The sequence below is a fragment of the Neovison vison genome, chromosome 2, assembly GCF_020171115.1.
Source record: "Neovison vison isolate M4711 chromosome 2, ASM_NN_V1, whole genome shotgun sequence".
NCBI classification, from domain to species: Eukaryota; Metazoa; Chordata; class Mammalia; order Carnivora; family Mustelidae; genus Neogale; species Neogale vison.
The window spans coordinates 239,860,009-239,978,260 of NC_058092.1; the positions used below are offsets into that span (position 1 = coordinate 239,860,009).

Sequence of the window (118,252 nt, forward strand, 5' to 3'; positions counted from 1 at the left end):
GAGAACACGGCAGCCGCGGGGATTCCCGGGAGCAGAGGCTCTTCGCGGGGCTTCTAAAGGCAGAGCCGGGAGCGGAGACCGCGGGCGGGGGCCCCAGCGGCGGGACGGGCCCTCCACGGAGCCCAGGCTCTCCGGTGGCAAGTGCGTGCCGGCCCGAGGGCGCCGGAGGGACCGTGCGGGCTTCAGCCCCGTACGTCTCCAGGATCTTCTCTGTGGGACACTCGCAAAGCAATTCCTCCAGGAGGAACTCACACACGAATGAACTTTAAATACAGAATAATATCTCCTTTCGGCATTACCTACTTTGAATTTTAAATGTCACCTCTAAAAATGTAGAAAGACACAGTTGATAACTAACTTGGAGGAAAAAAATAGGAGCCGGAATGGAACTGAAGAAAACACAGTGTTGGTGCAGCTGCTCTGGGCTCAGGAACCCCCCACACCCGTGCAGCCTCAAAGCCGGGCCCTCGGACGAGAAGGCACCCCCGCAGCACGGTGACCTCGGCTGTGCACTGGCCAGGCGTGGGCTCGGGACACACGGAGTCTTGAGCTGACACACTCGAGCCTTGGCCTAGGACGGGAAGGAGGTTGGATTTCCCACTGGCTTAGTGGAAGGGGTTTGGGGTGTGGGGCTAAAACTTGGCAGGTGGGATGCCCTCGCGCGGGAGTTCTCGGACGCAGGTCCTGGGCCCCAGCCCTGCGTGCTACGCCCGGACACGGGCTGCAGGCATCACAGCACGCTCTGCTCCAGAACCGGCGTCTGTCACTCCTCAGCCCCTTGCCACCCGCCACCCCTGCCCTCGCCCCCAGCAGGAAGGTGACAGCCCCCCAAGAAAGGCCATGAAGGGACTGGGAGTCCCCAGAGGGGTAGGCCCACCCCAGGCCTCGACTCGGCTGGGGCTCTGCGCACGGGAACGCCGTCCCTGCCACCCGGGCCTTCAGGTCACAAGTGGCAGGGTACTTAGACCCCAGGCTCAAAGCCCCCCTCTCTGAAAAGAGCTAATGACACACACGGGGGCCTGGGTGACCTCCGGGGCGCGGACTTCTGACGGCCGGCTGGGCCGCTGTCCGCCCGTCAGCAGCAGAAACGGCCGTGAGAAGATACTCACAAACCAGGATGCGACCAGGAAAACTCGCTTTCCTCGACTTTCGCGGGGTTTACAACCGTCAGGAGGCTGGCGCTGGCTGAGGGTGGCAGGCGCCAAACACCTCAGACCTCTGCGGCGCCACAGGGAGCGCGCCCGGAGCCGGGGCGGCGGGTGAGGAGACGTGAGCGCTTCCGGCAGCCAGCACGTCCCGGGGAGCCGCACGAGCCCCAAGGAGACAGACGCACTGGGCCGCGACTTCCCAGCACCTCAGCCTCGATCTCAGAAACCTGTCCTTGCCGACGCAAGTCCCACGGTGCAGGACGGAGCGCCCGGCGGGGGCCATCAAGGTCTCTGGCGACCTGGGTGCCTTCGGGAGAGACTTCTGCTGGCCGTGGGCGTGGGGACCAGGACGGACGTGCCGGCGGGGCTCCAGGCCACAGTCAGCCGCAGCCCTTGTCCCCAGGGGGCCCCGCTGCTGTGGCATCCCTGTCACCTTGCCGCTGGCATCCTTCCACTGTCCTTGGTCTTGAGCCCATGACGTCATGGGAATTGGGGCCGCGGCCGCAGTGTGGGTCCTGCTGAAACCCCAGTCACCTGGAGGGGAGTCGTGAGTGCTCTGTGCGTATCCGCATGTGCCCTTCAGGCGTTCTGGCCTGTGTGGACAGTCAGGACAGCGGAGGGGGCGACCATCGCATCCAGCCTACGGGCTGCCACCTGACACACCCTCCTCCTCTGGCCAGCTGCTGGGTCAAGGGCCATAATTCCGGCTTCGGCGGTCAGCTAGGTCCTTCGCTGTCAGACTGGAAGGAGGCCCCTTGGTGTCCGGGTCCCTCGGCACCTTTATCACGGTGACAGGGTTCCGTCTGCTGTTGCCATGACAGCAGAGAGGTCTCTGAAAGGTCCCTGGGCCGAGCACGATCAGGATGCAGAGGCCACAGCTGGATTCCGGGGTGGTCCTTGGCTGTCCCTGGACATCCGTCCGAGGAGTCTGACATTCCCTGATGGGCCAGGGCCTTGTCTTAGCTCTTGGACACACTGTCTTCCCAGACCAGCTGAGGCCAAGCGTCCTTCAGGGGCATTTCCACCCTTTCCTGCGTGACTCGGGCTGGGCACCGTCCTGGAGGAGCACCAGCTGCTTCCTGCCGCCCTGACCGAGCAGGGAGGGGCCCAGCGCCCACCCAGAGCCTGTGTCAGCCTGGGGGGTGCGTCCACCATGGGCACTGCTGGCAAGGCTGCGTGCAACACCCCCGACCACCAGCCCGCTGTCATGCCTGGGCAGTTCCGTGTGGTCTCACAGAGGACCCCCAGGCAGCCCCTTGTGGGCACAAGCCTCCCCCCGTCCCTCCCCAAGCCAATCCGGTCCCGGGCTGTGGAAGCGGCTCAGAGCACAAGCGGAGAGGTGGAGAAAGCGTCTCACCCTCTGGCCCCGACAGTGGGCACAGGAGCAAGCCCCTCGGTGGGCTGCGTCCGTCTGCCGGGGAGGCGGGCCGCGACCAGCAGCCCAGGGCGGGGGACGGGCCTAACCTGCACCCCAGGCAGAGCCAGTTAACGTATACACTGTCCCTCAGTCCTGGAGCCTGGAAGCCCACGGTCAAGGTGTCAGGGGCACGTTCTCCAGAGGCCGCCCTCCTAGGCACGTGGACCTTCTCACCGTGGCCGCCAACGGTCTTCCTTCTGGGCAGGTTGTGTCCTCGTCTCCATCTCATAAGGGCACGGGTCCTATTGAACCAGGCCTCATCCTGTGACCTCTTGTGACCTTGGTCACCCCCAAAAAGACTCACCACCCCCTCTGCAGGCACGTGGGGCACGAGGACTCCAACCCCTGAGTTGTAGGGATAGGTTTCGGTCCACGGCCGGGCGTCCTCGTGACTCGGCGAGTTACAGCACATGAAGGGTCTGGAACGTTGCTCAGTGCATGTCAGAGGTCAGAGGTCAGAGGCGCGCGAGGCCAGGGTCCCCGCCGGCACCTCTAGGGCCTGCGCCGCAGAGGAGGGTCTGTGCCCCGGGGCCCTCTCCTCCCTCGCACGATCACAGGGCCTGGGTGCCGTGTGCCCGGCAGGGTGTGCGAGGCCCACGGGACGCTCTGCTTGGCTGCCACGTTTTCTCTTGGTGGCTTGGAAACCTGGTCCCGGGGCCGGTAAATCTTGAGGCTCCCTATGCCGACATGGAGAGAGCTCACCACACCAGTCTGATGGACAAAAAAGCAGAGTCCCTCAGCTCCCGTGTCCGGCCAGGGCCCTCGCCCTCAGCTTCACGTGCCCCTTGCCCTCCAGCCTTCGACCCGGGACTGCGAGGCCGTGCAGAGGGCCTCGGGGCTGCCCCATCCCGACCCAGCAACTGCTCTTTCTTCGGGACTGCAGTCGGCTGCCGGGACGTGGCCCGGGATTCTCCGGGGAGACTCTACAGAGCACGATGTCCGGTGCCTGAGGCTGGCAAGTGGGACCCGGCCACCTGCCCTGAGTCGCTGCCTCTCTGGGGGGCTCCATCCGGACACGCGTGGCCTGCGGGTCTGGGGCCCTCAGACGGGCGCAGTCCCAGGAAGCAGGGCCCCTGCCCCCGACGCGGACATCCCCGATGGTTTGCAGGGGACAGGCCGGACGGGGGGGTGCAGGCAGCTCCACCGGGTGCCCGGTTCCTGCTCACACGTCTGCTCTGTGTCCTTCCCAGGATCTGAAGACGGTCCTCTCCCTGCCCCAGTACCCAGGGGACGTCCTGCACCCCGTGGTGTACGCCTGCACTGCCGTCATGCTGCTCTGTCTCCTGGCCTGCGTGGTCACCTACGTCGTGCACCGGAAGTAAGGCCCGCCCTGCCGCAGGTCGTGTGCTCAGCGTCCCACGCAAACCCTGCAGTGAGCCCCTCCTCACGGAGCAAGACGACCCTGGAAGGCTCCTCTAGGTCACCGGCCTAGCACCGGGGGTGGCCCTGACAGCAGCCGAGGGTGGCCGAGGGCTCAGGGATAGCCATGCCCTCCCACGCTAGGCCTCCACCAAGGTCTTCCCCGGGGGGGCCTCCGTGTTCTTATCAGTCAGATAAATAGGTTCTTCCTCCTATGGCCCGGGGTCAGGTCACGTGCCCCAAGAGCCCATGTCCTGGGGAAGTTACAGCAGCCGCCAGGACCCTCTGCACACCTTTGCCTCGTGCCCTTCGATCTGGTGGGGGAGGGGCCGCTGTGTGTTTGCCGGGGGGGGGGGGGGGGGGGGGGGGCTGGCCTGCACGCTCCGCCCTCATGCTGGGTGCTGACGGGACCTCCCTGTTGCCCGTAGCGCCATCCGGATCAGCCGGAAAGGCCGGCACACGCTCCTGAACTTCTGCTTCCACGCGGCTCTGACCTTCACGGTGTTTGCGGGCGGCGTCAACCGCAGCAAGTACCCAGTCCTGTGCCAGGCGGTGAGTGTGAGTGACGGGATGTAAAGTGTGTGTCCACCTGCTACCAGTGGGGAAAGCTGGGCTCGTGCTCTTGTTTACGAACTAACACTCGAGGGTTGGCCCAGACGCATCTCCCGGAGGGAACTGTGGGCGTCCGCATCCGTCTCCCCCAGCGAGGCCCGCCGTTGCGCTCAGCATCAGATCACGTCAGAGAATCGGTTTTTCACGTGACCAGCGACCTGCGCGTGCGCGGCCCAGCCCCGGATGCTGGTCGCAGGGTTAGAGACGGGAGCTGCCCTCCCACGGCCTGGTGGGGCAGATGAGAGTCCACAGATGCTGATGCCACAGCTCTGGTCAGGGAGGAGGAGCTCTGGCACCAGACACTGGCCAGGGAGTGCAGGCCCCAGAGGCACAGCCCCCACGTGGAACTGTGGCAGACCCCCCACCTCACTCGGGAAGGTTCTGCTCCCCTCCCAGGTGAAAGGGCTTCAGAGCGTCACAGCCTTGAGAACAAGTCACCAAACGGTCTTCTTCCCTCCCGTGGCCTCCCCCGGCTTGTCTTTAAAAGGGGGGAAATGCCCCTTGGTCAGAGCTCAGAAGAGACCTTTCCCCCGGCAGTCAGCCTGGTTCCCTGTGCTGCCGAGCGTGACCCAGGCCCAAGTTTCTCCATGCGCTCCCTCTCCAGCTCCTTGCCCAGCCCCTGCTCAGAGCCCCAGCTCAGCCAGCTGATCAGTGACCTCTGTGTGGACAGTGGAACTCCAGGTAGAGTTTCCTCCAATGCAGACATGACCTCCATGGTGGGCCGTCTCCTGCAGATGGACAGTGACCTCTAGGTAAACAGTTCCCTCCAGGTGGACAGTGACCTCCAGATGGATGGTCCCCTCCAGTGCCCAGGCAGGAGTCAGGTGGGGGCTGACCCATGGACTGAGGAGAGTCTTACCAAGGACTGGGCCCCATGGAGGGAAGCTCTCAGCCTGGTGTCCACAGGCTGTCATGCAGCTGCCCCTACAGTCTTTTTCTGTGAATTCAGCACTTTCTGATGGCCGTGGGAGCCGCTGAGGCCTGATTACCTGACACCCAGAGGCCACAATGCCAACCTTGATGGTGGCCTGTGCACACGCGGTGGCCTGTCCCCTGCACAGAGGCGGTGAGAGTCTGCTCCCGCAGGGGGTTCCTGGGGAAGGACGGGCTGCTGAGCTCCCGCTCTGGAGCCCTGGCACCTGGGGTCGGCACGCTTGCCTGGGAACCCCACCCAGGCTGTCTGCCCCATCAGAGGTCAGACTCGGACACCCGCGCACGAGCCCCCGCAGAAACGCTGCCGACACACACGGAGACCACGCCAAGGGGCAGAGCCGCTTCCTTAAGCCTGTGGAGAGGCACGGAGACAGTGGGGGCTCAGGAAAATCCGACCCACGTTCCACCTATGCCTGTGGAGGAGCGATGCCGGCAGCGAGCCACGAAATGGACTCCGTCTTCATGCCCCACCGGGCCACTCAAGCGCGCCCGTGCCGGGACCCTGGCGATGAGCCGCCCGCCGCTCCCAGGCTCCTTGGCCCCACTGGGGAGCCCATTCCCTCCCAAAAACCTGGGAACTGTGTCTGTGCACCAGCCCCGATGGGGACGCCCGCTGGCTGGTGTCTTCGCAGCATCTGAGGCCGGCCGATTAGCCGGGTGGACGGCCTCGGGACGGTGCAGACCTGGTCGGGTCCAGAGAACCACGGTCTGCAGAGAGGACGTGTGTGACAGACTGTTGATTGCCTTGTGGTGACAGGCCTCGGGCCCCCCGTCAGAGGGAGCCAGCCGGTGAGCTCCGCAGTGGATGCCCCCCGACCTCCTGACCTCCCGCCAGTGAGCGGGACCATGAGTCATTCGCTCATTCGTTGGCAAACAGGCATCGGGACACGGCCCAGGTTTGGGAATGAAGCCACACGAGGCCTGGCTGGGCTGCCCAGCTCTCCGGCAGGCGAGCAGGGACAGAGGGCCTTGTGTGCATTCTAGAGAGCAGAGCGGGGGCCCAGGTGAGGGAATGGGGGGCCGGCCAGCCCTCGGGGTGACACTCCCTGCTCTCCCCCGACGATTCTAGAACACAGGCGTGTGATCAGCAGACACCAGTGGAGTGTCAGTCACTATTACGGAAGCCCGGCCAGATATGCCCAGTACGGCTGGCCTGGGGCAGGCCCAAGGAGACACAGCTGAAACACGGGGTGTCCGAAGATGGGCTAGTTCGCTTCAGTGTGTCGATGGGACTCTCTGCGGGGCCCACATTGGGTCAGACGTCACTCTGGGGCATGTGTGCAGCTGCCCTCCCCATTCTGGGACTCATCCGCTCCCCTGGGGGCCTAGGGACAAGGGCAGAGGAGGGAGGGATTCTCTGTGCACCTACCCAGTCTGCGACATCGGCGCCCAGCCCCTGGACTCGGCTCTCCTGGCTCCGACTTGCCCCATTGGGAACGGGACGTCTCAGCCTCCACGTGTCTGGAACCAATCCACCCGGGGAAACGTGCTTTTCCCCCGTGCGCAGCCAGGCCTGCCCCACCCTCACAAGGGACAGCTCGCCTCCGCCTTTGTGCCTGAGCACGGGGCGCCCTGGACCACCTCCCCCGTGCCGGTGTGGCTCAGACCCAGGCTAAGATGACGCCCGCGTGCGGCCTGAAGCGCTGTCGGCAGGAGGACAGCTGGTTGCTACGGCAACAAGATGACCCGGAGTCTGACTGCGGTCCTCAGTGACGTCACGAGCACAGACAGCCTCCGGTGGTCCCACACGACAACACGCGTCAGCGCCCACGCGGGCCCGGGCGGGATGGCCCGTGGCTGCCTCCTTCCCGGAGTGGCGGCAGCCCCGTCCGGAAGCCAGGGCAGGGTCCCTAGGACCTCCCCTTGTGTCCAGCCTGAAGCCGGCCCTGGGAGGCGGGGTCCTGCGCTTCCTGCTTCCCCCAGCCCCCACGTGGGCGCAGGGTCTGGGTCCCGGCGAGGCCGGCAGCCAGCCCCTCCCGCTCTCCTCCTGACCCCCAGACTCCTCCGGGGACTCCTTGCTGTTCATCTGGGATGACAGCCACGCTGTTGTCCCCCGGACAGAGAGACTCACTGTACTTCAGTCAAGGGCCCGGCAGACGTGGCCCGTTCCTCCCTCTGGTTGGCGGGGAGAGAGCGCTCACGCCCCAGGTCCCCGGCCAGGCCGAGGAGAAGGTTGGACTTGCCACGTGCGTGCAGGGAGCCGACCCAAAACCACAGACAACTCTGGGGTCCCACTCCACCCGTGCCATTCCCATCGATCTAGAGCTTTCCACGAAGTGAGAATGGAATCTGGGTTTGATAAACCATCGTGAAACAGCGTTAGCTTTAGTCAGAATCTCCGTATTCCTTACACATCTGTGCCCTTTCCAGCGACAGCCATAATTTACTTGTCATTGTGAAATGTCAGCTTACTGCTTCCCAGGGAAGCAGGCAGAGACCGAGCAGGGGATGCATAGTCTGCCAGGGCAGTACGTGCGGCCAGGGGGCTGGCCGGGGCCGCTGCTGAGGGCCACCAACAACTTGGCCTCATGGGGAGTGGATTTCAGCGTCTGACCCTGGATTGTCATACTCACCCCGCAAGGCCATGCCGCTGGGGAGACCCCTGCTGCAGGACCGCCCCGCCCTCCACTTGGGGGCACCTGCCCTCCTGGAGCCCTCAGGGTCCCACATCCGGCCACGCTGATCCTGGGTGCATGGACACAGGCCCGTGTGCTCCCAGCCCCGTCTCTCCTCAGGACAGCAGAGCCAACCCGTGCCAGAGCCTCACAGCCCATGTACCTCCCCGTGAAGGGGAACATCTGCCTTCACTGGGGACCCCACGTGCCCTCCTGCTGGTCACTCCCTGTCACTACTGAGTTGGCCCCTAAGAAAGCACAGGGAGCGGGAGGGCGCAGACCCAGAGCTTGGGGAGCACACGGTCCCCTAGGGCGGCGCAGCTGAGCAGCCCCTTCCTGCAGGCGGGCCTCCTGCTGCACTACGCCACGCTGGCCAGCATGCTGTGGATCGGGGTGGCCGCCGGGAGCATCTACGAGCAGGTGACCAGGAAAGCGCCCCCGTGCCCGGCCGCAGACCAGCCGCCGTACCCCAAGCAGCCCCTGCTCAGGTACCCGAGCGCACGCGAGCCCTGCCTCCACCACCGGCCGCCAAGGGCCCCGGCTCTGCACTCCCTCCCGGGGGTCCCAGCAGACGGGCTCACAGGGAAGCTTGGGTTCCAAGGACGAGCCAGTCTGCACTGTTGGCCAGAGGCGGGGCGGGGCACTGGAGACAGGGTGGGGTGTCGGAGAGGGGATGTCGGGGAGCTGGGGGCTAGAGCCGGAGCCGGTGGGTGTGGGGGCCTGCAGGTGGGTCTCTGTGCTACTGAGCTCCACGCCACGAGGGGCTGTGGTGGACAGCTCTGGGGGGTGGGTCCGGTCTTGCCTCCAGCCTGTCCCTGGGCTGCCGTGGGCTGAGGCACCGGCTCCTTAGCTGGGAGAAACTGAGGCTTGGTTACCAACCCCCGAGGTGGCCACGTGGCCTGGGCCTTTCAAGGCTGGGTGGCAGGTGGCTCTGAAGCCTAGGACTCGGTCGGGCTGGGAGGGTTCGGGATGGGCAGGTGGTCCCCGTGAGGGACAGCTGATGTCTCTGCTGCTAGGACCCCAAAGGACCCCCTGGTCTGGGCCCAGGGGCACGGACACTCAGCCCCTTGGACCGAACTCTGTCCAGGTCTAAACTGGGAGGGCCTGCAGGAAATATGTCAGTGACCTGAACTCGTCCGAGGGACTCATCTTGAGGCAGACAGAACAACGCCCTATGCTGTTTAATAAATACGGTGACCTCGTTAGGTTTTCTGACACGGAGTTTCCGGAGCTCGCACACCCGTTGCCACACAGCTAGCAGGGCCCGTGGCACTTTGCTGCCGACGCCGGCCGGGGAGGCAGGGTTTCCGTCCCTTGTTCCTCCTTCCGGGGAGGCCTTTGCTCCTTGGGGTTTAAGAATCACTCTCAGAATAAACGTCCTGTCTGTCACCGACTGAAAAGCTGCCTGGCTTTCTGAAGAAAAACATGGCAGCCTCGGAATATTCTGGAGCCTTTCTCTCTGATGGTGCCACATGCACATAATGAACCAGACTCCCAGGTGCTTCCAGGAGCAGTGGGCCGGGAGCATCCGTGGGCATGTGCCCCGTGGGCTGTGGGCTCCGTGGGCATGTGTCCTGGGGACTGTGGGCCCAGGGGGCCTAGGACAAGAGGGGCATGGGCTCGGTGGCTGTGCTCTTAGCTGGCATGTCACACCTGCAGGTCACTCTGGGACACTTGCTCTCCCTGCCGTGCTGTCTGGAAACCACTGTCACCTGTCTCCTTGGCCCCTTCTTTGGTACAAATGCTCGACAGCGGGGCAGGGGTGCGGGGGGCATGTGATGGGATTCCGGCAGCAGCTCCCTAGGTGATGACCCCTCCTGCAGGATGAGGCTCGGGAGGGCTGGACACTGGCTCTGGGCTCTGCAGAGGCCTGGACTCCTCCACTGTCTTCTGTGGCCAGGCCTGGCCTGGGGGTGGTCATGGGGACCCCAAAGGTCAGGGGCCAGAGCCTGTCTTCCCAGACACCTCCCCGGCCAGAGGCACCCTTACCCGCAATGGCTCTTCCGAGTGGCCGCAGGGACCATCTTTTATCTGCGTCCCTGATCCCCTTCCCACGGCGGCAGGAGCCTGAGTGCAGCCTCTGCAGCCTGTAGCTCCTGAGGCTCCCGGGGAGGGAAGTGACCCCAGGACTCGGGCTGTCCCTGCCCCTCGATCGGCTGGGCAGCGCTGCACGGCAGGTCCCGCTGACCTGCGGCAGGCCCGGGGTGCGTGCGCCGTCTGCAGGCAGCAGGCACCCCTGTGTCCCCCCTGCTCTGCCGTCTTCCGATGAGAAATAAAAAGGGAGTCGTTCGCGTTAGGACGTCCTGTGTGAACTCAGAGCTTTTTGAGAAACAGGTCAGCGGTCTCACTTCTCACGTTGACCTCGCTGCCAGGTGGCCGCCGAGATGCGGGAAGGGGTCTGCCACGGGGGAGGGGGCCTGTGGGGCGGGGCCCTGCGTTCCGCGCTCCCGCACCGGGGTCAGCTCGCTCGCTACACAGGCCCCTCTGCGCTGTTTTGGGGGGAACTAAGCCCATTCAGTGATTCCCATTCACATTCCCCTAACACTTCGCAGGATTCTGGATTGGAAGAGCATTTCGGGCCTGCCTGGCCCCCACCCCCGGCCTGAGTCCTGGGGGCCATCCCTGCTCGGCGGCCACAGCGTGGGGGCGGGGGGCGCTGCCCGGCTGAGACCCCTGGTCTGGGGTCGGACACGTTGCCTTCGAGTCAGGTTGGCTCAGGAGGCAGAGGGGCAGAGGCTTTCGGCTTCAGGACTGTTTCCTCTATTCAGCGTCCCTGGCGATTCCGTATGGACATTAGGGTCCATTTGTCCATTTCTGTAAAAGTGGTCACTGCGGTGTTGGTTGAACCGGCCCGGACCCGACAGAGTCCTGGGAGCGGAGAGGTTGACTCGAGGACTTTACAGCTTCCGATCCGTAAACACAGCACAGCTGTCCGTGTCCTCAGGTCCACGAGACCTCTGCTGGGGACACGGACAGCTGTCAGCACGCACGTCCCACACCGCCTGGGTTAGACCTCTTTCCTCACGATCTCTACCGGCACGTCTTCTCCGTCTTCGGGTCGGTCATCGCTTACGTGCAGAGGCACCACTGAACTTTGTGTGTTGGTCTTGTGTCCCGAAGACTGGCGGGATTTGTTCCCAGAGCTGGGAGCTTCCCCGTGGACGCGTAGGATCGTGTGTGCGCGCGTGTGGTCCCGTCATCAGCACACAGGGACACATGTCCTGTCCGGACAGCTTTTAATGCTACCTCTTCCTGCCTCGTCACTCTGGCTGGGACCTCCAGCACAACAGGACCCTCTCCACCCCCCCGCCTCCCTCCCTCTCTGCCTCTCCCCCTGCCCTGTCTCTCCCCCTCTCTCACCTTCTCTCTCTAAGTCAGTCTGGCTGGCAGCTACAACCCGTTTTGTGCAGTTTTAAAGAGCCCGCGTGCCGGTGTGGCTTTGCTCTTCCCTGTCTTACGACTCCTGCGCGGCCCCGCCGCTCCCGTCTGCCTGCGGCTGGAGTCCTCTCGGTCGCCGCGGCGTGAAGCTGGGCGAGTTCCAGGTCCTTCCGTCTTCATCGTACGGTCCCAGCGACGATTTCTCTCGGGGCGTGATTCGGGCACGTTGTATCACTCATTTCAGTATTTTCTGAGCTTCCTGTGACGGTTGTCTTTGGCAGCTGGCTCCTCCGTTTCCCGGACAGTTAGGTTTCGGGGCGGCAGGGTGCTCTCGAGAGCCGTGCCGGCTTCCGCGTCAGGCCGAGGGGAGGAACCTCCAGCTCCACCAAAGAGGCCCGTGGCTTGAGGGGACGTCCCTGTTCTAGGGACATGTAGCACACCATCCACGGCCTTGGGGGGAGGGGGGAGGGGCAGACTCCGCTGGGGAGCGGATCTCGGCCGGGGTGCTCTGCCTGTCTCAAGCAGGGGGGCGTGGTCCTCAGGCCAGTGCTGGGAAGTGCAGGATGCAGGAAGGCGATGACCTCGGGGGGAGGACATGGGAGGGGTCGGCCCAAGAGGGGAGCTGCTCTGTGGGGGCAGGACCGGGTGACAGACGCAGGAGCACTGCCAGCCCAGCCCCCCGCCACCAGGGCCTCTCTGGTGCAAGGACACGGCACCTTGCCCGTCACGCGGGCTCTCTCCTCTGCCGCCAGAAGCCGCCGCGTCCCACAGTGTCTGTCCCTCCTGGATCCAGGCTTTCACTCCCGTGGTGGCTGATGCCTCCCCCTGGGGTTCTGACAGTGCCCGCCAGTGCGTCCTCATGGAAGGAATCCCCACGTGTCCACGGGAACAAACCCCAAACCCATGTCCCCGTTTCAGCATCCTGTCACCGTGTCGGAAAGCCAGCATGGCTCCAGATTACTCTCGTCCCCTAGCCGGAATCAGGGAGCCCACAGGCCCCGACTCTGCCCCCAACCCTGCACCTCCCCATCCCCCACAGGCCTCATTCTTGGTGGCCATGGTCCTGCCACCACCCTGAAGAATTTCCATTCCTCCATGGGGGAAGCCCGGCTGTGCTTTCCCCTTCCCAAAGCACGCAGGGTTGCCCACTGCTGCCCAGCCTGGCCCCGGCCTTCAGCTGGCTTCCCCAGCATGCCAGCCAGAGGGCCCACGGCCAGATGCCCAGATCCCCTGCCCTCCTCCCCAGGCCCAGAGGAAGGGCTGTGTCCTCAGATCCCGGCACACAGCACCTGCAGGTTCGATGGAGAGATGTTAGGGATTCAATAAATATTCTTTAAATTGGTCTTAAATACTCCATTTTAGTCACAGGACTGAGTCTGGAAGAACCCAGCCTCGGGTGGGTAAGCACTCCCTTCCAGCTGGAGGGCAGGTCCCAGGAGCACAGCTGTGGGGTCGGTGGGAAGCTGCGTTCCGTGGGGGGAGCCGAGAACGAGGCTTCCAAGGGGCAAGTTCACTTTACTCACAGAGAGGGGGCGGCTGTGTGCCCCGCAGGCCCTCGATGGCACAACCGGGCGGCTCGCCCCAGCTTGGCGAGACGGGGACAGATACCCTCTTGGGGGCCCAGCTGGGGTCCAGCATCAGCCCTGGCACTTCCATGGCGTGGCCAGAACGCAGGCCGGCCAGGCCAGGACGGGCGAGGCTCGAGTGCGAGGTCAGGGTTTGCCCCCAGGGTCTCAGCTCCTTTGGGTGTGATGGGTCCTCAGGACGGTGAGGACGTCGACGAAGCCGCAGAGGTGAGCTCCGGGTGGGGGGTCCCACAGATCCTCCGCCAGCAGCAGAACACACACGGGGTTTCTGCCCCAGAAGCCGGCTTGCCACTCCGTCCCGGTTTCCTCGGGAGGGGCCGCTCAGCCACCACGGATGCTGGCCCTGCAGGTCCTGGAGGAGAGCAGGCCAGGCCGCCCGGGCAGCCCGCTTCCCCCCGCAAGCCTGCCACCTCCCTGCTCGTTCCCACCACGTGGCTGGAGAAGAAAGGCAAGCTGAGGGGTCGGCCGGCTCAGAAACGCGGGAGGAGAAAGAACGAGGCTGCTTCTGCAGACTCTGCATCCGCCGTGTCCACAGAACAAGGGGCATCGCCGGCCCCCGTCTCCGAGAGGTCACGTTCTGCTGCGGGCCCCGATCGGGCGTTTCCTTGGACCGCTTTGACAGCTACTCACACGTCTTCCCCCTCACCTCCGCGGGCCACGCTTTGGGCAATTTAAGGACCACGGCCCGCAGCACGCCGCAGAGACTTCCGGCACACAGCTCCACGGGCTCCAGGCCTGAGCGCCAGGGAGAGCGGCGCCGTGCTGGCACCCCCCGCGGCGCTGCCCAGCCCCCTTCGGTAGATGCACCGTCCCCGGGCTTCCCGTGTCTCCGTCCGAGCCGGGACGGCCGCCGGCGGGCACTTATGGACAGCGGAAGCGCAGAGTCCGGAGGCCAGACGCCTGCGGAGGGGCCAGCGGGCTCGGTTTCGGCGGGAGCAGACTTCTTGCCGTGTCCTCGTGGGTGGAAGAGGAGGGGGCTCCCCGGGGTCCCTTTCGCAGGAGCACAGCCCCTGTTCACCAATGCGTAGGGCCCCCGCCTCGCGCACACTCCCCTTGGGGTGGGGCTGCCGGTGAGTCTGGGGACACACACTCGGACTGGAGCCGCTGGCCGAGGGACGCCACCTCACAACCAACGGGCCTCCCTGCTGTGGCTCTCCGGATGCTCAGGGCCAGCCCCCAAGTCAGCCGCCTGCGATCATGCCCTGACCTCAACGTCACCAGCTCCGCCGGCCTTCCTGACAACGGGCTCCTAAGTCCTTCCTGCTTCGTCAAGGCCTGGTGCTCCCTCTTGAAACACGCAGCTGCCCCAAGACCCAGGGGCTTCGTCTGGACACTGTGAGCTCCGTGGTGGAGGGCACTCGCCCACCCACTCCCCAGTACACAGCTGGTGCCAGCCTGGGCCCTGCCGTGGAGGGAGAGTGCCCCAGGCTCCATCTGTAGGAGCCCCTCTGGGACAGCAGGGCATGTGCTGGGAAGCACGGGGTGGCGCCCGCCCTCGGCTTCTTCATACAGTGCCCCCGACCAACACGGCCCCAGGAGCCCGTGCAGCACCCAGCCGGAGGCAGCCCTGCGAAGGGGTGGGGGCTCCGCGGCCATCGCTGAGCAGAGCATGAGCCACCCAGGCTGATGTCCATGACCTCCTGTGACCCCGGGAGCCCACCCCTGGGGGCGGAGGTCCTGGCCCTGGTTTCGGAACGTCTTTTCAGGCAGAAGGGGGGCTCTGCCGCGCCACAGGCTGTCCCCGGCTGGCGTGAGTCCCGCTACTGCGTGTCTCCGCGCGTCTCGTGGTCTGGGCACCCGTCTCGTGCCCGGGGCTCAGCACAGGTGTGGCTCACGTTGTCTGCGTGACCCCCAGGGCCCCTTCTCCAAAAGCAGCTTCTCCAAACCCGTGTGGCAACTGCGGGTGGGCGGCCTGGACACTCAGACCGTGCGGAAGGGCCTCTTGGTCCCGGCGAAAACTGTCAGTCGGATCGCTTGGAGCTCCGAAGTCGCAGCCGGCACAGAGGGTGCTCACCGGACCTGGAGACGGATCCCGTGCGGGGGCGGTGCCTGGGGTGGGTTCCCGCGGCCCCACAGCGGCCCCCGGGACATGCGTGCTGCTCGGGTTCACCTGGGCTGCGTCGCTCAGGCACACCCAGCCTGGAGGGCTCCCCGGTGACCAACGGTGCCAGCGCGTCGCGGGCACGGACTCTGTGAGTGGGCTGCCGGCAGGACAGCCCCCAGCAGAGCAGTCCTGGGGACACTCTTCAAGAGAGGAAGTGTCTTCTGCCGGGGGGGCCAGTCGGGGTCCAGAAGGCCCGAGAGGTCAGTCTCTGGAAGGGCTCCTCCGCCTCTTGCTAGCCCCAGCCTGAGTTCCCGAGTCCCCCACCCCCACCCCCTTGCCTCCCGGGCCGGGGTCCACCTGGATGGGCAGCACAGGCTCCAGAGGAGAGAGACGCAGTCTGCGGAAGCCGGGCCCGAAGCCGGACTCAGCCGGGTACCTGGGCCCCTGGGGCCTATCGGAGCCCGGTCGTGGTGGCCCACCAGCCGAGGCTGCACGTGGCGGGCGGTGTCCTCCATGGACACCTGCTGCAGGTCCGGGGAAAGCACTACAAGCCGCTGAGGAAAGGCACAGAGGACGCCCCAGAGACAGGCCACGGAGGTGCAACAGTTGCCACGCTGAGCACAAGAGGCTCCTCGTGCGTGAACGGGGACGGTGCCGGCGGACGGACGGGGTGGAGAGGGCTGTCTCAGGGCCTCTGGGCTACACCGCCAGGGCCGCCCCCAAAGGCTGCAGACCCACTGCCAGCCCACCTCCCCGCCGCTGGCTGCCCCTCCCCCGAGCGCCACCGTCCGTCTCCTCCCTAGGGACATGGGGCGGGACCCTGCTGAGAACCCCACACCCTGCCTTGTCCCCGTCCCTGCATCTCTCCTGCCGACACTCGCTCTGTGACCGTGTCACCGGACCGCAGCTCCCGTGTCTGTGTTGGGGGGAATGGGGCGCGTCTGGGTGCGGCCGGCTGGTGGATGGAGTCCTCCAGGAAGGCAAGGAGGGCTCACTGCCCTAGCTGGTGGCCGGACCCCAACACGGGTCCCCTGCTGGCTCTGAAACCTGGGGCCAGCTGCGGGGGGGCCGGTCTGCTGTGCCCACCTCCCTTCTCTCTGTCGCAGGAGTTTTGTTCCCTTCGCGCCCGGGTTCTTGGTCGCGCTGCTTCGAGGAAGGAAGAGGCAGCCCAGACAGAGTGCCGGGCAGCAGTGCACAAGGCCCCCGGAGGGCTGCCGTGTTCGCAGCTGCCCGCGGGCAGAGCAGGCTTGCTTGGATGGCCCGTTCGTGCTGTCAAAGCCGGCTCAGAAGAGCCCAGTGGCCGGAAAGTTCACATCAGGGAAACTGTCGCTGCCACGCAGTGCTGGGGCGTGAACGGCCGTGTCCTGGGCCTGTCCCTCTTTCTGATGGGCAGCATCCATGATGGCCCGTCCTCTGAGACACAGACGCCAAGATGAGGGTCCCGCGGGCCCACAGCAGCCAACACTGGCGCCAACCCCCGGCTTCCCTGCGGCTGACTCCTGCTCGTCCAGTGGCAGAGGAAGCAAGTGGCCGCGTGGGAATAACGTGGCAGAGATCTCGCCAGGGCCTGGAGGTCGCCGCAGCCACGCGCTGCTGACCGGGCCAGCCCCGACACGGGCTTCCAGATGGTTCTCTGGCCTCCACCTCCGGAACTCAGGGGCAGGCTCCCAGGGGGGCCTTGCGCTTGGACACAGGGCCCATCCTTGCCCGTCCCTGGAGCAGCAGCTGGCACCTGACCTGTCACATTCCGCCCCCGGCCTGGGCGGGCCCTCTGGGGTGTGTGCGCGTGCACAGGCCCACACCGTGTGCTTCCCGAGCGGAGTGCACGGGAACAGGGCATGTGGTGTGGACGGCACTGACCTTCCGCGGGGGCTAAGGCGGAGCCGTGTCCGTGTGCGGGGATCTGGCAGGTGCGTGGCAGCTGAAGCGTGGCCCAGGCTCCTGGCGTCAGGAGCTGCCGGAGGGCCCTGTGCCCACTGCCTGGAGCTCCGCCGGGTCCCAGGAGCCGGCCTGTTCCCACTGCACCCCGGTTCCAGTCGGCCGCGGGCACGTGTGCCGGGCTGGCCCGGGTCTGATGCTGTCCCAAGGCCAGCGCTGGCACCGGTCAGGTGTGGCCTTGACCAACCTGCCCAGGGGCCCGGGCATGCTGCTCCGTTTTCCTTCTGGATTGTTTGGGGTTTTTGGTTTTTTGGTTTTTTGTTTTTAAATTGAACACTTACATCAAAAAAAAAAAAATGCCTAGAACATCACTGCATGCTTACAGAGCCTGTCCTGTGCCCTCCGGGGGAGAAGCGGAAGCTCCCCTGCCAGGAACACCAGGTCACGCTCACACCCGGCCCACAGCCCTCTCTCTTGAGACTTTCTCTGCCTCTTTTCGGGTTTGTCCACCCAAGTACGCGTCCCCAGACACTGGTTCTGTTGGCACCGGTCACGAGCTCTGAGTACGCATGGGCCCACGGGCCTTACCGTCTACATCTGGTTCCTTCGCTGCCCGTGGCTTTTCTCAGACGCACACGTGGGATGCATCTGCCTAGCTGGGCTGCCGCAGGCCCGGGGCCCGGTTCACCTGCTCCTGTGGACAGGACGCTGCGGCCCGGACGCCCAGCTCCTCCCGAGGGCTCACCCACACAGACTCCCCGGCCGCCGGCAGCGCCCCACGCCCGCCGAGCTCCCTGGCTGGGACACGCTCCTGAGGGCTTTCTCTCCGTGGCGCACCCCCTCAAGCTGCTTCCCCACCGTCCTTCTGTCTGTCCTGCTGATTTGTTAAAGCCCCTCACAAGCACCTCACGGGAGCATGGGGTCACGTGGGTCAGAGTTCTCCTACTCACGGCAGCTAGAGGCGCGTTTGCATTTCTGTGAGGGGGACCCTCTCCAACCCACACCCACATCCAGCTCCGACCCACACGCGCCGTGGGGGACGTGAGGTGCATGGCTCGGGACCATGTTCCTTTTCTGCTCCTGATGTAACAAACACACACCAACTTACTGACTTGAAACAGCACGTTTGCTTCTTACAGCCCTGGCAGGCAGAAACCCAGTCGGCCTCTTGGGCTGCATCCAGGTGTGGCCAGGGTGGCTCCGGAGGCTCCCGGGAGAGACGGTTTCTTGCCTCTTCTGGAGGCGTCTACGCTCCTCACGGCCCCCTCCGGTTCCAGCCAGCCGTGCAGCGACCACCCTCCCATCTGACCCCCGCGCCCCTTGCAAGGACCTGCGACGACATCAGGTCGCCCGGACCCCCCCGTCCCCGCCTCCGCCGCCACATCCGCAGCGCGGGGTCAGCACAGCCCAGCTCTGGGGCCGACACCCGCCCGCGCCGGGGTGGACCTCGTGTTCCCGTACGTGCTCCAGTGACTCGTCAGGCCACCCAAACCCAGATGTCGCTCTCCACGCTCCGCCGTCACTGGCTGTCCCATCTCCCCTGCCACTGTCCCCGTGCTCTCGGGAGCCTAGGCCTGTCCCCCACCCCACGCTCCTCCCCAGGGGCCTGTGGTCCTGCCCTGTGCACATGTTCGGGTCCTGTGCGGCGTCACAGGGCGGCAGCTGGGGTTTCCTTGGGGTCCTGGTTCATCCTTCTTTCTAGGAACCCTGCCCTAAAGGAAGAGGCTGGTCTGCCCCCAGGAGCCGGGTGAGCTCCAGACACCCAGCAGACCTGCCCTGGACGGTCTGTGTGGAGACCCGGGAACATGGACATGTGCGTGGTCCTAAATGGGCCAGTGTCCTCTGGGGCCGTGCAGGATCCAGCAGACAGGACTTCTGTGCACAAAAGACAGCAGGTCAGTGAGCACAGCAGGGCAGGGTGCCCAGGAGGGGAGGACAGGAACCCCCAAGGGAGAGGGTGTGGCTGGGGTCGACCAGTGACCCCGGGCACTGCGCACGCTGAGGCTAGTGCTGAGCGGTCTGCATCGGGCCGGGACAGGCCCGCAGATGTCCTGCTCGTCCACCATGCCGAGTGCCCAGCAGCCGCAAGAACAGTGTTTGGGTGGGGCCCTGCCGCGGCCTGCAGCGCCCTCTGCCGACAGCCCGGCTGGCACCGGGAGCTGAGCTCGGCCGCCGTCCGGGAGGCTTGGCTACTTGGGGCTGACACAGCTCGGGCAGAGGCGGGGGAGCCCCAGCCAAGGAAGAGGCACCCCTTGGCTTGAGAGGCCTAGCCGGAAGCAGTGGGGCTGTGGCCCCCTCACCCTCCAGGATGCATGGCTGCGAGGGTTTGCAGGGCACGGTCCCCAGGAGCCAGGGGCACTAGGGCTCTGGCTGCCGGTCAGTCCGCTGGGAATGGTGTCCCGCTCCTGGACTGGCCAGGAGTCGAGGGGGCTGTGTCGCCTGGGGGCACCAACAGGGGGTCTCCAGGGCCCCTGCCCCCAGGTGTCGACAGCTTAGCAATGTGGCCCCTTTGTCCTCCTGGGGACACCGGAGGGACCAGCTCCGGCAGCACGCCTGCTGATGCAGAGCAAGCCTCACGCTGTGCCTGTCACAGGCTCCCGCGCTCCCCGCTTTTGTGCCTCCCCTGCATTACAGGAGGAGGGACGGGAACCCCAGGGTCCTCGTCTCCCTGGAGGGTGGAGGCGTGGCTCGGGGAAAGTGGCTTTCTGCAGGTTCTGAGGGGCTTTCGAGCCTGGTCAGTGCTGGGAACAGGGCCACGGATGGCCGTGGACCGGGCCCCCGCCGGGCCGGGTCCCCCAGCACACGCTCCCCTGTGGCCTTCTCCTGCAGCCGTTACAAGCAATCAGGGATGTTTTCCCTACAGTCTTTCCTGGCTCGCCCCCCGCCCCCGCCCCAGCAGACCCTCTGACACCCGCTGTGTGCTGCGTAGACGCAAGTCCTGCTCGAAACCGGGGCCACGGGGCGGACCACAAGCCTCTGCCCTCGATGCCGCCCGGCTGTCTGTCCCGGTCTGCTGAGATCTCTCACGGCAAGCGTGGGTTGAATTCTGCCGAGTACCTTACTGCGTCTGTGAAACGGTCGCAGGGAATCTCCTTGTGCTTCCGTGATGAGCTACTTTGGTTTCATGAGAGACACCGCGTGCCTGCGTAACTCTCACCGGCCTGGTGTTTCCTCCACGGTTTTCTGCCGCGGGTTTTCCGACCGGGCGCCTCCTTTGCTGTCTGGAAGAGCGTGCTGGGCACGGATTCGCGTCATCTCTCCCTCCGACGGGTCCGGTTTCCCCGGTGGCACTCGGGGGGCCTGGGAGTTTCTCTGTTGGGTGTTTGTGGATCTTGGAACCAACATTTAGAGAGATTTCGCTTTCTGATGCTCGTCTCGCTGTTGCTAATTTGTATTTTCTCGGGGAATTTGCCCGTGTCCTCGGAGCCGCTCCAGGGCTGGCCACGGTCGTTCACACGGACTCGCCCTCGGTCGTCTGCCTGCCCCTCTTCTCGCCGGCCCGCGGGGCGTGAGGCAGTGCGTGGACACCCGTCCGTTGGTTGTGGACATCACTCTGGGCTGGTCATCCTCAGCCCTGCCCGTTGGCTTTCGGACTCCTTGCGTCTGGGGACTCCGCGTTCACTTGGCTCTCTGCCTCGGCGCGTGGCGCATCCAGCCTCCTCTCTTCCCACGGACATCAGGGCCACGAAAGTCCCTCTAAGGCGTCTGCTGCCTCCCAGAAACGTGCTGTTTCCTCTGTCATCTTGTTTGAAGTGTTCTCTAGACCCCCGTACGGCGTCTTCGACCCACGAATGATTCAGAAGTGTGTCGTCTCGCGTCCGCGTGTATGTGGTTCTCCAGTCACTGCGTCGTCCCTCACCGGCCGGACGCCGTGGTGGTCACACCCGACACTCGGTGTGATCGCAGCTCTGGGGAGGCGAGCCGGGCTGCCCCGCGGCTCACCCGTCGTCCGGCGCGGCGAGCGGAGCCTCAGCGGGGGCAGAGTGCGTCTGGGACTGAGCCTGATGCTCCAGGAAGGGCACGGGGCAAAGTGAGTCACGTTGTTGCTCGGGTCTTTGGTTTCTTTTTTTTTTTTCTTCTTTTTTTTAAGATTTTATTTGTCTACTGGACAGAGAGAGGCACAGCGAGAGGGAACACGCGCGGGGGCGGGGAGAGGTGGAAGCAGGCCCTCCGCTGAGCAGGTTGCCCGATGCAGGGCTCGATCCCAGGACCCCGAGATCACGACCTGAGCCAAAGGCAGATAACCACGCAGCCCCCAGGTGCCCCCAAATCTTCGGTTTCTTTCCTCCTCTCTTGCCTGGTTGTCCTAACAAGCGCCGAGCGCTTGCGTCTGGATCGCAGGCTGTGCCTCTGGCCTCGTCGGCTCCCCCCGTGGATCTGTCCTTGTCGGCTTCGTGTCGTTTGAGTCTCTGGCCCCGCATGTACACGGCCTGGCCGCCGTGTCCCGCCGTGGGCAGTGCTGACACTGACCTATGTCCTCCTCCTGAAGTCTGTCCTCTGGCGTCGGTGCGGCCGCCATAGCCTCCCTGCATCTCCCCGGCGGACGGAGCCCCCTGCCCACCTGCTCTGCCGGCCCGGGGCATCGGGGCGTCGGACGGTCTAGGTCTTTGTTTTAACCACCCGTCCACCTGCTTTCAGGTTTTACTTCTCCTTCTGCTCCTTCTTTCCTGTCCTATTTTGTCCTTTAGGATTATGTTAGTATTTTCCCACATTTCATTTTACTTATCCATTAGCCCTTTGCCTGTTAATCTCTTGTGTTGCCTCAGGGACCGAAGCCCACGGACTCTTCCCCGTATCTTTGGCGCGACAGCCGCGCTCGTTCATGAGCCTCCCTGCGGGGCCGTCCCACACCGTCGCGGCGCCGAAGCTGCGGCGTCCGTCCGTCCGCACGTGGCAGTAACTCCCTGGGCAGTGTTACAACTCTTCCTTCACACAATCATATTGGTTTTTAGTTAAGAGAAAACAAAATGTTCTGTTTGCCCTAATAGCTAGCGTTTCCGGCGTCCTCCGTTCTTGGGGTTTCTATCCGGCACAGCAGCCCCTCAGCCTCAAGGACGAAACTGAGCGTTTCCGGAAGGTCGGTGGGTGGCAAATTTGCTCCGTTTTATTTTTGTCAGAAAAATGTCTGTATTCGTCCTGTTCTGAAGGACATGTTCTCTGTATATAGAACTCTGGGAGGCACAGAGCCCCAGGGTCACCCTGCTCTCACCCCCGGACCTGGGGCCAGTGGCATTCCCCTTGTCAGGGACAAAGAGCCATCGGCCCCTTGGTCACCGCGACCCTCACGCGGTCGGACCGGCAAGCTCCTCACATGCTCGAGATCCAGCCTCAACGGGTCGGACGGTAGATGGGAGAGGGCCCTTGGATGGAGCTGCCGGCCAAGACCCTGCTGGCAAGAAGGTCGGGCCGGGTCCAGGGTGGGGGCCAACTCCACCCAGACGGGCCTGTCCTGGGGGTGGTGTCAGAGGCCAGATGCGTCCCAAGCAGCTGAGAAGCCAGGCTGCTGGCCAGCACAAAGGTGTGGGGGGGGGGAGTGGGGGGGGACAGGAAGGAGCTGGGGAGTGGGATAAGGGATAAGGGAGGGGGTAGATGAGGAGAGGGAGGAGAAGGGGTTCAGGCCAGGGGAGGAGGGAGTGCAGGGTGGTAGGAGGAGGGGCATCCCGGCTCTGCAGGGGCCCAGCTGGGGGCCGGACCTTGCTGGAGGCCAGACCTTGGCCCGCCTCTGCCCAAGCGCTGGAGGCTGCCCCTGGGGGACCTTCTCTCTCCGCAGGTCCTACCTCATCGGCGGAGGGGTTCCCTTCATCATCTGCGGGGTCACAGCCACCACGAACATCGGGAATTACGGCGTGGACAATGAGGACGTGCCCTAGTGAGTCCCGGGCACCGGGCGGGTGGAGGCTCCTTCCCGGCCCCCCGCATCTCCCTGTGCCCAGACCACCTGTGGGCGCACCCCTGGGACTGCGTCCCCTGCCCCTCTATGTCCCCCCAGCAGTCCGCCGTCTCACTGAGTCCCCCTCCCCGGGCGCTGTGGGCTGCACCGGGGACCAGGTCAGAGTGCACACGGCCCCACCGAGCTCCGCACCGCCCATCACGCGCCTTCTCCTCAGTGGCCCCCAAAAGGCCAAGCCTGCAGGACACACTGGCTCTGCTCCCTCGGGGGCTCCAGCACGAGGGACATGAAAGGCCGAGAGGCCGGCCCCCCAGCCCAGACTCCCGGCCACACTGTCCCGGCAGGGGCCGGCAGGGAGGGACAGTCCGGTCTCCTCACCACGGTCAAACAGAGAAAGTCCTCCCACGGCCCGAGGACGGCCGGGCCCTCGCCCCCACCCCGGGCGACCCCTCAGGGACCCCTCTCTTCCCGCAGCTGCTGGATGGCCTGGGAGCCCAGCCTGGGTGCCTTCTACGGGCCGGCGGCCTTCATCGCCCTGGTCACCTGCGTCTACTTCCTGGGCACCTACGTCCAGCTGCGGCGGCACCCGGAGCGCAGGTACGAGCTCAGGCTGCGGACGGAGGAGCAGCAGCGGCTGGCGGGGCCCGAGGCTGGCCACCACCCCGGGGCCCGGCCCGGCCCGCTGCCCGCCCGCGACGGCCTGGCCGCCTCCCTGCTGCAGAACGAGCACTCGCTCCAGGCCCAGCTGCGGGCCGCGGCCTTCACGCTCTTCCTGTTCACGGCCACCTGGGCCTTCGGGGCGCTGGCCGTGTCGCAGGGTCACTTCCTGGACATGGTCTTCAGCTGCCTGTACGGCGCCTTCTGTGTGACCCTGGGGCTCTTCGTCCTCATCCACCACTGTGCCAAGCGGGAGGACGTGTGGCACTGCTGGTGCTCTTGCCGCCGCCGTGGGGACGCGCACGCCCCGCAGCTGGCCGCCCGCCCCGCACTCGACGCCAACGGGGCCGCGATGGGCCACGTGGCCTGCCTGCAGGACGCGCCGTGTCCGGGCAAGCCACGGGGCTTCGGCCACCCGCCCACCAGCCACTGCAAGATGACCAACCTGCAGGCCGCCCAGAGCCGCGTCAACTGCCTGTCGCCGGCCCCGCCGTGCTGCGCCAAGACCCCCTGCGAGCAGCGGCTGGAGGACGCGGCCCACGTCCACGTGCACGAGGAGGACGCCTTTGGACACGAGCCACACCTGCACAGGGGCCTCCAGGCCAGAACTCAGCCCCCCTACTTCAGCCGGCACCGGACGGCCCTGGAGGAGCCAGAGTACGCCTACCACATCCCGTCCAGCCTGGACGGCAGCCCCCGCAGCTCACGCACAGACAGCCCCCCCAGCTCGCTCGAGGGCCCGCTGGGGGCTCACACGCTGGCCTGCTGCACCCAGGGCGACCCCTTCTCCCTGGTCAGCCGGCCCGAGGGCAGCGACAGCAGCCCAGTGCTCTACGGCTGCCCCCTGAGGCCGGGCAGGGAGTCGGCCTCCGGCCCCGTGCACTTCGAGATGCTCCGGAGGACACAGTCCCTGCCCTTCGGTGGCCCCGGGCAAAACGGGCTGCTCAAGGGAGACCTGTGTGAAGTCCTGTCCTTCAGTGCCAGTGGCATCGGCAACATCAGGACAGGGCCTTGGAGGAACGAGACTGCGGTGTAGCCGGACGCCGCCGAACCCTGGCGGATGCACGGGGCGCAGAGCAGGGTCCTGCACGGGAGGCCGGCGGGGGCGCGCTTCTCAGACGCGGCCGGCAGCCCCACGGACCCTTCGCTGTGGAGGACCCGAGTGGGAAGATGCTTCGGGCCACGTCTGCTTCTGCGAATCCTAAGGTCAGACGGGCCATCCATGTCCCAGTCTCCGGCTTTCTGACCCCATAGTCCACGGTCCCCCGGGCGGCCAGGAACGGAGCAGGTGTTCTATCAGGAAAATACCCTCCGTGCCCGGCATGGGCCATAGGGAGCTCTGGGGTGAGTCCCATCTGGCCCACAAGCCTGGCCACAGCAGGAGGGACCCCCACTTTTTCTAGTGTCTAGTGTGTGTCTCATTACATTTTACTCCCAGGCACAGGCGGGCTGCCGGTCTGGACCTGGGCCACCACCCCAGCCCCTCTGCCGGCCCATGTCACTACCGCCACCTTCAGCGGCTGCCCTGGGTGCAGCCCCCGCAGGACTGAGAGCCTCATGGACACTCGGGCTCGTGACCCAACCCAGGCGCACGTGAGAAGAAGGGGCAGCCTGTGACCGTCCTCCAGGGGGCCAGCCGGGGTCTTTGAGGGGCTCTGAGCCTTCAGAAATGCCCAAATGTCTGTCAGCAGACTCGAGTGTCAAAGCCAGCCACTATTAGGACCTTAGCCTGCCCCACCAAGGTCATTTGGGCTCTAACATTCCCAGCCCTGAGAAGAGGGGGGCTGGCGTTTCCAGGAGCATCTGGGCTTGAAGGCCCGACTCAGACGACAGTTGTCCGTCAGAGTGAGCTGTGTATGGAGCTAGGGGCCCTTTGCAGAGGCAGGGGCCCGGGGTCCCCACAGAGGCAGAGCCCGGACCCCTGAGAACACGTGTGCAGGACCACCCAGCCATTCCTCCCTCCCTCCCTCCTCCCAGACCCGTGGCACACATGCACAGACGCGTGTGCACACAATACACGTGTGTGCCCCCACATACATACGTGTGCGCGCGTCTCCATGCTTGTACGTGTGCGCGCTGTACGCACTGCACGCCCACCGCACGTGCGCCACATGCACACACACAGTCGGTGTTTTCCAGACACTTGAGTGCCCGACTCACTGCCCTGCACCGATGTCGTCGCTGGGAGACCTCGGCGCACTCTGCCGTCTGCAGGATGGCCTCGCCAGGACAGAGCCTCCTGAGCACATGCCTGGGGGCGTCGGGTGTCGGGTGTCCCAGGGCCAACGCTCAGTATCTGAGCACGAGGAGCCTCGCTTCCCGGGATTCTTGTAAACCTGACGATGTCCCAAGCCCCCACCCGCCCCGCGTGTCCTCACAGGTCAACCTGACAGGCAACCAGACGACTGCCGGGCAGTTTCTGTCTCTGTGCAGCCCGTCCGCCTGCTTCCGTAGCCAGTAGGAGCCAGAGACCCGACGCCGTGCCGTGTGCACCTGCGGACCCGTCACAAAATACAGTATTTTGCACTGTTTGCTGCTTGTGAGGCTGGTTGATGGTGTCTCTCGTCCTCCGTGGGGCGGACCTACCTCGGCACGTGGCTCCTGCTTCTGCCCACAGGGCCCAGGCTGGGGCCAAGGAGCCCAGAGAGGCCACTGCCCCAGACAGTCCTGCCCCCAGGAAGGTGTCCCCCGTGGCCCTTCCACCCCGGCAGGCCCAGCAGAGCGGCCTCGTTATCAAACCAAAGAAGTTCAGTGTTAAACCTCGCGTGTTTCCACACTGATTCGGCCTCCGGAGTCCACTCGGGACAGTGTGGTGACCCCATTGCTGTCACGTGTCATGTTTTCAGAGCAGGGGATCCCCAGTTCAGCAGCAGCACAGGGCCACACGGACAGACTTCCGGAAGGATGTGGCTGCAGGTCGGAGCCGTCCCAGTATCTCTGGCCTTACAGCGTGTCAGCCCCGTCCCTGGCACATATGTGTGCGTGTGCACATGTGTGTTTCTCTGTGTGCACACATGTGTTATCTTGTGTGTGCACACGTGTGTGGCGCGTGCGTGTGTACACATGTATGGTGTGTGTCATCTTGTATGTACACGTGGGAGCGTGAATGTGTGTATCTGTGTGCATGTGTACATGCCTGTTGTGTGCCTTGTGTGGTGTGCGTGCACACGTGTGTTGTCTGTGGTTTTCATGTGTGTGCACTGTGGTGTGTGTACACTGTGTGGTGTGTGTCTGTGCGTGTGCACGTGTGTTGTCCGTGTGCTGTGCACGTGTGGTTGCATGTGGCCTTCATGTGTGTACACGGTCCGAGCACAGAGCTGCCACCGCGGCCACCACCGCTCATGGCTGCAGCCACTCACGCCTGCCCTGCCGGCCACCACCCGCCCCCAGAGTTCACCTTGGGGCTCTGCCCTCCGACCGCTGAGAGCGCTGGCACTCACCAATTAGCTGAAAGGCACCCCACTGCCCCCGGACCCCTCCAAAATCCACCAGGGCCGCCTCTGAATGAGGGACTACAGGGGAGCCCCGTGAGCCCTGCCAACACGAGCCAGCCGGGTCTGTGGGGAACGCACTGGATCGGGGCTCAGGGTGAGCAGCCTCGCCCCTCACACCTGGTCCTGCCTGCCTGGCTGGGGCTCTACATGGTGGTCAGGGGTAGCCCGGAGCCCCCAGGAGCCCTGCCTTGGAACAATGTTCAGCTCAGAGGGTGTGAGTGCCAGCTGCTGGGGCGGGCTCAGGGCACGGATCCCGTCTGCAAAGGCAGCTGTCCTGGAGGCCCCCACATGGCGCCCAGCTCTGCCCACAGCGCTCAGGGCCCTAGACGGGTGTGGAGCCGGTGGAGGGGGCGTTAGGGTTAGGGACACCCGGGCTGCAGCCAGGCCACCTCCGTCCCCACTTGCTGCCCATGCGCACCCACCGTCCTACCAAGGACCAAGCACGGACAAGGGAGGGTCCTTGTGGGCTGGAGGCAGAGGTGCCTGGGGCCGCCCTGAGAACGGGTCACAGTAGGAAGTGGATCAAGATAAGCCTGGGACTATGGTCTGTCTCCCGGGCCTCGCATGTGCTGGGGTGTCCGGCTGTTGGAGCTGGGGTACACATCAGCCTCCTGCCTTCTGAATGCTGGGGCCCCTGGGCCTTCCAGCTTTCCCCACCTGGCTTCACCTACCCACCTTGCGCAACCTCAGACTCAGGTCTCCTGCCCTTCTTAGCTGGGGCACAGGACAGAGCAGTCACTATAGGGTCAGGAGAGAGGAGGCAGGCAGACCCCAGAGAAGCAGAGACACTGGGGGTCAGCCAGCTCCCTGGGCCGCCTGCCTGGGGCCACTGGACCTGAGCCACTTGGCTCAAGCTCTAATGAAGGAGCAGAAGAGAGGGAGGGGGAGGGGGAAGGAGAAGGAGGGGGAGGGGAGGAGGGAGGAGAGGGGAAGAGGGGAAGGGATGGGAGGGGCCAGCTCCAACAGGCCAGGGTGGGGGGCCCTCATGGGAAGAAGTGGGTCTGGACCCAAACTGCAGCCCCCCTGGGAAGAAGGACAAAACACCAGAAGGTCCAAACCTCGGGGTGGGGGAGGGCAGGGTGGGGAAGCAGGGGCGGGGTCCTGGGCTGGGTGCCCTATGGCTGGTCTTCACTCTCCTGGCCCCTACTGTGTTCATAAAGAGGTCAGGTTCGGGTCCCACTGCTGGTCAGGGATGGAGCCGGGTCCTTGGAGCCGGGACCTGCCAGAGCTAACTCCACGGCCTCCAGGAGCGTCGGTCAGTGGGCTCCCAGACCGTCCCTCTGCTCCAGGATAACACACTCATCAGCAAGGACATGGCCTTCTGAGCTGGTTTTTTGGAGGAAATGCAGGGCTAAAGAGTGGCCTGGGGGTCGGTGAGGCCCCTGACAGGTCCCGCACACCCCAGGCCCCCAGCTGCCAGCCCAGGCCGGACAGTGGCCACTGCTAGGCCTGGTCCACTCCCAGAAAGGTCCAGCTCCACAGACAACTGGCTCAGGCTAGGGTCTGGACACTCCTTGGGCCAGTTACCAAGCCAGAAGCCCCCCCTGGCTGCACTCCACCACTCTCCTGGGGGCAGGGGTCCAGCCGGGCCCCTAAAGCTGCACAGTGGGAGGGCTCTGTAGACGCATAGCAGGACAGTCTGCAGGTCACAGGGCGTGGGGCTATGGGCCCGGGGGCACGATCTAGCCCCCAGGGCCCGTCCTGGGTGAGGATTGCCAGCAAGAGACCCCACTGGGCCCTGCAGATCCTGCCTGACCTCCTAGGGAGGGCCGAGCTGCTTGTCCTTCTCTGTCCTGCAGAATGCAGGTGTGGTACACAGAAGAGGCTCAATAAATGCTTATGGAGTTGCAGTAGGGCCCACTCTGCCCAGGCTGATATCAGCCTCCAGCCCCTCATGTTGACCACAGCCCCCCAGGCCTCCGGCTGCTGTTCTCTCCTGTGGGCCCTGTGCTGGACACCAGACACGGGGCTTGGGCTGATGGCTGCGGAAGACACGGGGGAAGCTGGGTCCCCTGGAGGCAGGGGCTGCCCCCCAGACAGGCTCAGAGCCCAGGCCCCATCTTTGGGGCCTCTGGAGGCCTGAGCACATGCCCCCTCCCTGGGAGCACTGGGGGCCCCTGGTAAGGAGAAGAGAGTCATGACATTTGTTATAGAGGGAAAGGAAAGCCAGACTTGAATCAAGGGGGACAACGGCAGGGTCTTGCAGCAGGGGTAAGACACGAGACTCACGGGCAAAGGGGACTCCACGGCCAGGGAGCAGGGGGTCTGACCGAGGTTCTCTGCTTGGCCAACCGCAGGCCTGCTCCCAAACCTTCTCCCGGCCCGTCCTGTGTCAGCAAGAGCCCCGCCCTCGATGCCTCCTCATCCTAGGCGGCGTCCCCAGGAGTTCTGGGAGGTGAGTGCAGCCAGAACCCCCAGCCCTAAGGTCCCCTTGCCATGCTGTTCCCCGTGTCCATGCTGCATTCAGAACGGGGCCCAGCCTGTCCCCACACGGCTGCTCCGAATACAGCCTCCGCCCCACTTTGTTTTCTCTGACACGGTCCTGAGGTCCTGACGGGTGGCCCCTGGGAGGAAGAGTCAGGAGGAAGCGTTTCTGGCTCGAGTCGCCAACAGGATTCTTGCTAGAGGCATTGGGGTGATAAGATGTCCCCGGAGAGGAGAAGGGGCCCCTCAGACGCCAGGGCCGGGGTTCTGCCCCAACTGGCTAGCAGGGCGCTCCCTAAAGTCGGAGGGTTTGGAGGGAAGCTCGGAAGCCAGGAGCCAGGCCCGACTGGGTGGCTCAGGAAGCTGAGCAGAGAGAATCTGTCACCTTGAACCCCTCAGTCTTCGGGGCCGTGACAAGGACCAAGGGGCCACCTGCCTGTCACACCCCCTGTGTGGAAGCTGAGGGCCTACGGCTTCTGCCCTGTTCTCGGCCGTCCCCTCCCCAACCCCAGGACTCACAGACAACCCGGGTCCGAGGCAGCGTCCCCCCCCCATGAGGTCACATCTGGAGGGGCAAGCAGGGCCTCCCCTCCCCTCCCCCACACTCACCAAGACAGAACCAGCCCAGCCAACCTGCTCCTTACCCCCAGCTCCGAGGGAGAGGATGCAGGGGTGGAAAAGGGCCCTTCCCCTGCCGTGCCCAGGAGCGCGGAAAGGGCGCGACATCGCCCCAGGCCCCACGGGGAGAACCCCCACCCGCCCTCCGGATGGCCAGGCAGCTGTGGCCCAGGCCACAGATGTGGGGAGGCAAGCGACCGGGAAGGGCCGGCGGGGAGGTTCTCTGGGATCCAGCTCGGCGCGAAGTGTCGGGACACCAAAAATTCCGTCATCGAGACCCACGCGCTGGATTCAAAAACCTAAACTGATGTAAAACACCCTTACGAACAGCACCCGAATCTTCCGGAGAGACAGGCTCTTCCCCACCCCCGGCTCCGGGTGCTGCAGGGGTCGCTGGCCCAAGGGAGGGCAGCGCACCCACGGCGACACCGGGCCCCCAGCGCAGGAGCCACATGGGTCAGAGGCCGGGGTCATAGAGAAAGGACCCCACAGGCAGGAGATTCAGGGCTGAATGTGCTGAAACCACCTGGACACAAAGGGCAGCTGGCACGGCTTCTCCTCGCCACAGACGCGCCCCAGAGCCCCCGGCTGGAAAGAGGAAACGGAAGGGTTCTAAGTCCGAAGTCTGTCGCGCCTGTCCCGGCCCTGGGGCCTGAGGGCCACACTTCACGGTTTACCAAGTGCCCCGTGGCTGTCCCTGCCTCTCCCCACATCTGGCAGCCTGAGCTGGGGCTCTGAGGGGTGAGGCCCTGCGGGAGGGGAACCCATGGAGAGCCTGGGGCGCTGGGACCCGCTGGGCATGCAGGAGACCGCACAGGGCAACACTCCCACCCAGTGTCCGGCGACCAGCTCAGCAACAGACAGCGTCCCTGATTCAGTCCCCCTCCACTCTAGGGCAGCTCGGGACCAATGACGGGGGAAAGCCGAGCTCCCCAGCCCATCAGAGGACTCTGCCTCCAGCCTTCATCGGGGCACCTGAGCCCCCTTTCCTCCACGACCTCCCCCTCTCCCCAGCCTGCCCCGGGTCTCTGCCACACACACGTGTCGTGGGACCCCCCCCAGTTCAGGGCACTCTGAGGAACCAGTCTTACCGTTCCCATCTGGGGAGGGGGTGCCTCCTTGATGTCCCCATGCCATGTGCCAAGCATACACCGAAGAGGGCCAGGCCAGGTGCCTTGCACACGTCACTTGTCAAATGCTGATGTCACACCCGTGAGCAGACTCAAAGAGGTCAAGTGACCTGTCCGGGATCACACAGTCAGGACCAGACAGGGCCAGAACGTCCACGAGCCACATGCCCTGGCATCTAACCCTAACCCTGGCCGCTCTGAGGGAGCAGCACTGACACTGAGACGGCACCCCTGCCGGGCCCGGCGACCGCCCAGCGCTCCCGCGTGGAGGAGGACGGAGTCCCCGCGACACGCCTGCGGCCTTCTCCACTACCTCCCGCTGCACGGGCCTCTCTGCCCCGTCCGTGTCTGCTCCCCACGGATGCACACCCGCACGGTTGGGGCAGCGGGGGCCCGTGATCACCAGCGCGGGCGGACACGCAGCTGTGGGCCGGGCAGTGCGGCGGGAGAGCCCTCCTGGGCGGGGCAGGTGGTATCAGTCACGTTCCCAAAGTAAATGTCCTCCAAGTTCTCCAGACCGAGCTAAAGACACCGGGATGAGGAAGGACAGGTTCTCTCACTTCCCACAGATGCACCAGACGTGGGCTTCTTCGAGCCGCAGACCCAGGAGGAAGCCAAGAGCACTTCCCAGAAGAGGGGCACCGGCCAACGGAGACCCCACGGCACGGCCCACAGTCCTCAGATGAGGCCAAGGGAGAAGCCCACCAGGTATTTGGGGGTAAATGATAAGACGAATTCCTGGTCAAAAAGGAAAAGACCGTTGCCAGGCCCGGCATTGAAAGCCGCTGTTGGTGGCCACGTGGACCTCTGGGAAGGCCACGGAGCTCGGCCTGGGTCCTGGGGCTCCGTGGAAAAGTCAGCAGAGCCGTGGCCGACGGAACTTTGAGAGGACACGTGGCAGGACACCCACGAAAGGACACTGCAACGAGAGGAGGGAACGCGCGCCCGCTGCTCCCACGGCAGGGCCCGGGTCCCAGGACTGGCTTCCCAGCGGCCGCTTGCGCTCCTCAGGGCCTAAGTCCCACGTCTTTTCATCCCTTTCTGAGACACGTTTCCCGATGACGTGACTGAAACGGAGTCCTGGGCGAGTTTCCCAGGAACAGGAGCCTCGACCCGGGTCAGGGGACAACGTTTCAGCATTTCGTTCACGGGGAGCCGCAGCGCAAACTCGGTCTCGCTTCGTGCATTAGGGAACAGCCCAGCCAGTAAACTCCTGGCAACTCCCCATGGAAGCTGGGCTTAGTGGAATTTATTCTGGAATTGGGGGTTTGTTTCTCACGGGTTAGTATTCTTCCACTGGCCGGAATGTCGCGTGGCCCTGCCTCGCGCAGGAAGGAGCTACCTCTGTGCTCCAGAGCGACCTCTGCCCCCGCTTGCAGGGGCCCCGACAGCCCAGGAAAGCCCTGTTGGAAATCCAGTTCCACGGACAGAAACAAGGACAAGAAGCCCTGGTTCCCAGGCGAGGGGCTCGCTCTGCTCGCAGACCCAGGGCCGACACTGCAGCCGCCTCCCAGCGACAGGGAAGGGCTGTCCCTCGCGGTGACCCTCCCCACGCACCCCAACACCCACACGGAGTTACTGAGGGCTTCCGAGTTACTGAGAATCCAGAGAAACGGAGGACGGGAGACGTGCCAACAGTAACGGGGGCACCCGGCGCCATCCCCCGTGCCAGGCAGACAGTCCCCACCCCACGTGCCTCCGTCTGGCGTCGGAGTGTCGGAGTCAGGCCCTGAGCCACCGACGCCTGCATCTGTCCTTGGCAGGAACCCTCAGGAGCGGCGAAGACACAGGAGAACACGCCGCCGTGGCTTCCAGTCATGAACCCTGCAACTGCGGCACAGCCGCAGCCCCGCCGGTAACCGGGCGGGCAGGGAAGCCGGGGGCCGGGAGCTCCTCGCCACACCCGGGCCACCATGGAAGCCCACAGCACACAGGACGGCCCTCCGGGCTGCTCCTAACGGCACAAAGCCGGACACTCACGGGTCAGGGTCCTCCGGCCGGGGAAGGAAAGCCCCCTGGGCCTGGGCTGCACTCCATCCCCGCCCCCCCTCCGCCCCCGCCCCGAGGAGGGCCCTGCCCGCCGGCGAAGGCTGCTCTCTGAAGCCGTCACAGCCGCAGTGGAAGAACACATGTGCACCGCGAGCCCAAGCGCTTGCCCCGAGCGACAGCGGGGCCGGCCACGAGCCTGAGGCTGTGCCCTCAACCCACTTTAGCCCTGAACTGTGCTGCCCTTGGCCCTTGCAGAGCGCCCAGGCCAGCAAACAGGCTCGCCGGGGTCCCAACAAGGTCTTCATGGTCCCAGGGCCAGCTCGAAGGACACTGTGGTGGGTCCAACAGTGTCCCCAAAATGACCTGTTGAAGTCCTAACCCCAGGCACCTGTGAATGTGACCTTTTTTGGAAATAAATGCTGTGTATATATAACACATTATGACGTCTGTCTTTATGGAAAAAGGGACAGCCAGAGTGAGAACCACAGGGTGACCCCAGGGTGACAGCCAGAAAGTAATGGCCACAGAGTGACAGCCAGAGTGACAGCACAAGGCTCAGACTCCCCCAACAGAAGCCACGGCAGTGGTCCACAGTCCTCGGGTGTGTAATCCCATCCTCAGGACAAACATGGTCATTTACTTCACCAAAAGACTTCAAGATTGTAAAATAAGTTTTACGGTCACTGGGGGGAAAAAAGTTTGTTTTTTTATGTATTGAATTTTTGATGAAAACCTGCATATGTATTTGTTGCAAAGAAGTGTGATGGGATCTACAGAGTCTTTCAAGCTGAGCAGTTATTACTGCAGGATAAAATTCTGGCCAAAGTCTGATGTCTATCGTAAGTTTACGGGAAAACACTCTGATGAAGGCTGTGGACCGGCAGAGAACAAGTACATGGTTTTTTTTAAATGACGAACGGCGAGTGTCGCCGCTATGTCTCCGTGAGGCCCGGGCCGGCTCCGGCCTCTGGAGTGGGGGCCTCCTTGCCCCGGGAGTGAGTCTGAGCCCCACGGCGGGCGCAGAGCTTACTTAGACAGAAAATGAAAATCCAAAAACCATGTTGGTATTTAGTTCCTTGGATAGCTTGACAAGAGTAACAGCTTTACTTCAAAATATCAATATTTACCACACCAGAAATTCCACGCCTGGCAATTATTTACATTTGTGATTTCTTACAAAATTTAAATGTTGACTTCAAAATGTGCGAGCAGTTTGACAGCTTTTCAAAATTCATCCGGGGAAAGGAGAGCCAAGACCCACCCCCCCACCCCGCCCCGTTCGCGACAGCCGCGGACTGCTCGGCCCCGGAGCCCCTGCTCGCGTTATATGGGAGCGACGCCCCTGCAGGAGCCCCGCAGGGGCCCCGCGGCTCCGAAGAGTGAAGCAAAGTCCTGCCTGTGTCTGAGAAGGACCGGGGCCCGGAGACGAGCACGGGACTTTGCAGGAGACGGCGCCCGTCTGGGGCGTCCTGTCCCGGCCCCGATCAGGAGCGAGGTCTGTGGAGGGCAGGGGCAGAGGCGGGGAGGGCGGCTCAGGCCGGGGTCTGCAGAAGGACGGCTCTCGCAGGGACGTGAGGAAGGGCAGACCGGTGGGCAGCGCACGCTCGGACGGGTCAGGGAGGACCCCCGAGCGGACGGCGGCAGCACCACGCCACGGCCTCAGACCGCAGGGCCCGACTCCAACATCACGGGACGGTCCTCGGGAGGACGGGGAGCAGGCGCGGCGGGGCGGGCAGGCACGGAGGCCAACGCTCGGAGGCCCCTCCGGGGTCCGCTCGTGAGGATCCTGGCACAGCTGGAAACTGGGTCGGGAGTGAACTTCGAATGGACACCAAGGGCCTGCCGGGCTGTCCTCTCTCGTGCGCGGGCTCCTCGGCTCGGGGAAGACCCGGCGTGCCTCATCGAGACCAGCTCAGGGTCCTGCCTCACCCGGCCACGTGAACGAAGCCTCTACGCTGTCCGAGGCCCCAGAATACCAGGCGAGCACCAGATCCTCTCCTGGGCCAGAGCCTGCCACGAGAACAAGTGAGCCCTGAGACCCGAAGGCGGCACCCCTACCCCCTCTTCCTACCCCGTCTACCCCGGCCGGGGGGAGACGCCGCAGAACCAGGCCGACCAAGGAGCACAAAGCTTCCGGGGAAAGCAGAGGGTAAGGACCTGCGTGCGCTGCGGCCCCATGGGCTCCCCCTTGGCCCTCCCCCACCGGCCCATACTCGCCGTCCCGCTCTGTGGAGCAGCGCTCTGCCCGACCCAGGACATGGGAAACGCGCACCTCAACCTCCCGTTTCTGCTGCATTTTGCCCAAATTGGATGCGTCTTTTCCTCAAGTAGACGACCTGTCATTAGATCCAGAACACCGGCAACGCGCCCCTGCTCAGAAATGGGTTATCTCAGCCCCTCCCCTGCAGTGCCTAAGCCCCACCCCCAGACCCTGAGCCCGCAACCAGGTGCACAGTGACCGGAGAGCCGGGGGACAAAGCCCACCTCATCTCCATGAGGTCCCCGCAGGTCGGTTTTCGCGCCTCAACAAGGAGCACGTGGGCTGGGCGTTGAGAGAAGGCCGGCCGCACCCAGGCCTCACCAGCCCGCTCCCCCAGCCCTGCAGCGCGCAGACCCCGCAGCCGGACTGCTCAGCCCTGTGGACGGGGTCTGAGGGCGGGCCTGCACCCGGGGCCCTCCTGCCTCCCTCTGCCTCCTTCTGAGGCCCTGAGTTGAGGCAGCTCAGACAGTGGCCCACATCAGACAACTGGGAGGGGCTTCTCTCCGGCTCCTCCACCCAACCCTGCTGCTGCTCTGGGCGTCCGTAGGTCCGGAAGTGGGGGAGCGGCACCCAGTTTCTGCCTAGTTGGCCTGGGCGGGCTCGCGGACCGCCATTTCGCACAGGACGAGGTAGACTACCCCGCTACCAGCTCGAGGCCCGTTTCTCCAGTGACTTGAGCGCCCCACACGCTTGGGCGTCACATGCCAGGGCCCAGGGTCACCGTGACCGGACCCAAGCACAGAGTATTGGGAATTAATGTCCCAGTGAACGCTTGGACTTGCACGCCTTGCCACAAGCCCTGGCTCAGTCACACAAGAAGCGTTTACGGATCACCTGCTGTGTACCCGGGGAAAGCAAGGGTAGGGCCGGCGCGCGCGGAAACTGATAGCCTGGCCCGTAGCCTCCGCTGACCCAGAGCTCTGCTGGAAGCAGGGAAGGGACCACGTCCACTTCCTGTGGAAGAGCGGGTAGGGGTGCCGCCTTCGCCAGGGTTGGGAGAGTACCCTGCACGTTCAGACAACCTCCGGCCCAGCCTGGGGCAAGGCTCACACGGTGCTGAACCGAATCCAGCCACTGGACCATAAGCGGGGCAAGGAAGGGGTTCATGGGGCGACAGCAGGACCGCTGAATTGTGGGCAGGTGTCCTCTGGTGTTTGGGTCTCCTTTGCCCCAAGGCTGCCTGGCAAGGTCAGAATGAAACCCTAACTGTTGCTCCCTACATCCCATGAACCCTCGCTCCAGGAGGAGGCGGGCCAGGCCCCCCGCTGCTCAGACCCGGCCTGCCCGGTCGCCCGCCCGCTCCCCGCTCCGCGCCCCACCCCCACCCCCGCGCCTCTGCAGCCGCCACCCCCACCCCCCGCCCCCGCGAGGACTGCGGCAGCCCCGCCCCGGGGCGGCGGGGGAGGGACAGGAGCGCCCCGGCGGACTGTCCACGACCCACCCAGAGCGGCTCCCTCCCCCTCCCCCGGGAGTGCCCCCAGCCGTGCGCCCGGCCCTCGGCCTCGGGAGCCCAGCAGCAGGGGGCGGGGGCGTCGCTCAGGACACCCGAGGGGCCCCGCCCCGAACCGCTCCCGCCGCGCACAGGCCGCCGCCTCCGCGCCGCCCGCAGAAGGGGCCGCGTCCCCAGGAGCGCGCAGCCCCAGTCGCGCCGCGGCGCCCGCCGAGCTGAGCCAGGCCTTGCGAGCGCGGGGACCCCCGGCCTCCCAGGCGCCGGGTCCCCGCTCGGGTGACACTGCGGCAGGCGCGCGGGCGGCTCGCCGAGGGCGGGGCCGCGGGGGGCCGGCGCGTTGCCATGGCGGCGGGGCGCGCGTAGCCGGAGCCGAGCCCGAGCCCCAGCGGAGCCGAGCCCGAGCCGAGCCCGAGCCCGAGCCGAGCCCGAACCCGAGCCGAACCCGAGCCGGAGCCGGAGCCGGAGCCGGAGCCGGAGCCGAGCCCGAGCCGCAGCCGCAGCCTGGGCCCCGCCGCAAGGCCGAGGCCCCCGCGCGGGTGTGTCCGAGGCGCCGCCGGCGCGCCCGCGAGCTGCAGGCCATGGACGCGGCCGAGCTGTACGAGGACGATGGCAAGGACCTGGCGGGCTACGACTTCGAGCCGCTGCCCACTCTGCCGGAGGACGAGGTGAGCCCCGGCGCCCGCGGTGGGACCCGCTCCCCCCTCCCTCCCCGCCTTCCAGGCACAGTCCGGGGGAGGGCGCCCTCGCCCCCCGCAGGCCCCTATGGGGGCCCAGGTCTTGGCAGCCACTCAGCAACCCCAACCGGCCTTGAACATTCTCGCTCCTAGAGGGCAGGCCCCCTGGAACCCCCCTGGGACAGCAGTGCGTGGGCGGTCACTGAAGAAGTTGGTGCCTGGGGGGCTGGGGGGCTGGGGGGCTCCGGACTGTGAATGTTGGATGGACGAGTGTGGTTTGGGGCGTGGTGAGGGGGAGGAGGTGGATCCTGTTTTCCTCCTTGCCAGCGCCCTGGAGGTCGGTGGGAGGCACCAGCCAGCAGAGCCCAATCCAGCCCTCAGGTTGGGGAGCTGGGGTGGAGGTCCAGAAAGCCCCCCAGGACAGAGGGCTGCTTCTTGCACACAGTGGACAGCAGGGGCCTCCACTCCGGATCCTGAGTCCTGAGGCATCTCCCTACCCAAGCTCAGAGAGACCAGCAGCCTCCCTCACATGGAGCTGCTGGTCATTCACTGGACTGCTGCCCGCAGAACCCATTTGCCTGCAGCTCTGGCTTCCCTGGCGCACCCCACAGGCTGTGGCTCGGGGTCAAATGAACAAGCCAGGTCCCTCCGTGGGATCGCCGGCCCCCAGAGGATGCAGCCACCCCCAGAAAGACCCAAGGCTATGAGGTCTGGGTGGAGGGCCTTCCAAGCTTCCAGCGGGCGAGTGGCCTGATCTCCGGGCTTCTGCGCTCACGGCTGAGGAGCGCTGGCGTCACGCAATGCTTGTGGGAGGGGCTGCAGCCAGATGGTGCTGGTGAAGACCCCCCAGTGCCGAGCAAGGCTGGTGCCAAGGCTGAGACAGGGCCTCCAGCTTCCTGGTGCATGCGGGGCTCATAGGGGCCACAGCTGCAGTCTCCACGGTCTTCCACCTCTGCCCCCCACTCTCGGAGGAGAGCCGGCTGTAAGGACGGAGTTCACACTGTGGGTAGCGCTGTCCTGGGTAGCAGAGTGTGCCCCGGGGCGCCGGTGGCCGGCCGGCCGAGGGCCGCTGCCGCTGCCTGCTCCCTCCCACGCCCACCATGGTGGCCTGGATTTGGTGACAGTCTGCAGAGGGGGGAAGCAAGAGCGTGAATAGAGCTTTGGGCATCTCTATGGCTTCGATGGAAAATGAAAGGGCGCGCCCAGCCCACCGCCGTTGCAGTCTCCCCCAGAGAACACATTTCAGCGTATCTGTTCGAGACTCACCTCCGAAGTCAGCATCCGAAGCAGGTGTAGAACGCAGTTCTTCTGCAGACCCGTGCTAGGTCAGCCAGCCCCCTCTGAGGGCCACCTGTGTGCCCTGTGCAGCGTCAGCGACCCGTGCCCAGTGAACAGAGCAGCAGAGCCAGGACCCAGACCCAAAGCCAGATCCCCGCCCATGGTGGGCACTCCTGTGTGCCCTGGTGCCTTCTCTGGGCTGGGGTTCCCTCGTGCCTCTCTGGGTCAGAGCAGCTATGCATAGTGTATAGGCCGAGGGGTTCCCCCGTCCTGTGACCGGGGCCTCCAGGTGAAGTGGGAAGCCGCTGCGTTAGTAGCGTCCACTGGGAGAGCTCAGCTGGACCCTTCGAACTTCTCGCACCTCTGCTGGGGGACAGAGGCACTGTCTTTGGGCATGATCCCGTAAAACAGGAAGCCCGTCGAGGCTCGAGCCTTGGAGCCCGACCGATGTCCTGTACCTGCGAACACACCTGGTTCAGACTTGGCGCACACTGAGCTCAGCTGGTGCCGGAGGTTTTACATCTCCATCAGCGACGCGGCTGTGCAGCTCCAGCCCTGTAGAGCCCGGCTGCCTCCGGAAAGCTCCTGTGTAAGGGGAAGGGGGAGGCAGCCTGCATTGTCACCGGGGGGGGGGGCACGCTGGCGCGAGCCCTGGAGAGAGCCAGGCCGGAGAAGACGCGGGGCAGCTCCCCAGGAAGGGACGGCAGGTGTCAGACCCAGGACACAGACAGAGGAGTTTGCAGTTCCACAGGTGATCACAGCCGACTGCACAGCAAGGCCAAGACACGGGACCCTATGCTCACCCCCACCCCTGCCCAGGAGCCCCTTGGAATGTTTCACTGGTTGTAACCCTGGAGAAGAGCCGAGTGGCCAGTAAACATGAAAAATGTTCAACTTCGTCATCGAGGAACGCGGAAGACGCTGACGGCGGGCGTCTCTGCACAAGGCCGGTCGGTGAGGACCAACACCGGGCGGCGGCCGCCTCGGCGGGGACTGGTGTGCGGCGGACGCCCCCCTGCCGGAGTGCATGTGCGTGGAGCAGCCTCTCTGGGAAGCAGCTTGGCGTCTGGTGGTGGCGTGGAGGATGGCCGCTCCCTGCGTCCCGGCAGCTGCACTCCGGGTGCAAGCCCTGGAGAATTCTCTGAGCTGGTCACCCCCCGAGCACGTGGCGAATGGGCCCGAGGTCGTGGAGGGCGTCGCCCAGCCCACTCTCTGGCTTCTTGTGGGCCGTGTGGCTGCACTGGCGCCAGCGAAGGACAGGGACGGGGGATCAGGAAAAGCAGCGGCTGGGGGCGGGGCGGGCCTTCTGGAGGCCGGTGGCGCCCCTTCCAGGGGCCTTCCGGGGACAAGGACAGGAGCGGGCTTGGGGATGAAGGTGGCGCACCGGTTTGGGCCCAGAAAGGGGCGTGTTTCCTGCTCCCTAGACTCCCCGGAGGTCTAAGGAGATTTCTCGTCCCTTCGAAGTTCGGTGAGCACCTCTCCGGCATCTGTGTGCTGGGCGCTGGGCCGGGCCCAGGGGTTTGGAGGTGGGCGGACCCACGACTCCAGGGTGCCCCATGAGGAAACAGATATTCCCGCGGCGCCCCGCTGGGTCCACGTGAGGCCCCGGCCAGACAGCCCAGGGCAGCAGGCACCTGGGAACCCAAGGAAAGCGTCGTGGTGGGCCAAGTTTGGGGGTGGAGGGCGCACTTTGGGGCCGGTGGAAGGCCCCCAGCAGGGCACTTGGCAGAGCTCCCCGGGCCTGGGGGTCCAGTCCCTTGGAGGAAGCGGCCGGCAGGCCTGGAGAGTGTCAGCTGCTCTCGGCCGTGATCCGTGTCTCGGGGGCAGTTCCTGCTAGGGTGCTGCGGGGTTGAAGACGTGAACAGCTCAGAGTACACGTGAGATCCGCAGGAGCAGTCCAGGGGTCCCTGCGGGTCCCTACGGGTCCCTGCGGGCACCCTGGCTCCCATGCCCTCTCTGACAAGGGGCAGTGGGGTGTCTTCGAGGCCCAGACTCTCCTGGCGGGGCACACTCTGCCATAAGCAGACAAGGGTCCTCAGGTGGGAAGCTGGCGCTCGCCTCTGAGACCCAGGGACCGGCTGAGGAGGGGTGCCCCTCCTCCCGGCCTGGGCGGGGTGGAGCTTGTGCCTGCAGGACCTCTAGGGAAGGACAACTGTCTTCCTGTCCCGCAAGGACTACGGCTTAGGCGACTCCCACCTCAGGCCCACCCCCCATCCCACCCAGGTGGTGCGTTCCTGGGGAACGGGAACCCAGGACCCTGTAGGTGGGGTTCCAGGACCCAGGGGCCTGCCCAGAAGGCTTGGTCTGCACCCAGAATGTACAGCCACCGAGGCTGCCCAGCAGTGACAAGGTCAGGCTGTGCTGGCGGTGGCAGGGGACAGCTGCAGTGTGGGCAGTCACGGTGCCTGCGGCCTGCCACGGGCCGTCACGGGTGCCGGGTGTGTGGGCGCCCCACGGGTGAGGCTGCAGGCAGGCATCAGTGGGCGCTGTGACCCGCCTTACTGCCCGCAGCACGCCACCTGCTTCTGAAATTCTACCACACGCAGGGATGCTCTTGTCCATCCTGCCTCAGGCCCTGGAGGGTCACTAGGGTCTGCGTCCCGGGGCGTGCGGGGCCCACCTGACGGCTGAGCCTCTGGGTCCGGAGGTGGGCACAGGTGTGCAGGATGCCCACACGGCTCTCGTCTGTCAGGGTGGCCGGGGCAAGGGGCGTCCCCTGGGACTCTGGTGGAGATGGGCCGGGGACCCTGAGCAGACGACACAGGCTTCCCAGTCTCTCGTTCTTGTCCCCGCCAGCCCACCGGCCGCGGTTCATCCCGCCCACCCTCCTAGAGCCACGGACTCAGGCAAGGAAGGGTGATTCCTCTGGGTGAGCTGACAGAGGGGTGTCAGGTCCCAGAGGACAAGTGACCAGGGAGTCTGTGGCTCAGGGTCCCCCAGCACGTGGTGAGACCCCCCCCAACCTTGGTGTGCCAGGAAAGCCAGTGGCAGATCTCAGCTCTGTCCCGGAACCACGTCAGCTGAATTGTGCCTTCCCGTCACAGCTGGGCTCCGGAGGGGCTGAGAGCATCTTGTCCGTGAGTGGGGGCCTCGGCCATGAACCGGAAGCAGTGACTCGGGACCCATCAGACCAGACAACTGTCCAGATGCCCCACCATGAACAGGCGCTGGGGGCTACAGGTCTTTCGGGAAGGAAGAGGCACCCCCTCACAGGGAAATCCTTCAGCTGGACGGGGTGGGGGGAGCCTTGAACAGGACATGCCACGGGCCATGAGATGCCCCATGGGCACCCCTGACCTGGGCTCCCTTCCCTGGGCGGCGCATCGACAGCTGTGGGGGCCGGCGCGTGCTGCCGCTGCCGGCACACCAGCCGGCGGTGAGCAAGGCCCTGCCGTGGGGACTGGCTCCGAGGCAGTGTGGGCTAGCGTGTGTTCCCTAAATAGCACAAACCACGGGGTCTTTGGGTCGTTTGTTAGTGCGTGCCTGTGCGTGTGGGACCTCATGCGTGTGCACGTGCGTGTGTGGGGCTGCGTGTGTGTGCGGGTGTGCCTGTGTGTGCGTGTGGGGCTGGTGTGCTCTGTGTGCCTGTGCATGGTCATGGGTGTGCACATGGGTGTGTTGCGTACACAAGTATGTGCATATGTACACACTCCCTAGACATCTCCTTAATGAGGCCCCACAGGCACCCTGGGGAGTCCCCAAATAGTGCACAGTGTCCCCTAGATTGAGCCAAATCAGAAAGACCTTTTGGGGTACCTGGGTGGCTCAGTCGTTAGGCGTCTGCCTTCGGCTCAGGTTGCGATCCCGGGGTCCTGGGATCGAGCCCCGCATTGGGCTCCCTGCCCAGCGGGGAGCCTGCTTCTCCCTCTGCCTCTCCCCTGTTTGTGTTCCCTCTCTCGCTCTCTCTCTCTCTGTCAAATATAAACAAAATCTTTAAAAAAAAAAAAAAAAAGGAAAGGGGAGAAGTTTTATCCATGACCCCCGGGAACACAGCCAGGAAGCGGGGAAATGGAGGTTTTCGGGTTTGCTAGCCGCCTCCACGGCCCAGTCTGCTTTATGCGCTCATTCTGCTTCCCAAGCTGCGACCTCCCTCCTCACAGGGCCACGCGCTGTGGGAAGCCGGCTAGCGGCTCTCTGCTCTTGGGTCCGCGTGAACCTGGGGCCCCTTCTTGAAGCAGCTTCCAACGGGCTGTCCTTCCCTTCTCCCTCTACCCCGCGGAGAGAGCTGGAAGGGCCTGGGGACTGACGGGGTCCGTGGTGAGCTCTGAGGAGGAAGCAGGCGGTGGCCGGTGCCGAGCCGCGTGGGCACGGGACCACCCAGTCCCCGGGGGCCCTTCCCATTCCCCCTCTCTGCTGAACCCCGAGGCTTAGCCGAGGTGCCATGAGACTCACCCTCCGATTTGTTTCCTTCCTTCCTTCCTGCGGCTCCTTGTCCCCCTTGCCCGTGGTGGTGGGGATCCCTGCCCGCAGTGCAGGCGGGAGAGATTCGACGGCTTGAGCTAGACTTTTCCCGACCAGACAGCTGGGCCGCGCTCGGAGAACAGCCCTGTGTGCGGGGAGCGGTGGGGCGGCTGAGGCGGGGCAGGAGGGAGCTCAGGCTTCTGCACCATTGGCCCTGCTCCCCCCACCTCTCCGGACCCCACCTGCGTGCGCCCTCCAGGCTCTGGCTCCCCCGGCCACCATGGGCCAGTGGAGCAGAGACACACGGGCACAGTGGGGTGACCGGGGCATGAACTGCCTGCCAGCTTCGGGCCTGGAGATCCGAGGTGTCTCACGGGAGAATGTGTGTGCACATCCTCGGGGCACATGCACGGTGTGAGCGCACATGGGAGTGTGTGTGAGTCAGTGTGTGGGTGCCTGGCCGTGCACAACTGTGCATTACGTAAGCATGCGGCTGTGAGCGTGTGTCTGCGTGTGCGTGAGGCCGTGTGGCACGGCCACGGAGGGCGCAGGAACTCACGTGTGTGCGCACATGTGAGCTATGCGTCTGCGACCCTGGGAGAGCTGTGTGTGTGTGTGTGTGTGTGTGTCCACGTGGTGCGTCCCGAAGTGCACGCCTGCCCGGGAGTTGTGTGTGCATGTGACCATGCGTCCGTGTGTGGGTTCAGGTGCACTTGTGCGTGTTGGTGACACAGTCACCGCTCCCCTTGGTCACAGGGAGGCCTGGGGTCTGGCCCTGGGGGAGGGACCACGGTGACGTCGGGTCCTCTGTGTGCCCTGCCCGAGCTAATGTCGGGGCCGCCGCTCCGCCATCCCATCCACGTGTCGCTGTGTGTCCCAGGTTCTGTCAAACGCTCACCCCACGTTGGCTGGGCTGCGAGCTTTCCCGGCACGAATGTGCTTCTGTCTCCCCCGGTGACTGCCTCGCCCGTCTGCGACAACCCAAAGAAGCAAAGGCCCCCCACATGCCCACTGAGCCCCGTGTGTGAGCTGGTGGGGTCGGGGTACAGAGCCCAGCTGGACACGGGGGCCGTGGGGAGGCCGTGATTTCTGAGACCAGGTGCTAGGTCCCAGCCCCCCGAGTGAACATGCCTCCCAAGAGCACACCGGTTGTTCTGCCAAATGCTCTGTGGCCTCTGGCATCCAGGGGACAGTGCGGTGGGTGACTCCCGGGGTGGCTTTTTTCTAGAGCCTTTGCCCACAGTCCTGTGTCTGATGTGAAGTGAAATCCTGCCGCGTGTTGTCTGCTTCCCAAGAATCAGTGCGGACGCCGTGGTGCCAGGCCCTTCCCAGGGAGGAGGGCCTGCTGCGCCCGGGCCTGTCCCCAGACCTGCCTCAGCCGCAGCCTGTCTTGGCAGGAGAATGTGTCCCTGGCCGACATCCTCTCCCTGCGGGACCACGGCCTCAGCGAGCAGGAGGCGTGGGCCGTGTGCCTGGAGTGCAGCCTGTCCATGAGGAGCGTTGCCCACACGGCCATCTTCCAGACCCTGTGCATCACACCGGACACTCTGGCGTTCAACACGAGCGGGAACGTGTGCTTCATGGAGCAGCTCAGTGGTGAGCCCGGGGCGGCGCAGGGGTGGCAGCAGGTGCCCGCGGGGAGGCCGTGGACACGGGGTCCCGACCCACCCCTGATTGCAGCGGCCACCCTGGTGGTGTCTCCAGCCCCAAGAACGCGCTGAGGGAGGAGGAGTGGGAGGTCCCCACGGGCTGCGTCACCCGGCTCCTGCGGGGGACCTGCGAGGGGCCCACATGCCCTGGAGACCCTGGGCCACCGGCCCGCAGTGAGTGGATGTGGGGCATGAAGCAGAGGGCAGGAGGCCGCCACTGGCTGCCCCGCCTCCAGGACTCGCACAGCCCCTGCCCTGCTCCAGGGAGGGCCTGAGCAGAAGGCCCGACTTTCCCCAGCCTGTGCCTCCAGTCCCCTTTCTGGGAGCCGGGAAAACCCTCTGCTTCCCCTCTGGACGGCTTCCCTGGGCTTCCAGTGAACGTGCACTGTTTCCTCTGACGCTCGACGCAGTCCCCAGGGACGCCGGGACAGAAGGAGGTGGGGGGGCAGGACGGGGCCCCTGGTGAGCAGGAGGCCATGGCTCCTGACCCTGGGTGGGCGGGCTTCCTCTTCCCCGTGGGCCCTGTCCGTGTGCGATCCGAGGCCTTCTCTTTTCCTTCCCCAGATGACCCCGAGGGTGCCTTTGTTCCCCCGGAGTTCGATGTGACCGGGAACACCTTTGAGGTGGGTGGCAGCAGCCGGGCCCCACCCTCACCGGGCTGCCGTGCGAGGCCGACACGGGGAAGGCTGGTGTGCCTCTGTGCAGGGCACGGGCTGGGGGTGGGGGGCCGCCTTCGGAGCACCCCCCTTTGCCAGAGTCAGGGTCCCCGGCGGCAACTTGGCATCTGGACGCGCTCGTCATTATCGTCGAATGCGTTTCCCGCGTGCGAACTTGCCTACGTGGAGCAGGTCGGACGTGCCCGGAGTTGCCAGTGGCGGCGGGCGGGCATCGCGGCCTGTGGGGGAGCATTCCCGACGGTCTCGCTCCGGGCTGAGGTTATCACCCCCGGGCACCCTGTGTGCAGGCCTGGCAGCGCGGCAGGGGGCGCCCAGAGCGGACCTTGCCGCGGAGCCCGCAGTCTGAGAGGGACGGAGAAGAACTCGGTTGCGAACGGGTCGCTACAAACACAAAAATCCTAGGAAGACCCAAGAGCTCAGCGACATCAGGTTAAGTTTTAGGGTCGGCTCCTCCGGGGCTCCGTGTTACTTTGTAATAAGCTGGCATAGGTCTGGTCCGTGCTCCGGGGCGGGCAGGACCCCAGGGCCCTGGGTCACTGGTGGAGCAGGCCTCTCAGATGCCCTGGCCTCCGGGGCCAGAACCGGAGCCTGGGGCCTTGGCTTGTGGTGGTTCCCAGCCCCGGTCTGCGCACAAACTCCCTGGATTCGCCTGCTGGTCCAAGTCCAGAGCCAGCGCGGAACCGAACTCCGGGAATAAGGAAGGTCCCCCCGAGCCGCCCGCCTCCGTGCTGCGGGGCTGGTCCTAACAGCAGTGTTGCTGGGTGTGTGCTGGTTCCCACCTTCTAAGAAGAGTGTCGCTGCGTGTTATCTTCTGGAACTTTCTCTGGAAAGTTCTGGACGTGCTTCTGGATGACACGTCTGAACCCAGCGGAGGGTCACGTGCAGCCCACGGCTCGTGGGGCATTAGTGCCGCTCTGCGCACCCTCGGTCGATCTGGGCGAGAGCCCCTCCCGGTGTGGACCCGCCACGGGACGGCCACGGGAGGGCCACGGGAGGGCCACGCAGCGGGGCAGACGCTGTTCCACGGTCTCGGACGCAGGCTGCCCCTGAGTGCTCTCCCGCCGGCAGGTGCCGCGGACCCCCTGCTCCCCGTCTTCCGTGTCGTTGTGGCGTTCTCCTCCTGTATCTGCGCCCGCGGAGTCGGAGGGTAAATGTCCCGCTGCAGCCGGCGTGACCCTTCGCCTCCCGGAAATGACCGGGTGGCCGAGAGCTTCTCTTGGGGCAGGTTACGCCTGCCTGTGTCGGCGGTTGGAACTGGGACAGACCCTGCGACGCACAGACCCGAGCTCACTTAAACACAACGGTCAGCCTTGCACGTTAGCGTACAGAACAGGTTTTCACGTACATTAAGAGACTTTCCGAAACTTGAGGTCTAATGGAGGTTTGCCGATATTTTCTACTAGGAATTCTAAAATTTGGCTCTTCACAACCGAACTGCTTGATGGTGGTTTTCTCAGTAGTGGGAGGTAAGGACCCAGCTCCTCCCTTCCTGTGCGGGTGCCCATTCCCGCGGGTGCTGGCCGTGGGCACACACGCGACGGGCCCGGCAGCAGGAAGGGCCCGTCCAGCCCAGCCCCAGACCGAGCACCTCCCTGGGAGGGCGCCCGCCCCTGTCCTTCCTCAGAAATATTCTCACTATTCTTGGTCTTTAATCTTTTTTTTTTAAAGATTTTATTTATTTATTTGACAGACAGAGAGATCACAAGTAGGAAGAGAGAGAGGCAGGGGGGGGGGAAGCAGGCTCCCCGCTAAGCAGAGAGCCCGAAGCGGGACTCGATCCCACGACCCTGAGATCATGACCTGAGCCGAAGGCAGCGGCTCAACCCACTGAGCCCCCCAGGCGCCCCTCTTGGTCTTTATTCTTGCGCATAAATGTTAGAATGAGTTACCCAGTGCCGCGAAAAGCTCTGTTGGCATTTTGCTGGACGGGCGTGCCCTCTGCATCCCTTTGGGGAGGAGGGTCTCTGTAGGGCCGGGTCTTCTACATAAAGCCCTTCACCACCTCCGTTCAGCACCCCAGTGGCCCTGCGTCGGAGTCTGGAGCCTTTCACTAGTTGCGTCTCAGGAATTTGCTCATTTCGGCTCGCGTGCTGACTCGGTGGTCATCTCTGGCTTGTTGCTGGTCTACAGAGCACAGTCCTGTAACACCTGAATCCTCTGTCCAGCCGCGCTGAATCCGTGTACTGTTGCCGCAGCTTCTTCAGTCTTTCTCTCTAGCTGACCAGCCCGTGCGAAGGGTTTGTGTCCCGTTTCCGCTCCCTGTCCGCTGTCTGCCCCCCGGGACGCGCCTCCTGCTCGGGGCCCCGGGGACGCGCCTCCTGCTCGGGGCCGGGGGACGCGCCTCCTGCTTGGGCCGGGGCTCTGGAAGCGGCGTCTCCCTGCACCCCTCCCCCAGCCAGGGCGGTGCTGGCCGCGCGAGGCCCTTCTGGGCCAGTTCTCTGCCGTGGCCGTACCTCCGGCGTCACGAAAGTGCTTCTGCGTCCTTTGAAAGGACCGTTAAGATTTTTAATGTTTACATATTTACTTTATTTAATCTATTTATTTGTCAGAGAGAGAGAGCACAAGCAGGGGGCGACACAGAGGAGGGAGGCAGGCTCCCCACTGAGCAAGAGGGGCTCCATCCCAGGACCCTGAGATCATGACCTAAGCCCCCCAGGGGCCCGCGTACTTGTTTTCTGACGTTAATTCCCTCCTTCCTGCCTAGAAACACCTAAAGCGGCTCATCCTAGCGCCCGGTCAGTCCCTGCAGACGCTTACCGTGGCGTCTCGGGCCGCGTCGGACCACGTAGGGGCAGGACCGTCCCAGGCCGTGCGAGCGCCCCAAGCTTCCCCTCCTGTGCTCACGAGAGCTCGTGCGACTGTGGGGCGCCCCGTCCCCGAGGCCCCGTCACGCTCACTCGTCAGGACTCCTGGGTCCTCGGAGGGAAGGCTTTTGTGCCAGCTCGACTTGGGGTGACGGGAGCGACGTTTTCTGCTTCTCACGGAGAGCTTCCTGGTAAACTGTTTCTGCAGTTGGCCCACTTCTCCTTGTTTCTCAGTTGCTCCGCTTGGTTGCCGTGTCCCTTGTCGCCGTGCTGTCTGTGGGACCTAAATTCTCCCTCCTTGCCCTTGTCAGCTCCCGGCGGGCGTTCCCTTGGCTCATTTTTCAAAGACCCCACCTCGTGCCGCACGATCTCTCCGAGGTCTTTGTTTTCTTTCTCCACTGGCTTCTGCTGCCGTTTTTCACTGTCTTCTCCTCGGCAAGTACCCCTCTGACATGAGTCAGACGCTCAGCTCTGCCGCCTCCGGCCCAGCTTCCTTTCCACATGAACGTTTCTCTCCAAGCCCATGAGTCTCCCTCGAAACACGGGTCTGGCTGTGTCCTGCCCACCGGGCCAGGAGGCCCTGGTACCAGCCTCCACTTCCCAGTGTTTATTTTATTCCCCCAGGGATTTCTTCAAGAAGGGGTTGAGTTTTTCCTGACTTGTCTTGGAGACATAACGTGCGTACAGAGACACACACGGTCACCACGCACCGCTCCACGTGCTTTCCCAGGCCGAGCAGCCCTGACCCGGCATCGACGCAGACAGAGAGCACGCGGGCTGGGCTCCCTGCAGGGCGCGGGGCCGGGCAGGCGAGCCACGGGGTCCACACTCCTGCCTGTCCGCAGCGGCCAGGGGCGGCTCCAAGCCGTAAATGTGTCACGTCTCTGCACTTGTCCCACTGTGAGCTGCCTTATTTCCCAGTGGGTGATTTTCTGTGGTTTTCCACCCACGGAGGTGGCAATTCTCCTTACGTGACACGTGCAAAGGGCCTGCTGGTGTGTACTGACGCCTTGGGCCCAGTGTTTGCATGTGTCCCCCCTTGGGCCCATGATCCCAGGGTCTCTGTTCTGCTCTTGGATTAGCTTCGTTCTAGTGTCTGTTGCTGGGGCTGTGAGGACCCCCCAAGTGCTGCCTTCTGGAGACCCAGGACATGTCCCATGGACTTACCATGTCTGCTCAGGCGCCCATTCCTGCCCGCAGCCCGGGGCCTCGACCCCCTGCACGAGGACCACGGTGGCAAAAGTGTCTTCTTGGGGCATTCCTGACAGGGTCAGCCCCTGCTGCTTGACTAGGAGACCTCTGGCCCTGGCCTCTGGGCCTCTGGACTGTGGCAGGAGTGCAGCCTGCCGGGCCGTGCCTGCCGGCCATGTCAAGACTGAGCCACACCCTTGCCCACTGTCCTCCCACGGTGGGGGGGGGGCAAAGATACCGATTTTCCTGAATTCCTCACACAGAATTCCCCCTCATGGCCCCGCCCCACAGCCCTACCCACTGCTGGGACAATGCCTCAGGCTCCCCAAATCCCCAGATGCGTGGAAGCCGGCCCTCCCGGGACCATCCCCTGCACATGCCAGCCTTTGCCCAGGATGCCTCAGAGATGGGCTCGTTCCCCAAGCTGAAACGATGACCATGGCCAGCATTCAAGGCCTGCCCCAGGCAAGCCCCTGACCCTCACGGACTTACCGTGAGCATATTTGGGCCCCAGGACGACATCGACACCCCCACCCACCAGGACTGTCCCTCGTCCTCCGACGTGTGTGTCAGGCCTCACGGGGAACAGAGCAGGTGGACTCCTGCTCCCTGGGGCTCATGGTCTCCCAGGGGACAAACTTGATGTGGGCAGTGGGCTGGGTCCTGAGAGAGGAGGATGGGGTCTTTCAAGGAGACGACAGGGTCCACGTCCAGCTCAAAAGTCCCTGGAGGCCATTCTGAGAAAGTGATGTTCAGGTTGGAACCTGAAGGGTGAGTAGGGTTTCGCCAGATCCAGACCAGGAAGGGCTTCCCAAGACAGACAGGAGGGAATGTGCAAAGGCCTTGAGTGGCAAAGTTGCCTGCATTGGCAGCACGTCGAGAACGGCGTCATCCGACGGGCACTGAGTGTGTTTGTCGGCGTGTTGTCTCTCACAGATACAGAGTGATGGGTGGGCGGCTGGGTGGACGTGTGGGCAGACGCGTGGGCAGCTGGGGGCCGGGGCGCAGGCGCGTGGGCGGCTGGGTGGTTGGATGCATGTGTGTGGGGGTCGATGGCCGAATGACTACATAGTCTGGGGACCGGACGGATGGCCCCTGTTGTTCCTGGAGGGGAGTAAAGGGCAGACGCAGATACCCTCACCTTGCAGGAACAGAGGCAGGTTTTATTCTCAGGGCTGAGATGGGGGTGGTGCTCAGGGCAGGCTCGCGGCTCTCGGCCCTGGCTGGAGCCCTACCGGTGGGGGCTCATAGGGTTCACCTTTCCTTCCACCCCAAGCATCAGCCACCAGCAGGGTCCCTAAGACATGGCGTCTGCCCCAAGTCCGTGCCGCAGCTTGACTTCAGTTTGGCGCCTCGGGAGGCCCCGGACACTGGCTGTGTGGGGGCCCAGGCAGGGGACCTGGGGTGTGATCGGCAAGGTCAGTGTGTGAGAAGGGCGGGCAGGCTGCCCTCCACATGCGGACCAGGGCTGGGGGTTCAGTGTCTTCTGTGAGAGGTGGGGGAGTGGCCCACGGGCCCGGGCAAGTGGCGGGACACCAACAGGGACAGGTGCGGGAGGTCGGGGGCAGGGCTGCCCTGTCTGGGTGACAAGTCTGTGGGCCTGAAATCTAAGAGACTCGGGTGGGAAATCACAGATAAGAGACCCGAGAGGCCAGCTGAAAGCAACATACATCCCCAAAACAAGTAGCTTCTCTGTGTGTTGGTGACTACCGGTTGGAGATGAAATGGAAAGTGTTTCGTTTGTGTTAGCAACAACTGTAGAGAGTCTGAAGTGAGTACGGCCGGAAATGCGAAGTGCAGCACTTTTCCAAAGACGAGGAATCAAGATGCAAGACGAGGGCACAGACCCGCCCCTGCCCCTGAGCAGCTCCCCAGCTCTCCGGACACTAACGGACCTCTCACGTGGTGTGAGTTTGCGCACCGACGAACGATGGCATACGCTCGTGTTTTGCAAACCTCACCCTCCTGGTGGGTTAGTTAGCACCTCCGTCGTGCCGTCACCTTTTCTTCTCGCTGAGAGAACACTTGGGGTCTCTGAACAGCCTCACAGTACCTGTTGCCCTGTCACTGAGCCACGCGTCCGATGCCAGGAGCTCACTCGCCTCCCCGTCTCCGCCAGCCCCAGCCCTTGGCAGCCGGCCCTGCACGGTGTCTGCGCGTTCGGCGTTTTTAGATTCCACGCAGAAGTAGGATCAGACGGTGTTTCTCTTTCTCTGTCGGACTCGCTTCATGCAGCGTCATGCCCTCAAAGGCTTCCTTTCTCACAGCCGAATCGGATTCCCTGGTATCTCTAGCCCGCATTTCATTTTTTTTTTCCTTTAAAGATTTTATTTATTAGAGGGAGCGCACAAGCAGGGAAAGCAGCAGGCAGGGGGAGAAGCAGGCTTCCCGCGGAGCAGGGAGCCCGATGCGGGACTCGGTCCCGGGACCCCAGGAGCATGACCTGAGCCGAAGGCAGAGGCTTAGCGACTGAGCCCCCAGACGCCCTTAGACAGCACCGCTTTACCGATACATCCAAAGGCTGACACGGGCTGCTTCCACGTCCTGGCTTTTGTAAATAAAGCTGCGGCGAATGTGGGCGCACACACATCCCTGAGACCCTGATTTTACTTCCTTTGGGTATGTACCCAGAAGTGGAATTGCCGGAGAGTGTGGTAGTTCCGTCTGTAACGTCTGTTTTCCACGGTGGCGGCACCAGGTTGCGTTTCCTCCAGCCGTGCGCAGGGCTCCCCTTTCTCCACATCCTCGCCGTATTATCTCTTGTCTTTTTGGTAAAGCCACAGCCACAGGTGGGAGGTGACGTCTCCTTGTGCTTGGGCTGTGTATCTCCCTGATGAGAAGTGACGCCGCGCATCTTTTCTCGGTCTGCTTGGCCATCTGGACGTCTTCTTTCGAAAAGTGTCTCTTCAGTTCCTCTGCCCATTTTTTTTAAAAGATTTTATTTATTTATTTGACAGAGAGAAATCACAAGCAGGCAGAGAGGCAGCAGAGAGGGAGATAGCGGGAAGCAGGCTCCCCGCTGAGCAGAGAGCCCGATGCGGGACTCGATCCCAGGACCCTGAGATCATGACCTGAGCCGAAGGCAGCGGCTCAACCCACTGAGCCACCCAGGCGCCCGCTCTGCCCATTTTTTAATCAGATTATTTCTTGGCTCTTGAGTTGTAGGAGTTCCTTCTAAATTGGGGGGATTAACTCCCTATGAGACAGATGGTTTGCAAATACTTTCTCCCATTCTATGGGCTGCCCCGTCTCCTCTGCCGTGCAACGTCGTTCCCACTTACTTGTTTTTCTTTTGTTGCTTCTGCTCTTGGTGTCACGTCCAAAAAGTCATTGCCAAGACCAATGTCTTAGGGTTTTTCCCTGTGTTTTCTTCCGGGAGTGTTGTGGCTTGGGGTCTTACGTCACGTCCTTCATCCATTTTGAGTTAATTTTGTAGGTGGAGCGAGACGGTCCACGTTCATTCTCCTGCAGGTGACTGTCTACTTCTCCCAGCACCACTGTTGAAGTGACGGACCTTTCCTCGCTGACCGTCACTGGCTCCCTTGTCAAATATTGGTTGATTGTGTAGCATGAGTTTATTTCCGGGCTCTCAATTCTGTTCCTTTGGTCTGCGTGTCTGTTGTTATTCCAGTCTGGTCTGCTCGCGTTACCGTAGCTTTGGGGTCGTTTGACTCAGGACATGTGGTGCCTCCAGCTTTGTTCTTCTCTCTCAGGGCTGCTTGGGCTGTTTAGGGGCCTTTTGTGGTTCCATATGAATTTAGGATTGTTCTATTTCTGTGAAAAATGCATTTTTTTGTGAAAAACAAAAACTTTGATAAGGATTGCATTGAATCTAGAGATGACTTCGGGAGGTACGGACGTTGCAGACACTAAAGCCCCAGCCCGTGAGCGCGGCGCGTCTTCCCACGTGTTTGTGTCTTTCCTTTCCTTCACCCGAGTGTTAAACTTGTCAGTGCCCAAAACGTCCACTTCCTTGGTTAAATTTGTTCCTAATTATTTTTTTTGTTTTTGATACTATTGTAAATGGGATTGTTTTCTTTACTTATTTTTCCTGTATTGCACTGTTCGTGTGTGGAAAGAGAGCTAACCTCTTCATGTTGCCCTTATGACCTGCAACTTTATTGAATTTGTTGACCTGATCTAAGAGAGCTGCGGCCGAGTCTCTAGGGCTTTCTATACGTAAGACCACGTTGCCTGAGAATAGAGACAATTTTGTTCCTTCCCTTCTGATGTGGGTGTTTTTTATTTCTCTTTCTTGCTTGATTGCTCTGGCTGGGACTTCCAGTGCTGTGTTGGTAGGAGAGGGAGCAGCGGGCACCCTTGTCTCGTTCTGATCTTAGAGAAAAGTTCTCACCCTGTCAGCACCCACTGTGATGTTGGCTGGTGGCGTGTCCCATGCAGACTTTGCTATGTTGAGATTTTGTTCTGTTTCTTCTATACCTCATCTCTTGAGAGTTTTTATCATGAAAGATGCTGAGTTTTGTCAAATGTCTTTCTGCGTCTATTGAGATGATCATGTGATTTTTGTCCTTCATTCTACTAATATAGTCATCACGTCGACTGGTTTGCAGGTCAATTGGATCACTTTGCAACCCAGGGATAAAACCCACGGGACCACGGTGTACATGCTTCTCATGTGGTGCTCAGTTCAGTTTGCTGATGTCTTCCTGAGCCCTTCTACATCTCTGTTCCTCGGGGATTTGCTCTGTAGTCGTCCTTTGGTTCCTTATCTGCAAATACTTTCTCCCATTCTGTAGGCTGACATCTGACTTCGGCGTCGGGGTAACGCCGGCCTCAGAAAGTGAGTTTGTGAGTGTTCCCTCCTCTTCAGTTTTCTGCAAGGACTCAAGAAGGATTGGTATTAATTCGTTCAAGGTTTGGTAGAATTCACTAGAGAAACCATCCGGTCCTGGCTTTTCTTTGTTGAGCGGTCTTTGATTACTGATTCATTTCCTTAGTATGCATGGTCTGTTCAGATTTTCTATTTCTTCATGATTCAGTCTTGATAGGTTGTATTTTCCTAGGGATTTATCCATTTTTTCCTAGGTTATCCAATTTGTTGGTATGCAGTTGTCCTCAGTAGTCTTAAGACCCTGTGTATTTCTGCGGCGTTACCTGCAATGTCTCCTCTTTCACTTCTGATCCTATTAATTTGAGTCCTTTCTTCTTTACTGGCTAGTCCAGCAGTAGGGTCCCTGGCCAGGACCAAAGTCTGTCTGTTTTCCTATTATCGGACACATAGGTGGGCAACATTCCTGCCGGGTCCCTCAGCATGAGGCACTGGCTCACACAGACCCCACACAGGGGCTCTTGGCTGTGAGTGGAGGTTGAACTGCTGTCGAAGAAGACATCCTGTTGACCATCTTGGTGACATCCTAAGTGTTTCATTTTGTAAGAAGTTGATCCTTCCCAAATTCTGCATTATTGATGCAATTACAATAAAGTCACAACCATTTTTGGTTTATTTTGTGAATGGGAATGGGAGAATTTATATTTGTGCTTTGAAACCAGACAAAAGTGAAAATAATCCAACTTTCTAAGGGAAAAAGAGGGACAGCTTGTCCTCGGGATATGAAAATACACTGTGGCTCTACTATAATTAAAATAGCACAGTCTGGACAGCACAGACACCTGGACCAGCGTCAGAGGAGGGGAGGCCCGCTGGGCCCCAGGGTCCCGGGGGAGCTAGCAGGACCAGCAGTGGCGGAGGGCAGAACATCCTCTAAACGCTTCCGGGGCTGCTCTCCACTACAAGGGAGACAAACCCAGATCCTGACCACATGCCAGCACACTGACAAATTTCAAATGGATTAGAGCTGGATGTATAAAACTTATAAAAAATATGGGAGGAAACAAAAGAAAGCTGTTTTTATCAACCTGGGGTAGGGAAGATCCTCCTAAGAACAGCTAAAGAAAAAAATTCTTTCAAAAAAATTGATTTCACCAATTAAACGTGAGAATTTTTGAATGTGAGACGACGGATGAACTACATCAAAAGCTAAGTGACAAATGGAAAAACATATGTGTGGCACCCAGACCGGCAGTCGGATCCCAGTGTGCCAGGGGCGCACCCCAAACAGGAAACAGCCTGGTGGAGTGCGAGGCCCGTGAGTGGGCATAAGGAGGAAAAGTTAGAACCGTGAATAGCAAAGAACAGATGCTCGGTCTCATTCATAATCCGAGAAGCACAGATTTAAAAAAGAAGACTGCCCTTCGGAGACACGGCCACCGTCACAGGTGGGGGTCCTGCGTCTGCGCACCCCGGGGTGAGGCTGGGGTGAGCCGGAAGCCCGGGGGGTGTCCACGGGTCAGTGCAGCAAGGCCTGCGCAGACCCCACACCCACGGGCACAGGGCCCCTGCCTTCGTGTCGGCACGGTCACCGGGGTGGGGGAGGCACTGCCTTGGCCGTGCCGCGTGGGCTGTCGGGGCAGGGGTTCCCCAAAACACGTGTTCCAGGCCAGTGGAGCAGAGACCGTGTGGGGACGAGCCATGCTCCAGGGCACTGATCAGCTTTCTGGGGCTGCAGGCTCACATCTACTCTCTGGGGGCCACGCTGAAGGCGGCCCTGGAGTACGGGACTGACCCTGAGCTGGAGCCCAGGCTGAGCCAAGACCTGGAGGCGTTGCTGAGCCGGATGCAGGCAGAAGACCCCAGGGACCGGCCCGACCTCGAGGTACAAAATCACCCTCCAGGCGAAGACCTGAGACCCTCCCTCTGGCCCCGGGGCCCCGGGGAGACACACACACACACACACACACACACGGGGCACTCCTGCCCCCACGCCTCTCCCCTCGGTGCACGGGCTCTTCAGCTGGGACCTGGTGGCATTGCATTTTGCTTAAAGAAGAACCTGACCTTTTATTATACATTGTTGCTGGGAAGAGTGTGGCTTAGAAGCATGGCCTGGTTTTCCATAATCACGGGACACATAGCTTTTCTGTGCCAGAAAGCAGACGTGGAGGGGGTGGGCTCCAGAGGCAGGGCTCCCGCGCTGAGCTTCTGCGCACGTGTGCAGGCCGTCATCGCGCTGTGCGAGGAGAAGATGCTCTTCACGTCCTCCTGCCGCCTCTGCCGGAGCCTCTCGGCCGTCGGGAGGAGAGTGCTCTCCATCGAGTCCTTCGGAACATTTCAGGGTAAGCGCTTGCACACACAGTCACACGCACGCACACGTGTGCACGCCGTCGTGCTCACCGTGTAAACACCCACACTCATGCGCACGTGCCCCACGGGCACACGTGGTCACACTCACTTGCTCATAGTTCCAGAAGCATATGTGAAAGGGCAAAGTCCTTCACACCTACTGGTGCACGTGCACCCTTGTCCACAAGCACAACACTCTCCCATGCACACCCATTTTGTAGCCATGCTCACAGACGGACCCCTTCGCTCTCGGTCACCTAGCACAGGCTTTGCAGACACCTGGGCCCTGGGGGTGGAGCGCAGGTCGTGCTGAGACGTGAGCGGCCCTACACCTCTCCGTGCGGGTCCACGAGCAGGTCGGGACAAGGGCCCAGCGACACTGAGCCGTTCCTTCCCACTGGCCGGCACCACACGGTGTCTGATGGACCCGTTACTTCTCCACAGGAGAAGCTGCTGCTGAAACCTCTGGGCTTTCCTGTCCCCCGTGGGGCTCCGGCACGGTCTCACGTCACGTTTTGAACAAATATCTGTCTGTGCCGTGCCTGCAGCAGGGAGCCTGGAGGGCCCTCAGGGCGGCCACACGGAGCCTCTGTTGGCAGCAGGCCCCAGTGGCTTGAGGCTCAGCTCCCCCGGGCAGCAGAGAGCAGTCCCCCCGGAGAGGCTGCAGGCCACAAGGAGGGGCGTGTGTCTCGAGCTGCGTCCACGGAGGGTAGCAGCTGCCTCCCGATTCCGTGTCCTCCTTTGAGGACAGCATTCTTGTGATCGTACTAGAAAGCAAAGGCTCTTTGGACAAGCTGCTTGGACGACCTTATGAAGACCCTGGGGGGGGTGTGCATGCTGCACAGGGAGCCCAGGGGCCCCTGGAGCCTCCATAGTTGGAATCAGCCAGGTCATGCGATGAAGGAGGCAGATGAAGGTGGTTCTGGGCCAGTGCTGTAGGGGGGAGTGGAGGCCCAGGAGAGCAGGGGAGGCGTCTACGTCCCTCTGGTACCAGGTGCAGTCACTGGGGATGCCCACCCTGGGCTCAGGTCCCCGGCCGCCTCCCCTGCAGCAATCACCTTGCTTTTGTCCAGATGTCACCGAGAGCGTCTGGAGTGGGAAGCCAGCCACAGGAAGCGTGGGGCCCAGGAGGCCGACGGGGGGCCAAGCCGTGGACCCAGGGAGCGTGCCCCAGTGCCCTGCCCAAGAAGCCCAGGGCAGCCCAAAGCAGCCTGCTGCCCAGCCCTCTAAGCCCCTGCTGTCAGCCCCCGTGAGAAACGGAGAGCAACTGGCCAGTCTCCTCCTGGACTCCCAGCGCCCCCCGGGCGACACGGAGAAGAGGTGCCTGCGGAAGGTGCAGACCTTCCCCAAGCTCCCGCCCGATGGCCCTGAGCCCAGCACCCTCTGCCTGACGCTGACCCCCGCCAAGAACCAGCCACCCACACCCCAAGTCTTCCCTCCAGACCTCAGCAAGGCCTCTCTAGATGGGAAAAATGGCCTTTCCAGCTACAAGTCAGAGCCCGATTCCAGACTGCGGCCCGGGCGGGAGCCCGAGCTCCAGCAAGGGGGACCCGGAGACGCCAGCCGAAGTGGGGACAGGGCGTGTGGGGCACTGGGCTGGAGCCCGGTGGAGCAAAGCGCCCCACCCCGTTGCGAAGACCCTGGAGATGCAGGCCGAGAGCCCAGGACGTGCAGGGCTGAGGAGGGGTCGGCGGGCCGAGCTGGGGAGCCGGCTGGCGCCCCGGCAGAGCAGGTGAGTGATAGCGGTTTCCGCCACATGCCGGGAGGCGCCGCACGCGTGCACACACTCGGTGCGTGGCTCACATGCGGTGCTGGTGTCTCCTGCACGGAGAGGAACCTCGCCGTCACTCCTGCTCCATGACTTACCAGCTTCCGGCAAGCTTCTGTGTCTGAAGGAAGCTCTGGGTACAGCCTGCTGTGGTCCCAGGCCAGGCCCTTCCTGCGGCCTTCCTGGAGGTGGGGCGTCCATGGGAGCTGCCCCACACCCCACACGGTCGCCAAAGGAGGCACACCCCTGCTTCGGGGTTAATGTTCTTGCCAAAGGAGTGTGCAGGGAGCTGCCTTCCCAGGAGGAGGCGCGGCAGCCCCAGGCCGGCAGGCGTACCTCTGCTGCTCTGCTCCGCAGCCCGGTGGCCAGCGGCCACAGCGCCTTTTCCCCTAAGTATCTCAAAGTCAGGAGCAGGCTCCTGGGTGGCCCGGTTGGTTGAGCACCCTACTCTTGATCCGAGCTCAGGTCTTGGTCTCGGGGTCATAGGTTCGTCTCTGCACTGGGCCGCACGCCGGGCGTGACACCTGCTCCCCGCGGAGCATGGAGCCCGATGCAGGGCTCTATCCCGTCACCCTGACATCATGACCCGAGCCGAAACCAGCAGCCGGACGCTTGACGGACTGTGCCGCCCAGGCACCCCAACACTCGAGTTAGTTTAAAACAAATGTCTGTCGCAGAGATCCCCCTGCACACCCTTGTGTCCACACCTTAGCCCAGTGGTCTCCACCGGCCTCCTGGGCCCACACGGGCTTGTGTGTAGACAGCTCCAGCCACTGAGGCAGGAAAACCCCACCACATCCTGGACTGGGCTCACCTTCCCCTGCCCAACAGCTTCTTGGCCTGGGACAACAGCAGCCCATTTCTCAGACGGCTGAACTGAGGCGTGGAGCAGCTGTCCGTGCCGTTGGAGGGTGGGCAGCCGCTGAGGGGCAGAGCCGAGCCTCAGCTACCGAACCAGCAGGCTCCCCTGCCCCAGAGGCCTCATGGGACCAGGCCCGTCCAGACCTCACCCCCACCCCAGGCACAGCCTGCTGGGCATCAGGGCCCCAGATCTCTGCGGCGGAGCTCGACCTGCTTTCAAAGCCAGCTGCCGCAGCCCCCACCCGTGGCGAGGGGCGTGGGGGGGCCGGAACGCGGGCTGCCAGCCGCACTTGCAGACAGGTGGCAACACGCTCAAAAGAGCAAGGCAGCTGCACCCGGGGCGTGGGGGGTCCAGGGGGCGGACGCTGCCTCGGGGACCCTCCCTAAAGCATGTGCTTGTGTGTCCCAAGTGTGGTGGCTGGGGCCTGGCTCTTCCCGCAGCCTCCGAGGCGAGGACCTCCTGCCGGCTGAGTGCGTTCCTCGGACTCCCGGGAGATCTGTGTGTGGTGGGGAGGGTCGGGGAGAGTACGGTCGTGGAAGACGGCCCGTCTCCGCCACCAAGCGTACAGCTCAGTGGCGGCCAGTCCCCGAGTCCCGCAGCTAGCCCCAGCCTCCACCCCCATCCCTCTCTTCACCTTCCCGACGATGCTCTGTCCTGGTCCCCGCATCCACTGCTGTCTCCGGGACTGTGACAGCTCCTGGCACCTCACGACGGCGGCGGCACACACTCCCGGTCCTTCGGTGCTGGCTCTCTCCCTCGGCATCAGGCCTCTGGGGCCCTGCACGCAGAAGCAGGTGCCGGCCCGTCCCTCCTCTCAAGGCTGCGGGACGCTCGTCCCTTCGTCCCTTCATCCGTGCTGGGCGCCCGTGTCCCTGTGCCCGCGGCTGCCGTGACCCACGCTGCTGTGAACACGGGTGCAGACACCTGTTGCAGTCCCTGCTCCTGGCCTTGGGGGTGCGCGCCCACAGGTGGGATCACGTGATCATCTGGTGATTCTCTGTTCAATTCCTGAGGGTCCACACTGGTGTCCCCACATTCTGGCCAGGCACGCTGGATTCCCAGCTCCTGTCGTGGCCCCGTGGGGACGTCGCTCCCCACAGGGCCAGGAGTGCGCCCTGTGGGAGGCCCACCCCACCCTTATTCAAAGTGGTTCCCGCCCTGCCACTTGCCCACGGGCCCAGGACCACGCCTGCTAGGTGCGACTTCTCCCTCCCCAGGTCGTCTCCCTGCGGCAGCTCCTGCGCCAGCTGGGCCGGCCCTTCAGGGAGTGCGAGCTCTGGGCTCTGTCGCACGCGTGTCTCACTGCTCTGCACGCTCACCGGGAGCACCCAGGTGCTGGTTTGTCCTGCGGGTCCGCGCTCAGCCTGCCCCCCGACCCGTGTGTCCCAGGGCATCACTTGGCCTCTGTCAGGCACATGTGGGCCCCGGGGACAGCCTGGGGCCAGGTGGCTGTGAGCCCACAGGGTCCTGGAGGTGTTGGCTCTGGTCTTAGGACCAAAAGGGTCTGGGGGCCGCAGGGGGCAGGTGCATGGAAGGTGGGCCTTGAGGCCGACGACCCTGCTGTAGAGTGGGAACTGTATGGGTGGCCCACAGCCCCTCAGCAGGCGCCATTGTCCCCAAGGAGGCAGAAATGGTCGGGGGAGGGGGGATTTCAGACACCGCCCTGGTTTGCAGCCTGCTGGACAGTGTGACAGGCCCACGGCCCTTGGAACACGTCGTGGGGAGGGACAATGAGGGCTGCCCCCCAGTCCCACAACCCATAGGCCCTTTGGGGCACAGCCTCCTCTGGGACCCCTCAGAGGGGCAGCAGTCGGGGCTGGGCTGTGACCCTCCATGCCCCTACCTCTTCCTTCCGCTCCTTTCCATTTCCAGCTTGATGTGCGAGTAGCGGCCCTAAGGCGGCTCCGGTGGGCAGGAGGGTGTTGCAGAGGACCCCCTGCCCCGTCCACCGGGCAGTGTGCTGGGGCCTCTGAGAAGAAGCAGTGCACCAGCCCCGGCCCCTGGGCTCCCTGGGGTGGGGGGCGGCGCAGAGGGGAGGGCTGCGCCCCCCGGCCTGCCTCCGCGGGGTTCCTGGGAGAGCGGCGTTCCCACCGGAGCCTCCCTGACCCGCACCGTCTCTTGCAGCCTGCCTGTGCCTGGACTCCGTGCTGGTGGCCGAGGACGGAGCCGTGCTCTTCAGCCCAGCCCCCGCCAACGGTGTGTACCAGGGTCGCCCTCAGGAGCTGTGCTCTGCCGCGGACCCCCAAGGCTGGCAAGAGAACTCAGAACCGGGGCTTTTCTCCCTTAGGCACTTACGACTCGTTCTTTCTGGCTCCTGAGGTCGCAGAGCAAGAAGTGGTGACTGAGAAGGCAAGTGGGCGCCCCCGGCCCTCCCTCCCCCCCAGCGGGCGCCCCCGGCCCTCCCTACCCCCCAGCACCACGGTACCCCTTCTGCCCAGAGCCGGGGTTGGGGGGGAGGCGCGGGCCCAGCGCAGGGCCCAGGAGAGGCAGGGCCCTCCCGCAGTGCAGCGGTCACCTCCAGAGCCTGGCTCTCCCGGCCAGGGTGGCCTCCACCTAGCCAGTGCCTCCCCAGGGGTGACAGGTGCATGGCTCTGGGAGCGTCACCCCAAGATGGGTGGGACTTGGGCAGGGACCGTTCGGGCCAAACGTGCTGGTTGCGAGAGCCGAGGGCTGAGTGGTCAGCGGTGTTCACGAGGCACTTGCCACACAGAGCCATTATCCAAAATTAAACCGCGAACTTGGGGGCACCTAGCTACCTCAGTCAGTGCAGCGTGCAACTCTTGATCTCAGGGTCATGAGTTCAAGCCCCACACCGGGCATAGAGCTTACTTTAAAAAATAATAATAAAATAAAAAATCAAATTGTACAAACTAAAAGTTAGGTAAATTATATTTGAAACGGTGCTGGAATTCCACTTCCCTACTCGCCCAATGTGCATCTAGAAACCCATCCCTGAAACAAGAATGAGAAGGGCAGAGAGCAAAAGGCAGCCTGGCCGGGGCCCCAGGCCCGAGGGAGGCACAGTGGTGAGGGCCCTGCTCCCTCTCTCTGCCTCATACGTGGGGACAAAGCCACACTCTCAAGCCCGAGGCCGTGGCTAGGGAAGGGGTGGGCCCGCGCATGCCGGCAAAGATCCCAACCAGGTGGTGCCAGGGAAGGCCGAGGGTCCCCACCGGCCTGTAATGGCCCCTGCCCTGAAGCCAGTAGAGACCATGTGGTCGCCATGGGGTCACACCCCCCACCCCTGGCAGAAGCAAACGCCCCTCCCAGCCAGGTGTTGTGAGAGGAAGCCTTGTGGAGAGCAGGCACTCTGACCGTCACCAGCAGCAGCGAGGCCAGCCCTGCCTCGTGCTGGGAAAGGAGGCGGGTGAGGAGCAGGAAGGACACACTCTTCCCGCTCCCAGCCAGAGGCGCATCACTGGAGGCCCAGTGGAGATCTGGTCTCCCACCCCCTATGCGGCAGTGAGGAGGAGCCCTTGGCTCAGGTGTCCGGACCCTGAGCTCTGCCACCACCTGCCAATAATGAGACGGTGCCCATCTCACAACCTGTGCCCAGGTCACAACATGAAAATGTCCAGGTTTCCAAAAAAACCACTTCCCATACCAAGAGCCAGGGAGACTTCAAACTGAATGAAAAAATCAACAGATGCCAGCATTGACACTGTGGGACACAGCCATAGCGGGTCTAAGAGGGAAATTCATAGCACTAATGCACATGCGTGAGAAAAGAGGTAAAAGTTCAAGTCCATAATCTAAGCCACCACCTCAGGGACCTACAAAATGAAGAGCAGCGTAGACCCAGACCAGAAGGACAGAAGTAATGAAGACGAGAGCAGAAATCAACGCAAATGGGGAATAGTAGAGAAAACCAGTGAAGAGCTGGTTCTTAGAAAAGACCAATAAAAGTTTAAAAGTTCCAGCAAAATGGACAAAGCCAAAAAAAAAAAAGGGTGGCGGGGAGAAAGAAGAAAAGAAGAGGAAGAAGGAGAAAAAGACACAAATTACCGGGAATGACTCAGGGGATACCCTACAAACCGCTTAGACATCAAAAGAATAATGGAGGCTACAGACAACTCTACACACATAAATTTGACAACTTTGGTGAAATGGACCAATTCTTCAGGAAACATAAACTACCACTACTCACCCAATATGAAACAGATCTTTGAATAGCCCTGACTGTTGAGGAAATGGAATTTGTAATTTCAACAAAAGTAAATCTCTTGGTCCAGAATTTCACTGGAGAATTCTACTCAATGTTTAAAGAAAAATTAATATCACTTCTACACCTTCTTTTCCAGAAGACAGAGAACACTTCCCTGTTTTATTAAGCCAATATATTTCCTGTCAATGTATACGGATAGAGGCTTACCTACACCAACATCCCTCACAAATACCAACACAAAAGTCCTTACCAAAATATGCAAGTAGAATTCAACAATATATAAAAACTATGCACCGTGACACAGTGGAAGTTATTTTAGGGATACCTGGGGCTGGTGTAGCATTTGAAAACCAATCAGTCCAACATATTAACTAGGTAAAAAAGAAAGACCCCATAATCACATGAATTGATACAGAAAAACCATTTGGCAAAATTCAACACCCGTTCATAATAAAAAACTGTTTCAGAAAAATACAAAGAAAGTTGCTCAACGTAACAAAGAGTGTCCACAAACACACACACACACACACACGCACACCCTGTAGCAAACATCACACCAAATGGGAACAGACCAGATGCTTTCCCCCAAGGCTGGGACCAATGCAAGGACGTGCGCGGTCACTGCTTGACCCAGCACAGTGCTGAAGGTCTAGCCGCTGAGTAATGCAAAACAGCACAAAGACCCAGAAGAAATAACAGCATCTGCACGGGACATAACTGTCTTTGTAGAAAATTCCAAGGAAGCCCATGGGATTAAGGAGTGAGTTCTGAAGGTCACAGGATGTAAGATAAACGTTCAAAAATCCACTGTATTTCTGCATGTTAGCAATGAACATACAGACACCAAATTTAAAATACAGTCCCCTCCCCCCAAAAAATACAGCGCGCTCTCTCTCCGCGTGAGCACCGTCTCGGAAGCCTCCACGCGGTGGAGGAAGGGGCGAAGGCACGGGCTGAGCGGGAAAGGAAGACGACGAGGCGGAGGACCACGTAGCGCGCCCGCTTACGCACCCAGGAAGCCGCAGGAGCAGACACTGGGAACGCCGGAGGCCGGGGACGCTGGTGCAGACCGTTGGACACACACCTACTTTCTAGAATCTGTTTCAGGAGATCTGAAACCTCCCTCGCCGTCTGATCTCAACGACCACTTTTGAGAGACCTCGTTCATTCCAAACCGGTCCCTTTTGGTCCTTTGCCCCGGACCTGTGACTTTCGGGACTAAGTCTGTTCTCAGCTGTGGCCAAGTGGGACGTGTATGATAGACCGTCTCTTCTGTTGTCTTAGCTGAAGAAAAAAATTTAAATATTAATTTGAATTGAATTAAACTATAAAATGTAAACTTGATGTAAGCGTGCCATGACTAAAAAAAGGAAGTACTTACACTCAGATCTAACCAAGCACGCACCGGACTGAGTGTGCTGAGAACTACAAAATCCTAATGAAAGAAATCAAACAAAATCTGAGGCAAAGAGTTCTTAGACGTGACACCAAAAGCCGTGGCCATAGATTTCTCCACAAAAGGAAAAGTGGGCAAGATGGACTTCATCAGAATCAAAAACTGACCACGTGGGGCTCATCCCGCGTGCGGAGGCTGACTCAGCAACGGGAAGGCCTTAGTGTAGAGCGTCGAGCCAGTAGGCTGGACAAGACAAACCCTGTGCGTGTCAGTAGGGGACCCCTGGGAGGGATCTGGCCGTAACCTCTGGGCACAACGCAAAAGCACGTTCTGTGAAAGAGAAAGTCGATGTACGCCTCCGTGACAACCTCAGACTGAGTGAAGCGACTGCGCAGACTGGCAGCAAATTCTAGGAAAACACACATCTGATAAAGCATCTATGTCCCGAACATACAAAGATCTCTTAAAAGTCAGCAGTACAAAAAAAAAACACACACACAAATTAAATTTTTTTAAAGATTTTATTTATTTGACAGAGATCACAAGCAGGCAGAGAGGCAGGCAGAGAGAGGAGGAAGCAGGCTCCCGCTGAGCAGAGACCCCCCTGATGTGGGGCTCGATCCCAGGACCCTGAGATCATGACCCGAGCCAAAGGCAGAGGCTCAACCCACTGAGCCACTCAGACGTCCCACCAAATTAATTTAACGAATCCAGTTTAAAAGTGGGCAAAAGGCCTGCAGAGCCCCTCGCCAGCGACGTCTCACGGCCCACGAACAGGAAAGCTGCCCGACCGCACGGGGCACTCAGGAATCGCCCACGAAAGCAAGGAGACAGCACTCCGCGTCCAGGAACGCGGCTGGCACCCCAAACGCTGCCCACGCCAGAGGCCGGCGAGGATGCGGAACAGGAGCCCCCGGGCACCGCTGCTGAGCGTGGGGAAGGACGCGGCCCTTCTGGCCGTTTCGTCAGAAAGTAAACACGAACCTGCCTTAAAGCCCAGGAGCCACATCCCCAGGCGTCCATCCCGGGGAAACCGTGTTCAGAACAGCCCCAAACGGGACTCAGCCCTGATGCATGAGTGGTTAAGCGCGCGGGGTCCGTGCGCACCGCGGAACGCCGCTGAGCAGTAAAAGGAGCAGAGCACTGGCCGCGCGGTGACCTGGGGGCATCTCCGTTGGGTTATGCGGACAGCAGGACGCCCGAAGCTCCCAGACCGCATAGTTCCGTGTATGAGAAACAGCACGACCCTAGAAACGGACAACAGGTCCGTGGTTGCCAGAGACAGAGAACATGTGTTGGGGCCCCGGACCCCTCCTGACGACCGGATGCTCTGGATCGTGGCAGTGTCTGCCCATCACCCGGTTTGGCAAGACGTCACCTCTGTGGGGACCTGGGCCCAGGACCCCCGGGACCTCTGCCTCACTGCTTACAACAGTACGTGAATCTATAATGACCTCAAGATAAAGGGTTGAATGTTCTCAGAAGGTCAGTAACCATCTAGAGCCGATAATTCCCTCTCGTGGGACTTCCCCGCGCGGCAGCTCCTGGCCGTGGGAGGCCCCCATCCCGGGCGCCCGCACCACCCCGGCGGCCCGGCGACATCCTGCAGAGCGTCCAGCCGCAGAGACGGGGGTGCGTGGCCAGCAGCGCCGGCTTGCAGTTCTGTCCACTGTGCCGACCTGGCAAAGTGACAGAGGAAGTGTTCGCGCTGTGACGGAAGGCACAGGTGTGTCGCGTCCACGCGCCGAGCCTCCCGCCGCCCCACTCACCGGGCCGTCCGCGCTGCGCCTCCATCGGGCCGTGGAGTTCAATAACACCGGCCAGCGTGTGGCAGTAACTTCTGGCACGACAGCATCCGCCTGTCTGTCGCAGGCGGATTTCGGATCCAAGAGCTGAGAAGAATCCGAGGGCACATCAGGGACGCTCCCTGGGCTCTCCCGGGGGGTGACACCTTCCCTCACTCTGGAGCCGTGTGCCCATCCTTCCCCAGGACGTGGACGGCCAGGAGGCGTAGAGGCGGCCGGTCTTGTTCAGAGCCTGCGGTCTACCGCTGAGCAACACCCCACAGGTTCGGGGGACCCCGGCCTCAGACCCCCGAGCTGCGACCTCCACCTGCCTGAGGACCGTGAGAGCGGGCGGGTCCCATCGAGGCCTCGCGTGTCAGTGTGAAGACCCGCGGGTGTTTGGTAAACGTGCAGGTCCCCAGGCCAGGCCCCCGCGGGATCTGACTCGGGGTCTTGCCAGGGCCTCCAGGCTCCAAGCAGGTGCACAGGGGGAGGGTCTCCCAGGGCTGCTGTCCCGCTCGTGCACCCCTGGGGAGCCCGCTGAGCAGGGCTGGGCTTTTCTCCACCCAGGCCTCCGTGTACGCCGTAGCTGCGGTCCTCTGGACGGCGGCCAAGTTCAGCGTCCCCCAAAACCACAAGCTGGCCCTGCCACGCAGGCTGAAGACCTTCCTCTTGGACATGGCCAGGCGCAGTGCCCAGGAGCGGCCACACACGGCAGAGGCCATCAAGGTAGGCACACTGTAGCTGGGACCCCCACTCACCGTCCAGGGCTCGGCTGATGACCAAGCAGCCAGGTTCCTGTTTTCAGGAAAATTGGGCATTGGACAGGGCGGGCCACGGGCTTCATTTGTGGACAGGTGGTGGACAGGTGGTGGACAGTGTCTGCTGCCCGTGACCCTGGCAAGCCCCTCCCAGACCAGCCGGTTGCCTCCAGTGTGTTCGCCCGGCCGGAGTGGGCAGGAGGGGTCCTGGGACCAGCCTGACCCGTGTCCCTCTGCCAGCAGAGAGCGGAGTTCCCCCAGCAACCCCACTTCCCTCCTCTCCCCTGAGGGTCCTCTCAGCCTCTCCTTCCTTCACCCTCCCAAGACTGCCCCCATCTGCCAAGAGCTGGACAAGTACAGGGGGGTCCCGTGAGTGTTTCAGTGACCAAGAGGCCACAGGAAGGCCACCCCCTGGAGGGAGAAGCCCCTTGCGACCTTCTCTGCCCGTGACGCTCTGGCCTCTCTGGCCTGCCCGGCCAAGGAAGGATGAGGTCTCGTGCCACGGAGAAGCACAGCAGACGTCAGCTACAATGCTGGGACAGTTCACTCAGTAGCTACAGGCGGATGGACAGATGGATGGACGGACAGATGGACGGCAGGGGAAGGAGCTTCACTCCACTCCAGATCTGCACGGAGGCAGCCAGGCGTGTTCAGGGAGGATGAGGGGGTGGAAGCAGCCGTGTCCGCCGCCCCCAGACCCTGGGAGCCGGGCCCAGCCTTCCTGAGGATCGACATGCTGAGCATCAGGTTCAGGTCCTGGGCTGTGAGGGACACAGACGCCTCTAGGATGGGGAAGAGTTCGCAGTCGGGACCTTGGCAATAAACGCTCTGGGGGAGAGGTCACAGCCTCTGCCCAGCGTTGGCTGAGCAAACTGAACTTTTCCAGACAGGAACCCTGGGGGCTCTGGGCCCCCCCAAGCCATGCTAGGCTGGGCAGCCTCCGTGCAGAACCTGGATGGGGACGTTCTCTGCCGAGTTTTCTGTGATTCTTGCCAGTGGTTAGGAAATGATATGGGGCGGGCGGCGGGGGGGAGGCTTAAATGGCAGCTTAAGGAAAGAATCTTTATCTTCACGTTCAGGACCGTCCATAACCCAAATGAAAAATACAGATTCTCAGCAGTGACATTCTGTCCCCAAATACCAGAAGGTCTGAGCTGGCAGAGGCTCAGTTCCCAGGAGTCAGCTCCATGCTCCGGGACCAGCCCTCACCCCAGAGCCGTCCAGGGCCTAGGTGCACCAAGGGTGGGCCTCAAACCTGCTCCCGCCCAGGCACGGGCTCTGGGGCCACACCCACAGTCACCCTGCAGGCCCCCACTGGGCTGTCGTCAAGGGCACAGAGGACTTGGGCTTGTCTGGGTTGCAGTGGGGGGGTTGCTGTCCTGTCTGTGCATGTGGGAGCTGGCTCGCTACGGGTCTTAACGTCTCCCTCCTAGGCGCTCTTCGAGGGGCCAGCTGGAAAAGGTCATGCACCCTCGTGCCCCTCGCGCCCAGCACTGGGGTAGCCCCCCTCCCGGAGCCTGCCCCTCGCCCCTCACCCCTCCCTGCGGATGGCTGGCAGCGGTCCCAGGAAGGGCTGTGGCCATTTCTGTTGGGTCTTTATTCCTTCCACACGGGGCTGCCCGATTTCCCCCCAGGCTGCCCGAGGCTGGGCCTGCTCAGCTCTCCCCGAGGGGGCCCCCGTGGGATCCCCCTGTACAGGAAGCCCGCAGGCCGCCGTGCGCTCTCTGAAGGCCCCTCCGCGCTTGGAGGGACGTGGGGCCGCCGCCCGGCCTGCGGTGTCTCAGCGCCTGTTGACGGGCTCATCCCTCCTACAGACATGCGGCACCTACCTCCGTCAGCGAGGCATGGACAGCAGGAGGATTCTAGCCCACCTGAGGGCGTCCACGCGCAAGGTCGGACGGGGACTTCCAGAGCAGGTGAAGACCCCTCAGTGTACGCCTGGGGAGATGAAGGTCCTTGCATTTTGCTGTTTGCTGTCCCTGTGGAGGGAGCTGAGGTGGTAGCTTCTCCTTCGCTCTCAGAGCGGCTCCTGGGGCGGCCCCACGCCCTGCCCTCCCTGCGGCCATGGGGGTGGGGGGCGTGTCCTGCAGGACGACCCTCAGGTGGCCGGCACGCTTGGTCAATGTGCCTGCAGCCTCCTGAGCTGACCGGGCGGGGCCCTTGGAGGGCAGAGAGGCCCCCTGAGAAGCCCGGGGTCCCCGTCGGCGCCGAAGTCTTCCTAGGCCCTAGAAACCGACCGAAACCTTGTCGAACTGCGAAACGGCATCCCCAGAGCCCAGCAGTGGGAGTCGGTGTGGGCTGTGGGCCCCACTGAAGGGTCAGAGAGCGCCCAGCGTCTAGTCCGCACCCGCGGGCCCTGCTGTCACCTTGACCGGGACCATCCGTGGCCTTCTGCCTCAGGCTGACCAGGAGGAAGAGACCATCGGCCTCCAGAACGCGCTCTCCGTGGGCGAGCTGAGCCCCAGCACGACCCCCGCCTCTGGGCCCAGCTCAGGTGGGTCACCAGGGCCCAACCTCGCCGCCCCCGATGCCACGGCCGCCCCCGCAGCTGACCCCAGCCCTGAGAGGACACCCCAGGCAGGCACCCCGGGCCCCAGAGCATCACGGCAGTCACGCCGTTTACTCACACCCTCTGTCTCCACGGCCCAGTCATTCTGCCGCGCCTCCAGCCCCCAGAGCAGGCCGTGTGGCCGGGCGTCCCTCACTCTCTCCCCACGTCCACGCACACACCCTGCCGACCGCTTCCTGTCCGGGCTGCGTGGTGACCCCAGCCTGCAGCAGGAGGAAGACCCCCTCGTCCTGTCTGTGGCCCCCGCCCTCCACCACCCGGCCCCTCCCCCAGCTCCTTCACCCTTGACCCTGGAGGTCGCCATGGGCTGGGGAGGAGCCGCCACAGCTTTGGGGCGTCCGCACTGCCCGCTCTCACGCAGCGTTTGTCCCCAGGCTTTGTTGGGGTCAGCCGCGACCCCAGGCCGGTGGCCGTGCAGGAGCTTGTGCCCACGCAGCCCCCCGGCACTGACGGGGCCACATTGCTGCCGGCCGCCTTCTCCGCTGCAGCCACACACGTCAGGCCCATCGTGCAGGCCCCAGATGCAGAGGACGCCAGGTGAGCACCCCGACCCTGGGGCTGGTGGGGTCCCTGAGCCCGCCCCGAGTGCTGTCTCCTCTCTGTGCTCTCAGGGGCAGGGAGGGCGATGGCCGGCAGGCTCCCGAGGCCCCTGGAGCTGCCAGCTGGAAGATGCCTGAGCAGCCAGCGCCTGGTGCTGGACCCCAGGGAGCGGCCCCGGAGCCTCTCAGAGAGTGCACGCCGAGAGAAAAGGCCCAGGGGATCCCCTGCGTCCCAGCCCCGGGCCCAGACGGGGCGTCACCAGGGATGCCTGAGTCTTCGGCTGATGTCCGACTCCTGAAGGCACAGGCGTTCCCCACGGAGGAGGGGTCCAGTGTGACCCGCCATGACCCGAGTCACCCAGCCAAGCCACCCAGGAGCAAGGCCACTAAGGGCCCAGGCGAGGAGCCTGAGGGTCGGTCCTCGGCTCCATGGGACGCCAAGGCGAGTCCAGACAGCCCCAGATGCACCCCTGTCCCAGAGCAGGATGACCAGGCCACAGACAGTCACCCCGAGCGGCCCCTGCCAGCAGACCGCAAGCTCGGTGTGCCCAGCGTGGACGCCTCGCCCCTCCCGAAGAGGACGGCCTGCCCATCGCTGCAGGAGGCCACACGCCTCATCCAGGAGGAGTTTGCCTTCGACGGCTACTTGGACAACGGACTGGAAGCACTGATCATGGGTATCGTGGCAGAGGGACCCCCGGGTTCTCCAGACAAGCCCCAGGACCACGGAGAGGCCGTAGGGGGACACAGTGCCCTGGGGGAGGGCCAGTGTGTAGGGGAACTGGGGCCCCCACTCGTCCGTCTGCATGAAGAGTTCGAGGGCCAGAGCCGTGCCCGGGCGTGGGTCCAGCAGCAGAGCCTCAGGCAGGAAGAGGGTCTCAAAGCCCGGCCCCCCCGCCCGGGTGTCTCCCCCACCTGCAGCTGTGCGGCGAGCAGGAACCCGGAGGGGGTGCTCCCCCCATGGTGACTGGCCGCTGCCGTCTTGCAAACCAGGTGAATACATTTACGCCTTGAAAGATCTCACCTATGCCACTTTCTGCGGGGCCATATCGGAGAAGTTCTGTGACCTCTACTGGGGGGAGAAGTTGCTGCAGAGTCTTTTCAAAGTGGTGAACGGGAGGACGTTCCCCTCTGAGAAGTGAGTCCCCCTCCCCAGGCCCCAGGCTTCCCCCACACTGGGGTCCCCTGCCAGGCAGGACGGCCCTGGTTCTGCCTCCTCTGACCCACCGCTGTTTTCCCCACATCCTCCTGTCCCCTAAAGCCCAGCTCCCCTGGCTGGTCGGCCACGCGGGTCCCTCTCGCTTGTCCTGAAGCCCACCCTAGCCCCCAGCTTTCCCTCTGGGCACCGGGCTCCTTCGGGCAGAAGGAGAGGACTGTGGGCTCACGGGGCGGGAAGCACATTCCTGCTTGGTACCAGCTTGAGGAGGTCAAGGGACCCGGAGCCCAGAGGGCAGGAGGCCCCATAGGGAACAGCATCTGCCCCCACCCCCTCATCCAGCGGGCACTGCATGCCAGCTCCCCTCCTGATGGTAGAAAAGGGGGTGATGGCCGCCGGAGGACCAGCCCCTTCACAGACTGGGCCCCGTGCTCCTCTGCCGTGCACTGTGGACAGCCATGTGGGTGGAGGTGGCCCCGAGGGCTGGGACCGTGCCTGGACCCCAGTGCCGTGACACCCCATCCCTGAGCTCCAGGCACTCCCACAGCCCCGTCTGCCTCCAGGGGCCCCACCAGGCGGGTAGGCCAGGGGTCCCTTCGCATTTGCCGTGGTTGCTGCCAGGGCACTTGCCGCACTCCCTGCCCGGGGAAACAGGTCAACAGAGCACCCAGATGGGGGCCGCCCGCACTTTGCTCTTGGGGCGGGGAGAAGGGCCGTGCAGGGACCTCCCGAAACAAATGTCCAGAAAGCCCTGTGCCCGTTATTAGGCCCCCTTAACCGCTGCGGAAAGAGGGGCCCTGTGCCGTCCTGTGGCCTGGGGTCGCGTTGTCCTCAGGAAGCTTGCATGGGACGGGGGACGCCCCTGTCAAACGGTGTGCGTCCGGGGTGCCGGCACGGGGTCAGCCTCAGCAGGGTTCTCCTCATCCACCTAAAGCTTCCTGTGGGAAGGCAGAGCAGGGAAGCCACTGTGCTGTGGGGAGGGGGCGGGGGGTCACGGGGGGCCTGCGACATCCTTCCTTCTGATGACAGTGCTTCAGAGGAGGCTGGGGCAGAGCCTGAGGGCAGCGCAGCCGGCACTCCGAGGGGCTGCTCGCTGTCCAGCAAGAGGCCATCACTGCACGGAACAGGTGAGAGACATGGGCTCGGGGGCAAGAACCCCCCTCTTTCAAGAGAGGCTCCCCTCTTGCCCTGGGGCCCCCAGTGCCCCTTCAGAGGCCCCAGAGCAGAGCTCGTCCTCCCCTGGTCCTCCTCTGTACTAGGAAGTGGGTTCTCGCAGGCCAGCAGGTGGGCGACAAGCGGGAGGCCAGTGGACTGGGGGCTGGGAGGGCACTTCTCCCGGAATCACTGGCCGACGGCGATAGGGAAAGCTCCACATCTTTCCTCGGAACATGGCCCATTGGAAGACCCTCAGGTTTATTTCCTGGAATGTTAGCGCGGGGCTCCAAGATAACCAAGGTCTTGACAAAGTCACGAAATCAGTCCCACCAGGACGAGGCTTTAGGAATCGGGTGGCATGACTGAGGTCACATATATGACGGCCCTGGAGTGGCGGCAAGGACAGGCCCCCTGTCCCAAGTCTGCCGCACGCACACCCAGGAAGTCTGAGAGCAAAGGGACTGTGCCCAGGGAGCCCCTTGGCCCCTCTGCCCATCGGTGCGGCCTGGGTCAAGCCCATCTCCGCACAAGCAGTCCACCAGCCCTGGCGTGTCCTCTCCAGACTCGGCCCCAGGGGATGACCTGTGTTTGGGAGGGGACCCGAGGGACCCTCCTGGGAAGCGGGACCACCGCCTGAATCCGAAGGACCCTGCTGGCCCCTAGAGCAACAGAGGGGCACCCGGCCGTCTCGAGGGGCCTCCTGTCCCCGACCCAGCGCGAGCGGCCTCTCTGTAAACAATGAGGGACGGACTCTGCCACACGAGCCACAGTGTCGAGTGGACCCTCCTCTCCTGCGCAGGGAAGGAGAAACCGGCCACGGCGCGTGGCAGCCGAGCTCCCGGCCCGTCCCCGTCGCTGTCCGACGTGGATGCCGACGAGCTCTCACGGGGCAACTTTGAGGTGGGATTCCGGCCTCAGAAGTCAGTCAAAGGGGAGCGGGAACGGCAGCCAGAGGCCGGAGAGCACGGGCAGCAGGGTGGGGGCCCGAGCCCCGAGGCAGTGGCCCGGCTGGCCCGGCCCAAGGAGGGGGGCCTGGCCGCGCACCCGGGCCCGGCGGAGCTCCGGAGCTGCAGCCCCGGCTGGTGCAGCGCCTTCTACGAGGCCGACTGCTTCGGCGCCGACGTCTACAGCTACGTGCAGGAGCTGGCGAGACAGAAGGCAGGCGGGGCCCCCGACGCGGACGCCCAGAGCCTGGTGAGTCCGGGGCGGCTGCCCGCTACTGGTGCTGCCAGGGAAGGGGGTGCTGTGGCCGCAGAGGCAGCCTGGGCAGGGCGTCCGCGTCGCAGCAGCGGCAGCTCCCAGTCACTGGGGGGGGGGGGCAGGAGGGGGGCACGGAATCCCACCCCCCGCCGTGACCCTGGCACTCGTCTGGGCGCTCTCCCTGTGCGTCTCCCCGGGCACTGTCGTGCCCGTCTGTGTGTGTCCTCCACATCAGGGATAGGACGTGGCCTTTCTCTCTCTGCTGGGCACACGGGCGGCCGTGACCGTTGCAGGAGGTCCCCGTGTGCCACCGCAGCTGGCCGCAGGCCGTGTCTCTGGAGGGGGCAGGCAGGCCGAGGCCTCCTGTCCCTCAGGCAGCAGCACTGAGACAAAAAGACACCGTTTGGGCCTTGGCCATGGCTGTCGGTTCAGGCTCACCTGGAGTGCGTCTGGCCTGGGCTTCTCTGGGGGGCCGCGTCCCTCCTGCACCATCCAGCCAGGGCAGTCTGCGTGTCTCCCCGCTCAGCAGGGTGAGAGGAACCCACAAGTTCGAGGTTGGCCAGCCCAAGGCCCTAGGTGGGTCGCGCACAGAGCTCTGGACCTCTGGTCACTGCGCCTGCCACTGGGCACCTGCCCCCCATACCCAGTGGCTCCGACCAGGGCCACAGGCCCCACTCCTAAGTGACCTAGAGCCCGTGACCTGGGACCTGGGCTGCAGCCTTCCCCTGTGACCAGGAGCTCCCACCTTGGCCTCGTCGCACAAGGCCTGACCTTCCAGGATAGCAGGCAGGAAGGAATCCCTCGGCTCACGCGCTCTGCTCCCGGCACCTCTGCTTGGCCTGTGCGATGTGCTTCCTCCGGCCTCCAAGGCTCCGAGCGAAGCCGCAGGAGCACCATGTGTCCCTGGCCCTGACCTGCCCCATCTGGACCTTCCCCGAGGCTCCCCCTTGTTCTCCTCCTGCTACTGCCTGAACATCGCGCTTCTGCTCAGTTGCACGCGGGACAGAGAGCAGGGCCCCGTCCCCGGCCTGCACACGTGACGGTGGGGCCATGCCCTATGGCCTCAGCCTGCTCCTCCGGGCTTTGTGCTGTGGTCCCCTGCAGGGGCCATCACGGGTGCCGGACTTCGGGGCCTGGTGGGGGCCTCCCTGGGGGCTCTGGCATGGAGGGTGGCCCCCATGTAGGGCGTCAGGGTAGGGAGCGCAGAGTCCGACCACACGGCAGCTCCATGCCACTGCGGCAGAATCCGGGGCTCCCAGCTCCTGGCCGTCTGGTCGCCTGCCCTCAGGGGCCTGCGGACCTCACCCCCACTTCCTTGCCTGTGACACGGATTTGCACACAGTGACGCTTGCCTGGGGCTGCCGGAGGTTCCTGTCCCAGCAGCACAGGCTTTCCACCTGCGACGGCCGAACCCACACGTGGGAAACGAACAGACTACCAGAGGCAGAAAGCCACATCAACGGCCCCTCGTGGGACCAGCTACCACTGTGAGAGGGACCCGTGGGCAGTGAGTGCCGTCCCGTGGCTTCCGAGGGGGAGAGTCACGGAGCGCGCACCCTGCGTTTCCTGGCTGTGCTGGCCGAGGGCCTGCAGGTCTGACGGCCTCTGGCTCCAGGCCCGTCCTCCAGTCAAAGGGACCAGGGCTCCTGGGAGTGAGGAAATGGTCAGGAACCCATGACGGGGGCATGTTGGAGGTCAGAGGAACCAGCGGAGGGGCCCCCAGCAGCCTGCGTCAGAGCAGCCAGAGAAGCAACACGGAACCGGCTTCTAACCCAGAGTGTGCCTCATCCACACGTCCACACTGCCACGGAGCTGAAAGGACCGACGGCTCAAGACGGTTTTTCGGGAAATAGAAAATCCCACCTGCAGTTCACACAGCCTCTCCAGGGACCTCCAAGAGCCAAACAGTCCTGGAAGAGCAGAGCAGAAGAGCCGACTCAGTGTTCTGATTCCAAACTTGCTGCAGAGCTGCCGTCGTCAACGCAGTGTGGTCCGGGGCGAGGGCGGACGGACAGACCAGCAGGACAGATTGGAGAGGCCAGAAACAAGCCCGCGTGAGGTGGGTTTTGACCAACCGCCAGACCCGCCAGCGGGCAGAGGACGGCCTTCGCGACCCGCGGCGCTGGGAAAACGGTGCGACCTGCGAACGGGTAACGTCGGGCCTGTATGTGCGCCACTTCCGGAAGCTAACGGAGCCGTCAGAGACCTGAACGTTGCAGCTAAATTATAAACTATAAATTATAAATTATTTCTTCACAACACTGGACATGGAAACAATTTCTCGGAGACGATACCAAAAGCACAGGCAACAGAAGTGAAAACAGAGAAACTGCGCTCGATCGCCACGCGGTGCGTCCAAGGATGCCGCCCGCAGAGGGACGGGCCAAGAGCAGCAGGAAACACCCGCAGACGCCTCTGAGAAAGGCGAACGTCCAGAATGTCCAGGGAACACGGCAGCAGCCTCGCAGGGCCCCGCCGAGCCAGGGCTGACAGACCCGCGTAGACGTCTCCCCGGAGGACCGACACAAGTCGCCGAAAGCAGTCCCACTTCACGGTCACCGTGGAAAATTAAACCGCAACGAGACGCCCCCTCACACCCAGGAGGACGGCTCCCACCAAAATTTGAAAAAGAAAGAAAAGACGGTGTTGGCGAGTTGCGGAGAAACGGGAGGCCTGTGCACGGCTGGTGGGAAGGGGGTCGGCGCGGCCACTCCGGAGTTGCCTCCAAACTGTAAGCGCGGCCGCACCACGTAAGCCGGCAAGTCCAGCTCTGCGTGGCCGCCCCGGAGAGCCGGAGGAGGCCGCCGGGAGCCGCCTGCGCCGCAGCCACAGCCGCCCCGAGGTGGGAGCAGACGGCCAGAGACGGAGCGGGGGACCAGCCCGCACCCCGCCCGCGAGGAGGAGCCCCGAGGCCTGCTGAGTGGCAGCCAGACCCGGAGCGACCCGCACCGTGTGCCGCCAACCTCGTGGGGTCCCCGGGGTGGCCACGTGCAGAGACTGCGCGGGGGCAGGATGGGGCCTTCGTGGGGACAGAGCCTCGGCCGTGGACGCCGGACGTGGAGGGCGTCCCGCAGGGTGAATGTACTTCAAGCCACTCAGCGGCGCGACGAGAAATGTTACCATCGGGAGTTTCATGTTGTACAGATTTTGTCACAAAGGACAAAACAAACACGTGAGAACCAGCTGAGAGCGGGACACGTAGGTGGCCCCGTCGGTGCAGCGTCCGACGCTGGGTCCCAGCCGGGGTCGCGTCTCAGGGCCGCGAGGTCCAGCCGCAGCGCGGGCTCCGCGGCGAGTCTGCTACGGGCTCTCCTGCGCGTCTCCCCCGCGCGCATGTTCTCTCTCGAGTAAATAAATAACTCTCTTTTTAGAAGTAGTTAAGAACAAAAAAAGGGAGAGATGATCAGTGGCCACGGGCGCCTGACCCGATGCTGGCGGATGTCGTTCTAGTTGAATGTGCGTGAACGGAGAAGGGCGAGGCCGGGTCCCCGCGCACTTTCCTTTGCCCTCGGTCTCTGCACACGGCCCGCCAGCAGGTCGCCACTCTGACCTCAGCTGGACCCGGAGCCCCCCTGACCTGGGCACAGGGAGGCCAGCGGGTGCTCACGCCGCTGTCACAGAGGACGGGGCCCTTCCCGGGGCAGCTCGCTGGGTCCACACCGCCTTCCCCAGCAGCTTAATCCCAACAGTTGTTGGGGGGCGGCATGCTAAGAGTCTAGGTGTGTCCTCCAATGTCATAGGTCATCCTCTGACTTCACAGGTCACGCCTGCTGACTACAGCCACATCTTTGGGGTGGGCGGCAATGGACAGACAGCCCGGTTTCCAGCCCCTCGTGTTCGGTGCCACAGAGAGTGGCCCTCGTGCGTGCGAGACCCCAGTGTAGGCTGACGGGGCCCTTCGCCGCCTCCCGCGCTCTCCCCAGGGTGGTGGCCCTATGCAGGGAGCCGCACTCACTGGCGACACTAGTCACCCCTGCCCCACACTCAGATTGTTCTTGAAGGTGGGCCCCGAGACCAGCTCAGGCCAGGGGTGTGCTGGCGGCCAGCACCCCCTCTAATCCAGACCGTGGCCTTGTGGTTGGGACGAGGTGCCCTGGGCCTCCGACCTCGGAAACTGGCTCGGTCCCACAGCCACTCTGTGGGTGGCAGCGGCGGGGCAGTCAGGAGGAGGGACACTGTGGAGGGACCCGGAGTGACCTCGTTTTCCTTCTTGTTCCTGCCCACCTGGGGAAGACGTCTCTCCTGGAACCAGAATGCAGACAGGTGAGTCCCCGCGCCCTCGTCCGCGTCGTGGGTGGGCGGGCTGCGGCCGCCAGGTTCACGTTTCTCTTTGAGAACCGCTGCTTCAGATCAGGAGCCTCCGGCGAACTGGAAAGGTGTAACTGCCCTCGGACCCACTCTCCCCTTCACTCCCCAAACTGAGGGAGTGCGAAGCAGGCCCCGGCGCTGGGGAGGGCAGAGCTGCTGGGGGGCGCAGTGTACGTCCCCGAGCGTGCGCCGATGTGCCCCTGCCGTGAGGGCCAGCTGGGTGCCCGCGTCTCCCCGCGCCCACGCCACAGGGCCCCCTCCCTTGCTCTCAGGACTTAGGTGCTGATTTCCGTTCATCCCTCCTTTCTCTCTCTGTCTACAAGTTCCGGCTCTCCAGCTCTCTCTGTCCCCCGGGGCGGGCAGCTCTCGGGCCTGGGTCGGTCGAGGGCTGCTCTCTGTGGCTGTTCCTCAGAACACACTGACACTGACTCCTCCTAATTCTACGGGGAAAGGCCCTTGTTGGGTGAGGCCGTGGGGAAACACCTCAACGCAAATGACCCTGAACGTTTTCCTTAGACCTCGCCAGTCCGTGTCCACTGGGGTCGGGTTTGCTGGGCTCCTGCGAGGAATGGCCGTGGGGACGCCCCACTCGAGTGTGTCTTCTCCATCATCCCCTCTTGTGTGGAGTTTAGTTCACATAGATTTAGTTTTAAAGTCAGTCAGAATGGTCCTGGAGTCTATGATCCCTGTTCCAGAAGGAAGCAGGTGCCTCCCATCGGCCCTCTCTGGCGGGAGGGGTCTGGATCAGCATCCGGACCGCGTGCGAGGGGGCGATGGTGCCGGACAGAGCCTTATGCGGAGTCGCTGCAGAAGGGCCCTCGCTGCGGCGGTCCTGAGCTGCACAGAGGGAGAACCCAGGAACAGAGAGCTCAGGGCCGCCCTTCCCCTCTCCAGGCTCTGAGGGAGGTCAGCCAGGGTCCTGCTGTCTTCAGAAAGCCAGGGGCAGAGACACCTGGTGGCTCCACCGGTTAAGTGGCTGCCTTTGGTCATGACCCCAGCGTCCTGGGATGGAGCCCCGTGTCCAGCTCTCTGTTCAGTGGGGAGTCTGCTTCTCCCTCTCTCTGTGTGTGCTCTCTCTCTCAAATCAATAAATGAAATCTTTATTTTAAAAAAAAGAAAAGGGGTGCCTGGGTGGCTCAGTGGGTTAAGAGTCTGCCTTTGGCTCAGGTCATGATCTCAGGGTCCTGGGATCGAGCCCCACATTGGGCTCTCTGCTCAGCGGGGGGCCTGCTTCCCCCTCTCTCTCTGCTGCCTCTCTGCCTACTTGTGATCTCTCTCTCTGTGAAATAAATGGATAAAATTGTTTTTAAAAAACTAAAAATTTTAAATTTAAAAAAAGAAAGAAAAAAAGAAAGCAAGCCAGGATCACAGAGAAGCACGCAAGGATGGGACGGCAGAGCCCCTGGTCCTCGCGCGAACCAGACCTCCAGGGGACGGAGATGAGTCCGTCTGGAGCACAGCTGTGGGGGCCACTTGCGGGTGCTGCTGCCAGGCTTTGTGGCATCCCACGGGACTGTCCTCGGGGATGACACGTTGCAGACCTGTGCCAGCCACTGGGTAGCCGGCGGCAGCCGTGTGGCCCGCGAGACAGGAGTTGACACTTTCATGTTATTTATTTTATTTTTTTTAAAGATTTTATTTATTTATTTGAGAGAGAGATCACAAGTAGACAGAGAGGCAGGCAGAGAGAGAGGAGGAAGCAGGCTCCCCGCGGAGCAGAGTGCCCGATGCGGGGCTCGATCCCAGGACCCTGAGATCATGACCCGAGCCGAAGGCAGAGGCTTTAACGCACCGAGCTCCCCAGGCGCCCCTCTGTTCTTTTAATACTGGAGCCGCCACACGTGCCCGTGGTTCCCACATCAGAGGTGCACGCAGGTCCTGCACACACAATTCTGCCCCATGCACCGCGGGCGCTCATTCTGTCCCCCATGCTGGCAGCCAGCGACTGGGTCCTTGGGCCGACAAGTCGGGGAGGCGGGTTTGGAGCCAGGCTGTGTGATGTCAGACCCACGGGCTCCTCACGGAGAGTCCCAGCCGAAAGATGCCTCAGCAGCCGCTCGCTCGCCGGCTTCCTCCCCAAGCAGCTGCCTCCTGCGGGGATCTCGCTGTGGTCCAAATCAGCGTTCTGTTTCCATGGAGACAGACGGCCTGCTGTCCCAGGGTGTGACCCCTCCCCCTGCAGCTTGCTTGCGGCCCAGCAGAAGGGCCCAGAGGCCTTGGGGGACCTGAGTTAACCACTGAGACGTGGAGGAGGAGGTGAATCGGTGTTCAGTCTGCAGCACGTCCCCCAACAGCAGACACAGCCCCTGCCCCACAGCTGCCCGGGGCCTGGCGCCTCCTACCACCTGGTGCGGCCGTCGGCGGCCTGGCTGTCGGAATAGCAGCACGGGGAAGACGAGAGCCACACGAACCACCTTTTCAGTAAAACCACTAGATAGAGGGGATTCAAATATTTAGATAAAAACACCACCTGCATTTTTAATTTCACAACATTGTACAGAAATAAATGCTCCTGACAAAGCCAAGTCCCTTGTCGTCAGAGGAGAATGGGGGAAGCTTGTGTGGGTTTGAGCTGATTAGATGCGCCCAAATGAAGACCACTGTGTATCTGGTTTCAGATTAAGGTTCCTGTCAGTGTGGCCATTTCAGGGTCCTGGGGCCACTGTGAACCCGGTTAACAGGAAGGTATTTTGGTGGGAGTCTGAGAGATCCCTGGGCCTCTGCCCCTTCCTCTGGTTCCTGGCCCTGGCCAAGTCCCCTCACTGCGTCCACCCTTCACCCCTGTCCTCCTCCTGCAGGTAGAGGCAACCTCACACCCCCAGCTGCAGACCCGCGGTGGCTCAAGGCCCCCTCCCAGGGACGTGCCAGGCTCCAGCACCCTCTCCGCTCCAGAATCACACCCATGCTCAGCCCTGGGCCCCGCAGGGTGGGGGCAGTGAGCCAGGCTACATCTGTCCCCTCCTTCCTGAAGGGAGGAACCATGTCTGGATTCTGGTCATTTCTAACAGTGGCCGCCCCGAGCCCGCCCTGCCAGCAAGGCTTCCCTGGTCCCTCTGGGTGAGCGAAGAATCCAGACCGTCCTCACGGGAGGACAGAAACTGCTCCCGCCAAGCAAACTCGTGGACCTTCCTGCGAGATGCACATTCTCCAGGAGGGCTGGGACCCCTGCTTCTGGGCGCCCCGGCCGTGACACGAGGATGGCCCGCTGGCACCAGCTCTCTGAAGTGCCCGCGGGCAGCAGTGGCCACGCGTCCTGGCCGCTGACCCCGTGCAGCACGGCCGAGGGGCCCGGAGGGAACGGGGGCGGGGGAGGGGGTCAGCCAGAGTCTGGGGCAGGGACTCCGCACCGGCGTCCCTCGGGCTCCACCACACGCGCCGGACAGCCGGGCCTCGGGTGGGGTCCTCACCCGCGGGGGCGCAGGTGCAGGGCGGCAGCCCCGTGGGGGTCCTGCGGGGGCCCCGTCCCCCAACCAGCCAGAAGCGGTCCTGGACAGCTCGCCGAAGGGCAGCCCCTCGGCGGGGCGGAGCCGGAGCCGCGGCCCCTGCGCCCCGGGCACCGCAGCCCCTCCTCGTGCGGGGGCCCCGGCGGACGGCGTGACAGGCCCCAGCTGCCCACGCGGCTTCACGTAGCCCAGCGGGGCCTGCCTGGCCAACACCGTGTGCTGGGTGTGCTCCTCGCGCCCCAGGCCTGCTGACCCTTCCCAACAGCCGGCTCCGCGCCCACCGGCCGACCCGCGGCCCGAGACGCCTTTGCGGAGGACGTGGGGGCGCCTGCTGCAAACTAAAAGTCCATTGGCGTAAACTGGGGGCTGCAAGAGCAGTGGCTTCTCATTGGCTGGCCCTCACCGCCTCCCATTGGCTGGGCCGTGAGCATCTCTCATTGGCTGGGCCGTGAGCGTCTCTCATTGGCTGGGCCCTCACCGCCTCCCATTGGCTGGGCCGTGAGCGTCTCTCATTGGCTGGGCCGTGAGCGTCCCTCATTGGATGGGCTGTTGCCGGGGCAGGAGGAAACCGTCCGGGTCGATCCCGGGTGGAGCCCCAGGTCCCCCTGCAGGGTCCCGCGCGGCGCAGCGGAGCGCCCCCCCCCCAGCCTCCTCCCCGCACAGCAGCGAGGTTTCCCTTCACGTTGGCTGGTCCCCTCGTCAGAACTCACGTCTCCCGGGGCGCACACAGACACGCTTTCTGTGGCTGGGTGACGTGTCCCCGTGAGGTCCCTAGGATCCCTGGTGTCCCCGCATGGGACGTGTCCCACGCTCTGGCTCTGGGCGGGCCCCGAGGGGAGGCCGGCTTCTGCGAGCGCGCCGGGAAAGCGGGTGCGCCTGGCCATCACGGGCTCTTTCCCGGCCAGGAGCTGGAGCAGCAGCTGCTGATGGAGAAGAGGAACCACCGGAAGACCCTGAAGTTCTACCAGAAGCTCCTGCAGAAGGAGAAGCGCAGTAAAGGTAGTGGCGGCTGGGCAGAGGCGCTCCCGGGGGCCGGGGGTGGGGGCAACGGCCTGGGGCCCGCTTTGTGGCAGCTCTGTCCACCTCCAGGCTCCGAGGTGAAGACCATGCTGTCCAAACTGAGAGGGCAGCTGGAAGAAATGAAGTGCAAAGTGCAGTTCCTGGGACTGGTCAAGAAGTATCTGCAGGCAAGTCTTCCCGGATCCCTGACCCCACCCCGGGTCAGTAGCAGGTGACCCAGCACCCGGTCCTGCCAGCACCTGGTGGCACAGGCCAACCAGATGAAGGCAGCTCACGTCCCCCCACAACACACAGGTCATGTATGCCGAGCGGTGGGGCCTGGAGCCCTGCGCCCTGCCTGTGATCGTGAACATCTCTGCGGCCCACTGTGACACGCTGGATTTCAGCCCCCTAGACGAGTCCTCATCCCTCATCTTCTACAACGTCAGCAAGCACCCGCGAGGCGGCAAGCAGAGGAAGGCCCGTGTCCTACAGGCCGGCACACCTCTGGGGCTCATGGCATACCTCTACTCCAGGTGCGGCTGCCCATCCCCCAAGCAGGGAGTTGGGCCTGTGAGATCCCCTGGACCCCTTCATGCCTTTTGAAAGCAAAAGGGAGACAGAAAAAAAGAAACAGGCCCCAAGAGGTGAATGAGGTGAGGACAGTCTGCCTTCCCTCATCTGAGATGGGTTTATCCTTTTTTTCATTTAAAAAGTATTTTCATCAGAACTTTAAGCGGCCCATGTCAGCTGCCATCTGCCTTCTTTTTTTTTTTTAAAGATTTTATTTATTTATTTGACAGAGAGAGATCACAAATAGGCAGAGAGGCAGGCAGAGAGAGAGAGGAGGAAGCAGGCTCCCTGCTGAGCAGAGAGCCCGATGCGGGACTCGATCCCAAAACCCTGAGATCATGACCTGAGCCGAAGGCAGCGGCTTAACCCACTGAGCCACCCAGGCACCCGCCATCTGCCTTCTTCACCAAGCTCTTGGCCAGACCTGCACCTGGAGTTGCAGGTGCACCCAAGCAGGTGCTGGGGAATGCAGCCACGCACAATTAATCTCCCAGGAGGCTTCTAAAACGAAACACACACAGGAGCCTCAGAGACATGTGTGGATCACAGCCACTGTGCTAGGTTAAAACACCCCATAATTAACTGTCTAGCTCCCCAGGGCCCACGAGGGAGCTTGGTCTCAGCACGCGTGTTGAATTATTTTTGCAGCCACTGTCTCTAGGCATGAGCATGTGTGGTCATTAGACCCCCGAACAGATATGCAAGGTGTACGTACTCACCCTGTTGCAGGGAGGACCAGCCCCTCATACCCAGGGTCACAGGCACCCCCAGGACACCCCACAGACCCCTCCATCCTTGGCCCCTCCTGACCACCTGAGATTCCCTTGACGCAACAGCCTGGCAGCTCAGGGGTGGGTACGGACTACCTTCCCAGGCGGTGGTGGGAGGCCTCACCCAGTCTTGGCTTTGGGAGACCCATGACACACTTAGGAACCCCCAAGGCCTTCTTTGCGCTGGAGGCTCTGGAGACCCAGATCTGATGGTCAGGTGTCAGCAGGGGACACTGGGGGCTATCGGGGAACAGGGAAGTCTCCGAAAGCAGGGGCCTTCCGGTCCTCTGAGGACAGCATCTCTTCCCATGCAAACTGAACTCCCGAGTGGGCTGCACCTGGCTGTGCTGGGAGCCTCCACTGGTGGATGGCCCAGGTAGACCTTTGCAAGATGGGTATAGGACGCACACACACACCAAGCGCTGGCTGTGTGATTATAGGAGACGTGAATACATGTGTCTGCATATGTATGAGCAGTGTGTGTGTGTGTGTGAGAGAGAGTGGGGGTGTGTATTTGCATGGGTGTGTGTGTGCACATGGGGGCAAATGTGCATGGGCCTGTTGTGTGCATGTGTGATGTGTGAGGGGGTGCACGTGTGTGTGCTATGCATGTGGGTGGTATATGCATGTGTACGAATGTACATGGGTGTGTATGCATGTGTGGGTGTGAGCGGGCTGTGTGCATGTGTGCTAGGTGAGTGAGTGGGGGTGTAAGTGAAGTATTTGTGTGCATGTAGGGGGCATGTGAGTAGGGTGTGGGATGTGTGTATGTGCATGCATGGGTGCTGTGTGCACATGGGGGTGTGAGTAGGGTGTGTGTATGCGTGTGTTACGGTGTGTGAGTGAGGTATGTGTATGTGTGCGTGCAGGTGTGTGTGAGTATATGTGCACACGTGGGGGTGTGAGTAGGTGCATGGGTGTGTGTGTGTGCATGTGTGCGTGGGGTGGGTATGTGCAGGTGAAGGTATGAGTAGGGTATGAGTGAGCAGGGTGAGTGGGGTGTGTGTACAAGCATGGGTGTGGGGGGTGTGAGTGAGGTGTGCACGGGTGTGTGCGTACATGCATGGGAGTGCGTGTGGAGGCCTACTGTGTGCTGCGTGTGTGTGTGCGTAGGATCTCCAACGACAGGGGGGTCTTCACTCGCGAAGGCTGTGGTTTATCCTCGCGGGCTGGGCCCGACCCCGGCCGCGGCACCCCCAGCCCACAGAAGCCCCAGGGTGACCACGTGGCTGGCCCCCCTCATTCTTTGGACCCAGGTCTCAGCTCTGCAGCACATCGTCCAGTGGCTAAGGAGGCGGCCTCGCCGGCACCCACACACCTTCCTCGTTTCTGGAACTCAGTCACTGACCTGCATGGTGACCCCTGACCGCGGGCTCTCTGGGGCACCCCTGTGGGTGGGGGACACTCGGTGAAGGGTAAGGACCCTCATTCCCTCAACTACCTGGTTTTGTCCTGAAGAAACTGCGAACCTCGGGGCACTGATTGCTGCTCTCGTTTCTAACTCAGTGAGTTCCAGTACGGGGCTGGGGCCGCCGCGTGCGCAGAGATTTCTGAGTAGGTTCTAGAAGCAGATAATGAGGGTGCCTCCAGAATCAGTGGTGAAGAAGGTCCTCTCACCAGAAACGGTTGGGAGTCGCTACTGTTACCAGCGCCCACGTGCACCTTTTACTTCCCCGAAGGGTTCTCTTGCCCACCATCCTGCCGGCATGGGCACATGTGTACACACGCTCACACACACAACTCACGCCTTCACATTCACGCACGTTCACACGCGCACTCTCTCACATTCGCCCCAGAACCGCTAACGAAGGCTGCAGGGAGCCGGGCCTCCCCCACTTTCCTGCGGCCCAGGGAAGGTCTGGTGGGGGGACTGGCTGCTCGCGTGCGCGGGGAGAACCCACGAGCCGGGGCCCTGGCCCCTGTGACCCGACCGCCTCTCTCCACCCAGCGACGCCTTCCTGGAGGGCTACGTACAGCAGTTCCTCTACACGTTCCGCTACTTCTGCACCCCCCAGGACTTCCTGCACTTCCTCCTGGACCGCATCAACAGCACCCTGTCCGGGTACGGCCGCGGGCCCCGGGCCTCACAAGGGCAACACAGCCCCAGGGTGGACCCCGTGGCGCCCGGTTAGTGACCATGAAGGGCGACAAGGTCCCCAGTGACCCTGACGAGGATGGGGGCAGAGCCGGGTGGGAGAAGGAAGAACACGGACAGGGGACACGGGGTCCTGAGGGAAGGGAGGCAGCGGCAGGAGGGGAGCGTGGCCAGAGAGAGGCCTCGGCTCTGGAGGTCGTGAGGATCGGGGAAGGCTGAGGGTAGGGGCAGGACAGGTAGCAAGGTGGCTGGGGGGGGGGGCACGCCCGTCCACTGGCCGGGGGCAGCCCAGGGGGAGGAGGGCCCTGCCAGCACTCAGCGGGGGGCTGGGATCCTGGGATCAGGGGGAGCTAGAGGGACGTGGCACCGCCAGATTCCCCCTGCACTCCCTCCCTGGGGGCAGGGACTCACAGGAGAGACGTCGGCCCGTGGAGCCCGGCTCCCGCCTCACCTCTTGCTCGAGTGTCCGCACGCTGCCTCCCAGACCCCGTCGTCTCAGGCCCTGGCTGCAGGAGGGGACAGGTGCTCCAGGACTGGGCGCCAGGCAAGGGCGGAGGAAAGCAGCAGGTTCCTGCCCAGTCACCGAGCCTGTGGCCCAGCTGCACAGCTCCTGCCTCTCCTGTCCCCTGAGGAAGGAGGGTTGTGCAGAACTAGCCCTGGAAGGCAGAGCCACGCTCGGACCCCACTCATGCCCCGTGCTCGGCGGGGTGACTGCCGCCCGCCATGTGCCCAGTGCAGCAGACGGGCCTGCCTCGGCCAGCCGGTGGCCCCCGCATGGCTCAGGCCTCCTCCCCTCTGCCTGCAGGGCCCACCAGGACCCCACGTCGACCTTCACCAAGATCTACAAGCGGAGCTTCTGCCTCCTACAGGCCTGGCTGGAGGACTGCTACGCGGTGGACTTCACGCGGAACTCCGGGCTCCTGAGCAGGCTGGAGGACTTCATCTCCTCCAAGGTGACCGGGGGCAGAGCACCCGAGCAGTCCCTGCACCGCCACGGGCTGCACTCGGGCGCTCAGAGCCGCCGCCCCGGTCTGGGGGCAAGTGACCGCCTTGTGCTCCTGCCCAGATCCTGCCCCTGGACGGCTCCGCCGAGCACCTGCTGGGCCTCCTGGAGGTGGGCACCGACCGGTGGGCCGAGGGCTCCTCGCGCGGCACCGACCTGGAGGACCCCAAGGAGGCCGAGGACGACGCCAGACCTCTCAATGCCCTCTGTAAGAGGCTCTCAGAAGACGGCATCTCCCGGAAGGTGGGGGCCTCTCCCAGGCAGGGCAGCTCCCAGCGCTCAGCCTGAGCTCAGAGAACACGGAGCGCGCACGCCCACACACGCCCACACACACGTGTGAGCACGCACAGGCCCCCCAAGTTGCTGGTCCTAGGCACTGGCCCCAGGAGGTTGGCACTGCCCTCCCCTCCTCGCTCCATGCAAGGCCAGGTGCTCAGATGACCTAACGTTTCTGACCCTCGGGCCAGAGGTCTGGGTGGAAGAAACCATTGTCATGAAATGGCCTGGGATTCGGGCCGGGTCTGTGGGGACCTGTCCATAATGTCGGGGGATGGCCCCAAATCCCAGTGCCTCTGTCCCTGGGGGACCTGCTGAAGTGTCCTTGAGCCAGCACGGCCCCAGCGGGAGGGGTTTGCTCCTTGGCTCTACCTGAGGCGGCCTGAAGGGTCCCGGACCCGGGGCCAGCCTGCTCCCCCTCCAGCACCCCACCCCCAGAGGCTGCCCCCAGGCAGGTCCGGCTGTGCCGGTGGCCCTTCAGCACAGCCTGCCCTTGCCCTGCAGAGCTTCCCCTGGAGGCTGTCCCGGGGCAACGGGCTGGCCCTGCCGCACAAGGAGCGCCAGTACACCATCGCGTCCGCCCTGCCCAAGCCCTGCTTCTTCGAGGACTTCTACGGCCCCTATGCCAAGGCCAACGAGAAGGGGCCCTACTTCCTGACCGAGTACAGCACCCACCAGCTCTTCAGCCAGCTGACTTTGCTGCAACAGGTGTTGGGGGCCGCCGGCCGGCCCCGGGGGAGGGGGACAGGTCCTGGGGCAGAGGGTGAGGGCCTGTGCGCAGCTCCCCCGCAGGGGCATCCTGAGGAGGGATGCTCTGGTGCTAGAGAGAGGTTTACAGGAGGAACGTGTGGAGGGCAGGGAGTGGGGCTAGAGGCACAGGTAGGAGCTGTGGGGAGAGCGCCAGGAAGGGCTGCAGCGGCAGGCAGACCCTCCCCTGCCCCCTGCCCCATCGTCCCTACACGCCCATCTTGCAGGCACTAGAGGCGCCCTGCGGGCCTCCTCCTTCCTGGCTCCTCAGCTCCCCCAGCCCCGCCCCCAGGCGCCCCACCCTGTGGCTCCCCCTCCAAACCCCGCCATCCTGGGCCCTGTGTCACTTGGCAGGAGACAGTAGTGACGGTGACCCCAGTGATCCTACCTAGGGTCACGGCAGCCGGGCAGAGAGAGGATCCCCCGAGACACCGCGGGGTCCGCGAGGACAGGACTGAGCGTCTGTGTCGCTGTCTCCGGCAGGAATTATTTCAGAAGTGCCATCCCGTCCACTTCCTGAACTCCCGGGCCCTGGGCGTCATGGACAAAAGCGTGGCCATCCCCAAGTGAGTGTTCCCCTGTGGGGCGTCACCCCAGAGTCCTGGGACGAATGGCTGGTGGAAGGGTCTTGGGGACCTCATCGGAGTGTCTCGTGGTGGACTCTCGTGACCAAAGGAAGACCCCGGGGTCATGAACGGCCCCGGAGCTGGGCCCTCCCCTTTTCCCCGCGCCCATCCTGCGGCCGCCCCGAGGATCCGGAGAGACCCTGCAGCCCCAGGGCCGGGCAGGGCCACCTCCACGTGTCCTCCTCGCCGCCACGGGCACCCGGGTCTCTTCCAGAGCCGGCTCCTCCGAGTCCCTGTCAGCCAAGACCTGCAGCTTGTTTCTGCCCAGCTACGTCCAGGACAAGTACCTGCTGCAGCTCCTGCGCAGCGCGGATGACGTCAGCACCTGGGTGGCGGCGGAAATCGTGACCAGCCACACGTCCAAGGTGGGTGCCTCGGCAGCTGCCCCCTCAGAGGAGGGCTGGGGCATCGCCGCACGGGCACACGGTGCCTCCCGTGGAACCCAGTCGCACCTTCTCCAAGCGCCGGGAATCCACAGGCCCGACCCCGGCCAAGGGGGACAGTGGCGTCTCAGCTTCTGTCGGTGGCACCGGACGCCGTCCAGCTGTCCAGGCCACACCCCGGCCTCACGTGACTCTTCCGTCTCGCAAACGCACACTGGCTCTGGTCACCGTGACCAGCCTCTCCTCCAGGGGCCTTGCACACGTGTGTACTCGCTGCTGCACCCACGGTCTTCCACAGACACACCCGTCACACACGCGCCTCACACTCACTCCGGGGCTCTCCTGGTCACCATCTCGGACGCACAGAGACCCTCCTGCCCCGTGGATCTCCTTACTGGCTCCCTGACACACGCGCCGTCGCAGTCCCTGACACACGCGCCCCCTCCCCCACACCCGCGCACACGGACCCTCCCCGCTCACGCTCAGGCTTCAGTCAGAGCGTCACCCTGGGGGCTCCGTCCACACCCCCGCCCGAGCCAGGTCCCAAGGCTGGGAACCGGGACTCCCAGGTGTCCCCAAGCCCGGACCCTCCGAGGGTGGGGACCCGCTCGGCCACAGGCGGTGGGGGGTGTTCTCGGCCGGCGAGACTCAGGTCGGCCCGTCGAGGCCGAGCGCTTGCTGCTCTGGGGCCTCTTCTAGGGCCTTGGGGCCTTGGCCCGGACGGAGGGTGTCTCAGCCTCGGCCACTGACCTGCTCTAGGCCGGGTGCTGCACAGGCCAAGGGGGACAGTCCCCTGCCTCGGAGCCGGCACCTTGCTCCAGGCTCCTGCCGCTCAGGAGAGCCGGGGGGACGGAGGGCCCCGGTCCCTGGTGCGTGTGCGCCTCCGGCCCGCCGACGCCCTGTCCCCAAGGCCTCCAGCTTCCTGCCACCCGAGGCTGGCGGCGGACGGCGGGTCCCTGGAGTCCTGCCCAGTGACGTGGCACATGGGGAGGGACGGTCGGGACCCCTCGGGCTCCTCCTGTGAAACAGAAGCCCCTTCCCACGGGGGTGGGCTTCCCACCCCTCTGAGGGCCGCTGCGGCCACACGACGGACCCCGGCCCCAGCACCGGGTTCCCTCAAGCATGATCCTCACCGGGGCTGGCCCTGGGCAGAGCATCAGGGGGACACTGAGGGGTGGGGGTGCCTCTGTTCCGCCCCAGCTGCCCCCAGCCCTCAGAGGCCCCCCCCTCCTCATCGGACGGCAAAGCGCAGGTGAACCTCACCAGCCTCTGCAGCTGGTTTTGCTTTTTCTAACTTCCCCCGTGTGTCCGCTCACCCCAGACGCGCGGCCATTAGCACTGGCAGCGCTCCTGCTTTCCCCTCCGGGGTGAGCTTCCAGGCTTTAGGGGTTTGTCGGCGGCACACTGACCCATCCTCGTTTGTGCCAGGATGCGGGGACAGCTTAACGACTTCGCAGTGTCCCAGTGTCCCTAGCGGCGTCAGGACGTAGCTTCCCGAAATCAGGTCTGCAGACGGGGCCATCTACGGTCCCTTCCTGACCTCCGCTTCCCAGGGTCTTCCTCCGCCGGAGCCCCCAGAAAGAGGGAGGACGGGTCCCCTCACAGCCCGAGGGAGAAGCTGGGCTCTGTGTCCCGAGCCTGCAGGCGCCCTGCCCAGCGGGGCAGCACGGAGCGTGGACACACGCGCTGGCCTGTGCACTCAACGGGGCCATCTGCGGAGGGACACGTGCTCGTGGGCGCCCAGCTTAGAAGGGCAGGAAGGACTCGTGGGGTCGCGGGGGCAAAACTCCATCCACAGTCGTGAAAGTCTTCCCGCATCCCCGTAAGCAAGGACAGAACGACAGACGAGGGGCCCGCGGCCCTTCCACAGACCTGCTTGCTGCCTGCTGGCCCGTCTCGTGGGCTGTGAGCTGCTTACTGTGACGTCAGAACGACCCAGAAGACTGACCTTCGTCCTTGTGAACTGTGGTCAAGAAAAGAGCTAAAAGTCAAATTTTGAGCCAGAGACTGTGACGGGGCCGTCATCAGACGTCCCTGGTGGCCGCCGTGCGGTCCGTGCAGGCGGCGCAGCGCGGAGAGACGAGGTGGAGGAGGAAAACGCTGAAGCTCGTCGCCCGAAGGAGAGCTCGCCGGCTCTTTTTTTAGATGAAAAATGGTGGGTTTCAGCCTCATCAGACAGTCTCACGTGGGCTGGAACACGGCTGCCAAAGATGTCCGTCCGCAGGCCAATGGGTGAGCAGGACGATCTGTCTGTCCTGCGGACTCCAGCCCCGCCTCAAGGAGGAGCGAAGTCCTGACACGGGCGTGCATGAGCCCGGGGGACAGGACGTGGGCGGCCAGTCACAGAAAGACACACGCCACGTGGCGCCAGCCTAGGAGGCCCGTGGGGTAGCCGAAGTCAGAGCCCGGAAAGTGGAAGGCTGGGGCCGGGGCTGGGGGCGAGGGAAGGGGAGCGGGGCTCCGACGGTCGCCGTGGCAGGGTTACAGGGCAGAGACGTGGAAGCTGTAGCAGTAGCAGGCGCGTAGCTAACACTCCTGAGCTGTTCGAGAAAGGGTTCAAGAGCCGATTTTATGTTACGCATTTTTACCGCATTTAAAAAAAGGAAAGATGTGACGGACCAGTTTTCTCTGAAAGTGCTGGAAAGTATATTTTGCATCTATTTAAACGTATGAAGAAAAAATTGGGATGTCAACTTAAAAAGTATAAGCCGGTAAATGTCGTTCAAGATCCTTTAAGAGCCTGGTAAGCCGGTCAGCTGGGAGGCGACCATGGGGAGCCAGGGGCCCGTCTGTGCGACCACACAGGCAGGGCCAGGCCCGGGGAAGGGGAAGGGGAAGAGGCCTGTGCTTGGCACCCACAGACAATGCCCCACCTGAAGGCCCCGGCCCTGGCGGCAGTTGGCGAGGCAGCTCTGAAAGGCTGCGCCCCATTAGGAATGAGAGCCCCGTGGGCTGTTCCCGCCGGATCTGCCGACTGGCTAAGCACAGAGGAGCGGGGAGTGTGGGGACCCGCGGGAACAAAGCCACCCCACGCCGACACCGTCGGGCTCTGGAACCCCACGAGGGGTGGATCCCCCCAGGCAGAAAATGAGAAGAAGCTGCCGGCTCGCCTCCCGGGGTCCCCTAGATGCACCCGCAGTAGATGCGCCCTCCTGACGCCGAAGCTGTGCCCCTCCCCCGCATCTGTCCGCAGGCTAGAGGTTTGTCTGGGGAGTGACCGTGCCCTCGAGCAGTGAGGGTGACTTCCTTTCACATCTTTGTGCTTTCAAGTCATGCCTGTCCTCCTGCGTCTCCGGGCAACCCCTCTCGCCGGCCTGCTTCCCCCACGCAGCGCCCCTCGCTGCCCCGGCTGCCAGGCGCTGGGTCACTCTGCCGGGCCCCCGGGCTGTCTACCCGCTTGTGTCCCGCGGGAGGACTGAGTGTGGCCTCTGGTTCCAGCTGCAGGTGAATCTGCTGTCCAAGTTCTTGCTGATCGCGAAGTCTTGCTACGAGCAGAGGAACTTCGCCACAGCCATGCAGATCCTGGGAGGCCTGGAGCACGTGGCCGTGAGGCAGTCCCCTGTGAGTCGCCCCCAGAGCCACGGGCTGCAGGCAGGCACGTGGGCACTGGCGTGGCCGTGGGGGCTCACCCTTGCTTTTATTTCAGGCCTGGAGAATTCTCCCCGCGAAGATAGCGGAGGTCATGGAAGAGTTGAAAGCGGTGGAGGTACGGGCGCCGTGTGCGCACTCCTGGCCGCCTGGGTCCCCGGGGCTCCCCTACGGACGTTCTCTGCGCATCCCTTGGCAGTCACCGGGCAGAGCCTGCTTGGCGGCCCCACGCCACCCCCGTCCCGAGTTGGCCTGGTCTTGCCCGTCTCCCCGCGGGGCAAAGACTGCAGGTACAGATGCCCAGAGGACCCGACCGAGCTTGGCTGACCCGCTGGCCTCCTTGCTTCTCTCAAAGTGCAGAGGCTGCCTCCCGAGATCTCGAGCGAGGAGACGCTGGAAGGCTGGGCATTTCCCCAGAGGCGGCCCTAGGAGCCGACCACCAAACACCGCTCTCCGCAGGGTGGGTGGGCCGTGTGTGTCCTCAGTCGACACCACAAACAGGTCCTTCAAGTCGGGCAGCCTGGGTCACGGCCTCCTTGGGGCAGCTGGGTCACCCGGCTATTTTCTGGAGCCCAGAGAGAGTAAGTTAGGAAACAAGTTTGCCATTTCTGATGGCGGGAAGTGTGTGGCTTTCTCATGGGCGTCCACGTTCCCTTGGTATCTGCCAGCTTCAGACGTCCGGACGTCCAGCCCAGACCCCATCCTCCGAGGTACAGCGTGGATGGGATGTACATCAGGGCTGTCGCCTCCCTGAGGGGCCGTCCCCGTGCCGACCGGGGTTGCCTGAGCAGAGCGCCCCAGACTGACCTCTCCCCCGTCTCCCCCTGCCCACACCCCCGACTGGGCCCCCAGGTCTTCCTGAAGAGCGACAGCCTGTGTCTGATGGAGGGGCGGCGCTTCCGGGCACAGCCCACGCTGCCCTCGGCCCGCCTCCTGGCCATGCACGTCCAGCAGCTGGAGACGGGGGGCTTCACCATGACCAACGGCGCCCACCGGTGGAGCAAGCTCAGGTGAGGGGCCGGGCTCCCAGCAGCCTCATGGGACCCTCGTGCCGGCTGCACAGCACCCATGGCCAGTCCTCTGCCTGGGCCGGTGGTGCCACGCTTCCCCTGCCTGGCACCCCTGGGGGAGGTGCAGACTGGGGGCTGCTTGTGAAAACCACCATGGCGACCCCAGACAAAGAGGGTCATGCTCATCTCTGCCTCGGAAACCACAAGCTGCCTCCAGCCCTGCTCTCCGGGGGTCCCAGGCCTCCGTGGAGATGCCCCCCCACATCTCACAGGCCTGGGCCAGCCTCTCTCCCAGGCACCCCCACAGCCTTGGACGCACCTGCCCTTCCACCCCCTGCGCCACCCACGCATGCAGACAGGTGAGGCCGGTCAGGCCGTGGTCCGGCTGCACACCCCTTAGGGTCAGGGCAGACCTCAGGAGGCACAGCCCAGGGGACCTGGAGCCCGGAGGTTCCGACCTCCTTCTGGCCACCAACTCAGTTTTTTAGGAGACAACACAGAGCACACTAGTCCGTGTTAGCAAAAAGGAAACTAACAATTGGAGGGAAGGCCACGACCCAGAAGGAGCAAGGGCAGAGGCCCACTGCCGACTCTTCCCTCTGTTTTAGGTCTGGATGTATGTTCACGTCTGTCTGTATTTATCTGGGTGGCGGGGAGGGCAGAAAGAGAGAGAATTCCGCGCAGGCTCCATGCCCAGCGCAGAGCCCCACGCGGGGCTCGCTCTCAGGACCTGATGGAGATCGTGACCTGAGCTGAAATCAAGAGTCGGACCCATCGCTGACTGAGCCACCAGCCGCCCACGTGTTTGCCTTTTAATGACCAAAGTGCCGTCCTTCCTACGGGAGGTGCTGTCTCTTTACCCACAGTCAGGGTGAGAACATCTGTCTGCACAGTCCACAGCCTCCCCCGGGCAGAATTACCGACTTCCGCTTCGTGATCCCAGTTTTCTTGGATGACACCCGGGGGTGTCTGGTCACAGTCCCCTTCTCGCTCTCCGGGCCAGCGAGCCCCAGCTCACAGCCTTGGCCAATGCCCAGGGTGTAAATACTTGGGTGACGGAGGCTCTTGATGTCCCTGAACACGGAGCTGGGGAGAAACACGTGCCCAGGGACCCCTAAGCACATCCTGACTGACCTGCATCTGTCTGGCTCCTCCGTCGGGGTTCAGGGCCTGACACTGGGGTGTGCTCCCGTCAGACCCTGAGCACCAACCAGGCCCAGCACAGCTTTTCAGTACATGTTTACGGACTGAAGAGTGGACCGACGGGCAGGACGGACAGAGGGTGGGCGGGGTGCAGGCGGGCAGACAGGCCCGAGTACTGAAATGAGGTTGGGCCTTGGGAATAAATACAGAAAACTGAGCCCAGAGTTTGTACCGGAGGAGGCATGGGTTGGACACTCGTGGGACATGCTGGGAACTGACCGGCACAGGCTGGTGCAGACTGACGGCTCACTTCTTCTCCCTACACAGAAACATAGCCAAGGTGGTGAGCCAGGTGCACGCGTTCCAGGAGAACCCCTACACGTTCGCGCCCGACCCCAAGCTGCAGTCCTACCTCAAGCAAAGAATCGCACGCTTCAGTGGGGCTGACATTTCCATTTTAGCCGCAGACAACAGAGCCTCCTTGCACGAGATCACCAACGAAAAGCACTCCCGGAAAATCCAGGACAAGTTACGGAGAATGAAGGCCACGTTTCAGTAACGGGGACAGCGGGTCTGGTGTGGATTCCAAAGCGAGGACCGACCCGGGTAGAAAAGAGGCGCCTGCTTGCTGTCCCAGGCCCAGAGGCCCCAGCAGCGCGGCTCCTGCCACCGCAGACGAGGGAGCCTGACCACGGCGCAGGAGCTGGGGCTCAGCCTGGGCGGCATGGTGCATGCCCGGGGGGCACCGGGAGGCGGAGGCTCAAGGGCCCGGCTGAGCCGGAGAGAACAGGCTCCAGTGCAGGTCGGGGTGCTTCTGCTCGTGTAAGACTATTTAAAAATTAAACAGACATAGAGTAAGTGGACCCCCAGGAGCCACATACCCATTCACACTTCTTAACTACAAACCCGCTCTCACCCGACTCCCCAGGGGTCCTGCCCCCCAAAACTCCACAGCCACCCACCCCGAGTCAGAGCACTGTTTCACGAGTCTGGCTTATGTCTGCTCAGCAACCAAGGACCAAAATGACCTCTGACCCCCACGCCAACCACAGGGTTCCAGGGGTTTCCAAAACCTTCCAGTGGGGCCCTGAGACGTCTCAGTGGCCCAAGTGCCAACCCGGGTCCACGTTCCTATTCCCATGCCCAGACCTGCCCCCAACACTCCAACCTCCCCCTCCCTTCCACTCAGACCCTCCCAAACCCCTGCCACCCTCTCTCGGACCGTTCTGCACACCCCAGACTTCCCCGACCCCTCCTTCCAGACCACTCTAGGGGCCCAGCTCAGCTCATCCCCATTCCAGCCCGCATGGGGGTACCTGAGCTTCGCAGGCCTGATGGGGTCTCATCCTGACCGGGCCTCTGGCTGCTGGCGAGCCTGTCCCAGCTCCTCGCCGGCAGCCCCCCAGTGCCCGTGGCCCCGCGCACCCTCCAGCCTTGCCAACCCCCGCCACTTAGAACAGCTCCAGGTACGGCCTGCCAGGCTCTGCTTTCTAGCCAAGCACACCGGACACAGACTCGGGCCTCAGGGGCCCTGGGAGCACCCCCTAGTCCCACCCGGTGGCACGGGGGCTCAGGCCTAGGGCCCACGCCATCGGCCCCACGCCCAGGCTCTGCTCACCTTCACCCCGCTTTGTTGGCACAGCGGCAGCAATGACGTTTGCCGCTTGGACGGTACCAGGCTCTTCCCCCAGGGCTCCGTTCCCCAGCAGCCGGCGTTGGGCATCTGTCTGCTCAGCGGGTGAAAGGCACCCTTGGCCCGAGGCACCAGGGCCAGGACGGTGTGGCAGATGGTGCGGAGGATGGAGCGGTCGCATCCGTTGCGCCCGGGAGCTCAGACCCTGGGCACCCCCCGGGCACCAGTGCTCTCGCTGGGAGACCCCAGGTGGCTCTCTCGTTTCGGAGTCAGGGATTCTCTGGAACACGCAGCTGGTGGTGTTTCGGAAGTCTGCTCCTTGTGCTCGAACACCGAGCCGGTCACCTCCGGCTGTCCCCCCGAGATCGTCCAGGACAGGGGAGGGACCCGTGCACCAGCCCAGCAGACGGGGTTTGGCCTTCGTGCGACGTCTGGGGTCGTCCTGAACAACACCTGTGTTCTCAGATGCCGACCTTAACACAGGGAGTGTCACTGAGCCTGAAACTGAGTCAGCATCTGGCGCAAACAAACATTCCAATCCTAACGATTCCTTCACGGGGAAGTGACCGGGCCTTCAGCTTAAGCACGACCGTCTGCATGTCGCCCGAATGTCACCGGCACAGATTTCTAAATAAAATCATTTCTACTGATGGCTTCCATGGGCCTTATTTTGTCTGTCTCCAAAGTGAGCCTTGCTTTTGGGGTCAGGGTGGGCTCCTTCGTGGCCAAAGACAACTCCAGGGGTGCTCACGAAGGCACAAGGGGACGAGAAGTCCCAGCCACAGCCGCGTCCTTGGGTGGCACAGACAAGGGCCAGATCTGCTTATTCACTGAATTCAGGGCCCGCCACAAGCAAACCCTGGAGCCCCTGTGAGCAAGCTGCCAGAAACGTTACCTGCAAACCACCCAAGACAGCTGAGCCACTGAGGCCTCACGGCACACAGCCCCTGAGCTGCTCTGCCACAGACTCTGCCCAGCCAGTCCCACGTGGCAGGCCCCACGCTGCAGCAGGCCACCAACCTCAGCAGAGCCTAAGGGCAGACAGCCTGCCCCCGCCCTGCCCTGGGCGAGGCAGGGCTGTTCCCTCCAGGTCCGCACTGTGAAGGGTCCGGATAGACAAGCTCAGGATGGGGGGGGGGGGGGACTGCAAAAGGCGGGGTGGGAGACCACGGGTGCAAAGACTCTGGGGACTTCAGTGGCCGATGTGTCCGTCGCAGAATCATCTGGGGATGTCCCTGTAGTGCGTGATGAAGTCCTCCGTGGGGCAGGGCCGTCCCAGCAGAGTAAAAGCGCTTCGTAGAAGCAGCCTCCGTTAGGGGGTTCTGGAGTCCCTGTTGTGGGCGGGTAGGTGGTTTCGGTCCTCACCCACCTTCAGGTCACAGAACCCCGGTGTCGCTTCCTTCCTGGGACTGAGGAAGGCCGCGCAGATCTCCCTCCACTTCACTGGCCTAATCGAATCAATGGGTTTTCCTTTAGGTGAACTGACAGCTCGTGATCCCTTAGGACCCCGACGAGGCAGGCTTCCCAGGTCCCACGGCCATGTCGACCCTCCTACTCCAGATGGAGGCTGGCTCCGTGCACCGATGCTCTGGGGGCAGCCCCCACTATGCGCGACATCGGACCACCCCCAAGACTGCCACACTGTGCAAGCCCAAGATAACCCTAACGGGCTGAGCGGAGATGGAGAGAAATGTGTGGCCGGCCGGCCCAAGAGCCGCCTGTGGAGCCCAGGCCCTGGCCCTGGAAATGGCGCCCGGTCAGGAGGGAACGCTCAGCAGCGCGCCTGCACTTGGGTCCCAGCTCCCAGCTCAGCACTAGCAGCGTAACCGCCAGCGGCCGGCTCACTCCGTGCTAAGCCTCAGTCGTCCGCTGTGCACGGTGGGGTGCATGGGCTCTCTGCTCCCGGACGGGCTTCTGGTCTGTGTAAGGGGACCCCGTCTGCGGGCCCACCCGCCAGGGTGCCCCTGCAGACGAGCGGTTTGGGGTCGCTTCCTACGGCTGCTACGCTTTGAAGCCCGCTCTACAGGAGTCGGGGTTCTCGGGGGCACACGGTGCCAGGGGCTGTCCCATCTCTTTACCCTTTGGGGGGCCGACCTGCGCCACTGTGGGAAACAGCAATTTGAAGGGAAAGGGTGTGGCCAAAGACCACACAGGACCACACTCCCGCCAGTGGACTGACTTCTTGCTAGAGTCCTGATGAGCAATCCCAAAGCTCCCTTGCCTACACACAAGGGCTCATCAGTAAGTAAGAACATCGTGCATGAGGTTGCCAGCCTCCTGCTGTCAGAGAAGGAGCACCTCTGGTCTGTACCCCCAGATGCCAGCCGCACCCCCAAGTCGCGTCAACTAATGTCTCTGCACCTGCCCAAATAGACCCTGGAGGGAACTATTCCCCCCGGGAACCAGTGGCCTGGAAGCAGTGACACCCCAGAAGCATCAGGCACACCCTGTATCCAGATCTTGGATTGCAGATCTCATTTTCAAAAAAAAAAGAACCAGAGATTTTTGGAGAAGTGGCGGAAGGGCTGATTCTAGGGCTGGAGTGGGAAAAGTCCAAGATGAATGGAAGAATCAGGTCGTGCCACAAAGCAGAGATGTGCCAAGGCAGGGGTAGAGCATGTCAAAAGGACAAGGATGGGGCGCCTGGGGGGCTCAGTCATGAAGCATCTGTCTTTGGCTCAGGTCATGACCCCAGGATCCCGGGACTGAGCCCTGCATCAGGCTCCCTGCTCAGCAGTGGGAAGCCTGCTTCTCCCTCTCTCGCTGTCTCTCTCTCTCTCTCTCTGTGTCAAATAAATAAATTAAATCTTTTTAAAAAATTAAATCTTTAAATTTTTTTAATTTTTAATTTTAATTTTGTTAATTTTTAATTTAAATTTAATTTAATTTTAAATTTTAAAAATAAATTAAATCTTTAAAAAAAAAAAAAAGGACGCAAAACAAGAGGGAAAGGGGAAAGAGCTGGGGCCATCGGAGCCCCTAACGCGACAGCACAGGACTGCCCCCGGGAACAGAACACCCGCGAGTCCCCTGAACAGGAAGAATTCCAGGAGATTCCCAAACAACACATGTATGTGTCCCCCGGAAGTGCGGCCTGGTGACAGGCCCCAGCTGCAGCGCAGGAGGGGAAGCGGAGAGGCACTGCTTGGACTCTTAGGTCTTCTTCCCGAAAGCCCATACCCGCAGGCTCATCATGAGAAGGCACAGGACAGACCCAACTAGAGGGACACCCGCAGAGCACCTAACAGTGTCCCGCAAGTGTCAAGAACACGGAAGAAGCGTGCGCTGCTGCCAGGGCCCGGAGGGGACAGAGGAGGCAGGGCGACCAAACGCACAGCAGTCCCCAAGGCCGAGGCCGGGCAGGAAGGACATGTCTGTGCAAAACCTGGGGAACCCCGGAAAAACCCAAATGCAGCCTGCGGCTCCGCCGATGGTGCCATGCCCACGAGCTTCTCAGCTTGACAAAGGTGCCATGTCCCAGGGGAAGCTGGTCGGAAGGGACGCACAGGGACGCCAGCGCCTCCTCTGCCATCTGTAAATCTAAACTTGTCCCAGACTAAGACTGCTAGACCTAGTATACAAAATAGAACTGAGTTTTGTTTATTGCTGTATTCAATGACCTTGCTAAATTCATTCATTAATTCTAATAATGTGCTTGCAGATTATTTTGTATTTTCTATGTTTACAATCATATCACCTGCAAATAATGATGCTTTCACTTCCTCCTCTCCAATCTTTGTAAACCCTACTCCTTTTTCTTGTCTTATTGCTCTGGCTAGACTTCTAGAACAACGCTGAACGGAACCAGGATGGGCACCACCCTAACCCTAGTCGCAGGGGGCAAGGCTCAACCATCTGCGAGTCACGACGTGAGCCGTAGCTGCTCTTGATCAGAACAAAGCCGTGTTTCCTCTGAAGCGTGTGTGTGTGAGTGAGGACCCCCGGCCTGAGCACTGGTCTTGAGTCCGCGGTCTCAGGCTCGCCGCGGCGACCACACCTCCCGCGCACACTCGGCACCACCGCACGTGGGGGCGGGGCCCGCACACCACCGCCTCCGCGAACCACAGGCCCGGACGCACCTAAGGCAAAAGGGAGGGGCGCGGAGGCGCCTCCTGGAGCTGGAATGTTCCACAGCTCGCTCTCGGGGCGCTGAAAGGGCGCGGCACATGCGTAAAACCGGGTCGACCCTTGCGCGCCTGAGGCCAGCGGCCGCAACAGTTTGCACCTCGGCGCCAGAGTTTGAAAAGGGCCGCCGTGAGGGTTCGCAGGTTGTCCCGGGTCAGGGCCCCGGCCGGCCCAAGTTAAAGTTGGCGGGCAGGGGGGGCGGGGCGGGGCGGGGCGCGCGGGGGCGGGCGGCGTAGACCCGCGCCGGCTCCAGCTCCCGCTCCTCTCCAGCGAGCTCGCGTCCTCGGAGCGTGTGTGCGCGGCTTCTCTCCCGCCGCCGCCGCGACCCCGCGAGCTCCGCCGGCCCCGGGATGTTGCTCCGGCCGCGGCGGCCGCCCCCGCCTGCGCCCCCCGCGCCGGCATCGCCAGCCAGCCCGGACCCCGAGCCGCGGCCGGCCGGGGGCGCGCCGGGAACCCCGCCGGGGCGGCCCGCCTCACCCGGCGCGCTGGCGGCGTCCGCGTCCCCCGGGTCCCCCGGCCTCCCCGGGTCGCCCGTGTCCCCGGGCTCGGCGCAGCGCACGCCCTGGAGCGCCCGCGAGACGGAGCTGCTGCTGGGCACGCTGCTGCAGCCGGCCGTGTGGCGCGCGCTGCTGCTGGACCGCCGCCAGGCGCTGCCCACCTACCGCCGCGTGTCGGCCGCGCTGGCCCGCCAGCAGGTGCGCCGCACGCCCGCGCAGTGCCGCCGCCGCTACAAGTTCCTCAAGGACAAGCTCCGCGACGCGCAGGGCCAGCCGCCCGGGCCCTTCGACGCGCAGATCCGCGAGCTCATGGGGCTGCTGGGCGACAACGGACACCGACGCGGCGGCCGCCGCCGCTCCCCAGGGCCCGGGCGCCCCCCGCGCGGACGCCGCCCGGCCCCCGCCGTGCCCCTCTCGCCCGCCGAGCCAGGTAAGCGGGGCGGGGCCCCGGGAGCGGAGAGGGCCGGGGGGTGAGGTGCCTGGCGCGCCGGCCGGGGAGGGGAGGCGGAAGGGAGGGAAGGGAGGGAAGGGGGTCGGCGGCCCCGGGGCGTGAGGGCGGCGGCGGGCGCGCCTCCAGACCCCGGCCCGACGGTCCCGCCGCGTTCCAGACGTCCCGCCGCCGCCGGCCACGCGCGGCCCCGACGCGGATCGGGCCTGGACGCTCAGGTTCAGCCCGACCCCGCCCAAGTCTGCGGACACCCCTCGAGCTCCCGGCTCCCCGACGGCGCTCTCCACGGTAGGCCCCGCGCCGGGCCGGCCCGAGGACCGCGCGCCTTTCCGCGTTCCGGGATCCCCGCCGCCGCCGGTCCTGGACCCCGCCCGGGAGGACCCAGACTCGCCGCCCAGCCGCCCCGAGGACCACGCGCCCCCGCAGTCCGCGCCCCCGTCGCTGAACGCAGCCCTTCTGCAGACCCTGGGGCACCTGGGCGACATCGTGGCCGTCCTGGGCCCCTTGCGTGACCAGCTGCTGACCCTGAACCAGCACGTGGAGCAGCTGCGCGGCTCCTTCGACCAGACCGTGTCCCTGGCCGTGGGCTTCATCTTAGGCAGCGCCGCGGCCGAGCGAGGGGTCCTAAGGGACCCCCGAGAGTGAGGCCTGGCCTGCACCCGTCCCTTCTGTAGCACCGTGTCCCCTGTGCCCTGACCCCACTCTGTGACCCCACCCTACTCCAAATCTAGGTATGTTCAATAAAAACATTGTTAATTTCTAATTTAATTCTGCGACATGTGCAGGTCTTGTGCTGGGTCGGACTGGGCCCTGCTCTTAGGGCCTGGGCGGCCAGGGCTGCCTCGGTGCTGGGGTGTGCTGGGATGCTGGCTAGGATCTCCCCTAGGAGGCTAGTTTACAAGGGTCACTAGAACCCAGAGTTGGGGTCCTTGTAACACACTGGCTTTCTCAGTCTCCCAGGACTGTGTAGAACCCCTCTGGGAGGGTGAGTGTTCTCTGCCTCCCCTGGGAGTCCTGAGCAGGAGGTGGGGGAGGTGGGGTGCGTGGGGGCGGGGTGGTGGTCAGGGTCTGCCACTGTGCTGCCCCAGCCCTGTCTGAACTGGGCTGCATTTGGGGTGTACCCAGAGTCCCACCTCTGCCCTCGGCAGGCCTGAGCCTCACTGCTGAGCTCGGTCTGGGAAACAACTTAGTGACGAACAGGAGAGCTAATGAAGCACACCATGGAAGACACCTTTTGTCCCCAGGGCGGTGATTGCTGTGGGTGGGCCGGGGACAGCCCGATGGGGGCTCTGCGACTTTCGACTTTGGTCAAGGACCAGGTCCCAGGGCGTCTGAGAGGACGTGACCCAAACCACCCCCGGGAGCATTTTCCAAATAGTAATTGTGGCCCCACCCTCCACCAGTCGGAAAGGACAACTGGGCGGGCCAGGAGGTGCTCCCATCCCCAGGGAGATAAGGAAGTAGCCCGGGGCACCTGGCATCACAATAGAGTGTGGGCGCATTCAGAGACTCCGGCCACAAAGCTGAATGAGGTCTGGGTGTTCTTGCTGGCCTCTGGGGTGGGTGGTGGGACATCTCCCCCAAGGCCTTTTCTGGAGATGGAGGGGGACAGACCCAGTTCGACCCTTGGCCAACGGGGATCCAAAAATGGGAGCAGGAGTGGTCTGCCCAACCCCAGAAGCTGTGCGCTGATGTCAGGTCCTGGGGGGCTCTGATACCAAAACCACAGAAGTGACTCGATGTCACTGCACTTGAGACACTTACCTCTGCTTCATGATGAAGTCCACACTGTGGTCCCTGAGTCTCCAAGCTCCTGTGGTGTGATTCCCACTTGCAGACCTACGCCCCCCCACACAGCCCCCACTCCTAAAAGGTCAGAGCCACGGGCTGGAGCAAATATGCCCCCCACCCCCGGGGCTAGGCACAATGCCAGGAAGTGTTGGCCTCACTCCAGTCGCCAGGGACCCTCTGCCTTGGAGAAGGGTTGTTTCATAACTGTAGGAAATCTATGGAAGCCACTCAGTTTGAGATGCTTGGGGTCACCAAGGAAAACCCGTCTGCTTCACTGTGCGCTGCAGGTGGGGTGCAACCCCGTGCCCTGATTCCCCCCTGCCCAGCTCGCGTGGACCTCCCCCTCAGGCACGCTGTGTTCACTGCTGCCCTGAGGGCCAGGAAGTGTCCGTGTCACCTGCGTCCCTCACCAGCTCGGCCTTGGGAAGCTCTTTGGCCGGGGTCCTCTCCTCTCCCCCTCCCCGCGGGGCCTGGCCGCCCAGCCCCGCACCTTTCCCCTCAGGAGTGAGGTGTGCGTGTTTTCACATCGTGCGGCTCGATCAGGGACCAGGCCTGTCCAGGCCCTTGTGGGGCGACCTTCTTCTGGTGATCAGTGCGGTGATATGAGAAGACCTCAGTGTTAAATATTCTCCAAATAGGCAAAGAACCCTATCGGTGTGGGTGCCGCTGTTTCACGCCCGCCTGTGCCGCACCCGCTGTCTGGCGTGAGCTCTGGCCCCTGTGCTCTCTCCAGTGCCCCGCTGAGTCTAAAACCCTAACAAAAGTAAACTTCCTTTGTGATTTCGTGTCTGAAATTGCTGTCTTCTCAGTGGTCGCCGTTTATCTGTCCAGATTACCGCCTCTTCCATGTTTCTTCTTCTGATTACATCATCTGCGTGCTGCTCTACGGATAAACATTTCGGTGTTTGCAACACTCAAACCACGGCTGCTTTCCGACTCCGCTCTGAGGCAGGGCAGGCTCTGAAATCTGCATTTCAAGCGAAAGCCAACTAGCCTTGTGTTTTTCAACTCAAAGCCAACTTCGTGTTCCTTTTTTTGTTTTTTAAGATTTTATTTACTTATTTGACAGAGATCATTATTTATTTGATGGGGGGGGGAGGAAAGCAGGCTCCCCGCTGAGCAGAGACCCCCCCACCATGCGGTAATCCATCCCAGGACCCCTAGATCATGACCTGAGCCGAAGGCAGCGGCTTAAGCCACCGAGTCACCCAGGCGCCCCTCTTGTTCTTGACCTATCGTTTTTGCAAAGAACACATCCCTAAAATTCTGGTAAATTTATCTTTCATATGATTTATAAGGAGGTAGGACAGCCTCCTCCATATTCCTTCAGTTTTGCCGGAGGCCGGTGGTCGGCCTGATTACCCCCTTTTCCAATGTCAAGGTATCCGTGGTTTCTCCCTCCTGTGACGTCTCCTGGAGGCCAGCCCCTCTGACTGCATGATTGGTTCCTGCTTGACCTCCCACACCAGTTCTGCTAAGAAACCATATTGCTCTCTATTACGGACTGGATGTTTGTGTCCCCCAAATTCCCATGCTGGACTCCTAACCCCCCTTTCGATGGTGTTAGGAGCTGCAGCCTTTAGGATGGCCCAAGCCGTGAGGGTGGAGCCTCCCCGCTGGGATTAGCGCTTTCTGAAGAGGGACAGGACAGCAGAGAAGCGACCAGCTGCTGGCTGGGAGGTGGCCCCCACTGGAACCCTGGTCTCGGACCTCCAGCCTCCCGACTTGGGAGAAAGAAGTGTCTGTTTAATTCTCCAGCCTCTGGTGCTCTGTTAGAGCCAAGCCCGCGGGCACTTGTCAAATCAACCACGCCGGCGGGTTTGGGATTCAGGGCCGAGTCCACTCTAACCTTCCAGAGGTCTTCCCAGCCACCCCTCACTTTGTTTCCGTGGTGCCCACCAGGGCTCATTCACAGCCGCTCTCTCCCAGAACAGTCACTTGGGATAATTCTAGAGAAATCCCAACGTTTTTTGTTCTTCCGATTTTACAGGCAACGGCTCTGTCCCTGGCCTGGTGCAGACGCCAGCCCCACAGAGTGCCTGGATCTGTCCCGGTGGGCTTGCCGGGCCTCGTTCGTGGAGGCAGCCCTCCTCTCCGTCACCAGGAGCTGGGGACTCTGTTGGGGTCTAGCTGTTGGCCGGCGGCACGCGGTTCTGCCCAGACAGCGGGTGTGACTCTCACCTCCGCGACGGCCAGCGGGCCCCGCCTTCCTTCCCTTCCTTCCCAAGCCCTTGGTTCTGAGCGGTTCTTTCACGGGCCCTTCTGGCCTCCCCCGAACTGTCAGGTCGCAGAAGGATGAGCGGCACGTCGCACTCCCTGCGGTTCGGAGGAGAGCTGATTCGCCCCGCCTGCTTTTGGTTCTCTCCCCCAGGCCTGCCTCAGTACACAGAGCCGGAGGGTCCTGTGTCCCTGCCGCTGTGGCGCGAGGGAGGGGTTGGGGGTGCTTCTGCCTCATCACACCGGCAGCCCGGAAATCTGACCCCCCACCCAGCTAGGTGGGGTCCTGTCCACCCCGTTCCAAACCCGCACCAGGAGCACAAACAGGGCGTCGGGGGGCTCCAGCGGAGGCGGGGTGGGGGGAGCCCAGGGAGGGGCGTGGGAGGGCCGAGGGGGACTCTGCGGGGCAAAGAGCGGGGGAGGGGTGGAGAAGGAAGGGGAGGGGCCGCCGGCGGGCGATCGGAGGTCGCCGTGCGGCGGGCGGTGGGGGCGGGGCGGGCCGCGGGGCTGCGGCTTCCATTTCTCCCGGAGCTTGGGGCGGCCGCGCGGGGCCGGAAGGGCAGCGGCGGGGCGGCCGAGGACCCGCCTGCCCCTCCTAACGGGGTGGGCGTGGAGAAGGGGTCCTGGGCGGGGCGGGCCGCCCTCGGCCGAGCGTCCGGGTTGGCCTTGGAGGCGCGCGGGGCGGGGCGGGACGGAGGCGTCTGGGCAGCCGGACTCCGGTCCTGGAGCGCGGGCGGACGGCTTGGGTCCGCGAAGGTCCCGTCGCGGAAACGGGGGCTTAGGCGTGAGTCGGGGGCGGGGCTGCCAGGGCCCGGGAGGGCCTCCGCCGGGGGCGTCCCCGTCCGCGGCGAGCACGTGCGGGCTTCGGGGGGAGGTCAGCGGCCAGAGCCGAGGCCACCCCGCGGGACATCCCGACCCCGCGGAAGGCGACGGGCGCGGGGCTGGGCGGGAGCGACCCAGACGGCGGCAAGGAGGGGAGACCCCGGCGGACACGAGTCCCACCCACCTGGGCGGGGGGGTGCCCTGAGCCCAGGGCGGTGCTGGCGGCCGCGGTGGGGGTCAGCTGGGGGTGTGGGCGGGAGCGCGCCCCGACGGAGGACCCCGCGGCAGGCTGCGGGACGGGAAGGGAGGAAACCGCACACGCCAGGGCGCCGCCGGGCCTCGGCGGCTGCGCTGACCCCCGGCGTCGCCCCCGCGAGTGTGAGCGCGCGACGCACTCGTGCCCGCGGAGGTTCTCAGGCGGCCCGAGCGGTCCGGGAGGGTGACTGACCGTCGTCCGGCTGGCGCGGCCCCCACCTGCGTGGGTCACACCGGCACACGCTGCGGGCACCCGCGGGGTCCGGTGGACCAACTGGCTGGCGCAGACGCATCGCGGTCCCTCCTCTGACCTTTCACGGGCCGGGGTCAGAGCCTGCTCCATCCCGCCGCGCCCGCCGGACTCCGACTTCACCCCCTGCCCGGCCTGAGAGGCTCGGAAGGCGGGGTTGGGGGTGTTAATCCCGGCCAGGCCCGAGGGGCCTTTGATCCCGCAGGGCAGGGCGGGCGCAGAAGCCGGCGGTCCCGCCCAGGCTGGCGCCGGAGCCCCCAGGAGTCGTGGGTGGGCTGGGGCCACCACACCCGCTGGGGTGGGGGTGGGGGGGTGGCACTCGCCCCGGAGGCCGCTCTTGCTGGTCCTTGGGGTCGCGTCCTGAAGAAAGAGGTGGTGGCCCCCTGAGGACGTGGGAGGGGTGCATGACCCCGAAGGGACTCTTCCCTGGAGCCCCACGCAGCCCATTCATGAATGAGGACGCTGTACCGTTTGGGCTCGGGGCTCCAGCGTCCCCTGGCGGCTCTGGGCCTGTGCTGACCACAGTGGGGGCAGCCTTTGGGAGGGGGGAAGACAGTTCTTCAGTCCTTTCTGCTGGAGTCCTTCTGGAGCAGCACAGAGGAGTCCATACTCCCAGTGGGCAGACACCCCCCTTCTGTCCCTGGAATCCAGCTCTATGGCACCAGAGTGAAGTCGAGGGCAGGGAATAGAGTTGTGGGGGGCCACTAGGTATAATCTGAGAGGGAGTGGCCAGTTGGAGCCAGCAGGGGACTCCCTGTCTGGTTGAAGTCCTCATCCAGGAATATCTGCCCTCCAACCCTGCCGGACATCTGCTCCGGGACCCCCGCCCCCGCCCCTGCCCTCCGGATCCTGGGAACACTAATGTGGACTCCCCCGACTTGAAGCAGGTGTGCACACCTGTCATCTTTGGCCCTGCAGACGCAGGGTGGGAGACGAGGGGTCTCCAGCTAGGGTGCTCAGCTGGGAGGGGCCAGCCCAGGTGGGGGTTGGGGGAGTTGGAAGGATGTGACCAGTTCTCAACCTCCACAGGTCGCCTAACTGGTGGCCACAGCCCCGCCCCTCTCCAGACATCTTGGAGCCGGGGGAGGTGTGAATGGCCTCCTTTGTGCCTCTGAATTGAAGGCAATTAGGTGCTACTTATCTGGGGGTGGGGGGAGGACTTAAGCCATCTACGCCTACCAGCCTCAAGAGCTCACTCCTCCTGAGCTTATAAACGCCGCCCAGCTCTGCTGAACCTGCTGGGGACCGTGTGTCTAACCCCCGTCATCTCTCCTGGGAACGTTGCGGCCGGCCCCACAGCCATGTCGCCCTCCGCTGCCCTACCCAGGGGCCCCAAGCCATCCAGGTTTGGCTCCGTGGACTGGCTTTCCCAGAGCAGCCGTGTGGGGCTGTCACACACCTGCAGGCCTGCTGAAGTCTCTTGGAGAAGCGCCTCTGCTCCAGCGAGGGTATCCAGCAGCAGGGAGTTCCCTCAGACTGGGGGCATGGAGGAGAAGCCCTCAGAAGTGTCTTCACGGGGGACGCCCACGGCTGGTAGGTGTGGGGCTGAGTGGGGAGGTTGCTGCCTTCCCGGACTGGGACGGGAGCCAGGGAGGCTTCCGGGGAAGGCCTTTGCAGGTGGGGACATTCTTAACAAGGGCTGGGGTTGGAGGTTCCCCCAGGCTGGCATCCTGACCCCTCTGGCGGGCAGATAACTTGCTCTGGGAAGCAGAAGCCACAGTGGAGTCTTTCCCTCCTCAAGTCCCTCGGGGGCTCCTCTTCCCTGCCCACCTCTTCTGGCTCTGGTGGGGGGCCCACCGCATCCTTGCTGCAGCTCCCCACTGGGAGCTGGGACTCCCGACATTCGCCCTTGCGGCTGGATCCAGTTCTGCAGTATGTCTTTGGGCCCATTTCTGCAGGAGTCCCAGGGCTCTGGACACGCGTGTCTTAACACTTGTGAAAGCTGTCCTGTTCAGAGGGGTCGTTGTGGATCTTCCCTCAAAGCTGGGCGCCTTGGCGTGGCATCCACATTGCTGCCTATTCACAGTGGACCTGGAACCTTAAGGGTCTGGGACCGCCCTGCTTGCCTGTGTTTGGGAATTCCCAGTACCTTCTGTGTCTTGGCTCTGAGGTCCTTCCTGGTGACTTCCTTTTTTTTTTTTTTTTTTTTTTTTTAAAGATTTTATTTATTTATTTGACGGAGATCACAAGTAGGCAGGGAGGCAGTCAGAAGAGGAAGCGGGCTCTCCGTGGAGCAGAGAGCCCGATGCGGGGCCTCGATCCAAGGACCCTGAGATCATGACCTGAGCGTAAGGCAGAGGCTTTAACCCACTGAGCCACCCAGGGGCCCCTCCCCCTTTTTTTAAAAAAAGATTTTATTTATGTATTTGACAGAGATAACAAGTAGGCAGAGAGGCAGGCAGAGAGAGAGAAGAGGAAGCGGGTTCCCTCCTGAGCAGAGAGCCTGATGCGGGGCTCAATGCGGGGCTCAATTCCAGGACCCTGGAATCATGACCTGAGCCAAAGGCAGAGGCTTAACCTACTGAACCACCCAGGCGCCCCTCCTGATAGCTTCCTAAAGACTGTCTTAGCCTTGTACTTTGCTGATGAGGGTTTCTCAGTCTGTTTGTCTTTGTGGTGTAATCATTGGTTTTAGCTTTAAAGTCCTATGTAGTCAAAGTGGGGTTGATACTATCTTTTTTTTTTAAGATTATTTATTCATTTATTTGAGAGAGACACATAACAAAAGAGGGAACACAAGCAAGGGGAGTGGGAGAGGGAAAAGCAGGCTCCCCGCTGAGCAGGGAGCCTGATGGGGGCTCGGGCCCAGGAGCCTGGAATCCGGACCTGAGCCGGAGGCAGACACTTAACGACTGAGCCACTCAGGCGCCTCTAAAGTTTTCATTTTTGAAGAAGTTTAATCTTATGGAAGGATTTTATACGTTCATGAAGTAAAATTTTAAACTTACCCTTTGCAACCAGTATGCCCCCCTCTCAAAAAAAGCCAGTCATCCTGCATCCAAATCCTCCATGCTGACGAGTCACCCCGGCCCCGTCCCCCAGGCAAAGCCCCACGTGTCCTCCTGCACACTCCAGCCAAGTGCTGGGATTAGTTTTGTAAGATCTGCTTCCCCCGCAAAAAGCCTGTTGGCATCTTGGTCAGTCGGGCCTTGAAGAAAGGGGTTGCGCACCTCCCCGCACGGTGCCCTCCACCACCTCCTGATTAAGAACTCGGACAGGCGCTGTGTGAAGTGTCTGACTCGGGTCCTGACCTCAGGCCGCACGAGGAGTCGGCGTGAGATTCTGCCTCTGCCCCCGCCCCTCAAATAAATTAATGTAAAATTAGAAAGAAATTAGTCACAGATTCAGCTGGTGGCAGGGGAGCCTGGGGGCATCGGGATGAAGGCTCTGTGCCCTCAGGGCCGCCCCTGCAACCTGGGTTCCTTGTGTGCAGGCCAAAGAAACTGCTCCCTGTAAGGATGGGGTCCACGTGCACAGGCCGAGGCCGAGGCTGACGGGCTGCACCAGAGCTGTGCTGTTGGGAGGCTGCGTTCAATGTTGGTGTCCCCAGACTGCACCCATGCTCAAGCTGGCAGGGGAGGGCAGAGCTGCCGCCTCCGTCTGCAGCTGTGCACAGTCCCGGTGGGACGGCAGAGCAGAGAAAGCCACCTGAGCCGGGAGGCCTTGCTCCTGCGGGGACTCAGGGCCCTTCCGTTCCTCCCCAGGCTGGAGCCGGGAGGCAGACGCCCTGCGGGCTCCCCGCGTGCGCACGGCCTTCTCCGCCGAGCAGGTCAGCACCCTGGAGAGCGCCTTCCAGCGCCGCCGCTACCTGGGCCCCGCGGAGCGCCGGAGGCTGGCCCGGGACATGCGGCTCTCGGAGGTCCAGGTGAGGGGCCGGGCGGGCCGGGCGGGCTGGGCGGGTGTCCGGGTGTCCGGGAGCTGCGGCGGCGGCCGCCCGTGCTCTAATCGCGTCTTTCCCACAGATAAAAACCTGGTTTCAGAATCGCCGCATGAAACACAAGCGCCAGCTGCAGGACTCCCGGCTGAGCGGCCCCTTCCCGGGAGCGCTCTGCCCGCCGGTGCCGCTCTGCGCAGCCCCCTCTGCACTCGGCAGTGGCTTGCAGCTTCTGTGCCCTTGGGCATCCCCACTGGGGCCTCCCGCTCTGACACGGTTCCCTGCCTCCATGTGGGACCCCCGCCAAGCGGATCAAGCCTCCCTGGCCTTGGCGTGGGCCCCGGGTCGCAGGCTGCCTCCAGCGTTCTGCCTCCCGGACCCTGGGGGCCAGGCGCACACACTGGGTCCAGCCCTGTCCAGGGGACCCTGGGACCTGTGTGCCCTGCCCCAGACCAGGGATGCCTTTTGAGGAAGTGTGATAAGCCAGAGGCCTGGGCTGGAGCAGGAGCTGTCCCACCCAGAGCTGGTGCCTGCAGAGCGGCGCCCGGCAGCTCACTGGAGAGCCATTTGCAGTCTGTTCCGTCACAGTGACGGCGGGTGTGAGCTGGGTGCCCATCCACGGGCTGCACCTGGAACCCTGACCCACCGTAAGGTTCCGGAGGGCTACAGTTGAAGACATTCACTGAATACTGCTCCAGGCTTAGTTTAAGAATGAAATGATGGTCCGTGAACAAAATCAAAAGCCAGAAGTGGACTTGATGAGTGTCGGGCTTCTAGTGCATGATCAAAGGGTAATTTATTCATTATAAAGTGTTGGAAAAAGTAAAGATTCAGGGGTCCCTGGCTGGGTGGAGCATGCAACTCTTGATCTCGGGGCTGTGAGTTCAAGCCCTGTGTTGGGCATAGAGCTTAAAAATAAAATTAAATTAAAAAAATTAAGAGGGAGACTTTTTTGTGTTGTGTGCTTACAAGCTTTGAGTGGAAACCATGAGGGATCAGAGGAAGTGAAGTGTTTGTTTTTATCACTTTGGGGTTTGAGTTCCATGTTAACAGTGACCCCAAAGCTGGAACCAGGGAAGAATGCAGAATGCCTGTCTGCCCACTGCCCCAGCGGAAGTCAGTGGGGTTGAAAACCTCTGCTGTGTCTTCAGAGCCCGTGCAAGCTGGCCACAACGCTGGGTGCCTCTCGTGGCCCTTCTGCTTTTTCTTTTGGCCAGAAAAACGTGGGGAGCTGGCATCCAAACCAGTGTATGACCTGGCTCGAGGGCTCGGCCTCTCACCAGGCCCTCTGGCTGGGCTGGCCTGGGCTCCTGGGTGCCTGCCAGGAAGAAGGCTGCCACGGGACACAGAGCTGCTCTGCCCAGCTCCAGCAGCAGGAGTGTGGGCCTCCGAACAGACCTGTCCAGGGGCAGCAAATCCACAGGCCCGTTAGAGGCCACAGCCTCAGCCCGCTTGTGGGGACGGCTGCTACACCATCACTTGGGGTCTCTGGCCGTCCCGTCAGGCCCTTTCCTGAGGGTTTCTTGGGGAATCAGGGTTTTCTTAAACATACACTGTTGAGCTTTTTTTTTTTTTTTTTAAAGATTATTTATTTATTTATTTGACAGACAGATCACAAGCAGGCAGAGAGGCAGGCAGAGAGGGTGGGGAAGCAGACACCCCGCCAAGCAGAGAGCCTGATGCGGGACTCGATCCCAGGAGCCTGAGATCATGACCTGAGCCGAAGGCAGCGGCTCAACCCACTGAGCCACCCAGGCGCCCCCACACTTGAGCTTTGTGTGTTTTCATCTTTGGTTCAAAAACCCCTAACTGGATTCTTCCTTTCAACGCAAGCATCTGGTTACCTTCTACTTCCAAGTTGCCCAGTGTTTCCCAGGGAAGCTGAGAGTCACAGTGTCTTGGGTTTCCTGTGTCCTCTGTCCGGTGTGACGGGGGCATCTGTGCTGTCTCCTCTGCTCCAGGACCCACTCACCCTGCATTGGGGCATCACGTGTCTGGAATACCAGCTCGCTTCTGGGCAGTGGACGTCCCTTCGCCTGGTCTCCCCCCTTCACAGCCAGCAGTCACCTTTGGGCTCAGGGGTGGGACTGACTGGTGGGACCAGGCTTCCTAAGCCCCTCCCCATGCTGCTTGGACCACTGGAGGACACCGGGCCCCCCTCAGCTGTGACCAGCACAGGAGAGCTGGCTTCACCCTCTGGCTCAGCGTAGACGGAAGCACATGTGAAAATAGTCTCGCCAAAAACCTAAATTCCAGTTTACAGAAAATAGGAACTTCACCATGGACCCCAGCTGGGGCTCCTCTGAAGTCACTTGTCCGGGGACAGGGAGCCGAGGCAGCGGTGGCGACCTCTGGCTGAACCACGGGAAAACAGCAGGATTCCCGGCAGGGTCTCACCAAGGGCCAGGCGGCCGTCCGGGGCCACGAAGCCCTCAAGCACTTCTCTAAAACCGCAGCAAGTGGCCGCTGGGGACGCTGGGGCGCTGGCTGGACTAGAGGCAGGCCCCAGGCTGTGACCCTCCCCACCCCACCACCCTGCTAGCAGAAGCTGTCTGCTGCCCCCCACCCCACTCTGGGGTGTCCGCGGGGACCCTGCACTCCCCCAATGGTGACAATGCACACCCCTTATTCTCCGCACACGTTCTACTCTGCAGGGCGAGAAGGAGGGCTGTCCCTGGGACCTGCTTCATTGCCCAGCAGCCACAGTTGTGAGAGGATACCTCCATGGCAGCGGCCCAGCCCTGTAGGGCCCTCAATCCCAGCCCAGGCAGCTCTGCAGGTCATAAGGCAGCAGCCCACCCAGGTCCAAGTGGTCGGTCGACAGGGACCCCCTCCCCCCAACTCCGCAGTGCTGGCGTGAGGCCTGTGACCACAGTCAGCCCAGACCCCTGGGAAAGCCACAGCCGTGCTGAGGGATGGCCCTCCCGGTACCCTGGAGCCAGGCCCTGTCCACCACGTCCACACCGAGCGCTGCTGGGGTCCCTGCTTTCTTGCGGCAATGTGAAGGGTCGCGCCAGGAGCCCTCCCCGCCGCCCCACCGGGACTCAAGCACCAGGAGGGGCTCTGGGGACTGCCCCACCCTGCTGCGGCCCAGCCTATCCCTTCCCCTCCTCCCAGAGGCTGTGGGCTTGGAGGAAGGAATGATCAAATGAGATTAGGGGACAGGCCAGCTGATAAAGGGGGCCTGTAATTGCTCCCTTTGCTGGGCCGATTAGCCGACAAAGGCCCACAATGGTTGTGGAAGCGCTCGGTTCCCGAGGGCTTGGGTCTAATTCTCTACACCAGGAAGTTAAGACCACGGGCTCCTGGGTCGAGGGGCCCCCACCCTGACCCGCGAAGCTGTGGCCGATTGCCGGCCCACAGCCCACCCCCTGCTCCCAGGCGCCCTGGGGACGCCCGGCCAAGGTGGCAGGGGCCCTGCTGCGGCTCTTGCCCGCACCCGCCCAGGACCAGGTCAGCCGCCCACGTCCATGTCCAGACACTTCCTACTAAGTTCCTCCGAGACCGAGCTGATTCCTGTGCGACCGCCCCCCACGCACTGGCCGTGAGAGGCAGCCAGACTGGGCAGCTGCAATCTGAGCTCTGGCGCTTGAACACGATCACACCTAAGTTCATGTGACATTAGCTTTATTGACATTTCTGATCAGAAAATGAACTCACCATTACAAGGAGCAGAAATCGCCATGACCCGGCCCCCACGGCACCCTCTGCGAGCTGCCCTCCGCCTGCCCCAGCCTCCCACCCACGGAAGCCACCCCCGTCCTGCTCCTACAGCTTCTGGGACTCTCTCGGGGGCACGCCGGGCCCTGGGGGCAAAGATCAGCCGCGGTGGTCCCTCGCAGACACACAATCCTGTGCTCCGGCCGGTGGGCCTGCGGAGAGACGCGGGGCCTCGGGAGCACAGGCGCGGGAGCGGCTGGGCGGTGAGGAGGACCTCGTTGCCCCATTTTCCCATGCCTACACCTCTTCAGGCCAGACCCGCAAAGAAGTATATGCATAGGAAAAAGGAACAGCGAGCAGCTTCCGCGGTCCGGGTCCTGGGCGAGGGTTCCTGTGAGCAGAGGCCGCGGAGGTTGGCGAGGAGCAGGGAGGCCGCGGGTCCCCGGCGGTCGGCGCCGAAGCGGAGCCTGGGAGCACGGAGGAGAGCCCGTCTGCTGCCGCTGCAGGTCTGCCTCTGCCGGCTGGTCTGCCCCATTTATGGGAGGCCGCGACCTTGGGGCCCACAGAGCAGCGGCAGTCACATGTGATTCCAGGCTGAGCCGTGCCAAGGAACCCGTCCACTCCCGCGCCTGTGAGATTGGGGCACAAAGACCTGCTCGGAGCAGAGCGCTGAGCCTGGGCCCAGCGGGCGGGGGGTGGGGCCAAGGGGCCTGGGGGCTGCCTCCTGGAACCTGGGACCGGGCCAGCCCCGGCCGGCCTTATCCACCAAAGTGCTACTCTGCTTGCGTCAGGCCCCGAAAATGCACATCTCTTCCCTGTCCCTCCCTGCCCTGCTGGTGCCCCTGAGCACTGAGTCCCAGACCCCCATCCTGGGGAGCCCCCACCCCCAGGAGTCCTGAGGATGGGGGAGGGGACAGCTCTCCCTGGACCTCACACACCCAGGGGACAGCTGAGCAGGGACCCAAGACTGCCACACAGAGACACACAAACCTGTGACACACATACCACGGGAGCCCAGGGGACAGCCCAGGGGCCGGACAGAACACACCCCCCCAGGAACCCAGGACACAGGTGGGGACCTGGAGACCCTCCTGGTTCAGACTTGGCCCCCACCTCTGTTGTTCCCCACAGTCACAAAGTTCTGTGAACAGAGTTGTGGACACTCCCCCATGGGGACCCGGTTGTCCCCCAACTTTGACAGGCACTGACCAGGCACCTGCTTCCACAGGGCAGGAGCTGAGCTGCCCTGCATGCCCTCCGCGGCCTGGCAGCACCTGCCTAGGACAGGGGTGGTGTTTGTGCGAGCACATGTGTGCACACAGACCCTCCGCGGGAGCCCCCACCCCCACCTGCAGAGCTGGGCTTGGTGCTGCTGCATCTCCCACCAGGCTGGCCTCTAGGTGGGCAGGGGCAGGACCCTCAGGGGCACAGGTGGACACGTGAGGGAAGCCGGGAGAGGGCACGGCCATCGGCCTCCCATGGACACGTGTGGGCCCTGCTGCCTGGCCCAGGCCCTCCTGACATGCACCACTGAGGCCTGGGCCTCTCTTTGGAACAGAGCATTTGCAGGCCCAGGGCCTCGGTGGGGGACAGTCCCCGGCACTGGCCTCAAGCCTCTGCCTTGGGCTGATGGTCACAGAGGCACAGAGCCCAGCAGCTATGGCGGCAGGGACAGACGCTCCCGAGCCCATGATGGAGGCACAGCAGGGTGCCAGCCCCATCCTCTGGCCCAGACCCTCGCTCCTGCTGGCCGGAGAGGGAGCCGCCTGCTGAGTTTCGGGTTGACGGGGGGGGTGGGGGGGGGGGGGGGGGGGGGGGGGCTTGTGCCCCAGTCCTCCAGCCCAGTGGTGGCTCAGGGGCCATCCCTTCTGGCCACTGTTCTCTGTAACTCCACAGGGGTCCCGCTTGGGTCTGGGGTCAGAGTCCCCCTCAATCCTGCTCCGGAGCTTCTGGGAAACACACTGTCACCCTTGACCCTGAGCTCCTGGAGCTCTTCAGGAGGGGAGGAGGCAAGAGGTCAGGGAGGAGACAGACAGAGAGACCGGGAGGTGAGGGCAGTGGGGTGGGGACAGGCCGTGTCCCAGAACGCTGGGACTTCTGCACTTGGTTTCCTTAAACTTGTTTTCCTGAGTGTAAGTCCGTCCCTGCTCAGGACAAAGCTCTTCCAGAGTCCAGAAGGGTCTAAAGTGTCAGTGTCCCCCACGGCCCCAAACCTGCCTGCAGCTGGGTGTCTCCGGCCCCCTACGGTCACCTCATGACCCCCTGGCCTGCCTTTCCAAGCTGGAGGAGCCCAGGGGTTTCCCTTGGGGGTGGGGTGGCCAGTCCCCCACCAGCCGGGAGAGAGGACCAGACCACTGCCTGCATTTCCCTAAATCCCCAGAGAGCCAGCGGCGACACCACAGATTCCGTGCCCAGGAGTCCCCTCCGCTGCCTGCCTGCAGAGCTGGTCAGAGGGAGGAGCTGGGTGCTCCGTGGGGGGTCCAATCCCAGGAGCCCACCTGGCTGTGGCCCCTGGACAGCCCGACGCTCGGGGCGTCAACCTCCCGCAGTTATGAGCTTGGTGGTCCCAGAGGTAGACGAATGGACAGAAGGACAGCGTCAGCCTGGCAGGTTGGGGGAGCCCCCAAGCAGGGGGACACTGGGGCTGCCCAATAGGTGCACCCTGCCTGCCCACGCTGCTCAGCGCTGCTGCCTGCCCCCTCCCTGCTCTGAGCAAAACCCAAACCTGGAGCGGGAAGGCCGGGCCCCAGGCACACGGGACCACACGGCCCAGATCCCGCCTGTCCAGGGAGACTCCAGGCCAGACTTTTCAACATGCCAGTACGCTGCCCCCCTCAAGTGGTGAGGACAGCTCCGGTGGGGAGGTGGGGAGACAACGAGGCTGGATTCCAGGGAGGCCAGACGCCGTGTGGGGTCTTCACAGCACTCCTGGGTCCTTTAGACAGACCTCACCCCCAGGAAGCCTTCCCGTTGGCCAGCCCCTCGGAGTCCGTGTAGGCCTGGGCACTGTGCCTTGGTCCCTGTCACCTGGGGCAGGAACCCCCGCCAGGTCCAATTAAACGTTGGGCACCGTGGACCCCAAGAGCAGCCCCTACAGCTCCAAACGCCCTGGGCCGGGCCCTCCCTTGCTTACAAGACAGAAAATAGCCTTGTTGGCCCTGGCAGCGCTTGGCTCGGAGCTGCTGGGCGATAAGGGGTGGCCTTCAAGACGACTCACGCCCTCCCTGTGCTCTATTCCGGGTGGGGAGGGGCTCTCCCACAGCTGTCTGCTCAGCTCTGGGGGCTCCCAACCCCCAGAAGGTAGCCTGCGGTTAACTCTCCAACCCCCAGAAGGTAGCCTGCGGCTACTCTAGCTGGATTCTCCCTGTCCACTCCCAGAGAGGGAACCCCACTAGTCTGTCGGATACAGAGCCTTCAGTCTTGCCTACCCTCACCCCAGCCTGCCAGCAGCCCCCAGCCTGCCCTGGACTGTCTTGGATTCATCGCAGTTCTGGGCTAGGCTCCGCAGGCTCTCTCCAGCCTGGTCAGGCAGGGTGGACCGCCCTCCACAGAGGAGCTGCCGAGGCCTAGATGAGGGTTCATCACAGCACCACTGCATGGGCTGCCTCTCTTGGCCTCAGTTTCCCCACCTGTCAAAGGATGTGCTGGAAATGGTCAATCCCTC

At 63.2% G+C, this 118,252-nt stretch overlaps 4 protein-coding genes across 4 annotated transcripts; all 4 read left to right on the forward strand.

The window, feature by feature from the left end:
* Nucleotides 1–4,352: 4,352 nt before the first annotated feature.
* ADGRA1 (adhesion G protein-coupled receptor A1) lies at nucleotides 4,353–24,553 on the forward strand. Its single transcript, XM_044236724.1, has 4 exons — nucleotides 4,353–4,476; nucleotides 8,427–8,572; nucleotides 22,741–22,839; nucleotides 23,335–24,553. Exons 2-4 carry the CDS (start codon nucleotides 8,463–8,465, stop codon nucleotides 24,551–24,553), a joined length of 1,428 nt encoding a protein of 475 aa, XP_044092659.1. The 5' UTR covers nucleotides 4,353–4,476; nucleotides 8,427–8,462.
* A 12,904-nt stretch (nucleotides 24,554–37,457) lies between these two features.
* Nucleotides 37,458–97,299, forward strand: KNDC1 (kinase non-catalytic C-lobe domain containing 1). The gene is given in 31 exon segments (XM_044240770.1): nucleotides 37,458–37,547; nucleotides 44,633–44,831; nucleotides 45,449–45,507; nucleotides 56,084–56,230; nucleotides 56,573–56,690; nucleotides 57,771–58,429; nucleotides 60,545–60,659; nucleotides 61,452–61,523; nucleotides 61,615–61,676; nucleotides 67,243–67,401; nucleotides 69,248–69,325; nucleotides 69,834–69,927; nucleotides 70,377–70,563; nucleotides 70,614–71,218; nucleotides 71,535–71,679; nucleotides 72,727–72,824; nucleotides 73,652–74,046; nucleotides 78,286–78,315; nucleotides 82,709–82,802; nucleotides 82,893–82,990; nucleotides 83,118–83,338; nucleotides 86,094–86,207; nucleotides 87,046–87,193; nucleotides 87,307–87,486; nucleotides 88,024–88,227; nucleotides 88,750–88,832; nucleotides 89,107–89,257; nucleotides 92,714–92,836; nucleotides 92,922–92,981; nucleotides 93,716–93,873; nucleotides 95,344–97,299. Coding segments are annotated over 31 exon segments (5,175 nt in total). The 5' UTR covers nucleotides 37,458–37,460; the 3' UTR covers nucleotides 95,576–97,299.
* Nucleotides 97,300–101,124: 3,825 nt separating this feature from the next.
* On the forward strand, nucleotides 101,125–102,487 carry UTF1 (undifferentiated embryonic cell transcription factor 1). Its single transcript, XM_044236725.1, has 2 exons — nucleotides 101,125–101,701; nucleotides 101,880–102,487. Exons 1-2 carry the CDS (start codon nucleotides 101,125–101,127, stop codon nucleotides 102,362–102,364), a joined length of 1,062 nt encoding a protein of 353 aa, XP_044092660.1. The 3' UTR covers nucleotides 102,365–102,487.
* A 4,881-nt stretch (nucleotides 102,488–107,368) lies between these two features.
* VENTX (VENT homeobox) lies at nucleotides 107,369–112,556 on the forward strand. The gene is made up of 3 exons (XM_044240771.1): nucleotides 107,369–108,587; nucleotides 110,759–110,919; nucleotides 111,017–112,556. Exons 1-3 carry the CDS (start codon nucleotides 108,356–108,358, stop codon nucleotides 111,395–111,397), a joined length of 774 nt encoding a protein of 257 aa, XP_044096706.1. The 5' UTR covers nucleotides 107,369–108,355; the 3' UTR covers nucleotides 111,398–112,556.
* The last annotated feature ends 5,696 nt before the right edge of the window (nucleotides 112,557–118,252 follow it).

Coding starts and splice junctions, on each gene's coding strand:
- ADGRA1 (XM_044236724.1), top strand. CDS start 8,463: ATGCTGTGGATCGGGGTGGCCGCCGGGAGCATCTACGAGCAGGTGACC. Junction 8,573..22,740: donor CCCAAGCAGCCCCTGCTCAG/GTACCCGAGCGC, acceptor CTCTCTCCGCAG/GTCCTACCTCATCGGCGGAG. Junction 22,840..23,334: donor GACAATGAGGACGTGCCCTA/GTGAGTCCCGGG, acceptor CTCTTCCCGCAG/CTGCTGGATGGCCTGGGAGC.
- UTF1 (XM_044236725.1), top strand. CDS start 101,125: ATGTTGCTCCGGCCGCGGCGGCCGCCCCCGCCTGCGCCCCCCGCGCCG. Junction 101,702..101,879: donor CCTCTCGCCCGCCGAGCCAG/GTAAGCGGGGCG, acceptor GCCGCGTTCCAG/ACGTCCCGCCGCCGCCGGCC.
- VENTX (XM_044240771.1), top strand. CDS start 108,356: ATGTCGCCCTCCGCTGCCCTACCCAGGGGCCCCAAGCCATCCAGGTTT. Junction 108,588..110,758: donor ACGGGGGACGCCCACGGCTG/GTAGGTGTGGGG, acceptor GTTCCTCCCCAG/GCTGGAGCCGGGAGGCAGAC. Junction 110,920..111,016: donor TGCGGCTCTCGGAGGTCCAG/GTGAGGGGCCGG, acceptor TCTTTCCCACAG/ATAAAAACCTGGTTTCAGAA.